Below are 144,179 nucleotides of genomic sequence, written 5' to 3' on the forward strand. Positions count from 1 at the left end.
ATTCAAAATGTGAAGATAGCAAGTTTTGAGGAAACAAAATCCAAAAACAAAAATTAGCAGGTGATTTCTATGTACTATATAAGATATGATTTCTTTACTTGGTACAGATTTATTTTCAATGAATATATATTTACAGTTTTGCTCCATCCAATTATCACCACAGTAGCAAATGATTTTAGTCACACTAAGGACAACAGTGAGATGGAAATCCAATTAAAAGAACTCATCAAGATATGAAGATAGCAAGTTTTGAAGGGAAAAAAAAAAAAGCAGGTGATTTCTTTAGCTTCTCTCCATTTCTCCTTCAGAACAAAGTATGTGTGTTCAGCTTCTGCAGTTTCATCATGTTAATGTCTAAAAGTTCGGCGGTAGCTGAACCTTCGTTAACGCTGATCCGGTGGGCGGATCTATACTTGTGACGTTCTCAAAGCCTCCGCTACCTGTCAAGTAAAATACAAAGGGCGTCAGAGGGAGACCGCGTTGGGCGGTCTTCAACTCTCCGATGCCTAAGTTAGTCAATGTATTTATGTTGACAAAGTAACAGTAGGTAAGTATTGAATGCGTAATTAATGAGGAGAGAGGAGAGGACCTTTTATAGGTGAGGAAGAGGTTGATCTTCTCTTTGTTTTCGATGTGGGACTGATATGCCTCAGTTCCCAGTTTCAGAAGCTTCTGATGCCATCTTGGCGCGGCGCGTGGCGGCGCGTTAGCTGCGATCTGGAGTTGGTCCGACGTTGGGGCTGTAGCCCGCCTGGCGGTGTGTCTGCATGTCATTCCTTTGGTTGGAATTAGTACCTTTGGCGGTAGAATGAGCGTAGCCCATTAGAGCTAATTATGCTTGCAAATTTACATGTATGTACAAGTCCCCCAAGTCCCCAGTCAAGGAGGGCAATCTTGGTTGGGGAGTTGTTCGGCAGTTTGAAGCGTTTTCTTCCGCTAGACTTGCAAGAGCATAATTAGCGACAGTGCGTTGTCAACCGTTGGTTTTACTGAGCAAACGCTTTATACCCTTTCGGGTGGGCCCCTGCTAGGCCCCCCAGGGAGTCCCCCACTCCCCGGCTAAGATAGACCTCCGGATGGTCGGCAAATTGTTTGTTGAGGGGGAGCTGCACGGAGCAGAGGGTGTTGGGTAGCGAGCCCAAGCTTTAGAACCCAAATGACGGGGGTCAACGTGCCTGATCAGGGCCGTCGTAGACTGTTGACAAGTCCCCGTGTCCCGTAGGGACGGTCTGACGGTAACGCCGCGTGGCTGTCGTTGTCAGAGTGAGGCGTGGCCTCGGGATTCGCCGTTTGGCGGATATCCCCCCGCTAAATGCAGTAGGAAGCAGCGTCCGGTAGACGTGCATGGCGGTATTTTGTTGAGCGATGGTGCTGCACCACATACGCAGCGAGCAAGCTGAAAAGGAGGTTCCGCTAGAGGTGCATAGCGGAAGATGCCCAGCTTGCAGGATGGCAAGGGAGGAGTTCCGCTGGCGGGGTTTCGCTCAGTGGAGACTTCGTCCCTTGGCAGATGACAAGGGAGAAGTTCCGCTGGCGGGGTTTCGCTCAGCGGATACTTCGTCACTTGGCAGATGACAAGGGAAAAGTTCCGCTGGCGGGGTTTCGCTCAGCGGATACTTCGTCACTTGGCAGATGACAAGGGAGAAGTTCCGCTGGCGAGGTTTCGCTCAGCGGATACTTCGTCACTTGGCAGATGACAAGGGAGAAGTTCCGCTGGCGGGGTTTCGCTCAGCGGATACTTCGTCACTTGGCAGATGATAAGGGAAAAGTTCCGCTGGCGGGGTTTCGCTCAGCGGAGAGTTCGGACGATTGGTGAACTCTTCCCAAGTGGTTGCTTCCACCAGACGCTTCGTCTGGTGGTGGTTAACACGTGTGGAACCCGTAGAGGGTTAGCGTGCGGAGGCTTGTCTCCTAAGCGTAGCTGTCTTCTCGTCATTAATGATAGTAATTATGGATTTCGTAACCGAGGCGACGCCTCGGTTAATCCGGAGAGTAAGTGAAGAGTTGTGACACGTGTACGGCTGGTGTGTGATGTCGTTTTTTTAGCGGACGGCCTAGAACGCGTTGATGTTGACATAAAAGGGGGGGGAACCTTAGCGAGATTTGACACTTTGTGAAAACTTCAAACCCGAGTCGTCGTCTTCAAGCTCTCTGCGATTTGCGAATAGAGTTCTGCGGGGCTAAAGCTGTGGAGTTATCGGATCTTGGGGACGAGGTTTCTATTGGTGAGGACAAGCGCTTGCAATCACAGCAAAGGTTTCATCATCAAGGTTGGTGCTCTGATCCTCATCCCTGTTCCATTGAATTTCTAAGTACCTGCTGTTGTCAGTTTTCTGGGTTTTGTGAATTTGGGGTGTTCTGAGTGTGTAAAGTGGGCTTTTGGGAATGGGTTTTGGTATTTCTGACAGTTGGGATTTCTGGATTTGCTAGATGGTCGAATCTGGGTTTAGTAGATGGTCGAATCTGGGTCAAGTGTTTGTTGGTTATTTGTTCTTGTTTTTGTGTTTTCTGGGTACTGTTGGTGATGTTCTTGTCGATAATTGATCTAAGAATAGGCTAGATCTGTGCTTGTGCTAACTGGTGTGGGTTTTAGGGTTTGGGATAGCTAACGTCATAGAGATATCGAGCAGTGAGGATTCCGGGTCTGACGTGTCGTTCAGCGCGGCGGATAGGATATTTATTGACTCGTTGCGTCCGTCTGCCCATGCAGGAACCTCACTGCCCGAACCGCTAGAGGTTGAACCGCTACAGACCATACCCTGGGCAGTAGCCATGGGTCGTACGTCACGTCCGGAGAGCTCTAAGGCGGGTAAGGTGGCTGCGGCCAAAGCTAGGCGCGACGAGCGCTTGGCGAGCAACAGTGCCGCCAGCGGATCCGCTGGGGATGAGGAAACAGCGGGGGAGGACGCTGAGTCCGCGTGGTTCCTCCGGGATGGCACCCCCGTCGACGAGGCGGGAGGGCGGATGACTCTCGCCGCTGTTACCAAGATGAAGCGGACGTTCCGGCTGCCGGGCTCGGTGAAGCTGCGCCCGCCGACCGCGGATGAGAAGGCGTCGATTCTTCCAGTGGGATTTGCGGCCGTTCATGAAGCGATACTCCGCCAAGGAGTGACACTACCGCTGGTGCCGAATCTACAAATCCTGGTGTGTGAATTCGGCCTTGCGTTCGGTCAGGTTTGTCCCAACATGTGGCGTCTGCTGCTGGCGATGAACTCCTTGTGGCGGTTGTCCTGGTGCGAGGGGCCAACCGTGGCGGAAGTGCTTCACTTCTACGAGCTGGTGTATGTGAAGCGCCGGGGTTGCAGAGGGCAAGTGAACCTGAGCCGCCGCCAGGGAGCGCCCAAGCTGATCGAGAATCTAAGGGATTCGATGTCCTACTGGCGGGGGACCTTCTGTGTCGCCACGGAGGGATGGGAGTACCAGGCTGGAGCGAACGAAGAAGGGCCGACGTTTAGGATTAAGTCGGAGTTCCAACCTATCCGAGGTTGGTGACCAATTTCCGCTGGCGGTAGCCGGCGGGGTTTCGATCTTGAAGACTTGGTATTCTTACTAATCCACTTGTGTTTGTGCAGCGGGACTGCGGTACAACCTAACGCGGGAGGAGGAGTGTCGCATTGCTCGTATCAGAGGCTGTTGGCGGAACCGCAACCTGCTGGACTTTAGACTCCTGACTGGCTGGGAGTTGCTAGTCGACCAGAAACTTACTCGCTCCGTCGGTAAGAAATTTCCGTCAGACCGATGTCTCCTTTGTAATAAGTAGCCGAGACTGACTGGTTTATGTATAATTTCCTAGAAACTCCGCCAGGTAATAAATCGAGTCGCGACGCTTTTGAAAAAGCAATGGACCGCGCCGAGGTGGACAACTTTCTGGAGACCATGTACGCCGAGGGGCTGGCGGCCCAACAGACGCTGGTGAACCCCGAGACGTTGGCGCTGAGTCAGTCCGAGGTTCCAGTGGTGCTGCCAATGCCGCACCACTCCCATCTTGGTGAGGATGGTCTGCCGGTAGTGCAGGCGGGGGTCCAAGTGGCCGGCGGGAAGAAGGGAGGCGCTGCGGCTGGGCAGCAGAAAGAGCGGATGCCCGCCAACAGGCGTGGCCCCCAAAAGGAAAAGGTGGTGTCGCCGGTGGAGGTTGTCACTGCGCCAAGGGAGGAACCGCCGGTGAGGGTGACGAAGACCGCCGCCGGGAACGAAAGGGTGCTGGAGAGAAAACGACGGCAGGCTGACTCTCCTAATGAGGAAGAGGGGGAGGACGTGGAGGTGATCGGGTCCCGCCGACAGAAGAAGGCCCGAGAAGCTCCGTCGAAGACTGTTGTTGTGGAGGGAGAAGAGACCGCCGCTAGCGATCTGGACTCATTTGCCGAGTACGCGGCGTTTATGACAGATGGGGAGCGGGAATTCCTCTTCCACCTCCGCGAACGGCTAGGGTTCGGCGGCCTAGCGGGTATCTCACGCCCGACAGCAATCGACCAATCGCCCTTCAACCTGGCGTTTGGGCAAATATCGGCGGGACTGCACGACATGTTTTTGGCGGCGTCGAAGCATTCCATGGTCGAGGGGGAGCTGAGGGAGGAAATTCAAGGTCTCCAGAGGGAGTTGGCGGAGGAGAAGGAGAAGCTGGCAGAGGCAGAGCGGCGCCTGGCGAAGGCAGAGTGTGACCTTGACGATGCCCGCGGTAAGCTCCGCGTGGCCATCGAGCGTGACTTGGAGAGGAATGACCGCGTCTCCAAGTTGGAGCGGGACGTTGCGCTGCTGGAGGAGCGGATTGCCGCTAAGGACAAAAAACTTATTATCGTACAGCGGGAGTCCGGCGCCAGGGTGACGGAGTTGAAGCGGTTAGAAGGTGAGGTTGCTCGTCTGAGAGCTGAAGGGAATACCGCTGCGGCAGCCGCTGTCGAAGCATTCAAGCGGTCTGCGGAGTTTAAGAAGGCGATGACCGAGTCGGCGAAGGCTGGGGCTCTAGCAAACATAGATATGCTGAAGCGGAAGGGCGCCATCAACTTCGCCAAAGCGTCGCAGCCCGATGCGCCGCCAACCAAGAGTACTCCGCCGGAGAAAAACGTCGTGGCAGCTCCAGTGGGAGGTGCTCGGTCAGGGAGCGGGGAAAGTGGTGCACATCCGGCGGAAGAGTCCCAGCAGACTCCCAACCCCACCCCATCGGAGGTGTCGCGCGCTGGTTTCCTGGCGGCGCACACCCGTGCGGATGGCACTATAGAGACCCCAAGTCCGACAGCGCGAGGGTCCGATCAGACGAGTCGAGCGGTCGTGCCGCCGCCTGCCGGAGCAGAAGATGCCGAAGACCACCCCTGAGGCCAGTTCGGACCGCTCTCGATTTTGCAACTTCCCTGTTTCCTTTGTAGCCGTTGAGGCATATCATTTTGTAATGTGTTGCTGAATAATATGAAATTTTGAGTTGGTGTTTGCCGGGATGTGTTTGTACCGTTAGTACTTTGAGTTACATTTTGCTTTTGTCAATCAATGACACATTAAAGGAATTAAAATTGGTCCAAGTGCACCTCGTAGCGGACGAGGTCCGCTGACGATCGCTGGCGTTGCCAGTTGCCCTCAGTGCTAGACTTGGTAACAATGGTTTGAATAATTCCTCGTTTCATTGATAGCTGATTGATCAGCGTACAAAAGTGGGGTAGTACCCGTCGGGTAGCTTCCCTTAGCTAAATATTAAACAAAAATTTAGCTAAGTCAAGATGCTCCTGGGTAGCGGTCTGACTATTTGTAATAATACCGAAGGTGTTCAGTATTCCAAGGGTGGGCCGATTTGACGCCATCCTTGTCCATTAAGTAGAAGGTGCCTGGGCTCACGACTTCCACAATGTTGTATGGGCCTTCCCAAGTTGGGCGGAGCTTTGTTGGTGGTGGAATGACTTCCTTCATTACCCAGTCCCCCAGTTGGAGGTTCCGGGCTTTGACTCTGGCGTTGTAGAAACGCGATACCAGCCTTTTGTTTTGCAAGTTGCGCAAATGGGCCTTGAGTCTTTTTTCTTCTAGGAGGTCCCTGTCCAGGTTGATGCCGTCGCCGTTGGTGTCTGGGCAGTAGCCCTCGACCCTAGCGGTAGGCTGAATTACTTCAATAGGTAGGACCGCCTCTGTGCCGAACATCATGCAGAAAGGAGTTTCGCCGGTGGCGGTAGTTGGAGTTGTCCGGATGGCCCATAGGACTTCTGGCAGCTTCTCCGCCCATAAACCCTTGGCGCTGTCGAGCTTCTTTTTTAGCAGCTTCTTGATTATCTTGTTTGCCGCTTCGACCTGGCCGTTGGTTTGGGGATGGGCGACAGATGCAAAACTCAACTTGGTGCCCAAGTTGGCGGTGAACGATATGAGTTCCTTGTTGTTGAATTGTGTACCGTTGTCTGTAATGATTGTGTGTGGGACACCATAGCGGCAGTAGATGTTCTTCCAGAGGAAGCGAATGACCTTGGCGGTAGTAATTGCCGTTAGTGGCTCCGCCTCTATCCATTTGCTGTTGTAGTCGATGGCTACAATGATGTACTTGAACTGGCCCTTGGCGGTTTGGAATTTTCCCATCAAATCGAGGCCCCACGTGGAGTGGACCCAAGGGCCGATGATGACTGACAGAGGTTCCGCCGGTGCGTGTGGGAGATCTGCGAACTGTTGGCATTTGTGGCAAGACCTCGAAATTTTCCGGGCGTCATCACCCAGTGTGGGCCAGAAGTAGCCCTGTCGCAATGTGCGATTGGCCAATGATCTGGCGCCTGAGTGGTTTCCACATTCTCCGCCGTGGATTTCCGCCAGGACGATCTTTCCCTCCTCTGGGGTTAGGCAGCGGAGGTTGGGGTAGGTGAACCCCTGACGATACAGCTTGCCATTCTGAATGTTGTAGCGGGTTGCTCTCCGCTTGAGCTGTCTTGCCTGGATCTTATCCTCTGGCAATGTGCCGCTGCGCTTATATGCCATGATCTCGTCCATCCAGCTGGGGTTGACTTCAATGTTGAAGATCTCCGCCAGGGTCTTTGTGATGCTTGGCTTGTCAAGGTATTCTACCCTTGTGTCCGCTGGACTCTGATGTGGCTGGGCGGTTGCCAGTCTCGCCAGTGAATCAGCCTTGGCGTTCCTTTCCCTGGGGATTTGTGTAATGGTGTGAAATTTGAACTTTTTTAGCAACGTTTTGACGTACCCCAAATATGCCGCTAACTGCTGGTCCTTGGCTTGGAAGCTGTCGTTGACCTGGTTAACGACTAACTGGGAGTCGCTGAATATGTTGACGCTGTCAGCCCCTGAGTCAATGGCGAGGAGTAGACCGGCGATGAGTGCCTCGTACTCCGCCATGTTGTTTGAAGCTTTGAAGTTGAATTTTAACGCGTACTCCGCGTTCAGTCCCCCGGGTCCTGTTAAGATGATTCCGGCGCCGCTGGCCTTGGCGCTGGCGGAGCCGTCCACATGCAGGTTCCAATCTGACTGTAGGGGAGCTACCTCCTCAACGGTTACCATTTCTGTTCCAGGCCTTGTCTCAACACCGGGTTCCGGCTGTCGCTCAGTGAGCTCAGCGATGAAGTCCGCCACTGCCTGGCCTTTCATGGCGGTTCTTGGCCTGTAATCTATGTCGAACTCGCTGAGCTCAATGGCCCACTTGCTGAGGCGCCCCGAGTGTTCAGGGTTCTGCATCACTTGCCTCAGCGGTTGATTTGTTAACACATGGATTGTGTGAGCCTGGAAGTATTGCCGGAGGCGTCTGGCAGCGACGATAAGTGCGAGGGCCAGCTGCTCCAAGGGAGGATATCTTGTTTCTGCTCCGTTCATGCCTCTGCCGGCGTAAAACACTGGAAGCTCATCTGGGCCTTCCCGCCGAACGATGGCGCAACTTACCGCCGACGTCGAGACCGCCAGGTAGATGAATAGTGTTTCTCCTTGCACAGGGACAGAAAGGAGAGGGACTGCCGCCAGGTATTCCTTTAGGCCCTGGAACGCCGCCTGGCACTCTGGGTTCCAGTCAATGACCTTCTTGTGAGTTGTTTTGAGGAGTTTGAAGAATGGGGCGCACCTATCAGTGAGTCGAGAGATGAACCGAGAAAGGGCGGTTAACTTGCCCTGGAGGCACTGGACGTGTACCTTATACTCAGGGTCCGCCAGGTCAAGGATGGCCTGGACCTTATCTGGGTTAGCCTCGATGCCTCGCTCGCTGACGATGTATCCCAGGAATTTGCTAGCGGTGACCGCAAAGAAACACTTCTCTGGGTTGAGGCGCATACCGTAGGCCAAGAGAATGGTTACTATGACCTTGAGGTTTGCCACATGTCCGCTGGCCTTTATGCTCTTGACTAGCATGTCGTCCACGTAGACCTCGATGATTTTTCCCAGATGCTCAGCGAACATGGCGTTCATCAACCGCTGGTAAGTTGCACCGGCGTTCTTTAGGCCGAAAGGCATGACATTGTAGCAGTAGAGGCCTTTGTCGGTGGTGAAGGTGGTGCATTCCTGGTCGCTGGGGTGCATCTTGATCTGATTGTATCCGGAGAAAGCGTCCATCATGCTGAGGAGCTCATGTCCGGCAGTGGCATCGACTAGCTGATCGATACGGGGTAGCGGAAAGCTATCCTTTGGGCATGCCTTGTTGAGATTTTTGAAGTCGACACACATCCGCCACTTGCCACTGGCCTTTTTGACCATTACCAGGTTTGAGATCCACTGGGGATAGATGACTTGGCGGATGAATCCAATGTCCTGGAGTTTGGCGACCTCCTCTCGGATTGCCCGATATTTTTCCTCATCAAAGGCCCTTCGCTTCTGCTTGATGGGATAAAAGGAGGGTTTGATGGTCAGTTTATGAGTGATAATTTCAGGAGAGATACCTGGCATGTCCGCGTATGACCATGCAAAGACGGCGGCGTTATCACGTAAGAACTGAGTGAGTTCTGCCTCCACCTCTGGGTTTAGTTGGCCGCCTATGCGGACTGTCCGCTCGGGGTGTTCGTCTGAGAGGCAGACAACCTTTAACGACGTGTCAGGGTCGACCGGCTCCTTCCTTACATACTTCTCCTCCTCATCCCTAGGATCCTCAAAGATGTTTGGTGGCGGTGCCTCACTACCCACTGTCAGAATTTCATGGCAGCGCGTCGACCGCGCTATAGTCGTTGAGTAACATTCTCGTGCCAGCTGCTGGCTTCCCTTGACACAGCCCGTGCCGTTGGGTGTGGGGAACTTCATGAGAAGCATGTACCCGGCAATGATGCACTTGAGCTTGTTAAGCGCTGGTCGACCAATGATGGCGTTGTACGAACTGAAGCAGTCGACAATAATGAATTCTGTATGTACCTCCGCCATGTAGGGGCTAGTGCCAATAACCAGCCGCATGTAATCTGACCCTAGCGGTTGTGTGACGTCACCGGAGAAGCTGAGCAGTGGCTCGTGATCCTGGAGTAGTTTTTTGTTCCGCTTGAGATGGTCGTAGCAGCCACTGAAGATGACGTTGACAGCGGACCCGCTATCCACCAAAATTCGCCCCACCGAGAATTTGCCAAGAATGGCATCGACCAAAAATGGGTCGTCATGGGGTAGATGCACTCCGCGCTCTTCCTCCTCCGAAAAGGTAATAGGTTCCCAACCTGATCTTGGGAGTTTGGCGGATCTTTCGTAGCGGATGTTGCAGACTTCCTTTGGGTGATTAGCGCGTGCATAGCGCTTTCTTGCCCTGTGAGACATGCTGGTGATTGGAGCACCGCCATCGATGGTGTTGATGCGGCCCAAGGTCTCAACGTTGGCAATTACTGGTGGTGGTTGACGCACCTTGAACTGCTCCAACTTGCCGTCACGGTACAAGGTCTCAACGGCAGTTTTGAGAGAATTGCCGTCACGGTACAATTACTGGAGTGATTCCGCCTCTTGTTCTAACATTGGTTGGGGTATGGGCGGTGGTCCCATTCCCAATAACTCGGGTGGGTTCAGCGGTACCTGCATCTGTATGACCGGCCCTGGTCCCAACGTTCCGGTGCCGGGTCGGCTACGCCTGGTGCTATGTGACTGCTCGCTCTGTGCTGGGCGGGCGGTGGTCTCCAGCGTCTTCTTTAATTCCTCGAAACGTGTCATGAGCGTAGCCACCTGCCGCTGGGCTTCAGCCTTTTCCTTGCGCTCCGCCTCACGTTCCCTGTTTGCCTTGTGAAGATCCGCCAGTGCTAGCTCGTACATAGTGACGAGATCTTGGCCCGGCGGGCGGCTGCTGCTCGGATTTGCCTCATCGCCGGGGTTGGCCGGGGTTGTGAATAGTGCGCGGTTAACGCCTACTGCTGGGTCGGGAGGTTGGGGGACGGCGGGATGGTCTGCCTGCTCCTCCGCGTTTCCCCCGCTACCGTTAGTCATGGTAATTGTGGTGGGATGGCCTTTTGTTCAAGGGTTCCCACAGACGGCGCCAATGTTAATGTCTAAAAGTTCGGCGGTAGCTGAACCTTCGTTAACGCTGATCCGGTGGGCGGATCTATACTTGTGACGTTCTCAAAGCCTCCGCTACCTGTCAAGTAAAATACAAAGGGCGTCAGAGGGAGACCGCGTTGGGCGGTCTTCAACTCTCCGATGCCTAAGTTAGTCAATGTATTTATGTTGACAAAGTAACAGTAGGTAAGTATTGAATGCGTAATTAATGAGGAGAGAGGAGAGGACCTTTTATAGGTGAGGAAGAGGTTGATCTTCTCTTTGTTTTCGATGTGGGACTGATATGCCTCAGTTCCCAGTTTCAGAAGCTTCTGATGCCATCTTGGCGCGGCGCGTGGCGGCGCGTTAGCGGCGATCTGGAGGTGGTCCGACGTTGGGGCTGTAGCCCGCCTGGCGGTGTGTCTGCATGTCATTCCTTTGGTTGGAATTAGTACCTTTGGCGGTAGAATGAGCGTAGCCCATTAGAGCTAATTATGCTTGCAAATGTACATGTATGTACACATCAGATGACATCTCAATTGCTTAATGTCTGACTGTTTGATCGGTTTTTGCATGAACATCTTAGCTCCTTCCTCCAAGCACCTATATATTTCATAATATTAATGACATTAACCTCTATGTAACAAAACAAAGACCAAAGGAAAACTAGCATAATTCAACAACTATTAACAATATTTACTTGTTAATCCGATTCGGTATGCTTTCAGAAGACATAATCACCAGTGGAACCTCCTTCATGACTGATGTATTTTTACCAAACTCAAGTTTACAGTTACATTTTTCCTCTTGTTTGCTTATACTATAGGATCAAACCCCTGGCCTACCTTTAAACCACGTACCATACTCCCTTTAAAGGGTAACAAAACTGTTCAGAATCACCAACTATGGTCCAATACAAATCATCAAGAGCATTCTATAGCTTCTCATAAAGTAAGAGAACTAGAGACTATACACAAAGAAAACAGAGTAAAAATAGAAGCATTCATTGTTTATTGCATGAGATTAACAAAAACCAGACAGAACAAAAATAGTCTTCAGCTTATGCAGAAAGAGAGCAAATATGTTACCTTTGCAAGAGAAATTCTTGAGCAGCTTTTTGATAAGTTTCCTATCAATACCAGCCTCAGTCCTCGCAATCTCAGATCCTTTTTATTTTACCATGCATTCCCTTCTTACCTTGTTTGTTACACTTGAGGGTTTTAATCCTGATGAGTATAGGTGCTGCAGTTATATGAAGTACACCTAGAATTGGGGATAACTTGGAAGGAGTTCAGAACCGAAAAGAAGATAGGCACACAAAAAATGTGTCTCATGAGTTAACACTGTTAACTATGACAAGAGAGCATAACAAATTAACAATGGATTTTTCTCAGAAGGTGGGAAAACAAACTGATGGACTTGCTCAGTCAATTCTCATTAATGCACAATACTACAATATCAATTCCTTGTAAAATTTGAATCACAGTAGTACCAGAACATTCAACTCCTATGAACATACATATGGACGTGACAAATTTTGCCTCCATCAATTTTGCTTTCCCTAGATCAAACCCCATGCCCTAATCCGTGATCATCTCCATTCTATTTCTCAACAGATTCCATATAATCATATGAAAACACCCATCCACTTTGCATAACAACTCAACTTCTACTTGGCCAGAAACAGCCAACTTCTGCTGCTGCTTTTTCATTACCCACAAATTTCTCAGAAATCATTTAAACAGATAGTTGAAATCAAAGGTAAACTATGAAATTAACGAATACTATTCCACATTAAACAAATATTTTGTCACAGATTTGAAACAGTAAAAATGTGTATATCTCCCAGCTATTTCCAACTTTTTTTTTTTTTTTTCAAACACAGGATCATGTAAACTGTGAGAGATTCTCATAAATTCTATTAAACAACCAATTCTAGAATACAACAACAGAGCCTCAGCTCCAGTTTTACCCGTAAGCAATGGAATTAGCCAAACCAATCAAAGAAGCAGCCTTTTCTGGGTCGAATCCGATGAGCTGTTCTGGTGCATCCCTGTTTTTCTGCAAATTCCCTTGATTTCTCAATCCACATTAGGTTAGGATAAGTCACCTTATCAGACAACAAGTCCTTCCCAGTAGTCTTCCCCAAATTCTATGAAGAGTTCGTCACATCCAGAATGTCATCCACAACTTGAAACAACAGCCTAATGTACCTCGCAGAAATCCGAGCGTTTTGATTTCCGAATCCAACCTACCTCCGGATATTGTTGGACTACAAGTCCCATCAGGTCAAGGTCGGTTCGTTTTCAGTTCATATTCTACTATTTGAGGTCGTTTCATCAGGATGAGAGAAAAAAAAAATAAGACGTCAAAATCTCACCTCTAAAGAGTGGATTTCTGATAGGGCTTGGTATTTATACCAAACACTTTAGAATCCTCCACAATCCACCATTTAATAAAATTATTGAAAATCAATGAGTTTTTGAATACCACTAGATTTAGAAGGACTTTTAAAAATTTTAATTGAATACCACAAGATTTTAAAAGACTTTTTAAAATCTTGATTGAATACCTATAGATTTTTAAAATCCAAAACAATCTCACAGAATCCTAATTGACTACACCCCCCTTAGTACATGACGTCAATGACACCGTTAATCTTATGCAATTATTCATTTTTCAAAAGGTAATTTAATATTTTCATCTCTGTCTCTCTAAGTTGGACTCTAAGTCTCTCCCCTAATCCCTCCACCGCACCCAGCCTACATTAACCTGCTTCCTCTACTCTCTACACCCAAACAACACACTCACCCACACCCAACATCATCATCATGTCTTCTCATTCCACCCACCACCTGACCACCTCTTTCTTGCTCTCCCACCTTCTCTTTCTCCCTCTTCTTCTTTCTCCAACCACAATCAAGTGTACATACATGTACATTTACAAGCATAATTAGCTATATTGGGCTACGCTCATGGTACAGCCAGAGGTACTGGTTCCCGCCAAAGGAGTAGCCTACGGATACACAGCCAGGCGAGCTACCGCCTGAGCCTCGGATCACCCCCAGATCACCGTCGACGCGCCGCCACGCGCCGTGCCAAGATAGCATCAGAAGCTCCTGATGGTGGGAACTGAAGCACATCAGTCCCACATCGAAAACACGGAGAAGATCAGCCTTCTCCTCACCTATAAAAGGTTCTCTCCTCTCTCCTCATTAATTACGCATTTACTACTCATTTATTGTTATGCTGTCTATATGCATTGACTGACTTAGGCATCGGAGAAGTGAAGACCGCCCAACGCGGTCTCCCTCTGACGCCCTGTCTTTCTTTTGACAGCTAGCGAAGATCACCAAGTCCACAGAGTAGCGGTCCGCCCACCGGGCCCGTGTTAAACGAAGGTTCGGCTATCGCCGGACTTTGAGCATTAACATCAAGTAATCAACCAAAACATTTACCTGGTAAGTCTTTTCCCATTTTATTAATTGAATCTTTCATAGTCATGTACCTCTCTTTTCTCTATCTCTTCTCTTCCCTCAGCTTTGTATTTAATTGTCCTTCACCTTCACTCTTTTCTTGGTTTTGGATCTTGATTTTTTATCCCCATTTGTTTTCTTTGGTTGCATGCATGATTCAAGATCTATCTTCAGAATTGATCATCATCTTATGAACTATCCACCGGCTTGGTTTTTCTCCTGTTTAATTGCCATCACTATCTTTCTCATCCATCACCACCACCACATCCACACGACCCCATCCCCAAACTCTGTGATTCAAACAACACTTATAGCAAATTTCAACCCAGACAAAGCCAGGTCCTTGAGCAATTCACAGCCCAACCCACCTGCCCCTACCACCAACACTCTCACGTACTCTTTCAGATCTTTTCTCAGCTACACCAAAATCTTCAAAAACAATCACAAAAACAATAATCAATCCAAAATTCAAAAATGTGAGGACGATAGAGCAAAGGGAGAAGGGGTTTACTCCTTGGCTGGGTTTGAATGGGGATGAGAAAGAGAGAGAGAACATGAGTTTGCTGGGTATGAACGGCAACGAAAGAGAGAGAGAACAATACTCTCTTCTTCTTCTTTTTTAATTTCTCTCTCTTCATTAATTATTAATATTAATAATCTATTAATATTAATAATTAATATTGTTTCACAGAAAGCACACTAAATAGCTGAGAATGTAACGGCATGTACATATTTTCAGTCGAGATTACAAGTTCATGTACTGTTTTGATTTTTTAAAAAGATAATATACCGAACTTCAGAATCACCTATTTGTGGGACTGTTGTTAAAAATTTTCCTATTTTAATTTTTGTTTGCATCTCCAATGATTTTCACATCTAGCCCTAAAAAGTTGGCTACTCTACATTGAATGAGAAAAGTCTAGATTCTTTTCAAATCCTTAACGGACTGTGGGAACGAAAAGATTATGAAATCATTCAGTTTACTCGCCATTACTACTTTATTAATATAAATTAATAATCAACATAGGTGATTGATTGAGCAAAACCCTAAGGCCCCGTTTGTTAGCTAGGAAATCAAATCTGGAATGTGAAATAGTTTCCCATTCCACTAAATTGTCGTGTTTGGTTAAGTCATAAGTCTGGAAAGGAAAGTAAAATAAATGAGTTGACCGGAGTTCAATTCCATAAAAGAGGCAGAATAGAAATACCATCTAGGGTGTGGAATTTCAATTCCTTCACTCAATGGAATTGAAAATTTACTTGTTTAGCCCCTCATAAAATCTGGTCAATTAATAATTCTTATCTCCATTCATTCAATTTTAATCTTCCATATTTAATTCGATTTGGCATTATTGGAAACTCATTAACAAATTAATTCTCTCAAACCATTTTCTAATCTCAAGTCTTGAATCCTTCCAAACACCACAAATGGAAATGCTAAATCAATTCCATTCCATCCTTGAAAGGAAAACTAGTACAATTCCTTTTCCCACTGTAAATTCCGGTCAACCAAACGGGGCCTAATAATTTAGTTGGGAAATCCAATCACCATAAGTTTGGGTCTTTATAATGATGAAGTAGTGGACTAGAAGACACGAGTTGAGAAACTTGAAATTTTATATAATTAAGCCAATTCTTGAGGGAATGGTTAAATTTTTGAACTACCATATATGCCCTCACATAATATAGGTATTAATAAATAAATTATTTCTAGATGAGGATAGGATAGTTAATTGACTATATCATATTTCAAAAAATTCCAATACCTCCCACGAAAAAAAGAGAAACTTCCCTAAAATCAGGAAAGATAACTTTTTTAATTTAAAAAAATTAAAATAAAAGCCAATTGACATGTGCCAAGCACATGTTAAGGCTAGCCCCTTATATAATTAAGTCAATTCTTGAGGGAATGGTTAAATTTTTGAACTACCATATATTGTAAGACCTCGGAAATTTTTTATTAATTCCTAAATATTTCCTGGGATTAATAAGGTGTTCGTTTGTACGATTTCGTGGCTCGAGGGTGGAGTGGAATTATTTTCGGACGAATAATTATTCGAAGTGCACGTTTTAGGGGGTTACGAAGTTTGACTTTTTATACGTTTAGATTCTGTGAGAACTTCCTTTACCGAAATCGTAGAGCGCATCAATACGAGTTCGTGAACATGTGGAACGCGAAAATCGGAGTTCGTATGAAGAAGTTATGGCCTTCAGAAAACGTTTCCATTTTGGGATATATAGGAAAAATCCGAAAAAATATCAGAAAATCAGAATTTCCGAAAAGGGAAACTTTTTCTCTCTCCTTTCTCCCGAGCCATTCCCGAGCAGCCGACTTCGACCGGTGATTTCTCTCTCTTCCGGCCACTAATCGACGAGCCGTTTGTTCCTATCTCTTCGTCTCACTCCCATCTTGCTCCCTATGAAGTTTCACTGTGTGGGTAGACCTGTGCACGACGCAGCAACTCCGGGAAGTTTGGCACCTGAACTGCAAATCGCCTAGATCGGAGATCACGTTTCCGGCCACCATAGCCGGTGATCCTTGGGGGCTTTTGAAGCCCAGAGGACGTAGATTCTTCCCTTCAAGCGGCTTGCAACGATTCGACCTGTGGAGCCCGAATTTTGAAGATTGGGAATCTAGGGTTCTTCAAATTTCTGAACTTGCGAGGTAAATTACGGCCAAATGGCTTTGATTCTGACTTTTTGCTAGTTATGAATGTTTCAATTAGAGTTGAGATGAAGAACTTTGATGTTGGAAGTTTTGTCAAATTTTGATTTTGGTTTGGTGGCAGTGCCGCCACTGTGGTGGTGGTTTCCAGCGGCTTCCGGCCATCTCTGGGGCAATTGGTGCTCCTCAGTACGATCTACTCGTCGATACGAGCATTTCGATATATAGTTTGTAACTTTTGGAAATCGTATGAGCATGTTATGAATTTTCCAAGTTTTAGGGTTTTCGGTTCGATCGGTTTTCGATCCGTGAGGATTCGGCCGTCCAATTGACTTGTAGTTTTGTTATATTGATCGTATAAGTATTCCGGAGGCCTCGGGTGGTCCCGGATGAAGTTTCGCCTCGATTGGCATTACTTTTGGGGATTTTAGTTCAACGGGGGTTTGAACTTTAATCGTTTTCGATCCGTATACTAAGTTGTGATGCATTTTACATAGGTGATTGCTGGAGTGTGTTCTGTACTTTATCTCGACTGTAAGAGAAGACGCAATGGGATTTACAGGTGAGTAAATCTCACGTGGTTCATTTACGAACGGATTTATTTATTACTCGGAATTACTTGTTTAATTGTTAAATCATTTTCGAAACAAATTATTTGTTTTAAAATATATGAACTTGATCGACAATGGTTCATGGGTAAGTTAAAACAATGTTTTGATATAAAATGATTTTCGAGAGGAATAATTTATAAAACTGTAGTTGGTATTAGTGGTCATTCCTGCTTGAATGACTACGTATATATATATATATATTTACGTGGAATATATATATTGGATGGTGTGACATTGGTGAAGTTGTGTTTGAGAGTGTGATTAAATATGTTGTAGTACCAAAGTGTTGACCAAAGTGGCGATAATTGATGTGTTGATTGTTATGAAGAGGATAGGAATTAATGTTGAGTGATTGAGGTTTGAGATTGTTGATGGGTGATCATTATCGAAGCTGAGGTGGACTTTCCGTCACGTCGGTGTAGAAGGGCGCTTATACTTGTAGTCTTCCGCTGTGTAGTGAGTTGGTGAGAGTGGTTACACGTTGAATTAATATTCAGTTTAATTTGTAAACTATTGTAAAGTAATATGTGACTCTAAAGAACGAGTCGGTATTGACATTGTGAGTTCAGTTTGTTTGTTACTTAGTTTAAATGAAAAATTTTCTATATGTGTTTTCTTGTGTTTGTTCTCGCGTTTCGGATTTGAATTTAATTATTCAAAATTCGGGGCGTGACATATATGCCCTCACATAATATAGGTATTAATAAATAAATTATTTCTAGATGAGGATAGGATAGTTAATTGACTATATCATATTTCAAAAAATTGCAATACCTCCCACAAAAAAAGGAGAAACTTCCCTAAATTAAATCAGGAAAGATAACTTTTTTAATTTAAAAAAATTAAAATAAAAGCCAATTCGCACATGTTAATTAAGGGGCTAGTAATAATAATAAGAAGAAACAAACAAGAGATGGTGTGGTCTTCGCACATGTTAATTAAGGGGCTAGTAATAATAATAAGAAGAAACAAACAAGAGATGGTGTGGTCTATGAGGTAGTTGCATCAAAACTTTTTTGATGACTAGTTGCATCAAAACTTGAAATACTTGATTTTTGAACTAGTCTTGTATTCTTCTCCAATGCATTCCAAAATTTTCTTTTTTCATTTTTCAAGAAATAAAAAAATTAAAATAAAAGTCAATTGACATGTGCGAAGCACATGTTAATTAAGGGACTAGTAATAATAATAAGAAGAAACAAACAAGAGATGGTGTGGTCTATGAGGTAGTTGCATCAAAACTTGAAATACTTGGTTTTTGAACTAGTCTTGGTTTTCTTCTCCAATGTGTTTCAATTTTTTTTTTCATTTTTCAAGAAATGCAAATGAGATTAAATTTGTTCAAAAATTATAAGAGGTATAAATAGAATCACTCTTATAAAGAAGAGAAGAGTCACTAGTGTGGATTTTAAAATAATGACTTTTAAATTAACAGTTTGAAGAGTGGCCCAATATTATTTATAACAAATTACATATAAGTTATTGACAAAAAATAACTTAACAAATACATCCTCTAAAGATTGAATTAAACATATAAGGACTAAATCTTACAAATAATGACAATGTGCTCTCACTTGCCACATGTCATGAGTTAATTTACTTTTTTGCCTTTAACTACTTCTTTTGACTTCTAATCCCTTTATAAAGATTAAATCTTACAAATAAGGATAATCTGCTCTCCACTTGCCACATGTCATGAGTTAATTCTCTTTTTTACCCTTAACTACTTCTTTTAACTTTTAATCCCCTTATTTTACTTTTTTTTTTTTCTGAGAATAATCCATTTATGTTACTTTTTTTTTTTCTGAGAATAATCTCTTTATGTTACTTTTTTCTTCTTCTGAGAATAATCTATTTATGTTACTTTTTTTTTTCCTTGAGAATAATTCCTTTAGGTTACTTCACAAAACCTCACTCTCCTACTACTCTCATCTCATCGTCTAATCTTGCTACTGCATTCGTCCAATCCTGCTATTGCACTAACTATACTCATACTCGTCCAGTTCTGCTACTCGTGTTCTGCTCCTGCATTTGTCATCGCCTAATCCTGCTACTGCACTCGCTGTATTCATACTCGTACAGTTCTGCTACTCGTGTTCTGCTCCTGCATTCGTCATCGCCTAATCCTGCTATTGTACTCGTCAAATCCTGCTACTGCACTCGCTGCACTCATACTCGTCCAGTTCTGCTACTCGATCGTGTTCTGCTCCTGCATTTGTCATCGCCCAATCCTGCTACTGCACTCGTCCAATCCTGCTACTGCACTCATACTCGTCCAGTTCTGCTACTGCACTTGTACACTCATACTCGTCCAGTTCTGCTACTCGTGCTATGCTACTGCACTTGTCATCGCCTAATCCTGCTACTGCACTCGCTGCACTCATACTCGTCCAGTTCTGCTACTGCACTGGTACTCGTGTTCTGCTACTGCACTCGTCATCACCTAATCCTGCTATTGTACTAGTTTAATTCTGCTACTACACTCGCTGCAATGAACCATAAACAATGAATATCATATCATTAACATAAACCATAAACTATAAAGTAGCAGATCAATTCAATTTAAACAGTAGCATATCATATCATTGATAGTAGCAGATCCAGCAGCTGGAAAACATACCATTGACATAAATTATAAACTATATAGTAGCATTCGATATGAAACCAACCAATGCAGTAACAGAGAAGTGGAAGCCAGTCAAAGTTGTAGCTGAAAAAGAACATGGCTATGAAATAAATATCCGAGATACATAGTGTTTGGCTCCAAAACCAGTTGGCTTGCAAACTGTCTCTTTTGAGCGAGTGATTGCGCAGGTGTGCCAGCACCGCGGGGTGCAGTCGTTGGGATAGTCCCTTGACCTGACTTCTTCTTCAAGCGCTGTGGACAAGGAGAGCACCAACCTCGTCACAGGGTTCTTCTCTAGCCTTTCGGAAAAGGACTTTTGCCTTACGGATAAGGACTTTGGTTGTGGTCTCTTGCGTTCACCGAATCGATACATAGTATTGTAGACTAAGCAGAGCAATCACTGGGAAGTTTGGAGAAAGCACGGGTTGCGCTAAAGCGTGACTTTAGCTTCGCTGGGTTGCGAGGGCGTTACCCTTGCTTCGCTGGTAGTAACGGTGGCGGTTGCACTCGCAGTCGGCTCACTGGGAGACTGGGACTGGAAGTGCGGTCGCCGGGTTGGTCTGGTGATGCTGACAGTCGGCTCTTGGAGAGACTAGGACTAGCGCACGGTCACCGGGTTTCAACAAGGTTGAAGGTTTGCTCCGGGGAGGCTTTGTAATCGCTAGGATTGATTGATATGAGAGAGATCCTTAATCTGTCCTTGAAACCTGGTATATATACCTAGGGTTTCGACCGCTCCTTGTCGTAGAAGGATTCTTGACTGGAGTTTCCTGGTCAATCTCTATTACTTGATTCCAATAGGACTTCGCTCTCCTCATGGATTCCGGAATAGGCGGAGTTGTAACCCAAAACCAAGTATGTTTATTTTTGGGCCGCAGGTATCGGCCCGCTGTGCTAGATCCACTGAAGGATATTGCCAAAATTACTTTTAGGCTCAAACACATAGTTGTACGGTTAGTTTCTGTTAACCATTTTAATGAGAATATTTAAGTTTACAAAGACTAATAATGTTGCAAGTTCCAGCCGTTGGGTGGTAAATCATTCCTAGCAGTTGAGTAGCTTTTTAGTTGGTTGAGGGGCTGTAATTAGTTAGCATATTAGAAGTCTGTGAAATGGCGTGAGGGCTCTGTTGAAATGAATGAGGTGTATGAATAACAATGATTCAAGGAGAAGAATTCAAACATAATACTTTCTAATTTATTCACTGTTAAGGAACAAAAAATAATAGAAACCATCTAATCCTTTGAAATATGAACTATATTCAAGCTAATATTCGGTAGGCGAGATCTGTTCTTATAGCAACATAGGATGTGAAGCTAGAATACTTGAATTGTAACGGGAAGAAGCAATCACCATGTAGGCAGCATATAAAGAAAAAATATAGCAATAGCAACAGTAAGGAATAATTTAACAGAGCCAACAACAAGAACTTAACAAAAACCAAGCTTTACATGCACAATTAACTCCACTTCCGTCGACCAAAATTTGTTTCTGAGAGTATTTTAATGTTTGGAACAGAATACATCCCAATTATAAACATGAACTTACATCCTTCAATGTACAAAGTATCTCATGACCATGCTCATCCTAACATCCCACCCAAATAAAACTCCTACAAGAAAATCTGTTGCATTATTATGCCAGAAAATTTCCACCGATCCAGTGTATATATCTATTGCATGTAAAAAGGCCTCGCTAGCATACAATTCTAACAACTCCAGAAAAAACTAAACTAGCGTTTCAATTATGAATGCCCAGTAGTGATAACATTATCAAACCAAAAATTTTTGGTCCGAATACTGTTAATTTTAGCGAATTGCTTACTTTTTTTACAGAAATCTCCAACCCTCAAACCACTTAAAACAATCAAACCCTCTAACCATAACATCAACACAGCAATAAACTCAATTAATAGACATAATATGAGAACCCAGAAAAAACATTGCCATAAAAAAAAATGTGCAAAGAAAACAAACTCAGAAGTTGCATAGACATATAGCAAATCCTAAAAGGTGTTTTGGGTCTGTTTGAGACACAGTAGCAAGCAAACAAGAAGCTCAATCAAATAAAACTAGCAAGCAGATCACATATAGAGCCGTACACGCAATGCATCTCTATGATATGTAATCAAATCAACACAAGCAGAATTGCACAACCAACTCACATCAGGAGACCATTATTGACCTTCCGCCATTATGAAAATGTTGCTATACTTCCCATCCAACGCAACTACCCGAAATCAACCCAATAAGTAACTCTACTCTCCTACTCCTACTACTCCAACCTCCTCTCACTCTTTCACTCTTGCTTCGCTTCCTCCATTTTCTCCGAAATCAACCCAATAATTAACTCTACCGCTACTCCTACCTCATCTTTTCATATCCTAATTCGAAGAAACATAAACGAAGGCAGCAAAATTGGAGTAAGGGCTTACCTTACCGACCTCCATTAATGGAGCCAGATTCAAGCTGAGTGCTACTGCTTCGGAGATTTTGCAGTGCGTTTTGGATCCGTCGCTGGAGTTTTTAGGGTTTCTGATTTGGGTTTGCGTTTTGTGTTTTGGGATTTCAGTTTTTGGTCGTTGCGGATTATGCCAGTGGCATGAGCGTAAATTGTAATAAAAACTAAGCATTTTAGTCATTTTCTATCAAAATTATTTGTATAAAACTATTTGAAGTTGGGTTTTCTGTGTTTATATCTTTGGTCTAGTGCTACTATATAATTTTCTAATTTATTTATTCAACACATTATTAATTAAAAAATTCTCATAAAGTTCTCATTTTAAATGTCGTCATTAGAGCCCCACCCATCATCAGTCTATGAAAATCCAACTAAAGTCTTGAATGGTAAACAAAATTGCACATACTCATATTTTCAATCATTAATTTCTTATTTGTATGAAACGACTCCAATTTTAATCTTATCCCAATTAAGCACCTAAACACCAACTTCAAATGTCCTAGAAATTAAAGACTCATTATTTTCAAGTGCATTTGATGCAATGTAGCTAAGAAGTCAAGACAATGAAGTAATGGATTTGTTTTCAATATCAATCAAATTGTCAATAGCCATGCCAAAACAGTTACGTGCAGAAGAAAATCAATCGGTGGTTGCTCAAATTTGGAGTTTACCAAGACTTTTTGATACTCAAATCAGAATCTAGACTTAGACCAAAAAAAAAAAAAAGCTTCTTAATGTTGATTACCACAACATTTTAGTTGAAGGAAATTGCACTATATATTCTTAACCTTTGTATCAACGTAAAGTACTCGATCTCTTGACGAATATGAAGTGCTTATCTACCTCACTTGAAGTCATTATGCCTAAAACTATACTTGGATTTTGAAACTATATTACCCTTGGCGATTACTTTGGAATGGTTAATTATGATGCCATGACAGAGGCTAAAAGGAGCCAAAACATAATCTGTACATATTCCAATTCATATCGAAATATTCAAAAATAAAAATTACATGTTGAGAACAGCCCCCTCCAAAACTATCCATCTTATTCTTTTCATTTTCCTTTTTTTTTCTGGGTAATAACTAATAACAACCCGAAGTGAATTGCTCTGCTCCTAAACAAGAACACTATCCCATACCTAAATCATGTACACAGGCACTCCCTCACTTTGAGCAGAGAACAAACAACGAACTAGGTTCTGCCGATTACAGCAGGGAATCCATAAACTTGAGCCAAGAAAACCCAGTTTTGGAAGCTTTCTCCGCCTGTTTCGAACATGAACCAGACGACGTCGTTATTCCGCCACCGCTACTCCCACCAGACCCACCGTCCGCGGCCGACTTCTTAGGGCACAGGAAAAAGTTGCGCGACCCCAACTCCATCAGCTTCTCCTCCCTATCCAAACCTGGCCCACACAAAACACTACAATCAATCACTCCCGCACACGTGTCAAATCAAATATCATTAAGACCCAAAAACAAAAACAAACACGGGTCAGCGCCTTACTTTCTAAGCTGAACTGGGAATAATGGAGGTCGAAGCGCGAGGGATCGACGGAGGGGAAAATCGGCCGGCGACCTTCTTTCTCGTACTGCCGTACGGCCGCCGCCACAAGATCTCCGACAGTCGATTCCGGCGACATAACCACCTGTACGGCACCGACGCTCCCTTGTATCGTCACGTTCAGTAGCAGCTTCGTCAGCTTAGGCCGCACCTCCGGCGACGCCGTCGGCGGCGTCGTGACTCCGACAGCGTTTCTGTACAGGACCATGTCCGGGACCGTCTTCGGCCGCCGGAGCTGCGGTGTCGCCGTCGACGTCGCGGCCAACATCTGGCCGTGAAACGACGAGGATCTCTCCGAGAGTAATCTGCCCCTCCGGTTCTTGTGCTCCTCTTGCATCCTTCGCTGACTCTTCGGACTCGGCATTTTGGTCAATATGATATATATTCAAGGACAAAAACGGAAATTAAGTTTCTGTTTGAGCGCGAGCAGTCACCGTTTGCCGATCACCTCAATCGCCTGTAACGGAAGAAACGGAGGCGAGGGAAGCCGAGAGCTAGCGGAGAGCAACGGCTCTCAGGTTGCCGGTAAGCAACGGCTATCATACCCAGAATGGTGTAATTGGAATAACGAGAAAAGCGAGGGTAAAAGAGAGATTATCATGGAAGGAAAGGGCTTTCTAACTCTGGAGATGAGCGAAGAAACACCCCAAGCCCTCCTATGAGTTTTATACCAGCGAGAAGATAAGGGGTGGCCTTAGAGAGCGGGACAACATGTGACCGGCTATTGGCTATTGCCGGTTTGGAGAGAAGAGCGGGGCGTATTGGGTTTAGGGTGCCAAATTTCATGGTGTGGCCGGTTACCGGTGTCAACGGTAGGCTACTGGACACGTGGAGGGGTGGTTGTGGTTAGGCCCGGTTTCGATGAATCGGGTGAAGAGAATTATTGTTCTCTTGCGGCGGCTATAGAGTTGAGTGCCGTCAGGTGCTTTGCACGTGTAAACATAAGTGAAGCTGCGTTGAAGGTAGTCACGGGAAGTCTACCACGTGGCAAAACTAGTGGTTTCGCGAAGGTGGTTTTCTGAAAGTTGCTAGGGTTAAAGTTTTCCCGTTTCTTTGGACTTGGCTACTTTCTCTCGTTTTACTTGGTGAGGGTTAAGATGCTTGATGTAGTTTGCTTATACAGACCTTCACCGCTACTTGGTAGCCAAGTAATTTAGGGTTTTCAACGAACTCCTTAGTATAGAAAATAAAAAAGATGGTTATAAACGTGGCATGGCCGGAGAATATACTTTAATTAACTGATCAGGTGGTGTGGGCGGTGGCCAATGCTGATGGAGTTTAATTTTTTGGCGGCCAATAGTTATGGAGTTTAATTGGATCATTAGATCTTTATGCAAAAAGACGGTGAAAATTTAAGCAAGAATATGTACATGACAAACATTGCCACCATCGTTGTCTTTTTCAGTGGCCACTCATGTTCTTATAAGATTATTTTCCTTTCGTTTTAGTCCTTTGGATTTTAACAAATTGGTTTTTTTTAGCTAGAAACTAGTGGTCATCTGGCAACTTGGTACATGCATGTCCTGGGATTTAGTGTTGGTCCGATGGTTGGTACAGTAATCCGACTTATCACAGTGTGGTTGGAATTGTTTATAAGAGTGAATCAACTTGATGAACTTTTATTTTCCGTAAATGATTTTTGGAATGACGATTTGGTGATAGAACCATATTGTAAGGAAATTGCATAGATTAATTTTGACCAGAGTACGTGCAAAGAACACTAATAAATTCAGAATTATCGATCTTATCTCCTCAAATAACTTCATTTAGTATGTAATTTGCGAATTATTCATAATCTAATAACCACGTATTGTATTAATATAACTATTTATGTTAATGTCTAAATGCAACTTGTGAACGTTCAAGATGATGCTAAATAAGATTTGACTATTAATAAATCAGTCATATAGAAAGTATTCAATCGACCCACGCTGAAGTCCAAATCCATCTCTAGCTAAAAACAACTATTCTTATCTAATCCCGAGTGTTTCTGCATGTCAATTTGTCAATGAAGGGGTTTCTGTCATTCTGATAGGTAAAATCACTCATCATAAATATGTCTTCACTTTCCTAAGACCAATCTGATAGGTTATTATGCTTAATGATAAATTTAAAACAGCATGTCTACTTCGTAGCGTTTTCGCATTACTTTAGCATGCATGGTTCCATTAGGCATTAGATATTTAAGGTAGGAGTTGGTCCACTATTTTATGCTTCATATATTTAGCAACTTCCCATTTCGAGGGATGCTTATACAAATTTTTGTAGGGGTGCGTCTATTGTCACCCTACAATTTTCTTAGTTCACCCTATAAACATTTGAATTATTGAAAGACTATATTACCCAAGTGTAAAATGACTACTAAGTACATTAATTTTCTAAAATCCAAATTTGTAAGGAAAAATAAAAAAATAACCAATGAATTAAATAGAAAGATTACATAATTTCTCATTGGATAACATTAATCTTCATCTTCTCCACCCAAATTTTCATTTATTACTATTTTTTTTGTCTTTTTGTTACCTCTTCATCATGAATTCGTTATTTAATTTACAAAATCATTAGTGTTAACTACACAAAATCTTTGCAATACCTTTTGTGAACACCGAAAGTAAAAATTAAAAACACGAAAGAAAAATCTCAATATCTTCTTCATCGCTCATAGAGTCATAGTTGTTAACTAACTAATCTTTTGACATAGATTGAAATAGATGAACATTGAAGCAGAAAGAAAAAATAAAAAAAAAAGAAAGTAAATTAGATTATGATTTTGTTAGGAAACTTTAATATATTATAATTTTTTTAGGATTAAATACTTGTTACTCCTCAAACTTTTCCCTGAAAAACAGTTTAGTCCCTCGCCTTTGAAATTAAACTGGATAGTCCTTATTAGGGCTGGGCACGGGCCGGGTCCAACTAAAATTTTACTGGGCCCGGGACCGGCCCGTTTTTTACGGTTCGGGCCCAAAGCCCGTTTTGCCACCATCAGGGACCGGCCCGTTTCATTTCGGGCCGGGCTTCCGGGTTTTCGGGCCCAAATACCAATTTTCATTATTTTTCCAGATTTCAACATATTCAAAGTCCAAATACAAATAGCTTTTAATGTATTTCCAGATTTCAACATAATCCAATGATTTGCTTTTAATGTATTTCCAGATCTCAACATATTCAAAGTCCAATACAAATCAATTAAGCATTTAATGCCTCCATAGGAAGAGTAGGAAGGAGAAAAGGAGGAGGAGAAGTCATCGGTATTCCGATGATTCTGAGTCTGATGCATCTGAAGATAGACACCGCAGTCGGAGGAGCAGGAGGGCAGCAACACCATCTGATTCCGATTCAAGTGGCTCTGATGATGCGCGGGTAGGAAGGGGCAGGAGACGATCTGAGAAGAAGAGCAGGAAACACCATCGTGATGAAGAATAAGTCTATCTAGGAATGGTATCAATCTGATCTACAATGGTATCAATCTGTGTACACCAGCAAGTCACTGTTAATCTTTGTAGTTTGCAACTATATGCTATTGCAACCTTTAAGCTTTGGCTGAATAGATCGAGATACTTTTTAGTTCCTTTTCTCTGGGCATTAAGGCTTATAATGCTACCATTAACAGAAAAAAAAAAAAAAAAAAAAAAAAAAAAAAAACCAAAACAAGAAGAAGATCAGTAGCGTTCTAAATCCAAAACAACTGAACAACATAACAAATATATGAGTACCATGTTCATATAGTTATCAACGAACAACATAACTAACAAATCTGATTTTTACAAAAAAAAGAAAAAAAAAATTGAATCAATTAACTGATCCTTCCATGGCGGGCAGGAGAGGAAGAGCATACCATGGGATCCATGGAAGGGGAGGATCCAATTGGAGAGAGAAAGAGGTTCTAGAAATCTGTGAGACGATGAGATCGGGGCGATGAGATCGGTGAGTGAAGACGAGGCGATGAGATCGGTGAGACGATGGCCATGAGGAAGGTTCTGGATTTCAAAGATGAGAAGCTTCAAAGAATCAAAGGAAGAAAAGAGAGAATGGAGTTCTTGTAACCAAAAAAGAAGAAGAGAAAAATGGGTTATGCGGCAGAGTGAAAAGAGAAGAGAGGAGAGAGAGTAGGGTTAGGAATTAATATTAGAGAGAATGATTTGGTGTGGGGAGGTCTATACTAGTAATGAAGACTAACAACATAAAAATAATATCTATTTTATAGCCAATAGTATAGAGACACATGTCTTTTTTTATGTCAAACGGGCCTAACGGGCTTTTTCATTTCTGAAAGTCCAGGCCCGGGCCCGAACCGTATTTCGAAAGTTAAAGCCCGGCCCGAATCGTTTTGACGAAAAAAAAAATAGGGCCCAACCCGTACGGGTCGGGCTTTCACGGGCCGGTCAGGGTTTGCTGGTTTTTGGGCTTAAATGCCCAGCCCTAGTCCTTATTATCTCTAATTCTCGCACAACAAGTCCATGACAGGCCTAAAATGACTATAATACCCTCACTTTCTCTTTTTATTATTTTTCTCTATTTTTTTTTAATTTTTCTCTCCTTTTTTTTTTTTTTTTTAAATTTTATTCCCTCTCTCTCTCTCTCTCTCTCTCTCTCTCTCTCTCTCTCACACAGATCGATTCTTGTTCTCCTTTTGAATTCACCAGTCGCACCACCGAACTGAGATGGCTTGAAACCATGGACCCGGTGGTCTAGTCTCTGCTACCTCCTACGTCGGACCTGTCATCGTCGATCCTGTCCTTCCTCAACAAACAGGAGCCACATCTTTGTTTTGCACAAACACATAGTAAGAGTACAGATTCATCATCAACGGAGACCCAGTTTTCGACAAGAACTGTAGCAAAGCACCATAAAGCAAACCCAAACTACAACACAAGAGCCGCCCAAGGAGTATCTCAGCAAGGAGGACAACACTGTGACATCGACTGCATCGCTGCCATGGAGAGAACACCAAGCTACACGACCAAGAAGATCGAGATATCTCAGAACGCACCAACAAAGAAAGACAACAGGGCCTAAACCAGGCAGACCCATCATAGTTCCGATCGAACACCCAACCAACAGCAAAACAGATACAAAGAGAAGAAACCCAAATCTCAAACCATCTCCGAAACGGAGAACATCTTCTGCCAACAGATCAACCAGAAAAACCAGTTGAAGTAGAGATCTGGAAATTTGGGGGTTTGATTCCTGAGGAACAGATCGAGGAGAAGACGAAAAAGGGGGGCCATCAACATAAAGGGAAAGGAGAGGCACAGGACCTCAGATCGGAGATGAGGTCCGGGCAAAAGCGCCCATGGTGGGCGAGATGAGACCAGAATAAGGACTATTTAGTTTAATTTCAAAGGCGAGGGACTAAACTGTTTTTCAGGGAAAAGTTTGAAGAGTAACAAGTATTTAATCCATTTTTTTATTGGTATAAATTAACTGCGAGATTTTCATTAAAAAAAATCTCTTTTAATTGGATATGTCATATAAGGATATTCTTGGAAATAAAAATGGGTTACATAAGTAAATTTAATAATTGAAATTAAAATGTAGGGTCTAATGAACAAGTAGGGTGAATAAAGGAAATGGTTGGGTGACAATAGCCGCACCCTTTTCGTAGATATATGATCATTTATTAGTTTTTTTTTTCTTTCATGCAGTGAAAGAGATGGGCGGGAAAAGAAATGAGATGGTTCTGATCGTTCTAATTAATGTTAGAAGTGACGTGTAATTATATTTCACAAGCGTGTAATAGAGTCTCAATTCTTTTAGGGGTTGATGTCCTCACAAGCTTGTAATTACTCTTTTCCCTTTCAAATCCTATATATAGTACGTAATACACAGGAGGAAATCACTAGTCCCCAAATTCTGGTCCTGCGAATAATAATTTGACACGTAACCATCCCACTAAAATTGTTAACTCTCACTAAAAATCTAAGTAAATAAAATCTAAAAATAATAATTTTGTTTAAGGACACCTAAATTATGTGTCTAATCCAAACTCTAGTTACTTGTTCAAGTTGTAATAGGGTTAGTTTTACAGATATCTTATTAGATATCCTAATCATTGTAAGATTATGTTTCCTTGTAAGACTGAGATTCTCTGCTTGTAATCTTCTATGTAAATATGCCCCTATTATCAATGCAATACACAATACATTCTCCCCATTCTCTCTACTATTCTCTTTGCATATTCAGATTCCCTAAAACACGTTGTCAGCACGAAGCCCTAACCGTGAAACAAATAGCCAAACTCTAAATCCAAATACGTAACCTTGAAACCCTAATTGCCGCCGCTGCACACCGTGATAAAACCACCAGAACCGGCCGAAAAAGTACCGAACCGGCCCCCGAAAGCAGAAATCAATCCCTATCCGGTTCTCCGCCTTCCAGACCTCTTCCTGCAGTCAAATTTGACCACTAGCAGAGCATCGACCCCAAGATCCAGGAACCAGAAGCAGAAAAGCCCCGAACCGGCCGCCCAAGCGCCTGAACCACCTGCTGAAATCTGTTTCGGCCAACTACTGTCCAGACGAGTTTTTTCCCGGCCAAAAGTTCCGGCGACCCCCATTTACCCTTTTCATGGTAATTTTGTAACACCCCGAAAATTCGTTATTATTTTCGAGGATTTTTCAAAATTAATTCAGTGGTTGTTGGTATGAGTACGTGGTTCGGAAATGGAGTGGAATTATTTTTGGACGAATAATTATTCAAGAAGCGTCATTTTAGGGGGGCGCGAATGTTGACTTTTTATATGTTGGGTTTCTCTAAAAACTTCCTTCACGAAAGTCGTAGAGCGTGTCGATATGAGTTCGTGGTTATATGGAAAGCTGAAATCGGAGTTCGTATGAGAAAGTTATGGTCAACGGAAGTTTTTTCCATTTTTGGAAATTACTATAAATAGAAGTTTCCAAAAATAAATTCATTAGTTGTTATTTTCAGAAAGTTTCCATTTTTAGAATTTCCTTTTCTCTCTCTTTGAAACCCTAAGATCTGGAAATTTCCGTTCGACCTGACCCGACTGCATCTTTCTACTCCGGCCACTTCCAGAGACGAGACCGGCCTCATTTGACTCAGACAGAAGTTGCCGTCGTCCCCGTGCCCTTCTTTCCTCCGGAAACTACCTCAGACGGCGGATCGAAGTAGAGAAAGCTTGGAGCTTCGGGATCCGACCTGAATTTTCTACTCTGGCGACGGCACGGCTTCAAACTGAGCTTATTCTTCTTGTAGGATCTTCATCCTTCAACCCATGGTGGTGGTTTTGGACGATTTACACCGGAGCATAGTCAACTCACAGTGAACAGTGACATTTGGCTTGTGACGGAGATCGGCGACGATCTAAGCCGAGTTGGTTTGAACCCCAGGTATTGAAGTTGCTGTACTTGGTATTCTTGACATTTTGGACGGTTGGATTAAGGTGGTTTTGAGTTTGGTCCGACGGTGCATGCAATGCATGTGCAACAGCTTGTGGTGATGCTTGGCGACTTTTTCGGCCATGTTCGGGGCAGCTTCTTTCACCTATTATCATCTACTCATCGATACGAGCGTTTTGATATATGGTTTGTAGCAGTAGGAAATCGTATGAGCATGTTAGGGTTTTTAGCGGTTTCGAATTGTTCAATTTTCGATTTGTGAGGATCCGATTGTTGGATCGACTTGTCGTTGTGATATATCGATCGTAGGAGTGTTATGGAGACTTTGGGTGGTCTCGGATGAAGTTTTGTCTCGATTGGCGTCACTTTTGTGGTTTTAGTTCAAAACGGGGATTTCAGATTGTAATCGCTTGTGATTCGTGTACTAAGTTGAGACTGTATGTGATTAGGTACTTGACAGAGTTGTGTTGAGCGGATTGGGATGATTGTGATTATCTTGGTTAGCGTGTGCAGACGCAGCGGGATTAAGAGGTGTGTAAATCTCACAATATTCGTTATGAATAAGTTACCATATTATCATGGAGTTATTTGTTTAACCATGACTATAGTTGGTATTAGTGGCATTCCTAAGTGGATGATTACGTATGTATATATTTACGTGAAATATATATGTATTGGTGCATTTGTTATGATATGAGCAATATATAATGTATTGAGTTCATCATCGTTTGGAAATAGTGAAATTGTGTATTGAGTGGTGATTGTCGAATTTCATTTGTTGAGATACCATGGGTCTAGTATAACTATCTTAATTTGGATTTAAGATATGGTAGCTTGTGTAGGAATATATGTGTAATGATCGGTGGAATCAGTGCAATGAATCTTTGTGATGATTGCCATGTAAAGCTTATGTAGGAATATCTGTGTAATGATCGGTGAAGTATGTGTGATGATCTGTGTGATGAATCTTTGTGATGATTTCTATGGGAAGAATGTGGGAAAATCTGTGTGATGATCAATGGGATGATTGTTATCTGTATGATGACCGGTGACATCTGTGTGATGATCAGTGTGATGATTGCTCTGTAAAGGAGTTGAATTGTTATTAAGTTAACAACGATCGAGAGGATTGCTGTGATGGTCGGAGTTACCTACAGATGTCAGAGCATGGGGTTATGATGATTTCTATGACTTGAATTGTTTGTTTTAATGTAACCTCTTGAACTAAACTATACACATGGGCTACTATGGATTGTCTTACCTTTGTTTGATTTGTGATTGCCTTGCTTTCTTCTTGGTTTTACTATTAAGGCTTTGAATGTTTTGAAGGGCCATAATGGTGAGGATTGTTCCATGCGGGGAGGATAGGAAGGTGATTTCATTGATTTTCACCTTTGATCACGTTGATGACAAAGGCTTCCGGTGGGAATGAAAGGAGTGTGATTTTTGTGTTTCGCCGTTGTGCGTTTAAAAGATTTCAAACATTACTTGAGGAGGTTTTGTTTGACTGAAATTTGTGTAATTGGATGCTAGGTTGAGAATCTGAGCATGTGGTTTTAGTCACGAGTTGACTTATGTAAGCATGATATGGAAGGATATGAAATTGATGGTTGTAGTTGTGAGTTATGTGCTTATTGTTGTTTAGGTTGAGATGACTTAAGAATGTGTTTCTGCTTTGTGGTTTTGAGTTTACTCATACAAGCTTTTATAAGCTTACCGGGTTTGTTGTGTGACAACTCGGTGCACTATTCGATGGTGTATGGGTTAATCCTGCAGGTCAGGAAAATCGTGGCTGAAACGGAGACCTTGTAGCAGCAGACCGGGTAGGAAGCTAATTTTGTGGCTTTACTATTGTTAAGACTTCCTTCGTGTCGTAAGCTCTGAGGAGTGGTTACTTATTATTTTGTTAACGCATGATGAATACCAACAAAGAGAAAATTGGCCCACATGGAAAGATGAGATCCAGGTTAAATTGAATTCTCTAATGAATATGAAGGTTTTTCAAGCCAGTGATGCCAACACCTTCTAACCTAAAACTTGTTGACTAATGGGTCTTCGTTAGAAAGCGTGATGAGAAAAAGAGAGATTGTAGACTCGCCTCATGGCGCAAGGCTTCTCACAACACCCTAGAATCGACTACGAGGGGACATATTCTCTAGTAATGGATGGCATTGCCCTCCACTACAGTGTCAATTTGGTAGGTTCCGAATAACTGAATATGCAGCTTACGAATGTGGTCACTACGTATCTTTATGGGGATCTAGATACGAAATATACATGAAGGTTCCTAATGGACTTCATTTACAAGTCAAGTAGATCTAAACCACGGAGCGTGTTTGCAATAAGGTTGAAACACTCAATACGTGCCTACTTGATTGAGAAGGGATATGTCAATGATGAACTATGGCCGCGCGTATCTATGACAAGTTTCGAATTTTGTCGCGGTTCATGTTGATGAAATGAACATCATTGGAAGCTCTTATTTAGTTAAGGGAAACCACTGAACACTTGAAATCTAAGTTTGAGATGAATGATCTTGGGAGAATACGGTTTTGTCATGGTTTGGAACTTGAGCACTGTGTCAATGGAAGCTTAGGCGTTTTGATAATGTCAAGTCTTCAAGCACACCCATGATCGTCTATTGTCTTGACCGTAAAAAGGATCCGCTTCATCTCAGGGATGATGACGAAGACATGTTAGGGGAAAAATCGCCTTACCTAAGTGCAATAGGCGCATTATTGTACTTGGCGCAATGCACAAGACCGGTCATCTCATTTGTAGTGAACTTGTTAGCTAGATATAGCTTTGCGCCAACGCAACGCTATTGGATTGGCATAGACGATATCTTTCGATACTTAAGTGGTACGATTGATATGGGCTTGTTCTATCCCTATGGAAAGATGATGAATTCGGACCCATCACACACTAAAAACGCCGCCAACCTTGGCTTGCGTTCTCTTTCCCCTCCCTAAAACATGATTGATGTTTTGGAAGGTTTCGATGATGATGGGTATCTCTCTGACCCACACAAAGGGTATACGCCCGCTCTCAAACTGGTTATGTGTTCACCATAGAAAGAACCGCGATATCTTGGAGGTCTACAAAACAGACCATTGTCGCTACATCTTTCAATCATGCAGAGATTATTGCTCTTGACGAAGTTGTTCGTAAATGTATATAGTTGAGATCCATAATTACACATGTCCGAAGCACTTATTCCATTAATAAGATAATCCTTCACCTATTTCGTTTTGATTTCTAACTCATAATTCAACTCAAACTCCCACAAATCACAATCAAACACAAATTACAAAATAATTTTTCATTTACATATGTAATTTCCAATGCCATTTACAAGAAATAAACAAATTTAATCCCGGAAAAGGCGTCAAAAATTGACTGCACCAAGTTAGTACACAATTTAAAACCCCATCAATGTAATAAGAGCAAGTAGGGTATCGTTCTAACCGGGGATTATGGGATTTATTTATTCCTGCAAAATAAAACATTAGATAAAAGAAAAGCAAAAATATATACATGATATATACGATATACACAAGAAAGGGGATTTAAGTTTTTATTTTCTAAATTAACAACTAAATTGTATACAAGTGACACACCAAAACACATAATCAAGTAGATAAAGATGAATCGAATGAAAATAGCTATAGTCAACCACTATTAACACATTGGCAAGGTTTCAAAGTCCAAATCACGAATCAAAACATGCTATAGCAAGGAATTGATCAAGAACAGAGATGAACGCATATAAAGTCCTTTTTACTTCCCTTAATTAAATTAACTAGATGAAAGCCCCATAGTTAACCCTATTAAGCATGCAATTACTAGTGGTAACTAATCACTAACAAGAACACAATCAACGCATTAAGCTCATATCAAAGTTTGATCAATTCAAGCAAAGATAACAAGTTAGAACGCTAATCTTATTATGCAAAACTCATTGTTGATTTACCTAAAGAATTATAGGTTTTTCACTTTAATTATTAAGACCTAGAACGCTAGCAAATCTTAATATGGATTCAATTACATGCTCATCAACCAAAGTATCCATCCTAAGATCAATTAACACATAAACGATGGGTTATTCGCACAAAACCAACAATCATGCATAACATATTGAAATCGCAATTCACACTTTACAAAACCTAAAACCTAAAACATGCTTCATAGTATTGTAAAACTGCATATCTAAAATCAACACTTCAATCTCACATGGAATAGCAACAACCAATTCATTAAAACAAAAACAAAAACCGAAATTGTTTTACACCAGAAACAAAATCGAAAACAAAAGAGGTGTTCATAGTTACACTTTTGAAATCTTCAAGGACGCAAGAAGCTTCAAAGGTGGTGGAATGAATGATGGCTACGGCAAGGATGCTTGAATGGAGAGGATGATGCTTCATGGTCTTGAACTTGGAAGAATGGAAGATTGCCTAAATATTGAGGGAAGAAGGGGATGTGTTTGTGACATTGATTCTGAATTTTATGGTGATGAAAAACGTCTCACAATGCTCCCTATATATAGTGCAGGGCTAGCCAAGATATCAAGGTTGATTTCTACTTCAATGACATCATTCAACCAATCAAAATATTGCATGAGAAGTACAGAACAATCTTGATTCTTCAATGATATATCTTTGCCGAAATTTATGATGTATCTTCCCTCAATTTGGTCTTCATTCAACTCGTATGCAATCAGGAAACCTAAATTGATATTTATTCTCTTTTATTTTCTTTTCTATAATTCACATGAAGTAGATATTCTTCCAAACTCTCCCTTTTTTATATTGCCGAAATCTTCTAGATATTCTCCTTTATTATGCATGGCAAAAAGCAAATATTATGGGATTAGGATTCCTCCAAGATATCAAAACCATTTTGGAAACTCACATGTAAGTCATATGCTTCAATTTTTGGGCCAGGCTTCTTCACTTGGATGTTTCAAAGCCCATATTCAATTGTGACGCCAACTTGTCCTTCTAGAACATTCTTGAACAATTTTGAGTCATCTTGAAGCCACATCATCTCCTAGCCTTCCCAAGTATCCTAGTATCATCAGGACTCCTAATATAAACAGGTTTCCTAGTCCAATTAGGACTCTTCATTTCTGAGATGTTCTGGAACCTTCCTGAGCTCTCCTTGTGCAACAAGGACTCATAGTCATATTAGGTTTCCTGTTCCTGGCAGGAATGGGTTTCCTTGTCTAACTGAAATTCTGTCATTTCTCATTTCTGATCATCATTTCCATGAGCTCACTCCTAGTTGACTCAGGATTCCTACTTCCACTGGGATTATTTCTCCTAGTTGGATTGGGAAAACTTCATTTCTCCATTTCTTGTCATTTCTGCTCCATTTACTCATTGCATTCCATTTATGGACTCAAAAGTACCTAAAAACAAAAACTAAGTTAGAAATGATAATGTTAAGGAAATAATTAAATAAAATGTAGAGAGTTTAGCATTTTTATCATAGCAAATATTGCTCTCATCACGAACTCCCATGATCGTAGTCATTAGGGGGAGATGCAAATATTAAGGGAAGATGTCTACATGTTCGATCTCGAAATGTGAAGAGTGTATTGTAGTATTTTTCTCCTTTTGCTGAAGTTATTTTTGTCCCACTGGGTTTTTATTACTCGGCAAAATTTTTGACAAGGCAACGAGAGGAGCACCTACATTTGGGCGACACAAGCGGGAGTATTTAAGGACACCTAATTATGGGTCTGGCCCAAACTCTAGTTACTTGTTCAAGTTGTAATAGAGTTAGTCTTACATATATCTTCTTAGATATCCTAATCATTATACGATTATGTTTCCTCGTAAAACTCAGATTTTCTACTTGTAATCCTCTATATAAAGAGTCCAATGTTATTAATGGAATAAACAATTCATTCTCCCAATTCTCTCTACTGTTCTCTCTACATATTCAGATTCCCTAAAACGAATTTCTCTTTGTTTCTGATAGATGGAGCCTGGAAGCAATTTCTGTTTTTCCTTCTTCATCATCTTCTTTGTGGTTATCGTCCTCTTGCTTTCTTGTTCTGATCTAATCTGAAGCTCTCTTCAGACTAAAAGTTATTTCACTTTCTCTCCTAATCCACCAGCATGCAAGACTGTTATGCTTTCTTATCAGATAAACTCTCTGCTTTCTCTCCTTCTTTGATTTGTCTGGTTTTTGTGTAAATTTGATTTGGGTTTTGGGCCTTTTGGGCTTTGATCAGTGAGGATTTTGGGTTTTTTTGGTTCTTAAAGGATGAGAAATTTGAGTTGGAAATGGGGTTTGTGTTGGGGAAATTGTTTTTGGTGACCTTGGATTGTGAAAGAAATGTTCTTTTGGTGATTGAATTGATTATTCATAAATTGAGTTTCTAAATTGACATAATCTTATTTTTGTTTAGTGGCGATTTGGCCTCTGATACATGGTTTTGGGTTTTTTGGGATAAGACGAAATAGAAACAGAAGTAATGGAAGAGGAGGAGTGTGATTTCTATGAGATGTGATTTTGGGTTTAATTGATGGGAAAAACTCACAAACAGTACCTGAACTACAGGTCACTAATAACTTTCGTACCTCAACTTAAAAAAATATCATTTTGGTACCTGAACTTTTCACCCCGACCCAAGATTCATACCTGGAGTCACTAACGATGTTAGGGCCGTCATCTTTTGAAGGGTAGAATCGTCCATTCGGTGTTCATCTTCTCCAAAATTGAAAATTCTGTCCATGTCTTTGCAATCTAAAATTCTTTGGCTGGTTCCAACTTTGCTCTCCATCGATCATTCACGCTTTCTCCAAATCAACTGGGCTTTTGCACTCCTTCATAATATTGCATCTGGAAGAGAGTTGAAGAAAGTTAACCCACATGCATGTTGTTGGGTTTATCTGATCTGGATGGGATCACAACGATATCTTCTTCTCTTTTCTCTAAACTTGTAGAGGAGATAGTGGTGGGCTTTATTGCCCTTTTGGTCGTCAGGAAGAAGAAGAAGAAGCTCTTACATTGGGGGGTCAAGGTCACACGAGAAGAAGAAAGGGTCTGTTTCTTGAAGTGGGTCTGATTCGTTTCTGGGAATGATTACAACAAATTCGTCAATTTCTCAATCAATTCTGAACTGGGTCTGTTTCTTTTGTTGAATTTACTACTCAGAATTAACAATTGCTTTCTGGGTTCAGATTATACTATCATTTTGGGGTTGTGTTTGAGTTCCAATATTGATTTGGTTATTAGTTTCATGTCATGAAAGACTTTTATTTTGTGTCTTGAGACTTCAGCTCTTGAATGTTAATGATTCCGTTTTGTTGTTATTGATCGATTTGGGCCACGTTTGGATCTTGTTCATAGAGTCTCTTGTTCGTCTTGTTTTGTGTTTCTTATTTTCTCAGTTTGGGAGTTTTGTGACTTGATCTGGTTTTTCCAATTGATCCCAAGGCAATATTGCCATCAGGGGAGTACTTTCTGGGCCTCCCTCGCTTCTTCTTCCTCGCGGAGGCCGTTGAACAATCGATGCTGAACCCTCCGCTGCTGCCGCAAGGCCTTAACGATCCGTCGAACGGGCTTGGGCTCATGGAATCCAGTGACTGTTCATCTTCTTCGATGCAGGCTGCTGCTACTGGGCCACCGTGTTGAACTGGAACCGACACGAATTCGGCCCGCTGCCCAACATCGCAGTCGAGTTGTTGTTGTTGGCGGTGGTGGTGTTGGTGTTGTTGTTGTTGTTGTTGGGGTTTATGGTGGGGTTGGGCATGAGGGAGGGGTAGGAATTGAGACCCACTATCATGTTTGGCTACGGCGGAGGTTGCGGTGGGGCTTCCCGTGAATCCAATCAAGGAGTGTAATGGGGGAGCTGAGAGAGAGAGAGAGAGAGAGAGAGAGAGACAGAGAGAGAGAGAGAGAGAAGAGGTGATGGAGAGAGCTTTGAAGAAGATGAACAGGGAAAGGACAGATTTACCCTTGCAAAGTTAACGCAGTTAACGGCGAAGTGGATCCCAGGTATGAATCTTGGGTCGGGGTGAAAAGTTCAGGTATCAAAATGATATTTTTTGAAGTTATTAGTGGCTCGTAGTTCAGGTACTGTTTGTGAGTTTTTCCCTTAATTGATTTCTATGAGACTTCTTTTCAAGTAGTCCAACATAGAAATCACTATTCAAAAAGAAAACAGAGAAATGGCTGGGCTCAATCGATCAGAAAGAAATAGAAAAATTATTTTTCTAAGATTTTATTTATTTCGTTTTTAGTGAGAGTTAAAAGTGTTAGTGAGGTGTTAGAGGAGTAGTTAAGTGTTAATTACTATTTGTGGGACAGATTTGGGATAGGGAGTTTGATTTGTCTACTTTTTGTGTAAATTTGAGTTGGGTTTTGTAAAGAATCGAAATTAGAACTTGGGTTTTGGGCGTTTTGGCTTTGATTAGTGAGGATTTTGAGTTTTCTTGGTTCTGAAAGGAAGAGAAATTTGAGTTGAAAATGGGGTTTGTGTAGGGGAAATTGTTGCTGGTGACCTTGGATTGTGAAAGAAATGTTTTTTTGGTGATTGAATTGATTATTCATAAATTGAGTTTCTGAATTGACATAATCTTGTTTTTGTCTAGTGACGATTTGGCCTCTGATACATGGTTTTGGGTTGTTTGGGATAAGACGAAATAGAAACAGAAGTAGATTGAGAATATGGTAGTGATTTGGCCTTTGAGACATGGTTTTGGATTGTTTGAGATAAGAAGCAGACTAATGGAAGAGGAGGAGTGTGATTTCTATGAGACGTGATTTTGGGTTTAATTGATTTCTATGAGACTTCTTTTCAAGTAGTCCAACATAGAAATCACTATTAAAAAAGAAAACAGAGAAATGGCTTGGCTCAATCGGTCGGAAAGAAATAGAAAAATTATTTTTCTAAGATTTTATTTATTTCGTTTTTAGTGAGAGTTAACAGTGTTAGTGAGGTGTTAGATGAGTAGTTACGAGTTAAATGACTATTTGTGGGACAGATTTGGAATAGAGAGTTTGAGAACAGGTGATTTCCTCCCGTAATACACGTCTTTATTTTTCTTCAAATTTCCATATGTAACATCTTCAATTTCTTGTGATAACAAAAAAAACAAAAAAACAAAAAACATCTTCAATTTCTTCTCACAGATTCCTTTTCTTTCATAATTGAGTTAATTAATGGATAGATAATTTCGGGATCCATCAATTTTATGGAACTTCAAATATGAATTTGCATGTCTTCGAATATTGAATAAGGTCATGTCATCTTATCTACCGACAGACTTCAAGCTACTTCAAGCTAGCTCACAAATATAATAATTTTGTGCACTGTGATTCTCATCCATTATTGGCAATGCATCGATCAGCATCATACACATGTCGTATATACACGAATCGTGCATCAATGGTAATCAAATGATAAATGAAGAGGTTTGTATTATTTATGTTAGGAATTTGATTGTATCCTTAAAATACGTAATCAGTATCTTAATTGAATCATTTGATGAATTTTCTCAAGCATCCAATAATTGGCTCGATGAATAATATAAGAGCTTGACTCCAAAGTCGTGTATGATATTATGATCCATATCAAGCAAAAGTAATTATCATGGTCTCTTGGCCAGTTATATATAGTGGTATTACGTTATCAATCACTAAGAAATTAAACAATTATGTGTGGAGACATACCCCAAAATACGTGATGCTGATTAGTCACTGATATTTTGTATTTTATATTTTATTGCTTATGTTTTTAATGTGAAATTTTTTGTTTTCCACATGTTTAATTTTTATCCAAACATATGGCACAGTTCCAACACTGTTTTATTTTTGATCAAGGAGATAAATTCATTTATTAAGAGATGTAAGAAGTTTAAAGTAGTCTCATTAAACCCTACCACAAATAGGCAATGGAAAGAGTCCATAATAATTCATATAAAAACTCAACCACTTGAATCCTTTCTTAATGACACAGTTGCAAGACTACGAAAAATAAATTTTCTCATTTTAATCATTGTGAAATTGATGATAGTACTCTCCAATTTGATTTCTTCATTTATTAATTGTGAGACCATGTTGGCATCTAGGGTAGGTTGTATACTCCCACCATGATTGAATATTATCCAGAAGGAAGGAAGGCAGCAGGCAGGCAGATTAGAGGGTCATAGCCGGAAAAATTAGGGGGAGGCATCACTAGGGCAGGTGGGTCTAGGGCATAAGGACGAACAGCTAGTGCATGATAGATATAGATGCCAAAACATGAAACGTGCATTGCACTGTGGATTAATCTATTTGTTTACTTTACTTGACAAAACTATCGACGGAGGCAACTTGGAATCATTTCCTGGGCGAACACGTTTGGAGTTTTGTCAATTATAGCTTACAATTCATGAGGAAGGAGACAAGCATTTAGCAATACGTATAGTAGAGTAGTGTCGTCTGTGGATGAGGTTTGGCCATGCATGACCACCTCGATCCCACTATATTTCTTAATTATTCGGTCGACGATAATGACATTGGCCACCCGCCTCCCTCTATTATTGATCTCTCCATCGTGTATGCTAATATGAATCACATATTTAGAAACGCCGCTCTTTCTGTTGAGAGGATGATCTGATGAAGGCAAGATGTTTGGTAATATAAGTTAATTGATGCAACTCGGGGTAGAAAGTAGTAATCAGTTAAAATAAATTAAAATTACGGTAAATAAGGATAGAACATCAGTTCGCCAATATATTTTAGGTTAAAAAGGAAAACAATATAGTTACTAATTTAACTCTTTGTATATACCAGAGATGAATGGCCAAGTCATGATGGAAGCGGTGGTCACTATACCTCGACTAGCTCCTACACAAGCTCGATCTCAACTATTCTGCAGGCTGGGCACGAGAAATTGGAAAGCCCAAGGAAAAGCATTTTAAAAACCGTTAGAGTGAGTTGACGAAAAATAAATAGTTTCAACAGGAATAAAAATAAGATTTAATGCTTTCCCAATTTTTATTCTCTTAAAACTCAGGCATGCAGTAAAGTCTTATAGATATACTCTTATCTAATCTCTTATACTGAAATCTCGAAATCTCAAATCATTATGTAATCTCAACTCGTAATATATACGAATATCTCATAAACTTCTAGAAAACTCAGAAATCTCAAAGATTATGTAAATCAACTCAAAATACTGAAACTTGTCTCATGAAAATAAGCAATGACTAGAGGGAACTACCGACTAATCATCTCATGCCCCCTGGATGGGACTGCCGACCAGGGACGCATTGGTGGGTACTGCTGACTAGACTATGAGGAGGTAATGGTTAGAGGGTACTGCCAACTAACCATAGATAGTTAGAGAGTACTGCCGACTAACTACCTCATGTCATTTGGAGGAGACTGGCGACCAGATGACGCATTGGAGGGTACTATCGATCGGAACATTCTAGAGGGTACTGCTGTCCAGAATATCGTCTGGAGGGTACTGCTGACCAGACTATTACCTGGAGCGTACTGCCGACCAGGTAATGCATGCATGCATTAACATCTTTACCTCCTCAAATAAACTGAAATCAATCTCTTTAAAATATTAAACTCATGAAATTTATAACTCGTTGTCACGCCCCTGATTTTTAACACAAATAAAAATCGATATATATTCCATAATTATACATGCGTGATGATTCAGCCATCAATACAAATACCTGGAAAACTTTTTCCTTTTAAACCAAGTACAAACTGATCCCCTGAACCCACAAAGTCAATATATACTCGCTCCACAGAGTTATATATTACACGAGTTTACAAATTAAATTGCCACAACAAGATAATAAGTAAATTCTCCTCAGAGCTTACTACAAGCGGAAGTCTTAATAACGGTAAAGTCATAAAAATGGCTTCCTACCGTAAAGCTGCAAATGACGCTACCTCAGCATCAACCACAATTATCCTGACCTGCAGGATTAACCCATACACTGTTTGAATGGTGCACCAGGTTGCCACACAACAAACCCGGTAAGCTTTTGCAAGCCCGTATGCGTAACTCAAACCACACATGCACAACTCGCGCAACGAGGAAACCCATCAACTTGTAAAAAGGAACACACACCCTGTTTTCCCAAAACAACACATTCTTTTCCCAAAAGAAACAACTCAAATCACCCCGTGACGGAAACCATATTAATTGAAACTCTGACAATTCAATATGATACACAAGTCCTCCCCGGACATTTAAAAGAAAGAATCCCCGAAACTCCATTTTAAAACACGTACATTCTCAAATTAACACAAGTCACCCCGTGACAAAATCATAATAATTGAAACTCTGACAATTAAATATGATACACAAGTCCTCCCCGGACATTTAAAAGAAAGAATCCCCGAAACTCCATTTTAAAAACACATTCTCAAATCAACACAAGTCACCCCGTGACAAAATCATAATAATTGAAACTCTGACAATTCAATATGATACACAAGTCCTCCCCGGACATTTAAAAGAAAGAATCTCCGAAACTCCCTTTTAAAACACATTCTCAAATTAACACAAGTCACCCTGTGACAAAATCATAATAATTGAAACTCTGACAATTAAATATGATACACAAGTCCTCCCCGGACATTTAAAAGAAAGAATCCCCGAAACTCCCTTTTAAAAACACGTACTCATGAGCATCAGATAGCTCCCCGCTACCCCCCATGATGTACAATGGCAACAGACTAGAGTTCTAATTGATCGTATCCACAAGTTCGGCCAAAGACTTGAAGTCCTGATATATTTTCCTGAGGTCACTCCCAGTAACCCCGAATCCTCAGACCTCCCCGGTCATCAGATCAAAACATTTCAAAGCGGTCACTCTGGACCAAAAGTTACTCAACTCTCAAAATGAGATGTCACCCCGTGACCTCCGATCATTAGACCTCCCCGATCGTTAGATCAAAACATTAAATCAAATCAAAAGGAGAATTCACCACTTGTGACTCTCAGATCTTCAGACCCTGGTCGTTAAATCAAAACATTTAGCAACTCACACCAAATCTTGACACTTTTCAAACAATAGAAATTCCCAATTCCTAAAACAATATTTCCCGAAAAGTCAAGCCTCAAACAATAGAATGAAACCCATCAATCCCTATTGCTTAACTCACCCATCAACCCATAAGAATATACATATTTCATGTAAATATATATATATATATATATACGTGGTCATTCACTCAGGAATGCCACTAATACCAACTATAGTTTGTAGTTAACTAACTAACTCTCAAACAATAAAGGTCACTTCGTTCGTAAATGAACATTGTGAGATTACTCACCTCGAAATTCCCGCTACGTCTTCAATACAGAACAAAGCAGCACAACCACAAATAATTTTCCAAGGATACTTTGTCAAGTACCTAATCACATACGGTCTCAACTTAGTATATGAATCACAAACGATTTAAGTTCGAAACCCCTGTTTTGAACCAAAATCCCCAAAGTGACGCAAATCGAGGCGAAACCACATCCGAAACCACCCAATGTCTCCGGAATACTTCTACGATTGATATGAAAAAACCACAAGTCGATCAAACGCTCAAATCCTCACGGATCGAATCATCAAACGGTCCAAAACCGTAAAAATCATAACATATTCATACAATCTCCAAAAATTGCGTATTTATATATCAAAACGCTCGTATCGACGAGTAGATGATATATAAAATCAGAACCATCCATTACATGGCCGGAAGGACGCCAAAACGCCGCCACAGTTGGTGGCACAACCACCACAACCACCATCGGCCAAAACTCAAAACTAGATTAATCCAACCGTCCAAAATGTCAAGAACACCAAATAGATCAACTTTAATACCTGGGGTTCAAGCCAACACAGCCTAGATCGCCGCCACAAGCCGCCGTGAACTGTTCACCTTGAGTTGATCCGATTCCAACGTGAATCGATCAAAACAAACACCACAGATCGATCAGGGAGGCTTATACGAACTCAACCCAGAAAACTTGAAGCCGTGACGTCGCAGGAACTAGGATTTTTGATCGGGTCCGACTGCACTCGAGTTCACCGCGTTGCTACACCACCGTGATCGAGAATCGATGCTAGTGGCCACCACCAGGAGGACCAGAACAAGGAGGCGAGTCGGTCTGCCCAGTGATTACACGCATTTATATACGTGTAATTATATCTAAAACACTAGAACTAAGCTAATCCTCACGTCAGTTATTATGTAATTAATCCACTGTTATTTATTTTTGTAGGAAATAAGCGGAATTACGGAAACCGAGACAAATTGACTCGAAATTGAAGCAAAATGGAGTTTCTGACAAAAGAACAAAAAGTCAGCATTGGTCAACCATGGTCAACATGAGCGAGAAAGTGGAGTCCAACTCATGAGATCATATGTGAAAGTGTCGCGGGAAGGAAGGAAAAATAGAAAAGAAGACCAAAAAAAAGAAAAAAAACAAGGAAAAGAAATGATGCTTAATTAATTAAGTTAATTAATCAAATGATTAATTACTTAATTAATCATGCAATGTAGCAAACACCAGCACACCCACGTGCATGCCATCGTCCTTTGCTTTCCTTTCTCTCAAGCCAACCAAACACTGACACGTGGCATTCAATATCATCCATCAAGTGCAGCACGTGCACTTCTCCTCATCCCTCTTCATATATTGCAGCCAACCCTACTGCAGCCACACAGATATATTCCACCAGATCCATTTCCCAATTCTCTCTCTTCTCCAACAGTGCCGCAGCACACACCACCACCACCACCCCATTTATTCATCCCTTCTCATTTCTCTCACCCGTCACCACTCACTCTCTTATTTTCTCTAATTTTCATCTTTTTGGGACTCACTCAAGGCCTCAAGGGAATCATCATCAAGAGTACCACACCTTAATTTGGGTAGTTGGGTGAAGAAATTGCTTGATTCATACTAGCTCATAGCTAGAACTGACCAAGCTAACTCTCCAATCTCTTCATTATTATCTATTTTATAATTTTTATATACTTTTATTGATGGATTCTTGTATGGATTGTGAGTAGTTCAATTTTGGGAGTTAGGGTTGTGAAGCTCTAACTTATCTTGTGTAAATATTGATGCTTTAGATGAAATAAATGCAATTTCCATTGTGTATGCTTTAAATCCGAATTTATTGGTCTTTAGAAGCATGTTTCTAGGCTTTGTCACCCTTTGAAATTATGTTGTGGGCAATTGTGATGAATAGATTGATAAATTGACGACTTATTAATCTTGTGGCATCTAGGATTTAAGTGTGGTAACCATTAGCTAGCTTAATTGTAGCTAAGCTTGCTTGGGTCTTTATTATCTTGCTCTCTAGGCCTCTAATTTTGGATATTGCGGCCTTAACAAGCGTAATGCCCAAATTAGAGAGTTGATTGTGGCCTTAACCGGCATAGTCAAAACACCGAAAGGATTATTGGTTTAGTAGCCTTAACCGGTACTAGATACGGGACTCGACACATATAGGAAATGCATGCATTTGTGAAATTGACATCGATATTTTTGCAAGATAGTTAGTGTGAATCACCCGACACTCCCATGTTTCCATTAATTTGAAATCCGAATTTAATTTCTTGCTTGATAATTAGTTGTTTGCTTTTATTTTAGTTTGCATTTAATTTAGTTAATTCTCAATTCAAATTAAAACTCCCAAACAAAATTCTACCTTCCATTGTGCATAACTCATTTGGGCTACAAGTTAGTGGCTTTGATTAGGCTTAGTGTGAGCTAAGCCGAGCATTACCGAGGCTTGGTGCATTGTGAATATTATTTTACTTTATTTTATTTTTATTTTTCATTGTATGCATTTGAGTGATTCCAGCACCAATTACCTCGGTTAGATCCAACGCTTAATCCCCGAGGTACGATAATCATGGTTCAAATACTTCCCTTACTTGACAACGATTCGTACGCTTGCGAGAGTTTGTGTATCAAGTCACCAGAAAAGCCGGGTCGGATCGCCCGGATCCGGGTCGAGTCGAGTGCGCTGAAGAAAGAGAACGGAGGATTTGAAACTTTCCGGTTTTGGAAATTTCCGAAAATAAAAATGGAAATTTCCTAAAACAGCAACCCCTATATAGAACTTTCCAAATTTTCAAACGCTCATAACTTTCTCATAATAACTCCGATTTCCGCGTTCCGCATATCCACGAACTCGTATCAACGCGCTCTACAACTTTCATGAAGGAAGTTTTCGGAGAATCTCAACATACAAAAAGTCAACCTTCATGCCCCCCCCTAAAACCATACTTTTCGAATAAAAAAATTCATCCGAAACACTTTCGAAAAATCCTCGGAAAATAAATACGAATTTCTGGGACATCACACTCGTTTATACTCAAATACTTCAATATTATACTCACAATTTCTCATAAACTCATTTGCTTTCCGAAAAGATATTTCAATAATGCAACCATACTCAAATACTCGAAAATCATTAATCCTTATACTATTTTCTTAATCAACCATTTTCTGAAAACCATTTCTCAATAAATCAATAACTCAACTTAAATAGCTCGATAATTATTGAAATCTCTCGGAAAGGAAATTCAATAATAATCTCATTATAATACCCCAAAAATTAGTTATTATTTTCTGAGGATATTTCAAAATTAATTCAATGGTTGTTGGTATGTGTACATAGTTTGAGGTTGAAGTGGAAGTATTTCGGACGAATAATTACTTGAGACGTTTTATTTTCGAGGGGTCAATAGGTTGACTTTTTATTCATTGGGTTTCTCCAAAAACTTCCTTCATAAAAGTCGTAGAGCGTGTCGATGCGAGTTCGTAGATATGTGGAATGCAAAAATTAGAGTTCGTATACGAAAATTATGGCCATTGGAAGTTTCAGATATTTTTGGAAACCACTATAAATAGAAATTTCCGTTTTCGGAAATTTACTATTTTTATTTTTGGAAAGCTTCTATTTCCGGAAAGCCAGAAAACCTCCGTTCTCTCTCCTAAACCGCGACCGATCAGACCCATATCCGCAATTCCGACCCTCCGGCAACCTCTAGTAGTGAGACCAACCCAGACTGCTTTGTCTCCTTCGTGCACTCATCCCTACGGTGGTCTCTAGCGGCAATTCTCATCCACAGTGGCATAGCAAGGCAGCAGAGGCGAGGGTTGTCGGACTTGACTGGTTCTCTCGATTCTGACGACAGTGGGGGCTTCAAACCAATCATGTTGAGCTTGCAGCAGCCTCCTTTGTCGATCCTTGGTGGTGGTTTTGATCGATTCTAGTTGTGGAGTTGTAACCTGAGGTGAACAGTGGATTCCGGCATGTGGGCTTGATTCGACCGATCTAGGCGAACCGGCTAAAACCTTAGGTACTTGACGAAGTATTCTTGGACTGATATTTTGTGTGTGTGTTATCTCTGTTCTGTATAGAAGATGCAACGGGATTCAGAGGTGAGTAATCTCACAATGTTCATTTATGAATGAAGTTACCTTATTGTTTTGGGAGTTATTGATTTAGCTGCAAAATATAGTTGGTATTAGTGGCAGTCCTGAGTGAATGACTACGTATATATATATATACGTGAAATATGTACATCTTTATGGATTGAAGGGTGATTTAAGCAATATGGATTGATGGGTTTCATTCTATTGTTTTGAGGCTTGGATTTTCGGAAGACAATGTGTTAGGAATTAGGAATTTGTATTTGTTTGAAAAGTATCAAGATTTTGTGTGAGTTTTATAAATGAGATTTTAAATGTTTTGATCTAACGACCGGGGGTCTGAAGATCTGAGAGTCACAGGTTGTGATTTCTCCTTTTGGTTTGATTTAACATTTTGGGTCCAGAGTGACTTGCTTAATGTTTTTGAATCTGACGACTGAGGGTCTGAGGATTCGGAGGTCACGGGGTGACATCTCCTTTTGATTTGGTTTAACATTTTGGGTCTAGAGCGACTTGCCTAATGTTTTAATCTGACGACCGAGGGTCTGAGGATTGAGAGTCACAGGTTGTGACATCTCCTTTGAGAGTTGAGTAATATTTTGGTCCTGAGTGACCGCTTTTAAATGTTTTGATCTGAAGGTCGGGGACCTGAGGATCTGGGGTCGCTGGGAGTGACCTTAAGCATATATATCGAGACTTCACACCTTTGGCTGGGTGAGTGGATACGATCAGTTAGAGCTCTAGTCTGTTGCCATTCTACTCATGAGGAGTAACTAGGAGTTACTTGATACTCATGAGCACGTATTTTGAAAGGGAGTTTCGGGGATTCTTTCTTTTAATGTCTAGGGTGGACTTGTTTTTCATATTTAATTGTTGGGGCAACAATTTATATGATTTGGTCATTGAGTTGATTTTTATCGTCCAGGTTGGACTGAAGTATCATATTCGATTTGTTAGGTAACAATAGATATGATTTGTTATGTTGTTGATTTTCATTATCCAGGTTGGATTGATTTTTCATATTTTAATTGTCGGAGTTTCAATTAATATGATTTTGTCACGGGATGACTTTTGTTGTTTCTTTTGGAAAAAGAATACTGTTTTTGGGAAGCATGGTATGTGTTCCTTTTTCTTGAGTTGAAAGGTTTTTCTCATTTTGGTGTGAATTCTGTGGTTTTCTGTTTGTTTTTAGTTTCTCATACAAGCTTTCATAAGCTTACTGTTAATGTCTAAGATTTAGCAGTGGCTAAATCTTGGTTAACGCTGGTCCGGTGGGCGGACCGCTACTTGTGATGTAGTCAACACTTTCGCTACCTGTCAAGTAAAATACAAAGGGCGTCAAAGGGAGACCGCGCTGGGCGATCTTCTCTTCTCCGATGCCTAAGTTAGTCAATGTATTTATGTTGACAGAATAACAGTAGGTAAGTAGTAAATGCATAATTAATGAGGAGAGAGGAGAAAACCTTTTATAAGTGAGGAAGAGGCTGACCTCTTCCATGTTTTCGATGTGGGACTGATATGCTTCAGTTCTTAGCTTCTGGAGCTTCTGATGCTATCTTGGCGCGGCGCGTAGCGGCATTTCGGCGGTGGTCTGAGGGTGAGCCGGGGCTCAGGCGATAGCCTATCTGGCGGTGTTTCCGTAGGTCACACCATCAAACCCTTGATGTTCGTTGGTACCGCTGGCGGTAGCATGAGCGTGGCTCATTATGGCTAATTATGCTTGGCAAATGCTCATGTAAGTACAAGTCCCTAGTCAAGGAGGGCAATCTTGGTTGGGGAGTTGTCTAGCGGTTTGAAGCGTTACTTCCGCTAGACTTGCAAAAGCATAATTAGCATCAGTGCGTTGTCAACTATGGACTTACTGAGCAAACGCTTTATACCCTTTCGGGTGGGCCCCTGCTAGGCCCTCCAGGGAGTCCCCCACTCCCCGGCTAAGATAGACCTCCATTTGGTCGGTGTATTTTTTGTTGAGGGGAGCTGCGCTGGGCAGAGGGTGTTGGGTAGCGATCCCAATCACTACTAAAAACAATTGCTTTTGCGACGGCAAATTGAGCTTTTGCGACGACAAAAACTTTTCGCGACGGTAAATTGAGGTTTTTACGACGGCAAGATAGGCGTTGCAATAAGTGGCGTCACAAAATCCAATTGCTACGGCAATTTGCCGTCGCAAATACTTTTTTGCCACGGTTTTCTCTTGCCGTTGCAAATTTATTGTTTTACGACGGCCCATTTGCTACGGTGACTTCCGTCGCAATGTCTGTTTTAGGATAATCCATGTGGAGGCATTTGCGACGGTAACCTTGCCGTCGCAAAAAAAGAAATTTTTTTTTTTAAAAAAAAATATGGTGAAAATTGCACCATATTTTCATTCTAAGAACATGCAAAAATGAAAACTATTATACATGCATCTAAAGTTAAACTACAAATATCCATTATAACTAAACCAATCAACAATTACAACCTCATATTAGCGAAATAAATAACTAAAGCCCATCGTGGCACATTGAATAGAATTTCTTCACAAAGATTGTGGCACCTATGTACTAGTTCAGGAGGATAAAGAATTGCAGCACCAAAGTAACTGTATGCCAGCTTATGCGTAGGAAACTTGAGCTTTTTTTTTCTAGCTTCTTTAAGCTGTTGTCTTGATGCTTTGGCAGACTCATTATCTGAATATAAGCACATGAAGTAGGTGAAATGCGTATGTAGTGAAGAAGTAACAAGATCAGAATCATAACACCAAGAAATATATACAAAAATGAGGATGAAGTACTAACCTGCTAATATCAAGCTCTTGGCTTTGGATTGCCAAAATCAACTCCAGATTCTTCACTACTGACTTGCTAATGAGTTGCCTTTTCAACTAATGGATGGTGTTCTCTGCTGCAGAAAATAAAATATGAGTGTTGCTTGTCATTAGAGAAGCACAAATGAATAAAAAGCTACTACCCAAACATTTTTCCCATATAATTTTGAATAAAATAAGCTTTTTATTCTAGTCATTTTTATGAGCATTTATGTTCAGTTCATATAGAAAACTAGACTCTGAATACCACATTCAAAACAACCAAGTCCTTTTAACACTGACTCAGATCTATCTTACATTCGGAGATAATATCTTACAACAATTTATGGGTAAAGCCTCACCATGCAAAGTTTCTTAACCATTCTGTGATATCTGGCCTAAGTTTTCAGATACATAATGTCTTTTGTTTTGTCAAGAGACCCATGTATAACAGGTAGTTCAAAGTGAACGTAATACATATGACTAACAAACTGCACTTTATAGGCATTAAAATGATCAAAGAATATATACTTACATCTCTTCTGTTCCAAAAAATTGGACAAAATACTTCTTAGGATCAGGGACTTTCTCCCAATCTTCAGGCCTGCTAGTCTGAAAATTCAAAACCCAGAACATCTACTTCAAAGATCAATCACATTTGGGCACAAACAAAAAATTCAACAAAGTTATAATTATAAGAAAATACATTATGGCAGATGCTAATGTGATCAAGTAAGCATGAACCAACTAGCCATATGGCAGATTATAATACATCAATCTAGAAATCAATGTATGTTTCTCTTAGAAAGAGTTCACACATCAGAGGACTTATTCCTGTATAATGCAAGATAATGTAATGTTATATGCCTACATTAAATAGAAGTAGTAACTTAAAAGAATGCAAAGTTCCAAGTACAGCAATGTAAAGACAGCGTTTTCAATGATCATGAACCGTTAAACTAATGTACCTAATCTACATCCAATAGAACCTCTCTAAAAGGAGGAATAAACTGTAAACATAAGGCTGCAGAAAAATTGATATTCCAAGTCTCTAATCAAAGTTTCCACTTAAAAGGAAAATAACACTAAAAACTTGTTGATTCCATGAATGAGAAGATGGAATTGTTGTCAGATTGAGTGCACTTTCTGCCCCTTCCCTTAACTACATTGTTTAATAATTGGAAATAGTGTGTTCTGAGTATTATTTTGCCAGAACTTTACATATCACTATATAACCTTTACTATTTTTGACCACTTCATCATTCACATATTACACTTTATTTTGAAGACTGAAAATAGTAATGTTCCAATTAGTTGGATCAAATGTGAATAGAAATTTCAGAAATTATCCTCCAATAAGGTTCACAGAAAGCATAAGTACATATAGATGTCCCCAATATAAACCCTCTATAAAACAGGTTTATTGAGAAAGGTCTATAACAACTGAGTGGAAAGATACAGTTGTTTTTAGGTTGTTCAGACGAGCAGACGAAAGAAATAAAAAAATCCAACCAAAAGTAGTGATTTATTTAAATAATTTCAAACTCAGAAAGCCATAGTTCCAACTCTCACTTACATTACTAAAAACCATTCAAATATGGATACTCACCTTGAGGCTTATACGAAGGGAACTAATAGATATCTCAATTAAGCATTTTTCAGCCTCATTTTGACATATCAAAACCTGTAATAGCAATTCCATGAACAAAAGACTGATGTCAAACTCCTGGAGAAACAACCTTAACAAGCTAGGTAACAAAATTCTTTTTCCAGAATTTCCGAGTTTTATGTGTTCACTGACAATTTTAAATTCCTGTAAGCTGTAGCTTAAACTATGAAGTCTATAGAATAACTTTTCAGCTGAAGACTACATTTCGGAACCTAGCAAAAAAAGTTGTTCCTACCATAGCATGAATACTCAAAAGTATGTTTCCACAAGAACAATATTAAAACAAAAATGGAGAGGAACTGCTCAGGATGTTTCCACTTTATTAGCTCTAACTTCCACCTTTTATATGCTTGTTTAACTCTGAAATTCTTCATCCCTACTCAGAGAATTTGTCTAAAAATGGTAAAGATATTGCTAATAAAGCTTAGGCACGAATAGGAACTATCTTTGCCAAACTTTGAAACTGATACAACAAAGTTTACATATGCTTATTTAGATTAAGTGTGGGAAAGAAAAAAGAATGTCAGTCCTTGCACAAGACAAGGCAGTAGAAACCACATATATGAAAAAAAAAAAAAAAACCATCTTTTGCAAACATAACCATTAAAGTAGGAAAGGTGGGATAAGAAAACTATTTTTTTTACTATGTCAAGATGGTTCTCATAGGATTTAGCAGAAGTTCTGGGCTGGTCCTGCAAAATATGAACAGAAGATTACAGCCTTCCTCACAAAATAATTCAGTCAACACTTGTAAATGGAACTTTAACTTTCAATCATATATCTATCTAACAATGAGCAACTAGGTTGTTCTATGAGACCTCGTTCAATCTGCACGCATACTTGCAAAAGAAGTTTATTTAGTTATTCTGAGCTCTATTATTTTAGTCTACTGCTGACCTTTAGTTAATTTAGATACCATTAGTATACAGTAGCCCTATAAAATCCAGAAGAACACTTAAATTTACGATCTGATGCATCATTAATTTAAGTTGCATGCAAGAAGAAACCCCAAATGTATAGGTCAAGTTCTGACACGATCAAATCAAGCTCAACCTCAAACTCGTCAATGTATCGATGTCTAAGAGAAAGATACCCATCTATTTACTAAACATGAAGATAATCCAGGAGGATTGGCCACTGGTGCTCAAATTTGAAACAAAGCCCAATTAGTTTCATCTCAAAATTGAACTCACAATCTAAATATTGACCTCTCATCTACAACCAATTGAATTAACAGAGCCCAATCTCAAACTAAACTAAGATTATAAATATTAATATTCAACAAGAGACAAATGGAAAGAACAAAGGGATTTAACTTATAGATTCCTAGAGATATTGATCAGGATTTGTTGTTTCTGGGGTGTGAGAGAGCTGTTGTTACAGTTTATTTGGTGAAGGAGGAGCTATTCGATGGAAAGGAGGAGCTCGTCGGTCTCGGACTCTCGGTGGTATGTTTCGGCGCGCAGACCTCGTTAACGTCGACGGAGGAGCTCGTCATTGTTGGCAGTAGGTTGCGGTGCGGACCTCATCGATCTCGGCGGTAAGTTCCAGTTCCAGGAGCTACAAAGCTTGGGGAGGGAGGGGGAGAGAGAGAGAGAGGTGTTGTTTGGGAATTAGGGTTGTATTGTTGGTGGGAACTTTGGCCAAAAGTAAAAACAGGGGGAAAATAATTGGGTTAGCGCCAAGAATAAGAGAAAAGTTTACGACGGTACGAGAAAAGTTTGTCGCAATTGATTGCAGAGTTATGTGTTCCGTCGCAAATGATAAAGCTTAATGGCGACGGAAGATTTTCCGTAGCAATAAGGTCTCAATTGCGACGACAACTATTGCCGAAGTTAAAAGGCAAAGCAATTGCAATTTTTTTTAGTAGTGAATCTTTGATACCAAGTGTCGGGGGTCAACTTGCCTGATCAGGGCCGTCGAAGACTTGATATGCCCCCCTAGTTGGTCCGGAGGGACGTAGCTTGACTGTAACGCCGCGTGGCGGTCGTTGTCAGAATGAGGTGTTGCCTCGGGAATCGCTGTTGGCTGAAGTTCCTCAGCTGACAAAAAGCGGTAGGAAGTGTCATGGGGACCTTTAAGGGGAGAAGTTCCGCTAGCGGAGCTATGCTTAGCGGAGACTCACGTGCAAGGTGAAGAGAGAAGTCCCGCTAGCGGAGACTCACTTGCAAGATGAAGGGAGAAGTCCTGCTAGCGGAGTTGCGCTTAGCGGAGACTCGCTTGCAAGACGGAGGGAGAAGTCCCGCTAGCGGAGTTTCACTTAGCGGAGACCCACTTACAAGATGAAGGGAGAAGTCCCGCTAGCGGAGTTGCGCTTAGCGCAGACTCGCTTGCAAGACGAAGGGAGAAGTCCCGCTAGCGGAGTTGCACTTAGCGCAGACTCGCTTGCAAGACAAAGGGAGAAGTCCCGCTAGCGGAGACCTACTTGCAAGATGAAGGGAGAAGTCTCGCTAGCAGAGTTTCGCTTAGCGGAGACCCACTTGCAAGATGAAGGGAGAAGTCCCGCTAGTGGAGTTGGCGCCTAGCAGAGACTGTCTCACCTGACGGTTGTTATACCTGCCTTGTAGATGGTTACTTCGGATAGACGATTCGTCTGACGGCGCCCGACACGTGGTCCACATGTATTGGGTTAGCGTGTGGAATAACGTCCCCGCAGCACGCCCGCCTCCTCGCCATTAATGCGAGTAATTATTGATTTTGTAACTGAGGCGACGCCTCGGTTAATCCGGAGAGTAAGTGCAATCGTGGGGCACGTGTACGGCTATAGTGCGATGTCGTTTTTAAGCGGACGACCTAGGTTGGTTTGATGTTGACATAAAAGAGAGGGAAAATGAGTGGTTCAGCACCTTGCACTTTGAACTAATATCGTCGTCTTCAAGCTTCGCTCTGAGATCCGAGAAGAAGGTTCTGCAATTCCGTGAAGTTACCGATCTTTGGGGGATGGAGATCTCCCTAAGCGAAGACGAGCATCATCAAGCGCACCAAAGTTTCCATCTTTTGAGGTTGGTAGTTTGCATCTCGTCCCTGTTTTATTGGGTTTTCTTCTGTCAGTTTTTATTTTTTGGTATTTGGAGTGATTTCATCCTTCCTCGGTGTGCTCTGAGGGTGTAGAATGATGTTTAGGGATGGGTTTAGGTGTTTGACAGAGGGTTGAGGTTTCTTGCTTTGTTAGATGGTCGAATCTGGGTTTTGAGTGTATATGCGCTGTGTTCTTGTTTTGGTACTTTCTGGGTTTTCTAGGTATGGTTGTTCTTGATGTTCTTAGTTAAAATCTGACATAGGGATATTTTAGATATTGTTGGAACTGATTGGTTTGGGTTTTAGGGTTTGCGATGGCTAGCGTCGTAGAGATCTCGAGCAGTGAGGATTTTTCTTGATTCGTTGCATCCGTCTGTTCCTGCAGGAACCTCACTGCCGGAACCGGTAGACATCGAACCTTTACAAACCATACCCAGGGCTGTAGTCCTGGCTCGAGGTAGGCGACCAGAGAGTTCTAGGGCAAAGGAGGATGCTGCCGCCCGCAATCAGCTGGAGGAGAGGCTAGCGAGCAATAGTGCCGCTAGCGGTTCCGCCAATGGGGGCGAGGCTGCCGGGGAGGAGATTGAGTCGGCATGGGTCCTCCTCGACGGTACTCCAGTCGACGAGGCGGGAGGACCGATGACTACTGCCGCCGTGACTCGGTTGAAGCAGGTGTTTTGGCTTCCAGGCGTAGTGAAGCTGCGCCCGCCGACGAGGGATGAGAGGGCGTCGTTTTTGCAAGCGGGGCATGCCGCCGTGCATGAGGCTATCTTCCGCCAAGGGGTCACCTTTCCGCTACTGCCAAATCTTCAAATCCTGGTGTGGCGGTTGCTGATATGTGGCGGTTGCTGATGGCGCTCAACTCGCTATGGCGCTTGTCCGGTTGCGAGGGACCCACCGTGGTGGAGGTGCTACACTTCTACGAATTCGTATACGCGCCAAGGCTGTAGTGGACAGGTAAATCTCACTCGCCGCCAGGGGGCATTCAAGTTGATAGAGAATTTGAAGGATTCGATGTCTCCCTGGCGGGCGACCTTCTACATTGCGACCTCGGGGTGGGAGTATGATGCAGGAGCAAACGATGGGGTGCCAACGTTTAGGAAAATGTTTGTATGATATGCCTGTATTTTGTATCTTTTTTCTGATCATTGGTTCTCTGTGCAGCGGGCTTGCGCTTCAACCTAACGCGTGAGGAACAGTGCCGCGTGGCGAGGATTAAGGGTTGTTGGCGGAACCGCAATCTTCTCGACCTCCGCCTGCTCACTGGTTGGGAGCTATTGGTCAACCTACAGTTGACTCGCGCCTTGGTAAATAACTCTTGCCGACTTGTGCCTTTGCCCAATTTGTCCCAGGCTAACTATCGTTGTGTTTGTTTTAGATACACCGCCAGGTAACAAAGCGAGTCGGGACACATTCGACAAAGCCATGGACCTCGCAGAAATTAATAATTTTTTGGTGAGCAAGTATGCCGCTGGGTTGGTGGCGCAACAAACTGTCGTTGATCCACAGACACTGGCGGTGAGCTAGTCAGACACTCCAGTGGTGCTGTCGATGCCTCATCACTCGCACCTTGCTCCCGCTGGCCAGACCGTGGCGGAGGCGGATATGCGCTCCAAGCGTGGAGCTCCTTGCGGGAGCCAGGCACAAACTGCGCCCGAGATGGTGAAGGAGAGAGTGCCCGCCAATCAGTGTGGGTCCCAGAGGGAGCGGGTGGTTCCGAGGAGGGAACCCGTTACCATTGCGGGGTTGGAGCCGCAAGTAACTTCGAGGCCTGTCGTCGCTGGTGCCACACGGGCGGTGCTTCAGAGGAAGAGGCGACAAAACGACAATGATGAGGAGGATGAGGCAGACGACGGGGTGACTATCGGGGCCCGCCAACAGAAGAAGGCTAAGCAGGCCTCTCAGGCGGTGCCTGTGGCTGTCGCTAGTGAGGTGCAGCAGGGCGGCTTGGACTCGTTCTCTGCCTATGCGGAGTTTCTGACCGATCCCGAGCGGGAGTTTCTATTCAATCTCTGCGAGCGGCTCGGATTCGGAGGACTGGATGGGACTGTTCGCTCGACGACCATTCAGCTCGGCGTTTGGAAATCTGTTCGTTGGGCTGCACGAGCTGTTCCTCGCCGCGTCAAACCAGCCTCAGGTTGAGCGGCAGCTGGGGGAGGAGATTAAAGGTCTCCAGAGGGAGCTGGGGGAGGCCAAAGACAAGCTGGCGGATGTTCAGCGGCGCCTGACGAAGGCAGAATGCGATGCTATGGATGCCCGCGGCAAGCTAAATGTCGCCATTGAGCGGGACCTCGAGCGGAACGACCATGTGTCCAAGCTAGAGCAAGACATAGCTCTACTGAAGGACCAATTAGCGGCGAAGGCTAAGAAAGTTGAGATCCTTCAGCGGGACTCTGCCGCCAAATCCGAGGACGTGACAAAGTTGGAGGGCGAGGTTGCCCGGCTGGAAGCTGAGAGGAGCCGCTTGGAGGCTGCCGCCGTGGAGTTGTTCAAGCAGTCTGCAGCGTATAAGCAAGCAATGATGAAGGCGGCGAAGGCTGGTGCCGCAACTAACTTGGACTTGCTAAACAAGAAAGGCGTGATTGACTGGGTCAAAGCGTCTCAGTCTGCCAGCACGTCCAATCAGCTGTCGGTGCTAGTGGGTGAGCCTGCTTCTACCCAGACTGGAGATGCGCGCTCTGGCAGTGGTGAGAGTGACCATGGTCCGACTGATGATTCTCAGCGGACCCCCATGCCCACTCAATCTGAAGTGTCCCGTGTAGAGTTTATGGCGGCCAACACCCGAGAAGATGGCACTATGGTGACGCCGAGCCCTACCGCTCGCGGCTCGGATCAGACGAGTCGTCTGGTGAATCCACCGCCGCCGGTGGTTGAAGAGAATGTTGCTGCCGCGCCCAACAATCCGTGAAGACTGCACCGTAGCCTTTTGTAATGCCGCTGAGGCTCTATTTTTTTTTGTAACGTGACAATGTTTTTGGGTGGGGAGTCCCGACCCTGAATATATAAAGTTGGTATTTTCTTTTGAAATTTTCTAAGTGTGGGATTCTTTCCGATGATTGTGTTGTTTGAATGTTGTTATACCGCCAGGGTTTTGACTTGTGCTTTTGCTAATCAACGAAACATTAAAGGGAATTAAAATTGTTCCAAGTGCACGATGTAGCGGACGTGGTCAGCCGAATGTTGTTGGCGTTGCCAGTTAACTCTTGTGCTTGGACTTGGTGACAGTGGTTTGAATAATTCCTCGTTTCATTGATAGCTGACAGATCAACGTTTACAAAAGCGAGGTTGTACCCTGTTAATGCTCAAAGTCCGGCGGTAGCCGAACCTTCGTTTAACGCGGGTCCGGTGGGCGGACCGCTACTCTATAGACTTGGTGATCTTCGCTAGCTGTCAAATGAAAGACAGGGCGTCAGAGGGAGACCGCGTTGGACAGTCTTCACTTCTCCGATGCCTAAGTCAGTCCAAACATATAGACAATATAACAATAAATGAGTAGTAAACACTATGTCAATACACCCATCAGACAACAGCCGAGAGCTGTTGTCTGATTCAAAAAATTTCTGTTGTCTAGTAGCCTGATATCTCTTAGGCCTTCAGACGACAGCTATTACCCGTGATCTATATTTCACTCAAACAACATAGGCCGGCCAATAATCTGTTGTCTGATTGTGTCGAGATATGCCGAATTATGAATTTATGTGGTTGCATATGTAACAAGACGACAATTATATGTTGTTATAAAGGTTTATGCACAACATCTTTTCATAAAACTCTATCGTATGTATTTCATTAAGACGACATAAATCTGTTGTGTGAATATATAGAGATTTGAACTATCTTGGATTTTTTCTGTTGTGTGAATTAATTGTGGACAACATATATTTGTTATGTTCAATGCATATAGACAGCATAACAATAAATGAGTAGTAAATGCGTAATTAATGAGGAGAGAGGAGAGAACCTTTTATAGGTGAGGAAGAGGTTGATCTTCTCTTTGTTTTCGTTGTGGGACTGATGTGCTTCAGTCCCCAGCTCTGGGAGCTTCTGATGCTATCTTGGCACTGCGCGTGGCGGCGCGTCGGCGGTGATCTGGGGGTGATCCGAGGCTCAGGCTGTTGCCCGCCTGGCTGTGTATCTGGATGTTATTCCTTTGGAGGGAATTAGTACCTCTGGCGGTACAATGAGCGTAGCCCATTATAGCTAATTATGCTTGTAAATGTACATGTATGTACATACCCATTAGGTAGCTTCCCTTAGCTAAATATTGAACAAAATTTAGCTGAGTCAAGATGCTCTTGGGTAGCGGTATGAGTATTTGTAATAATACCGAAGGTGTTCGGTATTCCAAGGGTGGGTCGTTGTGACGCCATCTTTGTCCATTAAGTAAAAGGTGTCGGGGCTAACGACTTCCACAATTTTGTATGGTTCTTCCCAAGTTGGGCGGAATGCCGTTGGCGGTGGAATGACTTCCTTCATTACCTAGTCCCCCAGTTGGAAGTTCCGGGTTTTGACTCTGGCAAGTTGTGCAAATGGGCCTTGTGGCGTTTCTCCTCGAGGAGGTCATTGTCGAGGTTGAAGCCTTCGCCGTTGGTCTCGGAGCAGTAGCCCTCGGCCCTAGCGGTAAGTTGGGTGACCTCAATGGGTAGGATGGTCTCAGTGCCGAACATCATACAGAATGATGTTTCACCGGTGGCGTATGTTGGGGTAGTCCTGATAGCCCACAGAACTTTCGGGAGTTTTTCCGCCTATAAACCCTTGGCGTCATCGATTTTTTAGCAGCTTCTTGATTATCTTGTTTGTCGTTGGTTTGGGGGTGAGCGACAGATGCAAAACTCATCTTGGTGCCCAGGTTAGTGGTGAAAGATATGAGTTCCTTTTTGTTGAACTGTGTGCCGTTGTCTGTGATGATTGTGTGGGGGACGCCGTAGCGGCAATAGATGTTCTTCCAGAGGAAGTGAGTTACCTTGGTGGTAGTTATTGCCGTCAGCGGTTCTGCTTCTATCCATTTGCTGTTGTAGTCGATAGCGACAATGATGTACTTGAATTGACCCTTGGCGGTTGGGAATTTCCGGAGTGTTAATGTCTAAAAGTTCGGCGGTAGCTGAACCTTTGTTAACGCTGATTCGGAGGACGGATCGATACTTGTGACGTTCTCAAAGCCTCCGCTACCTGTCAAGTAAAATACAAAGGGCGTCAGAGGGAGACCGCGTTGGGCGGTCTTCAACTCTCCGATGCCTAAGTTAGTCAATGTATTTATGTTGACAAAGTAACAGTAGGTAAGTATTGAATGCGTAATTAATGAGGAGAGAGGAGAGAACCTTTTATAGGTGAGGAAGAGGTTGATCTTCTCTTTGTTTTCGATGTGGGACTGATGTGCTTCAGTCCCCAGCTCTGGGAGCTTCTGATGCTATCTTGGCGCGGCGCGTGGCGGCGCGTTAGCGGTGATCTGGGGGTGATCCGCCGCCGAGGTTGTAGCCCGCCTGGCGGTGTGTTTGCATGTCATTCCTTTGGTTGGAATTAGTACCTTTGGCGGTCGAATGAGCGTGGCCCATTATAGCTAATTATGCTTGCAAATGTACATGTATGTACAAGTCCCCCAATTCCCCAGTCAAGGAGGGCAATCTTGGTTGGGGAGTTGTTCGGCGGTTCGAAGCGTTTTCTTCCGCTAGGCTTGCAAGAGCATAATTAGCGTCAGTGCGTTGTCAACCATGGATTTTACTGAGCAAACGCTTTATACCCTTTCGGGTGGGCCTCTGCTAGGCCCCCCAGGGAGTCCCCCACTCCCCGGCTAAGATAGACCTCCGGATGGTCTGTAAATTGTTTGTTGAGGGGGAGCTGCGCGGAGCAGAGGGTGTTGGGTAGCGAGCCCAATCTTTAGCACCCAAGTGACGGGGGTCAACGTGCCTGATCAGGGCCGTCGTAGACTGTTGACACAAGTCCCCGTGTCCCGTAGGGACCGTCTGACGGTAACGCCGCGTGGCGGTCGTTGTCAGAGTGAGGCGTGACCTCGGGATCCGCCGCTGGCGGAAGTCCCCCCGCTGATTGGAGCAGGAAGCAGCGTCCAATAGACGTGCCTGGCGGTATTTTATTGAGCGATACTGCGCTGAACAAAGTACGCGGCCTGCAAGATGATAAGGGGCTCCGCTAGAGGTGTGTAGCGGAAGATGCCCCGCTTGCAAGATGCCAAGGGAGAAGTTCCGCTGGCGGGGTTTCGCTCAGCGGAGACTTCGTCACTTGGAAAATGACAAGGGAGAAGTTCCGCTGGCGGGGTTTCGCTCAGCGGAGACTTCGTCACTTGGAAAATGCAAGGGAGAAGTTCCGCTGGCGGGGTTTCGCTCAGCGGAGAATTCGTCACCTGAAAAATGACAAGGGAGAAGTTCCGCTGGCGGGGTTTCGCTCAGCGGAGACTTCGCCACTTGGAAGATGACAAGGGAGAAGTTCCGCTGGCGGGGTTTCGCTCAGCGGAGACTTCGTCACTTGGAAAATGCAAGGGAGAAGTTCCGCTGGCGGGGTTTCGCTCAGCGGAGAATTCGTCACCTGAAAAATGACAAGGGAGAAGTTCCGCTGGCGGGGTTTCGCTCAGCGGAGACTTCGCCACTTGGAAGATGACAAGGGAGAAGTTCCGCTGGCGGGGTTTCGCTCAGCGGAGACTTCGTCACGTGGAAAATGCAAGGGAGAAGTTCCGCTGGCGGGGTTTCGCTCAGCGGAGACTTCGTCACCTGAAAAATGACAAGGGAGAAGTTCCGCTGGCGGGGTTTCGCTCAGCGGAGACTTCGCCACTTGGAAGATGACAAGGGAGAAGTTCCGCTGGCGGGGTTCCGCTCAGCGGAGACTTCGCCCCTTGGAAGATGACAAGGGAGAAGTTCCGCTGGCGGGGTTCCGCTCAGCGGAGACTTCGGAATCGCAAGTGGTTACTTCCACCAGACGCTTCGTCTGGTGGTGGTTAACACGTGTCCAACCTGTAGAGGGTTAGCGTGCGGAGGTCTGTCTCCTAAGCCTAGCCGTCTTCTAGCCATTAATGATGGTAATCATGGATTCCGTAACCGAGGCGACGCCTCGGTTAATCCGGAGAGTAAGTGGAAGATCGCGACACGTGTACGGCCGGTGCGTGATGTCGTTTTTAGCGGACGGCTGAGAACGCGCTGATGTTGACATAAAAGGGGGGGAAACTCAGCGAGATTTGACACTTTAGCAAAAGCTTCAAACGTAGTCGTCGTCTTCCTGCCTTGCTCGTGTGATACCGAAGGGAGAGGCTGCCAGAGTTTGGAGGTATCGTTTCCGGAAAAACGAAGATTTTCCCCCCTGAAGGCTCTCGCTCACCACTACTCCGGAGCCTTCGTCACTAAGGTTGGTTTCTTGATTTCTGTCCCTGTTTTATTGAATCTGCTATTTTCTGGGTTTTGGTGTTGTGGATTTTGGGAGTTTTTCTGTGCTTTTCCGTGTTCTGAGGTGTGAGGTGAGATTTGGGGGGGGGGGGGGGTGGTTTATTGTGGTTGGCAGAGAGTTGGTGTCTAGGGATGTGCTAGATGGTCGAATCTGGGTGGAGTGTGCTTGTTCTTGTTTTGGCATTTTCTGGGTAAATTGCCCTTGATGTTCTTGGCTGTGACTGATGTAAGAATAGGCTAGATCTGTGTTTGTGCTAACTGGTGTGGGTTTTAGGGTTTGGGATGGCTAACGTCATAGAGATTTCGAGCAGTGAGGATTCCGGGTCTGACGTGTCATTCAGCGCGGCGGATAGGGCTTTTATTGACTCGTTGCGTCCGTCTGCCCATGCAGGAACCTCACTGCCAGAACCGCTAGAGGTTGAGCCGCTACAGACCATATTCTGGGAAGCAGCCATGGGTCGTGGTCCACGTCCAGAGAGCTCTAGGGCGGGCGAGGCCGCTGCTACAAAAGCTAGGTGCGACGAGCGTTTGGCGAGCAATAGCGCCACCAGCGGCTCCGCTGAGGTAGAAGAAACGGCGGGGGAGCACGTTGAGTCAGCGTGGTTCTTCCCGGATGGCACTGCTGTTGATGAGGCAGGAGGGCGGATGAATGCCGCCGCCGTTACCCGAATGAAGAAGGCCTTTCGGCTGCCGGGATCGGTGAAGCTGCGCCCGCCGACGGTAGATGAGAAGGCGTCGATTCTCCCAGAGGGCGCGGCGGCTGTACACGAGGCGATATTCCGCCAAGGAGTGACACTCCCGCTGGTGCCGAATCTTCAAATCCTGGTGTGCGAGTTTGGCCTTGCTTTTGGTCAGATTTGCCCCAACATGTGGCGGTTGATGTTGGCGATGAACTCGCTGTGGCGGTTGTCCGGGTGCGAGGGGCCTACTGTGGTGGAGGTGCTGAACTTCTACGAGCTAACCTACGTGAGGCGCCAGGGTTGCAGAGGGCAAGTGAATCTGAGCCGCCGCCAGGGAGCGCCCAAGTTGATTGAGAATCTAAGGGATTCCATGTCCTATTGGCGGGGAAGCTTCTGCGTCGCCACAGAAGGGTGGGAGTACCAGACTGTGGGGAACGAGGGAGGGCCGGCGTTTAGGATTAAGTCGGAGTTCCAACCTATTCGAGGTCGGTAACGAAGTTCCGCTGACTGCATCTGGCGGGTGCCCGTATTGTATGTATTTTGACTAATTGGTTTGTGCTTGTGCAGCGGGATTGCGATACAACTTAACGCGCGAGGAGGAGTGTCGCGTGGCGCGGATTAGAGGTTGTTGGCGGAACCGCAACTTGCTGGACTTCCGACTTCTGACTGGCTGGGAGTTGCTAGTTGCTCAGAAATTAACTCGGGCCGTTGGTAAGAAATTGCCGTTAGGTTGTCCTAGTTTTTTTTTTTTTTTTTTTGGCAAAGTAGCCAACTGACTGATTGAGTTTTTTTTTTTTTAGAAACGCCGGCAGGTAACAAATCGAGCCGGGACGCTTTCGAAAAAGCTATGGACCGCGCGGAGATTGATAATTTCCTGGAGACGATGTACGCCGAGGGGATGGTGGCCCAGCAGACCGTAGTGGACCCCGAGACACTGGCGCTAAGCCAGTCAGAGGTTCCCGTCTTGTTGCAGATGCCGCTTCACTCGCACCTTGGCGATGATGGGCTGCCCGCTGTCCAAGGGACCGCCACAGCGGCTGCGACGAGGGAGAGGGTACCCGCCAACCGGCGTGGTGCTTAGAAAGAAAAGCCGGTGCAGCCGGCAGGGAATGTGACCGCCCCAAGGGAGGACCCGCCGCCGAGGGTGACGAGGGCTGCTGGCGGAAATACCAGGGTGCTTGAGAGGAAGCGCCGGCAGATAAACTCCCCCAACGAGGAAGAGGATGAAGATGTGGAGACGATTGGGGCTCGGCATCAGAAGAAGGCCCGCCAAGCTCCGCTGAAAGCTGCGGTAGTGGAGGGAGAGGTGCCCACCGCCAGCGACCTGGACTCATTTGCCGCCTACGCGGAGTTTATGACAGGTGGCGAGCGGGAATTCCTCTTCCACCTGTGCGAAAGGCTAGGGTTTGGCGGCCTAGCGGGGATCTCACGCCCGACAGCGATTGACCAATCGCCCTACAGCTCGGCGTTTGGTCAGGTATCAGCCGGGCTGTACGACATGTTTGAGGCGGCGAAGAAGCAGACTCTGGTCGAAGGGGAGCTGAGGGAGGAGATTCAAAGTCTCCAGAAGGAGCTGGGGGAGTCGAGGGAGAAGCTGGCAGAGACAGAGAGGCGGCTTGTCAAGGCTGAAAGTGACTTCGCCGACGTCCGCGGTAAGCTCAACGTGGCGATCGAGCGGGACTTGGAGAGAAATGACCGCGTGATTAAGCTGGAGGAGAAGAACTCCCTGCTGGAGGAGCGGATAGCTGCCAAGGATAAGAAACTTATTATCGTGCAGCGGGAGTCGGTCGCCAGGGCGACGGAGCTGAAGCGGCTGGAAGGCCAGGTTGCCCGTCTGACGGCTGAAGGGGATGCTGCCGCGGCCGCCGCTGTGGAATCGTTCAAGCGGTTGGCGGAATATGCGAAGGCAATGACCGAGTCTGCGAAGGCCGGGGCTTTAGCAAACATAGAAATGCTGAAGCGGAAGGGCGCCATCGACTTCGCCAAAGCGTCAAAGCCTGATGCGCCGCCGGCCAAGAGTCCCTCGCCGGACAAAGAGGTCGTGCCTGGCCCAGCGGGAGGTGCCCGCTCAGGCAGTGGGGAAAGCAGTGCACATCCGATGGAAGGGTCCCAGCAGACCCCCACTCCCACACCGTCGGATGTGTCGCGTGCCGGATTTCTGGCGGCGCACACCCGGGCGGATGGCACAATAGAGACCCCTAGCCCGAGAGCTCGAGGGTCCGATCAAACGAGTCGAGCGATCGTGCCGCCGCCTGCTGCAACAGAAGGTGCCGAGGGCCACCCCTGAAGCCAGCCGGGACCGCCAGAGATTCCCCCCTGAACTTTGTTTTTTTGTTTTTTTTTTTTATATATATATAGCCGTTGAGGTACAATAGCTTGTAACAGAAATTTTGAAATGGAATGAAGTTTCGACGTTTGTTATGATGTGTTTGTACCGCTAGTACCTTGACTTGTATATTTTTTGTGTCAATGAAACATTAAAGGAATTAAGATTGGTCCAAGTGCACCACGTAGCGGACGAGGTCCGCTGACGATTGCTGGCGTTGCCAGTTGCCCTCAGTGCTAGACTTGGTAACAATGGTTTGAATAATTCCTCGTTTCATTGATAGCTAACTGATCAGCGTGTACAAAAGTGGGGTAGTACCCGTTGGGTAGCTTCCCTTAGCTAAATATTGAGCAAGAATTTAGCTAAGTCAAGATGCTCTTGGGTAGCGGTATGACTATTTGTAGTAATACCGAAGGTGTTCGGTATTCCAAGGGTGGGTCGTCGTGACGCCATCCTTGTCCATTAAGTAGAAGGTGCCTGGGCTAACGACTTCCACAATTTTGTATGGACCTTCCCAAGTTGGGCGGAGTTTTGTTGGCGGTGGAATTACTTCCTTCATTACCCAGTCCCCTAGTTGGAGGTTCCGGGCCTTGACTCTGGCGTTGTAGAAACGCGATACCCGTTGTTTGTTTTGCAAGTTGTGCAAATGGGCTTTGTATCTTTTTTCTTCTAGGAGGTCTCTGTCCAGGTTGATGCCGTCGCTGTTGGTCTCCGGGCAGTAGCCTTCGACCCTAGCGGTGGGCTGAGTTACTTCAACAGGCAGGACAGCCTCTGTTCCGAACATCATACAAAAGGGTGTCTCGCCGGTGGCGGAAGTTGAAGTAGTCCGGATGGCCCATAGAACCTCTGGTAACTTCTCCGCCCACAAACCCTTGGCGTCGTCGAGTTTCTTTTTGAGCAGCTTCTTGATTATCTTGTTGGCCGCTTCGACCTGGCCGTTGGTTTGGGGATGAGCGACTGACGCAAAATTCATCTTGGTGCCAAGGTTGGCGGTGAAAGATATGAGTTCCTTATTGTTGAACTGTGTGCCGTTGTCTGTAATGATTGTATGCGGGACACCATAGCGGCAATAGATGTTCTTCCAGAGGAAGCGAATTACCTTGGCGGTAGTTATTGCCGTGAGTGGTTCCGCCTCTATCCACTTGCTGTTGTAGTCGATGGCGACGATGATGTACTTGAACTGACCCTTGGCGGTTTGGAACTTTCCCATCAAATCGAGGCCCCACGTGGAGTGAATCCATGGGCCGACGATAATTGACAGCGGCTCTGCCGGTGCATGTGGGAGATCTGCAAATTGTTGGCATTTGTGGCAAGATCGCGAAATCCGCCTGGCGTCATCGCCAAGTGTGGGCCAAAAGTAGCCCTGCCGCATTGTGCGGTTGGCCAAGGATCTGGCGCCTGAGTGGTTTCCGCATTCTCTGCCATGGATTTCCGCTAGGACGGCCTTTCCCTCCTCTGGGGTTAGGCAGCGGAGGTTGGGATGAGTGAATCCTTGGCGGTAAAGTTTACCATTCTGGATATTGTAGCGGGTTGCTCTCCGCTTGAGCTGCCGCGCCTGAACCTTGTCCTCCGGCACCGTGCCGTTGCGCTTGTATGCAATGATCTCATCCATCCAGCTGGGGTTGATCTCAATGCTGAAGATCTCCGCCAGGGTCTTTGTGATACTTGGTTTGTCAAGGCATTCCACCCTTGTGTCCGCTGGACTTTGATGTGGTTGGGCGGTTGCCAGTCTCGCCAGTGAATCAGCCTTGGCGTTCTTTTCCCTGGGGATTTGTGTGATGGTGTGAAATTTGAACTTTTTGAGCAACGTTTTGACGTACCCCAAATATGCCGATAACTGCTGGTCCTTGGCCTGGAAGCTGTCGTTGACTTGGTTAACGACTAACTGAGAGTCGCTGAATATGTTGACGCTGTCAGCCCCTGAGTCAATGGCGAGGAGCAAGCCGGCAATGAGGGCCTCGTACTCCGCCATATTGTTTGAAGCTTTGAAGTTGAATTTCAACGCATACTCCGCGTTCAGTCCCCCAGGTCCTGTTAAGATGACTCCGGCGCCGCTGGCCTTGGCGCTTGCGGAGCCGTCCACATGCAGGTTCCAGTCTGAGTGTAGCGGAGCTGCCTCCTCCGCGGTAACCATTTCTGTTCCAGGCTCCGCCCCGGTGCCGGGTTCTGGCTGACGCTCGGTGAGCTCGGCGATAAAGTCCGCCACCGCCTGACCTTTCATGGCGGTCCTTGGCTTGTATTCTATGTCAAACTCGCTGAGCTCAATGGCCCACTTGCTGAGGCGCCCTGAGTGTTCAGGGTTCTGCATAACCTGCCTCAGCGGTTGATTGGTTAACACGTGGATCGTGTGAGCCTGAAAGTATTGGCGGAGGCGTCTGGCGGCAACTATGAGTGCGAGGGCGAGCTGCTCCAAGGGAGGATACCGTGTCTCTGCCCCGTTCATGCCCCTACCGGCGTAGAACACTGGGAGCTCGTCCTGAGCCTCCCGCCTGACAATGGCGCAGCTGATTGCCGATGTTGAGACCGGTAGGTATATGAATAGCGTCTCCCCTTGCACAGGGACAGAAAGGAGAGGGACTGCCGCCAAGTATTCCTTCAGGCCTTGGAACGCCGCCTGACATTCTGGGTTCCAGTTGATGACCTTCTTGTGAGTTGTTTTGAGGAGCTTGAAGAATAGGGCACACTTGTCGGTGAGTCTGGAGATGAATCGAGAAAGGGCGGTTAACTTGCCCTGGAGGCACTGGACGTGTACCTTATATTCAGGGTCTGCCAGGTCAAGGATGGCCTGGACCTTGTCTGGGTTAGCCTCGATGCCTCGCTCGCTGACGATGTAGCCCAGGAATTTGCTTGCGGTGACCGCAAAGAAACACTTCTCTGGGTTGAGGCGCATGCCGTAGGCCAAGAGAATGGTTACTATGACCTTGAGGTTTGCCACATGTCCGCTGGCCCTTACGCTCTTGACTAGCATGTCGTCCACGTAGACCTCGATGATTTTTCCCAGATGCTCAGCGAACATGGCGTTCATCAACCGCTGGTAAGTTGCACCGGCGTTCTTCAGACCGAAAGGCATGACATTGTAGCAGTAGAGGCCTTTGTCGGTGGTGAAGGTGGTGCATTCCTGGTCGCTGGGGTGCATCTTGATCTGATTGTATCCGGAGAAAGCGTCCATCATGCTGAGGAGCTCATGTCCGGCAGTTGCATCGACTAGCTGATCGATACGAGGTAGCGGGAAACTATCCTTTGGGCATGCCTTGTTGAGATTTTTGAAGTCGACACACATCCGCCACTTGCCGCTGGCCTTTTTGACCATTACCAGGTTTGAGATCCACTGGGGATAGATGACTTGGCGGATGAACCCAATGTCCCGGAGTTTGGCAACCTCCTCTCTGATTGCCCGGTATTTTTCCTCATCAAAGGCCCTTCGCTTCTGCTTGATGGGATAAAAGGAGGGTTTGATGGTCAGTTTATGAGTGATAATTTCAGGAGAGATACCTGGCATGTCCGCGTATGACCATGCAAAGACGGCGGCATTATCGCGTAGGAACTGAGTGAGTTCTGCCTCCACCTCTGGGTTTAGATGGGCGCCTATGCGGACTGTCCGCTCAGGGTGCTCGTCCGAGAGGCAGACAACCTTTAGCGACGTGTCAGGGTCGACCGGCTCCTTCCGTACATACTTCTCCTCCTCATCCCTAGGATCCTCAAAGATGTTTGGTGGCGGTGCCTCACTACCCACTGTCAGAATTTCATGGCGGCGCGTCGACCGCGCTATAGTCGTTGAGTAACATTCTCGTGCCAGCTGTTGGCTTCCCCTGACACAGCCCGTGCCGTTAGGTGTGGGGAACTTCATGAGAAGCATGTACCCGGCAATGATGCACTTGAGCTTGTTAAGCGCTGGTCGACCAATGATGGCGTTGTACGAACTGAAGCAGTCGACAATAATGAATTCCGTATGCACCTCCGCCATACATGGACTAGTGCCAATAACCAGTCTCATGTAATCAGACCCCAGCGGTTGTGTGACGTCGCCGGACAAGCTGAGCAGTGGTTCGTGATCCTGGAGTAATTTCCTGTTCCGTTTGAGGTTGTTGTAGCAGTCGTTGAAAATGACATTGACAGCGGAGCCGCTGTCCACCAAGATTCTCCCCAATGAGAATTTGCCAAGAATGGCGTCGACCAAGAATGGGTCGTCATGGGGTAAATTGACTCCGCGCTCCTCCTCCTCCGAAAAGGTAATAGGTTCCCAACCTGATTTTGGGAGCTTGGCGGACCTTTCGTAGCGGATGTTGCAGACTTCCTTTGGGTGATTAGCGCGTGCATAGCGCTTCCTTGCCCTGTGAGACATGCTGGTGATTGGAGCACCGCCATCGATGGTGTTGATGCGGCCCAAGGTCTCAACGTTGGCAATTACCGGTGGTGGTTGACGCACCTTGAACTGCTCCAACTTGCCGTCACGGTACAAGGTCTCGATGGCCGTTTTGAGAGCATTGCAGCTATTGGTATTGTGGCCGTTGTCCTCGTGGTATTTGCACCACTTGCCGGTGTTCCTGGGTTTGCCTGTTTTTGGGTATTTTGGAGGGGGTGGCGGTGGGATCTGATCCTTGCACTGATTGTAGATGTCTTCATATGAGGCAGTCAGGACCGTGAAAACTGCATACTGCTGCGAGGACTCCGCCTGCTTGTTGCGGTTATCCCCATGGGTTGGGCGGTTGCCCTTATGGTAATGCTGGTCCTTCTGCCGCTTGCTCTGGTGGTGGCCCTGTTGCCACTCCCTTTTCTTGTCAGTTGATGGTGCTGAGGGGGTCTTGCTAGCGGTTTCCTGATGACTGGAAGATGGCTGTGTTGATTTTGGTGTTAGTGGTGGCGGTGGGGTTTCTCCGTATGTGATGAATTCCGCCTGGGCGTGAATGACCGCCTCACTCATGACGTGGTCATACGTCGCATTGGGATGATTGTAGTTGAGGTGATAGAGGAACGGTCCCTTGAGCAGTCCCTTCCTGAAGGCCGCTGACGCCATCGTTTTGTCTAGGTCACGGCACTGAGATGCTGCCGCCCGCCACCTTGTGACAAAGGCCTTCAGTGATTCGTCCTCCCCCTGCTTGACGCTGAACAGTTGACTTGTGTTGTGGTGTCCGGCGGACAATAGGATGAACCGGGAGAGGAAGGCATGTGATAGTGCATGGAATGAGTTGACAGACCCCGGCGGACACTCAAAGAACCAGTTCATTGCCTCACCGTCTAACGTCTCACTGAACAAGTGACACAAGGTGGCGTCATCGAATCCTTTGTTGTTGGTGACTTTCTTGAAGGTGTCCATGTGGACAAAGGGATCGGACAATCCGCCGTAATGCGCCATCTTTGGGGTTTTTGCTGACGCTGGTCTGATAGCTTGCAGAATCTCAGCGGTGAATGGCCCAGGTCTGGAAGCGAAGAGTGGATTCTGGGTTGGCGCTGGTGCGCCCGACTCCGCCCGGATCAGCCTTTGCTCCAGTTGGTACTCCGCTGGACCTGCCTGCGCCTTGGCGCAGGCGGATGGCCCTCAGTTCTTGCCCTAGCCTCCGAACGGTTGGTACGCGGCACCGATTCCGCTTCCTGCTCAATCATTAGTTGGGGGATGGGCGGTGGTCCCATTCCCGACAACTCAGGTGGGTTCAGCGGTACCTGCATCTGTATGACTGGTCCTGGTGCCAATGTGCCAGTGCCGGGTCGACTACGTCTGGTGCTGCGTGACTGCTCGCTCAGTGCTGGGCGGGCGGTAGGCTCCAGGGTCCTCTTTAGCTCTTCAAAACGTGCCAAGAGCGTAGCCACCTGTCCCTGGGCCTCGGCCTTCTCCTTACGCTCTTCCTCCCGCTCTCTGTTTGCCCTATGAAGATCCGCCAGTGCTATCTCGTACATAGCGACGAGATCCTGGCCCGGCGGGCGGCTGCTGCTTGGGTTTGCCTCGCCGCCGGGGTTGACCAGTGTTGTAAATAGTGCGCGGTTAACGCCTATCGTTAGATCGGAGGGTTGGGGAATGGTGGACTGGTCCGCCCGCTCCTCAGCGTTCCCTCCGCTACCGTTAGTCATGGTGGATGTAGTGGGATGACCTTTTGTTCAAGGATTCCCACAGACGGCGCCAATGTTAATGTCTAAAAGTTCGGCGGTAGCTGAACCTTTGTTAACGCTGATCCGGAGGGCGGATCGATACTTGTGACGTTCTCAAAGCCTCCGCTACCTGTCAAGTAAAATACAAAGGGCGTCAGAGGGAGACCGCGTTGGGCGGTCTTCAACTCTCCGATGCCTAAGTTAGTCAATGTATTTATGTTGACAAAGTAACAGTAGGTAAGTATTGAATGCGTAATTAATGAGGAGAGAGGAGAGAACCTTTTATAGGTGAGGAAGAGGTTGATCTTCTCTTTGTTTTCGATGTGGGACTGATGTGCTTCAGTCCCCAGCTCTGGGAGCTTCTGATGCTATCTTGGCGCGGCGCGTGGCGGCGCGTTAGCGGTGATCTGGGGGTGATCCGCCGCCGAGGTTGTAGCCCGCCTGGCGGTGTGTTTGCATGTCATTCCTTTGGTTGGAATTAGTACCTTTGGCGGTCGAATGAGCGTGGCCCATTATAGCTAATTATGCTTGCAAATGTACATGTATGTACACCGAGCAAGTCTAGGCCCCACATGGAGTGAATCCATGGGCCAATGATGATTGACAGGGGTTCCGCCGAGGCATGGGGTAGTTCAGTATATTGTTGACACTTGTGGCAAGACCTGGAAACCTTCCTGGCGTCGTCGCCGAGGGTGGGCCAGAAGTAGCCCTGTCGCATTGTGCGGTTGGCCAGAGATCTGGCGTCGGAGTGGTTTCCACATTCTCCTGCGTGTATCAGTGCCAGAACAACCCTTCCCTCCTCCGGGGTGAGACACCGAAGGTTAGGATGGGTGAAACCTTGGCGGTACAGCTTGCCATTTTGGATGTTATAGTGGGTTGCTCTCCGCTTAAGTTGTCTTGCCTTGACCCTATCCGTCGGCAGTGTCCCATTGAGCTTGTATTCTATGATTTCATCCATCCAGCTGGGATTGACCTCAATGTTGAAGATCTCCGCTAGGGCTTTTGTGATGCTTGGCTTGTCAAGGCATTCCACCTTTGTGTCCGCTGGACTTTGGTGTGGTTGAGCGGTTGCTAGTCTTGCCAGAGAATCAGCCTTGGTGTTCTTTTCCCTGGGGATCTGTGTGATAGTGTGAAATTTGAATTTTTTGAGAAGCGTCTTGACGTACCCCAAGTATGCCGCTAACTGTTCGTCCTTGGCCTGGAAACTGTCGTTAACCTGGTTAACGACTAGCTAGGAGTCGTTGAATATGTTGACGCTGTCAGCCCTTGAGTCAATGGCGAGGAGTAAGCCTGCGATGAGCGCTTCATACTCCATCATGTTTTTCGAGGCTGTGAAATTGAATTTTAATGCGTATTCCACGTTTATTCCCCCCTGGTCCGGTCAAGATGACTCCGGCGCCGCAGGCCTTGGCGCAAGCGGAGCCGTCCACATGGAGGTTCCAGTTTGACTGCTGCTGGGGGGCTGGTTCCTCAGCGGTTATCATTTCTATGTTGGCTTCTTCTGGCCCTTGGTTGGGTTCATCCTGACGCTCAGTGAGCTCAGCGATGAAATCTACCACCGCCTAGCCTTTCATGGCGGTCCGTGGCTTGTAGTCAATGTCGAACTCGCTGAGCTCGATGGCCCACTTGCTGAGGCCCCCGGAGTGCTCAGGGTTCTGCATTACTTGCCTCAGCGGCTGGTTTGTTAAGACATGAATTGTGTGGGCCTGGAAGTACTGGTGGAGGCGTCTAGCTGAGATAATGAGTGCGAGGGCGAGCTGTTCCAGGGGTGTATATCTTGTTTGCGCCCCGTTCATGCCTCTGTCGGCGTAGAACACTGGGAGATCCTCCTGGGCCTCCCGTCGTACAATATATGGTGCAGCTTACCGCTGATGTGGATACCGCTAGGTATATGTACAGTACCTCACCCTGTACATGAATGGAAAGAAGTAGGATTGCCGCTAAGTACTCCTTTAAGCTCTGGAACACCGCCTCATAGTCGGGGGTCCAGTCAATTTCTTTCTTATGGGTCATTTTCAGAACTTTGAAGAATAGGAGGCATCTGTTAGTGAGTCTGGAGATGAACCGAGAGAGAGCGGTTAGTTTGCCCTGGAGGCTCTGCACGTGCACCTTCCATTCCGGGGCCTTCATGTTGAGGATGGCTTGCACCTTGTCAGGGTTAGCCTTTATGCCCCATTCGCTGACGATGTATCCGAAGAACTTGCTGGCGGTAACGCCAAATTTTTTTTTTTCCCGGTTGAGGCGCATACCATAGGCCAAGAGATTGGCGAATATGATGCGGAGATTTTCCACGTGTCCGCTGGCCTTGATGCTTTTGACCAACATGTCGTCCACGTAGACCTCTATTATTTTCCCAAGGTGCTCCGCGAACATGGCGTTCATCAACCGCTGGTATGTTGCTCCAGCGTTCTTCAAACCGAAAGGCATGACATTGTAACAGTATAGTCCCTTGTCGGTTGTGAAGGTGGTGCACCCTTGGTCGCCGGGGTGCATCTTGATTTGATTGTATCCCGAGAAGGCGTCCATCATGCTGAGCAGCTCATGTCCCGCTGTAGCGTCAACCAGTTGGTCGATGCGGGGTAGCGGGAAACTATCCTTGGGGCACGCCTTGTTGAGACCCTTAAAGTCCACGCACATCCGCCACTTTCCGCTAGGTTTCTTGACCATGACCAAGTTGGAAATCCACTGAGGGTAGTTGACTTGGCGGATTAATCCGATGCCCTGAAGCTTGGCAACCTCTTCCCTTATTGCACGATATCTCTCTTCATCAAAGGCCCTCCACCGCTGCTTGACTGGATAGAAGGATGGTTTTATGCTCAACTTGTGCGTGATAATTTCAGGGGAGATGCCTGGCATATCAGCGTAGGACCACGCAAAAACGGCGGCGTTGTCACGTAGGAGCTGAGTGAGCTCTGCCGCTATCTCTGGGGCTAGCTGAGCGCCTATGCGGACTGTCCGCTCAGGGTGCTCGTCGGAGATGATGATAACCCTCAAGGATGTTTCTGGGTTGACAGGCTCCTTTTTTACATATTTCTCCTCGTGCCTAGGGTCCTCAAAAATATTTGGTGCTGGTGCATGGTTTCCTACCGTTAGAATCTCATGGCGGCGCGTCGACCGTGCCACAGCCGTTGAATAACACTCTCGTGCCAATTGCTGACTTCCTTTAACACAGCCCGTCTCGTTGGGTATGGGGAACTTCATGAGAAGCATGTACCCGGCTATGATGCATTTTAGTTTGTTGAGCGCTGGTCGACCAATGATGGCATTGTACGAACTGAAACAGTCAACGATGATGAACTCCGTATGTATATCTCCGCTGTGCATGGACTAGCGCCGATAACTAGTCGCATGTAGTCAGAACCGAGTGGTTGCGTGACGTCACAGGAGAAGCTGAGCAGTGGCTCATGATCTTGGAGTAATTTTCTATTCCGCTGGAGTTGGTTGTAGTAGTCGTTGAAGATGACATTGACAGCGGATCCGTTGTCAACAAGGACCCTTCCCACGAACCATTTATCGAGCATGGCGTCGATCAAGAATGGATTTTCGTGGGGCAGATGTACACCGCGTTCCTCCACCTCCGAGAAGGTGATGGGTTCCCAATCAGACTTTGGGAGTTTAGCGGATCTCTCATAGCGGATGTTGCAAATTTCTTTGGGGTAGTTGGCGTGTGCATAGCTTTTTTTTGCCCTATGAGACATGTTGGTGATTGGAGCACCGCCGTCGATGGTGTTGATGCGGCGCATGGGCTCGATGTTGGCGGCCACAGGTGGCTGTTGATGCACCTTGAACTGTTCCAACTTGGGGGTGGGGGTGGAATCTGGTCTTTGCACTGGTTGTATATCTCTTCATACGAGGTTGTGAGGACTGTAAACACTGTGTACCACTGGGAGGACTCCGTCTGTTTGCTACGGTTATCCCCATGGGATGAGCGGTTGCCCTTGTTGTAATGCTGGTCCTTCTGCCGCTTGCTCTGGTAGTTGTCTTGTTGCCACTCTCTCTTCTTATTAGTTGCTGGCGAAGCAGAGGTTTTGTTAGCGGTCTCCTGATGGCTGGAGGAGGGCTGAGTGGACTTTGAAGGTGTTGGAGGGGATGGTGGGGTTTCTCCATATGTGATGAATTCTGCCTGTGCATGGATGACGGCTTCGCTCATGACATGGTCATATGCAGCATTTGGATGATTGTAATTGAGATGATAGAGAAATGGTCCCTTTAGGAGTCCTTGCTTTAAGGCCGCCAGTGCCATTGTTTTATCCAGATCACGGCACTGAGATGCCGCCACTCGCCACCTGGTGACTAACGCCTTCAATGTTTCCTCTGCACGCTGCTTGACGTTGAACAGTTGAGTTTTGTTGTGATGTCCGGCGGCCAACAAGATGAAACGAGAAAGGAAAGCGTTTGATAGTGCGTGGAATGAGTCGATGGATCCTGGCGGACATTCAAAGAACTAGCTCATGGCTTCACTATCCAACGTTTCGCTGAACAAGTGGCAGAGGGTGGCGTCATCAAATCCCTTGTTGTTAGTGACTTTCTTGAAAGTGTCCATATGGACGAAGGGATCAGTCATGCCTCTATAATGTGACATCTTTGGTGTCTTTGCATGTGCTGGTCTGACGGCTTGCAGGATCCTTGCGGTGAATGGCCCTGGCCTGGATGCAAAGAGCGGATTTGGAATTGGCGCTGGGACGCCTGCCTCCTCCCGGATTAGCCTTTGCTCTAATTGTTGCATCCTTTCCAGGATTAGGGCGGTTGTGTCTCTAGCGGGCCCCGCCTGGAGGTTCAGCTGTGCCAGCTCCCGCCTGGGTTCAGGTGGATTGCCTTCAGTTCTAGCCCTAGCTGTCCAGCGGTTGGTGTGCGGTTGTGACTCCGCTTCCTTCTCCAACATTAGTCGGGGCAGGGGAGGTAGGCCCATTCCCAATAGTTCTGGTGGGTTCAGCGGTACCTGCATCTGTATGATTGGTGCGGATATCAATCCGCCGGTGTTGGGTCGACTGCGTCTGGTGCTACGTGATTGCTCGCTCTGCGCTGGGTTAGCGTTTGCCTCCAGCGCCTTCTTCAGTTCGTCAAATCTTGACATCAGCGTGGCCACCTGCTTTTGGGCCTCATCCTTCTCCCTACGCTCCTGCTCGCACTCCCTGTTTGCCTTGTGGAGGTCCGCCAATGCCAGCTCATACATAGCGGCGAGGTCCTGTACTGGTGGGCGGCTGCTACCTTGTACGATCTCCGCCGTAGTTTGAGTTAGTAGGACCTGGAGAGTGACCTGAGGTTCCATGCTAGGGTTGACCGTTGTGTTGAATAGTGCGCGGTTAACGTTAACCGCTGGGTTAATGGGATGGGGGTTGGCGGGTTGGTCCGCCTGCTCTTCAGCGTTTCCCCTGCTACCGTTAGTCATGGTGATTGTTGTGGTGGGGTGGCCTTTTGTTCAAGGGTTCCCACAGACGGCACCAATGTTAATGTCTAAGATTTAGCAGTGGCTAAATCTTTGTTAACGCTGGTCCGGTGGGCGGACCGCTACTTGTGATGTAGTCAACACTTCCGCTACCTGTCAAGTAAAATACAAAAGGCGTCAAAGGGAGACCGCGCTGGGCAATCTTCTCTTATTTGATGCCTAAGTTAGTCAATGTATTTATGTTAACAGAATAACAATAGGTAAGTAGTAAATGCGTAATTAATGAGGAGAGAGGAGAGAACCTTTTATAGGTGAGGAAGAGGCTGACCTCTTCCATGTTTTCGATGTGGGACTGATATGCTTCAGTTCCCAGCTTCTGGAGCTTCTGATGCTATCTTGGCGCGGCGCGTGGCTGCTCGTCGGCGGTGGTCTGAGGGTGAGTCGGGGCTCAGGCGATAGCCTATCTGGCGGTGTTTCCGTAGGTCACACCTTGATGGTCGTTGGTACCGCTGGCGGTAGCATGAGCGTGGCTCATTATGGCTAATTATGCTTGGCAAATGCTCATGTAAGTATACTTACCATGTTTGTTGTGTGGAAACCCCGTGCACTATTCAATGGTGTAGGGGTTAATCCTGTAGGTTAGAGTAATCGTGGCTTAAGTTGAGATCCGATAGTTGCAGCTTTACTGTATGAACCCATTTTTGTGACTTTACCGTTGTCAAGACTTTCGCTTTGGAGTAAGCTCTAAGGAGCATTTACTTATTATTTTGTTGTGGCAATTTAATTCGTAAACTTGTGTAATATATGACTCTGCGGAGCGAGTATATATTGACATTGTGGGTTCAGAGCATCAGTATGTACTTGGTTTAAAAGGAAAAAAATTTCCAGGTATTTTGTATTGATGGCTGAACCATCACGCATGTATAATTATGAGATTATATATTGATTTTTAATTGTGTTTAAAAATCGTGGCGTGATAGTTTGGTATCAGAGCGTAAGGTACATATTTGATGATGATCAGTACTACTCTAGCGATGACCCGTTTGCAGTGGATCCCCATATGATGCTTTTCAATATTGATAGGGTATGTATGAGTGTTAGTTGTGGGTTAGAGTGTTGAATTGTCAGAGCAATTGGTGTGCTCTGTTAGTGAAATCGTGTACTTTTGTGTAGCTTCTTTGAGTTACAGTCTTTTGAGGAATGGGAACCTCTGGATTGAACTCTGGCGGAGTTATTAAGGATTGTTTCAATGGAAAATTGTATCCTTCCGTACGGGGTTAGTTGTTTGATTGTTGAGGTCATGTTGATTGACTTGTACTTGTGTTTGAGGATTATACAAGTATTAACCAAGTATGCTATGCTCCTTAGGTGATGGATTCACAAGGAGGCAGATCTAGGGGTCATGGTAGACCCAGAGGCAGGGGTAGGGCCAGAGGAAGAGGCAGGATTCCTCCTATGGAAGAGGTTTACCATGAGGAGGAGGTGGAGGCATCGCATATTGAGCAGCCTTCTCCACCTGTTGTTGAGGTGGTGGATGCCACTCGTTTGTCGAGGTTGGCTAGAGAGATTATGAAGCTAGGAGTTGTTCCATTTCAAGGGGGTACAGACCACATGTTGGTAGATCAATGGATCGATAACATGGAGAATTACCTTAGGATGGTCGTCTGTACCAACAGTGAGAAGAGGGAGATAGCTGCCTTTCTGCTTCACAGTGAAGCATGTGTGTGGTGGGAGTGCACATGAAGGACAAGTGATGTATCCACTTTGTCTTGGGAGGATTTTGCGAGACTCTTTAGGAACAAGTATTTCCCTGCTTCGGTGAGGGAATAGTTGGAGATGGAGTTCGATCATTACTCTAGTCTAGGGGGACATGAGTGTCAGGAACTATGAAGCTCGATTTTCCCAATTGTACCGGTTTGTAAGGCTGATGGATGTCTTGAGCTTGGCCAAGAAGTTTCAGCGGGGACTGAAACCTTCCTTCAGGCGTGATGTGGCTATGTTGGAGCTGCCTACTGTGGCACTCATCTCAGTTAAGGCCATGGCAATGGAGCAGGAAAACAAGACTTGCCAGGATGAGTTGTCGGCTTTAAGGGATTCCCGAGGGAAGGGAAAGACAACTGCTGAGAGCAGTGAAGGGACAGACAATCAGGGTGGGTCTTGGAAGAGGTGGAGGACTCATCACCAGGACGCTAGGAAAGGCCGGACGCACCCCCACAGGCGGCTACACATGGGCACCATGCGCTGCCGGTTCCAGTCCCGAATTAGGTCACCAAATTTCATCAACATGATCATCTCATCATTCCCAACAACTTTCTCAACTATGACAATGCTCAATTTCAAGTCTATTTATCAGAAATTACCTCGAAAATCCGACATTTCTTCTCGCCGTTGATTCACCTTTCTCTGGCAAAATTGGAGCTACCCACTGGTTGTTCGAACCACGAAGAAGAGAGCTTCAAGCTGTGGGTGGTGGCGCAGCCTGAGGTGGCTGGAAAAAGGAGATTTGGCAGGAAACCGAAATTGATGTTGGCGGAGTTTTTGCTCGCTAGGCCTCTTATTGCCCGAATTAGCGTTCGCCACCGCCACAGATAGGAAGAGGAAGTCGAGGCGGTCCAGATGGGACCGGTTTCACGGCCAGAGGAGGCCAGAATCGGCGCCGGAGAGGCTGAGATGGTTCGAAGACGATTTCTCTCTCTCTCTTCTATTTCCCCAAAATGGAAATCATTCAAAATAGAAATTTCTATTTCCGGAAGTAGCTAAAAACACTTCAAAAAGTTTCCCAAAATTACAAGTTTGCCACTGACTTTTACCCTTTATAACTTCTTCGTTACAACTCCGATTTTGGCATGTCGCGCGTCTACAAAACCGGTTTAACGTATTAAACAACTTTCTAGAAGGAAGTTTTTTCGAAAAGTGTACGAAACAAAAACTCAACCTTTTGACCCACTAAAAATTCGAAATGAAGATAAAAAGTAAAGATAATTATCGTTTACCGTCCAAACGACTAGTAAACGGGTAAATTTAGATACGGGGCATAATAGATATGGTGGTGATTGCTTTACACAGAGCGTCGGGCTCCATGACGGATTTTGCTGACTTGCGCCAAATTGCAAGGTCGGGTATGGTGATGTTTTCGACAATAAAATTAAGGGCTGGTCTTACCATGGTGCTGCTACCTAAGGTAGTGGGTTGATGGCGAGTTATGGTGGCGTACTGACCTACGTGTGCAGCGGCGGTGGACGGAATGAGCAACGGTGAACCTCATGATCGAGTGCTTTTTTCAAGTTGGGTACGGTGTTCCAACAGGTCTGGGTGCCCAAACAAACTTAGGTACCCAAAGTATAATATGATTGGGGGCTCAATTGAAGTCTGGGACCTAATTGGATGAAGGCTAGAAAGTGGTTTCAACTATAAGCTCTAAGCTGGACTTGGGCTCTTTCTTGGACCAAACTGATGGGCTCTAGTTCTCTAAAGTTTCGTATTTGGGATCCCAGAGGTTTTGATCCAGTAAAATATGTTTATTTTAACATATGTGGTACTGGTGGATCTTCTGGAGTAGTACTGAAGGAGGATTCAAGTTATTATGTAATGGCGGAGCATTGGATATTCAAAGAGTGGATCTATCTTTATATACCCTCTATATACCACCATGACAACTACCATATCTTCTTGTTCTTTTTATAGATGGTAGTGGAAGAATATGTAATAGCCACTATGGCTTGAGGTGAGCACAGGTTCCTTGTCGTTGGATAACACTCCAAGAATATTTTATGCATATATTACAATATGTTTTATGCATAATCGCTCTCGAAACTTTTTTTCTAAAACCCTAGCCTTCCTACTTCATACGAGCCGCACGCGCTTCTGAAATTCAATCCAGGCTCCGTTCGGAGTGGCGTCCTTGGACGTCGTTGCCGGACGAGCATCTAGTCGGCGTAATTCATTGAGATCGGTAGGCTTGGTCAAGGACGAGGTCACAGCAAAAGCAGTCGAACCTGTTGATCTATTTCGGACTTCATTTGGCTAGTGGAGATCGAGGAGGTCGGTTGCTTTTAAGTTAGATGATGGTTGGGTGGGCGGTTACGTGCTGTGCTCCTGTTGGTGGTTGTAGGGGTGGTCAATTGGTCTTTCGTAACTTGCTCCTGGATCCGCTTTTGGTGGTGGTTCTGTGCAGAACGCCATGGTTGGGTGATGACAGGTACGCTGATGGGGGGCTTCCTTTCATCGGTGGTGGCAGCTTTGTAGTCATTTGGGGACGAAGGCGATGGTGTCGGTGCTGCATCTCTGGTTTGCTCCTTCGTTAGTGTTCCGGTCTAGCTCGAGTGGGTTGGGTTTTGGCTGGTTGGGCTTGTCTTTGGTTAGGTTTGTTGGTCTTCTTGAATTAGGCCCTTAAGTGCAAAGAATTTTTTCTTTGTTATCTAGCTTGCCTTTCAACTAGATTTTGGTCTTTATCAGCTTAACTCTTAGTATCAGTTAGGGGTCATCATTTGGCCCTTCGGCCTTAAGCCCGCCTGGCTTATAGGGCTGAAGCTCGACCTTTTTTTAAATAGGATAGGGTATGGACCATGCAAATGAAGCCTGGCCCGGCCTTTTAAGCCTACCCAATTAAGCCCTAATAATTTTTTTATTTTTTCTATTTTTTAAATATGTTTCTTTTTTTTCTACAACATACAACTTATCTCTTTTTTTTTTGTAATTGATTTCCTAAGTTTTATTTTCTTTAATTTTTGTTTCCTTTGTTAAACAACAATTAATTTTGAGAGATAATTAATTGAATATAACCACCTTAACTAATATTTATAAATGCTATAACTTATAAGTTAATTCCAATATTTACATATATGTATATATATTAAATATGATCAACAAAAAACAATGAGTCTTATATTACCTATATAACCATTGAGTCACATTTTAAGATAAAAAAAATAAAAATAATGTTTTTTTTTTTGTTAAATAGATTAAGGCCCTTTTAGGCCCATTTCGACCCCATTCAGAAGACCGGCCCTTACGGCCCTAGTGGCTCGAGCCTTTGTGGTGGGTAAATGTTAGCATATTTAAACCCTAATCCGACCCTATCCGGTCCTAAATTTTGTTGACTTTGACTTGGCCCGGCCCGGCCCGACCCTAAGCCCTAAAATTTAAGGTAGGATTGGCCCATAATGACCCCTATCACTAGTTGTATACCAATTGAGGTCTCTAGGCGACTAGTTTACTATTTGTGGGAGTTATGTTGTAAGGGTTGAGTGCTTTTGTTTTTTAGGCTTGAATAAGTGCGCTCATTTTGTTTGCAATGAGGGATACCTGTCTTTTGCTTGCTGGCGGCTCGTGCCATTTATGATTTTGGTATAAGACAATATCTAATGTACGTGCTTTCTGGTCATGAATAAGTAATGAAATCATCTATTCTTCAAAAAAAAAAAAAAAAAAAACTCTATTCGGTTTCTGATTTATGATAAATTTCTTTATTTAAAAAAAAATTAATAGAGTATATTTCTCAACTTGGGGCCTTCAACTCCTCCCCCTCCCTCTCTCCTCTTTAATTATTGTCAATTCTTCATTCTTTTGTTGGTTTCAGCGATTCAATTTATCAATCTTTATATTTGTACATACCTCCAACAATATGGAGTATTTGCTATCTCACCAAGCATAATTAACACCCACTTTGGGACATCCACAAGACATGGCAAGGCCCAACCGAGACATGCATCGTGTAGCCCTATGTTCAGGCTACGCGGCGGTATCCGGAAGTCGCAAATCCGCCACCGGGAAGCCACCTTCCCGCCCTTGCCAAGATGCCTCCACAACATGGCTTTCTACATGCTTCTTGAACTAGCTAGAATTGTATGGTTGCTTGTCCCACATCGAAGAACAAGTAGAGGAGATGGCTTCCTTGACTTATAAAAGGAATGCCTCCTCCCACAACTCAACACATTCCATTACATCTCTTGTAAACTTGTTAGGCCGCAAGGCTCAACACACACTAGTATAAGCTTTCAAGTGGACGTAGTCTCCCGCTCATGCGGAGGCGAACCACTATACATCTTGTGTCAATCTCTCTCTCTCTCTCTCACTTAATTAAGCTAACTAGAGACCCCTCGGTCACTAACGTTAACATTGGCGCCGTCTGTGGGAAGCCAACACAAAGGCTTCGTCACTTACCACGAACTTCGACCCGAAAGTGTCGAGTCAACTATCATTCAACATCAAATAGGGGTCGGTCAACGCCCGGCGGAGTCAGTCAACGCCTGGCGGAGTCAGTCAACGCCCGGCGGGGCTGGTCAACGCCCGGCGGAGGCGGTCAACGCCCATAGGGTCCGGTCAACGCTGAACCTCAAAAAAAAAACAAATTAAATTTGCCGCCAAACTTCTCTGGACACCCAGAAATATGCTCTGGGCACCCAGCCTTGTCCTTGGCTCATTGCTCCGCCAGGCAGAGCACTGCCAAAAGGTTAAAATTTCCTAGACGAGGGCCTCCGCCAATCTCTGTCAGCGACACCCAGTGACCAGCGTTCACTCTGGCAACGACCACGTAAAACTTTGCTCGCACAACTCCTAACTGCCATCGGCCCAGCAGTATTGGGGCTAGCGGTCAGCAACCGCCAAGCTCAACCGAGCGCGCGGGCAATATTTTCAAGACCTCCGTGTTTCCGCTGAAAGCTCCGATGACCAGAAACTTCGCGGACAAACCCCGCTGACAGCAGGTTCCGCTGAGTTTCACCGCCGGAAAAGCTCTACCACCACACTTCTTCAGCGGCACTTCTCCCTGGCAGCTACTTCCCGGCCAAGCCAACACTGCCAGATCCAAGCTCCGCCGAGCTCGGATCCTCCGCCAGCTCCGAGTTCCGCCGAACTCCGTCAGCGACAGAGCCCATTCCCCGCTGAACTCAGGCCTGCTGCGAAAACCCGCTGAGCTCCGAATTCTGCCGGACTTCTTCCTCCGCTGGACGAGCTTCCCCCGCCGACCACACACAGCCGGCACTGGGCATCTCCGCTGAGACCATCCCATCCTCTTCGGTCCAGCTGCCAAGCTTATTCAATAATCTCCCATGGTCAGCGGTTCCGCTCCGCCCAACTCCGTCAAGGTCAGCGGCTCCGCTCCGCCCAACTCCGTCAAGGTCAGCGGTTCCGCTCCGCCCAACTCCGTCAAGGTCAGCGGTTCCGCTCCGCCCAACTCCTCCGCTCCGCCGGCCTATACACCCGCTGAAGCACCACTGACCTCCTTTCGGTCATCTCTCCGCCGATCACCTCAGCGCCGTGCACCAGCTCCCCTGAGCTCCTCCGCCAGCGACTGGGCAACCTCCGCCGAGCTTCTCTGCTACGATTTACCGCTCGGGCAGAGCCAGCTATCAGGTCCAGCTATCACTTTGATTCGAAGATCTGGTTGCTGCACTGAGTTCATTTGCAACTATCACGATAAGTACTTCTTATCTCTTTATTCTGTACACACAGAACTGTGCCAGGTATGCACATGCTTTTTGTTTAAGTCATTCACGTGCCTGCATGTGAGTTGGTTGTCAGCGTCAACTGGCGGCTAAGTTTCAGTACTCATGCATACTTTGACAGAGTGTACCTTTCATCCACACATGTTTACAAGGTCTACCCATGTATATGCAAACTCATCTCATGGCCACTTTGAAATTCACATTAGAAGGCACACATGTCAAGCATAACAGGTACACGTACTTGGTTACTTATCGCATGATTTCATCAATTGTCCTTATCACATTGTCTAGCCAGTGATACCAATTACGTGGTATACATAGATACCAATTATCATACCAAGTATACATGGTCAAGCATCATCCCGTGCAAATATCCACTAGCGGATGTTACACAGTAATATAGTACATTTGTTTCATTTCTATATCTTACCCATGATTAATATACACATGTTTAATCAATTAAACTACATGGATTGATTACTAATCATTTCTCTTATGTTAAGGAGAAATCATTAGCTTTCTACTATGATGTTTCGTCGGAACAATGGACCGTCACGCTCGGCCAAACTCCGCTAGCCTCCAACTCGGCATAAGATAAGTCACTATATCTTATCTCTTACGCTCTTGCAATTAGAGCCTTTGCCATGACTATACATGTCTCTATAACACTTAGGCATGCCTACAACATGTTATTAGCAACTTTACTACAAGTACATGCTATGCACATATACCATGCTTCTATTTTAATTGCAACTCAATTAAATAAATATGTGACACTCATCTAGAAGCTTGTGACACTTACGACTTACTAAAACATGCTAGGATAAACGACTTGCTCGGGTTACGACTCGCTTGGGTATCGAGTATGGCCACGACTTGCGCTTGGGCCACGCCTCGCATGCTCGCACAGCGCCTACACACTCAACTACACCCAACTTGCTCGAACAACCCAACTTGCTCGATCAAGTCCAACATGTTTTACTTAAGCCCCAAGTTCACAAACGCTTCATTCTATGTCACCGGGACTACTCCCACAAAATTACTTTGGACACCCATTACACTTGCCACTATCTATTGTGCGTGTTATATGGCCATAAGATCCACATATACAACTACCACTATTTTACATGTTCATACACATTAATGGAATATTGAATTCTTCTACCATTTGTTGCTCACTACAAATCGAATTCTTTTCGCATTCCATTAATACGAACAGTAACCAATGCAACAAGCATTCTACATATGCCTATTTTTTGTCTTTGTTGTGCAGGTTAACGAGTCCCTTCTTGCTTACGGAGTTCGGGGACTTGTAGGGGCTCCGTACCGCCCGGTTACTTATCCTTGGTGACATCATGTGTATAACTCCCCAACCAAGAAGCTCCTCTTACTTGGGGACTTCGGGGACTTGTACATACCTCCAACAATATGGAGTATTTGCTATTTCACCAAGCATAATTAACACCCACTATGGGACATCCACAAGACATGGCAAGGCCCAACCGAGACATGCATCGTGTAGCCCTATGTTCAGGCTACGCGGCGGTATCCGGAAGTCGCAAATCCGCCACCGGGAAGCCACCTTCCCGCCCTTGCCAAGATGCCTCCACAACATGGCTTTCTACATGCTTCTTGAACTAGCTAGAATTGTATGGTTGCTTGTCCCACATCGAAGAACAAGTAGAGGAGATGGCTTCCTTGACTTATAAAAGGAATGCCTCCTCCCACAACTCAACACATTCCATTACATCTCTTGTAAACTTGTTAGGCCGCAAGGCTCAACACACACTAGTATAAGCTTTCAAGTGGACGTAGTCTCCCGCTCATGCGGAGGCGAACCACTATACATCTTGTGTCAATCTCTCTCTCTCTCTCTCACTTAATTAAGCTAACTAGAGACCCCTCGGTCACTAACGTTAACAATATTAAACTGAAAATTTATTCTTTAGTCATAAGTAGACCTGTAAATGGATCGGATTTGGAGCAGATTGACCTAAATCCAAATTCGTTTATTAATTAAAAAAATTCAACTCGAACCCGCTCCGTTAACCCGACAGATCATTGATAGCTCGATCCAAATTCATATCGGCCGGATTAACGAATACCCGATCCGCTAATCCGATCCGTTTATAATTTTAAATACTTTTAAAATTTAAATAATATTATTAAATTTATATCATGATACCTCATAAAATATTAATAAAACATTAAAAGAACATGAAGAGTATCACCGAAAGTAGAATTACATTATTAAAATATTCCCTACACCCAATAAATTAAGAGATAGACGTCTAGAGATGTGTATGAGATTAATTGTGCTTCTACAACCTTCTTAGATTTTTGGTAAACTAAACAAAGCCTTTATCAATAATGCTTCTTGGTGATGGACTGATGGACTTTGTTTATGAAAACCATCCTTAGGTTTTTGCAAAAAATTGTATTAGATTATATTTTATATTTAAAAAATAAAAATAATGTATTAATAAAAAATAATATTTTATTATTATGAAAACAGATCGGATCATTAACGGATCAGATCGACCTAAATCCGTATTTGATCCGTTAAATAAACGAATTAACGGATTCGGATCATTAACAGATCAATGGATCAAAATTTTCAATCCAAACCGGTCCAATAGCCACGGATCCGGAGCGGGTGTGGATCAAAATTCGATCCATTTACAGGTCTAGTCATAAGTAGCCGGCACCTGTATGATCGAAAATGACTTATTAGATAATAATTTTTTTTATTCTGACTTATTTGTAAATTTTACATAACAAATGAGAAGATTAGATGAAATTGATTGAGAAATGTAGTGAAAGTCCACATCATTTAGCCCTATTACTTAAGCACGCGGATTTTCTTTTTCTTTAATGATTGATTAGTCTTTTTTTTTTCTTTTCTCTTTTCTCTTTTCGATTACAATGAGTGATTAGCCTTTATGCATGCATCTCATTAAGTTTGGTATTATCTGGCAACATTATGTAGATGGTGATGTTGTGCCAAGTTTAGACTTTCTAAGCATATATGATGAGACGTGTGCGTTCTAACTAATATATTATACATGCAATTGCCAAAAAAAAATAATTATACATGCGCGCATGCATATTGATTCTCTATCGATCAATCTGGCATTTGAAGGAAGAGTACGCTAGTGATACAAAATTAAGGCTCTAGAAGCCTCACTAGGGACCCTATCACTCCAATACATAGGAGAAGTAGCAGCATAGGAGAATTAGCCCTTTATTGATATCTGACCACTATATATTCAGGGTCCCTGCTTTCACAAAAGACACACGAAACAATCTACCCCATTTAGAGAGTGTATACGGATTTTGGAGAGAGTAAAAGTTCCATGGATTCGACATCAAGTTTCCTAGACTCGACATCAACTACAAGAAGAATCGTTGTCTCAGGTACACGATTATTTTGTACAATAAGCAAAGCATATATATATATATATATGTTATGTATCTCTTGTAAGTGTATGATTTTTTTTTTTTTAGAGTAATAGTCAACCACTTTATTGATAATAACAATAAGAAATATTACAACTTATAGATGTAGAAACTACATCGAAATATGAAATAACAATAACAATATTAGATACAACAAAGCATCGGAAATAAAACCTAATAAGAAGATTAAGTGATGCACTTAAGCATTTGATGAAGCACCGGACAGAATCCGGGCTATGTAAAACGGTACCAATAGTATGGTCGACCATACTTCCACACAAAGATATACGTCCAATAGAGGGTAACATTCTATCAAGGTAACCGGCGGTAGTGTGACCGACCTTGCCTACTCCATGCAAAATAATACGTCGAATAGAGAGCAATCTTCTACCTGAGTAGCCGAAAAACCCATTCCAAAATGCCAAAAAATATTGAACCCATAAACAATCTCCTGGATCCCAGATGCGAACCCTAACAACATTGGGCTCATACACCAATTGCAAATCCCCAGGAAGGAAGGCCCAACCAAAAACCCTACTTGACCAATCCAACAAAGAAGAGGCCCAGGCCCACATAATTCTCCTTTGGGCACCCGAGATCTCTCTGGGCACCCCGACCATCCCTAACGTCGATCCCGTCTGCTGCTCCGCCTCCCTTGGCTAGAGAAAGATCATCTCGGTCCCACCAAGACGAAGCCACCTGCTGCCCCCAATGTCACCGACCGAAACGCAGAGCCCGCCCAGACCCCTGACCCTGCTTCGCTCATCTTCTGTTGCCTGATCACCACCTCGATCTAGGATGCAGCGAAGACAGGCAACAGCCGCCGCTCCAGCGCACCGGGGAACTGGGTTGAAATAGAGCTCACTCGTCCACCCCGCCACCAAACCAAAACCGCACGACGTCGATTTCAGACGTGCTCAGATTGGCCGAAGACGCCAGACTCTAGGTGCCAACCTGATCCGGTAAAGCAGCGTAGCCTCTGCGTGTCCCCACTGAACAGAAGCAGGGTCAGAGTGGATTGGAGAAGATGAAGTGACCACATACCAAGATGCAAACCCAGACCTGATACAGGGCACGACAGATGTCATATGCGAAATAGCCGACACCGAAGACGATACCTGAATAGTTCTCCATTGAGAGTGGAGAAAGATACAGAGAGGCCAAGGACGGCACTCCCCCAACCCTAGCAGAGCAAGCCGTGTAGGTATTTTCATAGCCTACGCTGTAAGTGTATGACTTAAGATCATTTATTCTATTAATGTTAGAAACCAAAGTCTCTAATTAATGTTAAAGAGAGAGAGAGAGTGAGAGAGAGAAGACACAAGAAGTATAGTGGTTCGTCTCCCGCCTTAGCGGGAGACTACGTCCACTTGAAATGTTGTACTAGTGTTTGGGCCTTGCGGCCCAAGAGGATTACAAAGTGTGTTGTAATGGCATGGCTTCTAAGTGTGAGGAGGGGTCCCTTTTATAGGTAAGGGAACCCCTCTCATTTACATTTTCTTAGATGTGATGCAAAACCACTATTCTAGTCTTAGAAAGCATGTTTGTGAAGGTAACTTGGCAAGGCCGGGAAGGTTGCTTCCCGGCGATGTATTGGCCGCCTCCGACTATCGTGGCGTAACTTGAGTGTCGAGGTATGAGATGTATATCGTGGTCGGGTCCCACCATGTCTTGTGGGCCCACTAAGAGAGTGTTACTTATGCTTGGTGAGATAGCAAACTAGCTTGCTAGTAGAGGTATCTACATATTCAGTTTTACATGTGATATCAGAGCAGGCCATATGCTTCTAGAGATCTTAAAAGAATGTCTTGTTTATGTGATGGTTCTTACATGAGTAATTAAGTTTTGTCATGTACAATGTCTATTATTTTTGCTGAAAATCATATGATTGATTAAGTTGCTGCGTTCATGACAAGCACGAGAATTTTATGCTTATAAATTTTTATCGACACATTAACCTTGCAGGTTAAATTGTTATACAAAAAACTCGATCATTCCGCATTTTGAACCATATGTATGAATTCTTACACAGATTGAATCCTTGGTTCTGTGAGTTTTTTGTTTAGACCAAGTTCTAAGGAAAGATTATGATCACATATTGTATCCTGGATTCACTTTTGGCCAGCACTTAGAACATTAAAGTTTTTGGTCGAATTATAACTCATAACGCTATAATTGGTTGAGATGCACTGGACAATTATCTATTTGATCATACCTGTTCTGAATTTAGTGTGCCAGGGTGCCTTAAAATACTATAAAGAAAATACATCCTCACTCCTGGGTAGTGGGTTAGGTGTTATCAATGATCTCTGAAAATTAAGCTAGATGCAGCTGAATGATCATTTAAAACTAGGGCTATTGATTCTAACATCATCCAATAATATGACTCGAAATCCACACAATTAAAATGCGGGTCATTTGCATGTCAGTTTGCTCACACGAAATTAATGTGTAACCCATTTATTAAAAGAAGGGAGTTCGGTAGGCATGAAAATTCATTTTGATATATTTTTCAAAAGGTAGAATTCATCTAATAAGTTTTTGAGATTTTTTCTTCCTGGTAATTAATGGAAGGTTTATTTTCTTGCTTATAATTATGGAATATTGAAGCATAAGTAAAATAATTTTTGCTAGAGAATCCTTAATATTTTTAAAAAATAAGTTATTCCTTACAAACCAAGTTATAATTCAGAAGTAAAATTGGTTCCAAAACAGTTCTTTTATCTTGAGATCTTGAATTATGGTTTGTGTTCAGCCAAGTAATATAGGAGTCATGCTGGTTAATAGGTTGTAAATTGGGTGAAAATAAGTTCCAAACTTGTCTACTAAAGGGACAATGAATGAAGAGATAATCCATGATTTCTAAATCAGTTTGACAGAAGGGGCATTTGCTATCAATAATATTGCTAGAATAAATTTGATCTTTAGTTTTTAGTATTTTTCCAATCATTTGCCAACCAAATTTATTTTACCTAATTTGGGGCAGATTCAGTTTCCACATAAAATTTTGTAATTTAGTTTGAGTGTATAGGAATATGTTGGTTTTGTAAATCAAAAACTGATTTATTTTAACACCCACTTTTCAGATTGTTTGCGGTATCCCAAATGATTCATAGGCCCAGAGATTAATCCGCTGGTTTAATAGTAAATTTTCTATTACCAATTGGACCCCAAATGAATTCATCATAGTAATCATAGATACGTAACGTGATGAAAGAAATATTTTGAATAATATGAGAAGACAAAACATTAGAAAGTTTAGAAATATTCCAAGTTTTATTAATCAAGTAATCACTAACTAGTTCTTGAGTGTTTATAGAGAAGATCTCAAAGAAGGATCAATAAGATTAATAAGTAGATGTAGAAAAGGATAAACCAAGTTAAAAAATAAGTAACATCGTTGATTCGTTTCCGTCGGTGCAAATTAAAGATATCTCTATCACCTAGTGATAGCAAAGAATCATATAAGTTAGAACACATATCCCTACATCTACAACTTGAGTTTCATATGTCACCCCTCTTGCATCTATAAGTTAGAACACATATCCCTACATCTTTGCCACCCCTCTTGCATCTGAATAAAACAAAGAGTATTCCATCCATGCATCAGGAACCACATAATTAAGTTGACCAATAATTGAACAAATGGACAATGCATCTAGGTACCTTATTCATTCTTTTTTTTTTTTCAGCAAAGAAGAGTTTCCGACTAATCACAATCACTATAGTACTATAATGAGAGTGAGACTTTAGTTGAAAGCCTCTATAATTGTGTTATCCCAAACTGGGCCACATAAACGTGAATCAAAGTAGTCGTTGTTCGGGGCTTAATAAGACCTATCAGTACATACAAATTTAGTTTTAAGAAGTCTGCTAAATGAGACTTGGAAGTGTACATTTCCAGTTTTCCACCTCAAACAATTTGCAGAAGTCTACATCTTGGACTACTAGTAGTGTCCAATTCCAATTGAATTTAGCTGAACAAAAAGTGCAGCCAACCAGAATAGCGCCACCATATTGGTTAAGAAGAACCACTTGCAGGGCTTTTTGCTTGTGACATTTTGGCATCCTCAAAGAAGTTAGGTGAGCAAGAGAGACGCCGTCTCTATCAAATTTATGTACATGCACATCAACTTGGGTGTTTCATCATCCAGTCCCCAAAAAGATAAATGACACTGCTCTTTTTGGATTAAATTTTTTTTTTTTTCTTTTTTTTTTTTGGATTCTTAAAAAAAAAAAGAAAAAAAAAAGGTGTTTGTAGCTGAATAGGCAAGAGCTACCTTCAACTATTACATGATATGTATGAGAAAAGTTAACATACCATATCCTTACGTGTAATAGTCCTCATCAAAGTAAATAGGCCTTTAAAAGGGTTCTTGACTAAAAGCACCAAAATGAACCAAAATTATCTCACTTACCTCATCAACAAATTTTTATTCTCACTAACACAATTTAAATTGAAATGACTATTCTGCCCACTTCCTAATTAAATAACTACAACTACTACCACTCTCTATTTCTCTCCTCCCTTCGATCTCTCTCTCCTCACTGTCTCTCTCTCCAGACTCTCTCCCCTTCTCTATGAAACCAAAACGCCTCTCTCTCTCTCTCTGCAAACACCATGAAGCAATTGATCCATGGGAAACCGGTGACTCTGATTCGCATCCGGAACAAGAAGACCCAAGGCTTCAGTGACTGAACGGTGACGATCTCTTGCTCCAGAAGCTTTCGCCTCTCCGATACTGCCACGGCGATGCCGTCCTCGGCTCCGTCACCATCATCCGCTCGAATTCGAACGAGTAAGTCCATTCACCGATGCACAGCTGCAACCCCAACCACGCCAAACCAATCGTCCTCGTCGTCGTCGTCGTCTTCTTCTTCGGAACTGCCACTCGATCCCTAACTCACTCTCAGGTCGGACCCCACTCTCGATCTCTGCCATACCTGCACCACATCAGAGTTACCAGACCTCTCTCTCTGTCTCTCTTACAGACCAATAAAGGCTGTAAAAAGCTCCATTTTCTCTCTCTAGTTCCTTCTGGCGACCCATGTCTCCACCGTTGATTCTGTCCTCCTGATATGTGATTTTTTGGTGGTGTGTTTGTGACATTTCAGGAGAAATCGAGTGGGTGATAATTGGTGAATATGGGATTGTACAGTGTATGTGAGCAACCTGTGTTTGGCATTATCGACGGTTGGGTGCCCAAAGCATTATCTCGGTGCCCATATCACTCTTTTTTTGGGTAAAATGGGACAGAAGGCCAGAAGGAAAGAAAAATGAAAAAAAAAAAGTTGTATTGGGAGGCAATAGAGGTCTATTAGGGAGAAATAGACGTCTATTAGGGGGTAATAGACGTTTTAACTTGATGTAATCTCTCGTTTTTTTTCTTTAGTCAAAGTTTTGTTTGTGTAATTTTAAGAAAATTAGTTCCCATTTCGGTAATTGAAACGTCTATTGGGGGGCAGTAGACGTCTATTAGGTGGCAGTAGACTATTGGGGCCAATAGACGTCTATTGGGGGGCAATAGAGCTCTATTGCCCCTCCCTCTATTGGGAGGCAATAGACGTCTATTTGGGGAAATAGGTGTTTTCAGAAAATTCCGATGGGTAGCGGTCGGTGACCGGATTCCTGTGAAAGTTGGCCGGATTCCGGCGGTCGGTGACGGACTCCGGCAGCCGATGACCGGCTTCGGTGAAGTCTCATATGGTTTCTCTCTCTCTCTCTCTCTCTCTCTCTCTCTCTCTCTCTCTCTAAATAATAAAGGGGTGAGGGTAAAATGGTATTAAAAAAAAAAAAAACAAAAAAAAAAACCTTAATGGGGTATTAGGGAATACCTCCTTAGAGTGTTTTGGGTAAGAGAGAATTGAAAAAACTTAATGGGGTAAGTAGGAAAAAAAATCCCTAGAAATGGGGTAAATGGACAAAAACCCTTATTAAAAATAGGTTATCGTTTAAGTAATTGAATTTAAAAAATGTTAATCGTATGTATATCATATATTAAAGTATTGTAGAATTTCCTCAATCATTACATCTTATTGCTGAATCCCTAAAACCCATCATTGACAGAGCTCCAAAAAACCCGGAGCACCCAAAAACCTAGGTTTTGAGAATTTTGCTCGTCCGGCGGCGCTCGGGATCGGTGAGGGTTTGCCTCGCCGCTAATGGGCTACTTCCGGATGGGAGTTGCTATTTGCTCGGGGAGGTCTGAGAGGAGGCGTTGAATCTCCAGGCTTTGGACGGGTGGCAGAGGTAAGTTCCCAATGAAATCTCTGGGTATGGTTTGTGTTGTGCACGGGGGCTGGCTTCGGCGTGGGCTCTGCATATCTAGATGGCGGTGGGGTTCCGATGGGGAGCGGCGGCGTGGTTCTGAGGAGCTATGTTGCGGTGAAGATCTGGAGGTGGAGCAGCGACTTCGGACTCTGGAGGGGTGCGCGACGAAGTAGGCCAAGTGCGGTGGTGCGTCGCGCGTCGGGATGGTGAGGCTTGGTTCGGGCGTGGTCGGCGCGGCGCGATTATGGCAGATTGGTAGCGGCGCACGGCGCTGCACGGGCAGACGCATACAGATGATGATGTTTGGGCCTTGCTCTAGATCCTATTTGGGCCTTGGGAGTTTGGGATTTCTCCTTTGAGCTACCCCAGTGGGCCTTTAATTTGGGCTAGGGGTTTTGGGCCTTTAGCTGTTTAGTTTAGTCTTTTGATTAAAATAATTCCCTACTATGTTAGGGAGCTATGCTTCTAGGTTTTAGTGAGCGTCATCGAGTCTAGTGTACTCTACCTATTTACTATGTAGTAGTCAATAGTCAATAGTCTATAGGCTCCCTTTCTGAGCATGAAACCGTCAAATGATTGGACCTAATCTATGTATCACTGTGCTACTACCACAAACTCTTTGTCTACCCCATGATGATAGAGGAAGGATATGTAATGGCCCTTTCTGGCTTTAGATGAATGATAGTCGCCCTATTTGGGTTTGTTAAAAAAAAAAAAAATCATTACATCTTATTTATACACAGTCACTATGTGAACATAAAACCTTGCCCATAAGAAGCAATAGAAACATATACAGTAAAGATTTGTGAAATATCATTTTTGTTTGCACCAGCAGATGGAAGAACACAAATGAAAGCAATGCAACCAAGATTAAGCGATTTGATAACAAGGCAAAATTGCAAATGCAACTAAATGACGCCTTGTATAAGTTGCCAGCAAAAGAAGGCAACTTAGTGAAGTAGTACCCGATTACCTAAATGATCAACATCAAGGTTGGCAAAAGTGTTAGCTAAGCTATGCCCGACCTTTTGAAATATGTTTGGGATCTTTTTTTTTTTTTTTGAAAGGAAGCTGGTGTGGCTACCCTCAAACCTTGATTAATGAAACTACAGAATACAAGGGAGGGACATAGTGCCTGAACCCCAGATTACAATAAGCATAAAGAGAACATCCTGGAATAATACCAGGATTCTCCATTAAATCTATGTATTCTAACAAGCACAACTAGCAAAGAGTGCATGTCTGGCTTCTCTATTTGCTTTGACAAAGCGGTAACATACCGGAAAGATAACTTTATTCTGAAGAAGCATAATTACGAATAGCTCAGGAGGAAACAAATGTTGCCGCACGGAAACAAATCCAGCGACACTGTGTTTCATCCTACCCCTAGGAGGTTGCATCCATTTGATCCTGCAAATAGCTCACTGCCTCGCTAGGCCAGACAAGACACACTGAGTGTGCATACCGGGACAAAGCCCACGTCGGCTTACCACAATAAGGTAGGGACTTATTGCCGGCATAAAGCCACTTCCTACAAATAGAAAATAACATAAAACATGAAAATTAAAAGCAGATCCAACATGGCCCATTGACCAAACTGTGTCCAAAAGCAAAGCCCAGGCTCAGAAGGTTAAGGCATCAAAGACCCAACCCGCAAACCTAGCCCGAGGTCACCGCTGCACCATCACGCCACCATATCCGCCACACATCGGAGACAGGCCTCCACCACCACAGTCGTCGCTGGTCCACTAGCGAAAGCCACAATCTACCACCTCCATCCAAGACTCGCCCTGCCTCAATCTAGATCTCAAACCCAACCCGGATATAAGGCTTGCCAAGCCACTGCTCAACACCCCCCTTCCACATACCCATGGTAGATGATACGCCCAAAATAGACGCTCAACTTAACCCTGCAAGATGTAGTCGTTAGCAATATAGAGTAAGCAATGATCGTTCAAGCCGGGGATTGAGGGTAACAAATTAAGCCGGGGATTGAGGGTAACAAATTAATCACACAAAAAAAAAAAAAACTAATTTAAACTAACTAAAACACAAATCAAACAAATAAAATCTGAAACTAAACAAAACAAAAACGTCAAATAGTAGAAAAGAGAGAAAAATATGGCAGGAAACAGAAGGGGATAGAAAGGGGCTCTGCAATCCTAAGCAAGAACAATATTTTGGGGTTTTTGGTTTTTAACGAAAATAAAAGGAAAACGAATTTGATTTTTGATTTTGAGAAAATAAGATGGAGAACATGTAGAGACTTCGAAATCCACCACCAATTACTTTCAAATAATGTTAAGTTAACCTAGTTTCAATTACTAAGGTGTGAACAGAAACCAACCAAGAAATAAGTCGGAGCAGATCATGTCCCTTATTTATGTTTCCCTAATTACTTAGTCTATGTGAACGCACAATAGCTAAGCCTATCAAATATGCAATCAAGGTATAGAACGCTATCCTATCAACAACACATATAGTGTCAACACATTTGAAGCATTAAGATCTCATGGAAACGATTGGTTATAGAGTTGCAGTCTAGTGTGGAACGCCTACCTAGGATGCTCTTCTAGTTGTTTAAAACATTAGCTTTTGTCCAAAGCCTTGCATACTTGTGGATTAGAAAACAAGACGATTAGGTGAATTATTTTCTAAACCTAGCTCCAATTACATGCATATATCCTAAGTGTTGACCCAAAGAACATAAACACATAAAAGTTTTCAATCAAGCAGAAATAAACAACCAATTCACACCAAAGATCAAGAAACTAGATTTAAACAAACATATGTTCTACATAATTGAGGCTTCAAACCTCGCCCCTAACAAAAAGAATGTTAGTTACACATTGTTTTGAAAACCAAAATAAAACAAATAGAGAAAAAGAAGAAAAAGATGATGGCGGATGAATAAGAAAGAGAGATAGAAGAGAAGGTGAAAAAGCGTCGTCTTTTATCACGTTTGCAGAAGCTTTATATTTATGAGGAGCACAGCCCAAGTTTCCTTCTCCAACTCTGCTTTGAAAGCCTCCCCTAGTTGCTTGAGGATTCCTTTAATTGGTGCACAATTAAATGATTTTCAAGCCTTGGTAATCTTTCCATAATCTTGTGGAATTATTCTAGGACTCTCCTTGTAATTTTCAGCATCAACAAACTTCCAAAAACGCACAAGAAATTGAGTCTCGGCCAAAATGCCCTGTTTTAACTAGGATTCAATTTTTGTCTCTGAAGCTTCCGTCTTGGACAAGGAACGACTTCGTTTTGCCAAGTTTCTGGATGGTTCTTGACTCCCACGTGCTATATGACATCACATATTCTAGATTGATCAACAACCTTCTGGAAAAACTTCAATTAAGTCGCCGGAAAAGATCTCCCAAAAAGCTTCGTGAAAAGCTGACAGTTTCTGCCTTATCGGGAAGCCTACTTTGAATTTGATTTCCTGCTTCCTCGTTGACGATTTTTACCCGTTATTTAGCTCTTGTTGAAGTAAAACATCATGTATTCAAGGATCACTAACCCTTTCTGCAAAGCTACAGCTGGAAGAATGCAAGAATTCCTCCTCAAAACCGTTCCCAGAAAGCTGATTCTGAAACTGCAGTTTTCTGCTTTGCAGCAACTGTTTTGCACAATGATTTCCGTGGAATTCCCTTGTAATTTCCGGCTAAAAGGTTAATCAAACTTAGTCCTATGCATCAGTACTTCATGATCCATGGCTTCGTTGCTCCCTTTAAGCTTCTATTTCTCTTGAATCACTTCACGAACTACCTAAAAAGAAAACAAAGTTAAAACTGACTTTTTAAAGGAAATAACTAAGAAAATTGTAAAGAATTCCACGCTTGTTGTAAATAATTATGGCTAATATCATGTAAATAGATGGAGAGTCATATATGCCTTTCACTGTAGATTAGTGATTGATAGGATTGTGAATAGGAGTAATTGATGTTGCTATTAAACGTTGCCTATTTGTATACATCATGTACTCCTATATAAACCACCTCATGGTGAGATGAATACACACATTCTATTCTCTACGTCTATACTCTCTCTCTCTCAAATTCGTTTACTATAGTTTTACAACACGTTATCAGCACGAAAACTCTAACCCAAGCCCTAGCCAGGAAAAACCCCCCCTGCTGCAGCCTGTTTGCACGCCCCGAAACCTCTTGATCGGGACCTCAGATCAAAATCTTTCCTTCATCAAAGTTGTTCATCTCTGCCTCTTCTATCTGCCCTCCAAATTTCAGCCCCATTGGAGTCATTTTGAGACCTGTACACCATTCGAAGTGGGAGCTGTCCAGAAGAGGCAAATAGCTCTTGGATTGGCTGAGAAGACAACCTTCTCAGTTCTGCACATATAAACTGAAGATTCATCCGCTCTTCATCAAGTAATGTTTTCCAAAACCTAATTTTATATTCATGCTTATTGAGCCTATTGATTGAACATGAAAAATCCTCCATGATGCATGAACCCTAAATTCTGATTATTTGGAATATATATATATATATATATATATATATATATATATATATATATATATATATATATATATATATATATGTTCATGTTTTGGATTGTTTGATTGGAAAAGAAAAGAGAAAAATTTATGGACTGCAACTATATATCTGTAGTACTTGGTCCAGTAGTAGAAAATCAATATCAGTAACATCAATTCAACAAGAAAGAAAAAAGAAAGAAAAAAAAACAGATTGTGCAGTTGCTGGGATTCGAACCCAGCTAAAATAGGTACCAACTCAACATGTTGTCCGCTGTACCACTATGGCAAGTTAGTATGTGTTAACACTATTTAGTATTAATTCTGCCAGAAGCAGATTTGAGGCCAATTAATTGGTGATTGATCAATCCGTGTTTTGTTTTTGATTGATTTTATCCAAAGCAATTACCATAGTAATTTATGCTCATTACCACAATCACTTCATTATCACATTGAGACAATTCTGAATTATTGCGTGAATTATGATAGAAGAATTATGGGCTTAATTTTTGGTTTAACAAATTTGAATTATGCCATTATAATTCCTTATGCTAGAAGCATTATGGGCTAAATTATTACCCGATTATTACATAAACATTATGCCAGAAGCATTTGCCCAATTTATTTATATGAAATGCCAGAAGCATTAATGGGATTTGAACCCAATTTCTCAGGTACTTAATGAACCAGAAGTTCATACATAAATATTGAACCAGAAGTTCACACGTATCGAACCCGTAGTTTCGATAACATTGAAAGGTTATGAATCTTTCCAAGTAGGCGCACCTAATTCGATGCGATGTCTAGGCAAGATACAATGAGGCTGTGTACTTAAGAGAGCCTCGCTCCACCCAAACCTCATACTCTTACCTGGTCGTATTTAATTGGAGTTACCAAAAGGGTTGAATAATAACTTTTCATTCCTTGGCAGACCAGCTTGAGCCCAGTAGGCCCACTCTCCCTCTGCGGGACCTAGTAGCCGAGCAGGCCTCACACACCATTTGAATTACGCATGAAAGGCCGGGTCACAAGCCCGCAGACTAAGCCCGATAGGCTTCACTATCAAGCCCACTCCTTTGGTCCAGCAGAATCAAATAAAAGGAAAAATGATTTGATATTGTAAATAGATTCACCATATTTAATATGTGTAACTAATTGCCAGAAGCATTTATTCACATAATTGTGTGATAATTAATATGTTATATTACTAGCATGCAATTAATATCTCAATTGATTTGTGATTTTTATTTATCCAATTTGTGAGATTATTTCAATTTGCTCAATTCAATGTTATTGTGTTACTTGTCTAAATTTTTGCACTAGAATATATGTGTAGAAAATGCAGGTACCTAATGAACTAGAAGTTCTAAATGAACCAGTAGTTCATACATATATCGAACTTGTAGTTTCGATAATGCCGTTTAAGAAACTTGAAGTTTCCTTCATAAATTCACCACACGATAAAACCAGTAGATTTTACATGTCTAATCCGATTTTTCATACTGTACATACCTCCAATAATATGGAGTATTTACTACGTCACCAAGCATAAGTAACACCCACTTTGGGACATCCACAAGACATGGCAAGGCCCAACCGAGACATGCATCGTGTAGCCCTATGTTCAGGCTACGCGGCGGTATCCGGAAGTCGCAAATCCGCCACCGGGAAGCCACCTTCCCGCCCTTGCCAAGATGCCACCACAACATAGCTTTCTACATGTTAAATAGACTAGAAGTATGTGGAAACTTGTCCCACATCGAAGAATAAGTAGAGGAAGGGCATTCCTTCATCTATAAAAGGAATGCCTCCTCCCACTTAAACACCATTCATTCCATTACATACTTTGTAATCATGTTAGGCCGCAAGGCTCAACACACACTAGTACAACATTCAAGTGGACGTAGTCTCCCGCTCATGCGGAGGCGAACCACTATACTTCGCTTGTGTCATTCTCTCTCTCTCTCTCTCTCTCTCTCACTTAAGCTAACTAGAGATCCCCACGGATCACTAACGTTAACATTGGCGCCGTCTGTGGGAAGCCAACAATTGGCTTCGTCACCTACCGTGAGCTAAGTCTGCTTAGCGGAGCTTGAAGAAATTCCTTCCTTTTTTGAGTTTATGTTTGAATTAATGTTTCTTGGCGGCAACTAGAGTAGAGTGTGCAGAAATTTGCACCTTGCGGGCTGGTCAACACGTGGTCAACGCCCGGCGGAGCCAGTCAACGCCCATCAAGGCTTGATCAACTTTTGGTCAACGCTGACTATTCACTTAGTCAACGCTGGACTGAAAAAAAAAAAAAAAAAAGAAGAAGAAGAGTGGCGGCAAATTTGCTCTGGACACCCAGAAAGCTTCTCTGGGCACCCATCCAGTTCTTAAATTTCCCGCCAGACAATTGCTCCGCCAGCTCTCCTTCTTCGCTGCATCCTCCGCTCCGCCAGTCAAGCACCCAGCCTCTGCAGCTCCGCTAGCTTACCCCTGCTAGTCTCCCTCTGCAGCTCTGCATATCACCGCCGGCAAGGCTCCACCGCCACACTTCTTCAGCGGCCCTTCTCCCTGGCAGCTACTTCCTGGCCAAACCACCTCCGCCAGCTCCAGGCTCCGCCGAGCTCGGATCCTCCGCCGAGATCGGATCCTTCGCCAGCTCCGAGTTCCGCCGAACTCCGTCAGCGACAGAGCCCATTCCCCGCTGCACTCAGGCCTGCTGCGAATACCCGCTGAGCTCCGGGTTCCGCCCACCTCGACGTTCCGCCCACCTGCGCTACCTCCGCTGGCATCACCTCAAGTCCGGCGACGCTCCGCGGCGACTCCGGTCATGGTATCATCACCTTCGCCCTTCTACATCCAGCAGCGCCGTCGAACCTTGGGCCTGCAGCTCCACCTCCACCAATCTTCATGAGCGGAACACCCCCGCTAGCTATGCCCAGCGGCGGAAACCCTGAAGGTTTGCCGCCGGACTTCATCCTCCGCTGGATATCACCGGCGTCACACCACCGCCCACTGGACCAGATTCCCCCGCTGCGCTTCACCTTCGCTATGCCAGCAGCCATGGCCAGCGGATCCGTTCCGCCCGACTTCGCCACTCTTGACCACCAGCGGCAAACCTCCGCCACCACTAGCTCCGCCGGATAGCTTCCTCCGCTGGCCCAAACCTCCGCCACCACTTGCTCCGCTGATAAACAAAAAAAAAAAAAAAACAACAAACAAAAACCCAGCTTCACAACCAGCGGTGACGCGAGTCCTTCTGCCAGCGAACCTTCCGCCGGCGAGTCTTCAGTCGGCGAGCCTTCCCCCAAGCCTTGCTGCACCTCCGGTAACTCACCCAAGTCCCCATGACGCAGCTCTTGCTCCAGCGGCAATACAGCGCTAGCTCCAGCAGCGATCACCGCTATCACCAACACCAAGTCTCCGCTCATCTCCAAGTCTCTGTTTCCACCGAGCACTGGAAAGTTCATCCACCGGTACTCACCAGATTTTCTCTTCTCGGTCTTCTTCGCAATCGCCGCTGAAATCAATTGTGAGATCAAGTTCATCGACTGCCCAGGGACTGCAGCAACTCGTCTGCCCCTTCATAATTGCAAAAGTTAAGTTTTTCTTTCACTATTTCAAGCTTTGCTTATACTCCTATTGCACCACGTGCTTCGTACAACTAATTAAGCTTTTGTTAGCACATGCATGGCTCTTAATCTAAGGCCACCCCTCAATTGCACGACACATACACCTACCACTTTGCCAAAGCACAATGTGTTGTGTCCTTGCTTTATAGTCTGCATGCTCTACATACATGACACATCAATACTATCATCACTGCCACATTACTTGACCGATGCATATGTTGGCACAACGATTCAATAGAGTTGCTAGCTTACCCGCCACATGTCATGTTTCCCTTCTTTCATGGTCTGCTGTGCTCAAGGTATGGTACCACGTAGCAAATGCATAATACACTTGTCTCTTACATATGCAGCTATCAATGCAAATCTAATATTTGGTTGATCACTTCCTATGTCAATATATCGCTGCATCATTGTAAACATAAACTTATGCCTCATACATAAATCATTCTAAATGTACACCTTTATGGTAATTAAAAATTATACCATGCCAGGCAACTATGCTAAATCAAATCATTATATTTTGTACACACGTACTGTGCTACCTTATATGTGTACAATTGCATTGTACCCAACCTCCTCCTAGGCATATGATCATTCTATGCCTTATCAATCATCATTTCACTTTTATACGACCATCTCCCATTTTATATGATAAATGTAATCATACTCCTATTACTTTAAATGCAACATTTCTCATGCTTTTACCTGCCCGAGTGCATGCAAATAATCAATTTTACTTACCGGTCGGTTCATTAATATGAAAAAATCGCTAATCATTTACCATATGTTAAAGAGATTCAATCGCCGAGCACCGCCTCAATTATCGAGCCTCTTACTACGGTGCTTCGCCAAAGCAATGGAGCGTCGTGCTTGGACAACTCCAACATGATTTGGGTACCTACACCAATTTCTCCTCCAACTCGCTCCAAATCGGCATAAGATAAGTCACTATATCTTATCTCTTGCGCTTATACAACTAGAGCTATTGCCATGCCTATGCCATGCTTCATGTCTCCATGACCCTTACGCATGCCTACGACATGTTCTTGGCCACTTTACTACTTGTACATGCTTGCTCTATGTGTTTGTCATTTTTTCATGCAAATACATACTTTACACATCCACGGTCTACGACTAAAACCGCCAAGCGGTCAGGCAACGCCTCATAATAGCCATTGATCCGGCAGCAAGGGACTAGTTAACACAGCCTACGGCAGCCATTGATCCGGCAGTTAACCCCGACGCTTGGGTACCAAAGATTGGGATCGCTTCCCAACACCCTCTGCTCCGTGCAGCTCCCCCTCAACAAACATGGCTGGGGAGTCGGGGACTCTCTAGCGGGCCTAGCAGGGGCCCAACCCTTGAGCTTCCCGCTCATGCCTTCCCGGCACCCCATTGAGCTTCCGCTCACGAGCTTCCCGCTCATGCCTTCTCGGCACCCCATTGAGCTTCCGCTCACGAGCTTCCCGCTCATGCCTTCCCGGCAACCCTTGAGCTTCCGCTCATGCCTTCCCGGCACCCCATTGAGCTTCCGCTCACGAGCTTCCCGCTCATGCCTTCCCGGCACCCCATTGAGCTTCCGCTCACGAGCTTCCCGCTCATGCCTTCCCGGCAACCCTTGAGCTTCCGCTCATGCCTTCCCGGCAACCCTTGAGCTTCCGCTCATGCCTTCCCGGCACCCCATTGAGCTTCCGCTCACGAGCTTCCGCTCATGCCTTCCCGGCACCCCATTGAGCTTCCCGCTCATGCCTTCCCGGCATCCCATTGAGCTTCCGCTCATCCCACCACACGTTAATGGAACATGGAATTTTTCTACCATTTGTCGCCCGCGACAAATCAAATTCTTTTCGCGTTCCATTAATACAAACGACAACCAAACAAACGCTTACCTTCGCAGCGCTCATACAACTTCCATTTATCATATGCAATCCATATGCTCACACGGCCATACGCGTTCTCAAGTTTGTACGTCATAATCGATCGTACTCGACGCCATTCGCGTGTATACATCAACATGTATCACGCACCTCATACGTTTATATATGCCAACGCATATCAATGCAACTCACATTTGTTGCCCAATGCAACAAGCATTCTACATATGCCTGTCTTATTGTCTTTTATTGTGCAGGATTAAACGAGTCCCTTCTTACTTACGGAGTTCGGGGACTTGTAGGGGCTCCGTACCGCCCGGTTACTTATGCTTGATGACTTCATGATTTGAACTCCCCAACCAAGAAGATACTCTTACTCGGGGACTTCGGGGACTTGTACATACCTCCAATAATATGGAGTATTTACTACGTCACCAAGCATAAGTAACACCCACTTTGGGACATCCACAAGACATGGCAAGGCCCAACCGAGACATGCATCGTGTAGCCCTATGTTCAGGCTACGCGGCGGTATCCGGAAGTCGCAAATCCGCCACCGGGAAGCCACCTTCCCGCCCTTGCCAATATGCCACCACAACATAGCTTTCTACATGTTAAATAGACTAGAAGTATGTGGAAACTTGTCCCACATCGAAGAATAAGTAAAGGAAGGGCATTCCTTCATCTATAAAAGGAATGACTCCTCCCACTTAAACACCATTCATTCCATTACATACTTTGTAATCATGTTAGGCCGCAAGGCTCAACACACACTAGTACAACATTCAAGTGGACGTAGTCTCCCGCTCATGCGGAGGCGAACCACTATACTTCGCTTGTGTCATTCTCTCTCTCTCTCTCTCTCTCTCTCACTTAAGCTAACTAGAGATCCCCACGGATCACTAACGTTAACACATACCATGTTATAGAACCTGAAGTTCTCATTACTTGCTTATGGATGATATTACCCAAAGCACTAATATTATTTGTTCCTTTCTTGTAAGAAATTTTAAATCTCTTGTTGCTTTGGAGGTCTCCAGAAGAAACTATCTAAAGTGAACTCAAGATGTGAAAATTCATCTGATTGCAAAGAAGATGAGATCAACAATCAATGCTAACAATGTCGTCATTGAGGCTTTTAATATGAGTGCCATAATTTTCAAAGGAATCATATGGAGAAAACACTCCAAGTTGAGTATCCGATGAAGAGGATACACAGAATCTTTGGGTAGCTCTAGAAGAGCACTTTCACCATCAGATGACCATTTTCTTGCTTGAAGCAAGACATGATTGGCAGAACGAAAGTAGCCCATATGGCCGTCTGCCACTTGGCCAAAGCCCAAGAGGCCATGTAATCAGGCTCCACGTGGCCAAGGCCCACGTGGTAGGAACCATGATGCCATAACTCAGCAAGCCCGAGTTGAAAGGAACACTGGTCCGGCCCGCTGCCACCAGAATCAGCATGATCTTTGTTATCAATGTGGAGGAATTGACTGCTGGTCCCGCACCTGTTATGCGATAGCCTAAGCAATAGATGAGTATTACGCCGGTCGCGGAACTCGAAATACCAACTTTATTAAAGGGTAATTTTCTATCGATTCCACACTAGAGATCACGGATTTTCAGGCAGTTACTGAACATACCGAGGATTAGAACTCGAAGACATAGGTATAATTGGCCCCTTGTGCCATATCTATTTCATCTTAATGAATGAAACATCTTCAGATTTTGGTGATTTATGTTTTCAATTATTTTGGATTATAGAAATGTGGTTATGTTCGAATATATTTAATTCAATAAACTTATTCATACATGTGATCCATTGAATTAAATAAATGAATAGGCATATTTTGTGGGGAAGTTTGTTGTCTGGTTAAAAGTGCTATTACGCACACCATACTCCCAGATCGGAGATATTTTTCAAACTTATTGTCTATTCATACCTCTGTGACAACCGTATCAGGCCAATCCAACCTGATAGAGGGTTATGGAAAAACCCACTATATGTTGTCCAATGGTACTGAACCTACCATTAATGAGACATTATATTCTCCATGTTCCAGAAGAGCGTTATTGAGTATTAAGGATATTCGAACCAACGGTTATCACGCTGAAACCACTGAGAAAAATGAGTGTAATATCTTTGCATAACCTCCAAGTGTGTGGCCAGAAGCGTACATTGGAGAAATTGGAATCTGTTAGCTAGAAACTAACTAATTCAAGCAACTACTTGCTATGGCATGACCGTTTGGGACACCCAGGTCAAAGTCTGATGCACCGTATCCTCAATTCATCGCAGGTGCATGCATCCCCTTCTGAATAAGGGTCTTGTATATAATGACACGCTATGCCATACTAGACCATCATATGCAAAGACTAGTACATACACCACCATTTTTCTGCACAGAATAAGGGAAATTTGTGGACATATATATCGAACCACCATGTGGACCAGTTAAATATTAATGGTTTTGGTTGATGTATCGACAAAGTGATCACATGTTACACTATTGTCCACAAGAAAACGCTGCTTTTGCTAAACTCTCACCCAGATCATGAAATTGAGGGTTCACCACTCGGATTATCCCATAAAGTCTATAAGACTTGATAATACCGGAGAGTTTACATCGAAGTCTTTCGATGATTATTGCATATCCCTTGGGATTGATGCTGAACATATAGTTCCCTATGTTCACACCCAAGATGGTCTCGCAAATAGAATCTTGGTAATGCGCACCAAGCTTCTAGTTTTTGCGTGGGGCTATGCAATCTTGCATGCAGCTATGTTGGTCCCGTTGAGGCCCACTGCTACCCAACCTTACTCCGCGATACAGTTGGTGACTGGGTACGAACCTAATGTTTCGCACTTACGCGCATTTGGGTATGCAGTCCGCGTGCCAATTGTGCCGTCACAACGTACAAAATTGGGTCCTCAACAAAGGATGGGCGTGTATGTCGATTATGAATCCCATCCATTATGTGCTCTTTAGAGCCCTTGACAGGCGATCTCTTTACCGCTAGATTTGCGGATTGTCACTTTGATGAGACAGTCTTCCCGCCGTTAGGGGGAGATAAGAACGTCACCGTTCCTGATGAACGGCGTGAATTAACATGGAATGTCCCCACAATGTCTCATCTTGATCCCCAAACCGCATGAAAATACTGACGTGCGGACAATTTTAGATCTATAGAGACACTTTCTCTTATCTAGCTAAAGTGACGAGATCACATATACCTGCTGCAAATGTGCCTGCAAGGATAGATGTCCATGTAGGACGCGTCGCCCCAGATGGACGAGGTACGACCATGGCGGCTAACCAGTCACTTGTCCCTGCCCAGAAGCGAGGTAGACCACTAGGTTCGAAGGATTTTTATCCCCGGAAGAGGGTAAAACTGGCACCAACGAATCCACTAGACATTGCAATCTCAACTGATCCATCTCACGAGATAATTCAGGATTATGGGTCCGTCCTAGAAGAGACGACGTTGGGGGACGCTCCAACGTCTAAACCCACTCCTGAGAATAGAGAAATCTCGGTAAATTATGCATGCTTAAGTGAGATCTGGAATCGGAATGAGATTATCATCGATGATATATTTGTATTCGCAGTAGCTACCGAAATTATAAAGAGCGATGACATCGAACCTCGCTCCGTTGATGAATGTCAACGTAGAGACGACTGGCCAAAATGGAAAGAAGCAATCCAGGTCGAATTAGATTCCTTGACAAAGAGAAAGGTGTTTGGGCCTGTCGTTCCCACACCTCCCCATGTTAAACCTGTAGGATTTAAATGGGTATTTGTAAGGAAGCGTAATGAGAAAAACGAGATTGTGATACACAAGGCTCGTCTAGTGGCACAAGAATTTTCTCAACGCCCTGTGATTGATTACGAGGAGGCGTATTCTCTCGTAATGGACGTCATAACGTTCCGCTACCTTATCAGTTTGGTAGTTTCTGAAAAACTGAATATGCAGCTTATGAATATGGTCACAGCTTATCTCTGTGGGGATCACGATACAGATATATACATAAAAGTTCCTGAAGGACTTAATATACCCGATGCAAATAGTTCTAGACCACGGAACACGTTCTCCATTCGTTTGAGGCGTTCACTTTATGGATTAAAACAATCCGGAAGGATGTGGTATAACCGTCTAAGTGAATATTTGATCGGGATGGGATATGTAAACAATGAAATATGCCCATGCATGTTTATTAAGAAAACAAGTTCTGGATTTGCAATTGTGGCGGTCTATGTCAATGACATAAATTTGACTGATACTCCTGAAGAAATCAAGGAAACCGCAAAACACCTGAAGTCGGAATTTGAGATGAAAGGCCTTGGGAAACAAATTATTGTCTCAACCTGAAGTCTGAGGACAGTGCAGATGAAATTTTGGTCCATCAACCAAATTACATCCAGAAGATGTTAAGATTCTTTAATGAGGATAAAAGCAAGCACACCCATGGTCATCTGAAGTCTAGAGAGAACCGTATCGTCTTGCAGATGATAATGAAGAGATATTAGTGCCAGAAGTCCCATATCTAAGTGCAATAGGCGCATTATTGTACTTGGCTCAATGCCCTAGATAGGACATCTCATTCGATGTGAACTTGTTAGCTAGATATAGCTTTGCGCCAACACGCCGCCACTGGAATGGCATAAAAGACATTTTTCGCTACCGTAGAGGTACAACGGATATGGGCTTATTCTATCCCTACGCATCAAGGAATGGATCAAACCCCCTTGATCCTCAGAATGATGCTCGCCTTGTTGGATATGCTGATATAGACTATCTATCAGACCCGCACAAGGCATGTTCCCAAACTGGTTATGTCTTTACCATTGGGAATACTGCAATTTCTTGGAGGTCTACAAAATAGACACTTGTTGCTACCTCTTCGAATCATGCTGAGATACTAGCTCTTCACGAAGCAGTATGTGAATGTACATGGCTAAAAGCCGTTACAAAGCATGTTCGAAGCACATGTGGAATGTATTCCACTACTGATGAACCAACCACTATCCATGAAGATAATGTTGCATGTATTGAGCAAATGAAGACGGGTTTCATCAAAGGAGACAACACCAAACATATTGCACCGAAGTTCTTCTTCAATCAGCAACAACAGGAGTATCAGAAGATTGAAGTCAAGCAGATTCGATCTGAAGATAATCGTGCAGACCTCTTTACCAAGTCACTACCAAAGTCTACATTCCAGAAGCATGTTCAAGGTATTGGTCTACGTAAACTATCTGAATTACCTAACATGTAATTTTCAGGGGGAGTCGAAATCAGGGGGAGTATCCCGAAGCATACACATTTGACCATCGTGTACTCTTTTTGTCCTTCGTCTAGGGTTATTTTGTCCCACTGGGTTTTGTTACCTGGCAAGGTTTTAACGAGACACATCTTTAGCATGGTCACCCCACTTATACTACATCCTGAAGATGTTTTGATTTGACATATATGCATTTGCTCATGTTTTCCCTTCGACCACGGGTTTCTCCCACTGGGTTTACCGAGCAAGGTTTTGATGTAGCAACTCTAATGCATACCTCTCGTAGACATACTATCTACTTATGATGCTGATAAGAAGACTTCACCTATCTCTGTTGTGCACTACTACAAAAATCGAAACACACAACACTCATCACACAACAGAACTAAAATTTGCTGTTGTGTGTTAACACGAACTCTATCATACAACGGTACAAATATGTTTCTGTTGTGTGAATGTAAGCAAATTGAAAAAAAAAATTTAGGAAGATATTGCACAACTGAGTTAAGAAGTTTCCGTTGTGTGAATGCGAGGCCTAAATGGAGGGAAATGAGCACATAATTCCCTCCCCGAAGGAGCTCAATTTGAACTATCCACACAATAGTTTTATTGATATCTGTTGTATAAGAAATGTTGTATGAATTTTTAGAAATCCTCTAGGTACATCTAGTGCAAGATGCACAAATTTGAACAACAGATTGTCATAGTTCTGTTGTCTGAGCGTGGAAGCAAGTTGCACAGCGCGGGAAAGTTTCACTCAAATGAAACCTATGTAGGCATAGGCGGCAAATTTTCCCTCTCATCCTGTTTTGTGACTTTTGTCATCATACACTCACACAACGGTCTTTTACTTATCTGTTGTTGGAGAAACTTGAAACAAATTATTAAACTCTAGCTTTATTGAAGTCTCCCACCAAAACAACTTAACCTTGTCTTTATTGAAGGCCAAACCCGACAACCACTTAATTCTTCTCCTTCCAAAACAATCGAAAACACTCATACATGCCCGAAAAACACTCTTACCCTAGAAATCAAAGGACCATTCTTCTCTCCCTCCGAACAGAAACCCTAGAAATCAAAACCGTGAGATTTGGGGAACAACACCAAAATCGTGAGATTTGATAACGTCTGCCATCGTTTCTTCAGATCTTGGAACAAAGCTCGAAGAGTATTTGCTTAGGATTTGCTCCAGCAAAATGGTCAAAACGCTAAGCCTAAGCCTCTCTCAGTCCAGTTTCTCACTTCTATTCTTTCTTCCTCGATATATCGACCCATATCCTCTTCATCACTGTTCTTCGCTTCACCAACTCCACCCCCAATTCTCTCTACCTCTACTCCGATCTCCAAATCTCATCATAACTTCAACAGCATCTCCCTCGCAATAGCGATACTTCGAGGCATCTACCTCAGTCTCCCTCTGTTCCACCGCGCCTTTCCACTCCACTGCTCCTCCAGTCCAGTTCAGCCTCCAGCCCACGGGTTCTCTCTCTCCGGCACGGACCCTTTCCATCTCAGCCTCTCTCCTTGACCGTCGAGGCGTCGACGACCTTTTCTATACCCAACGGTGACGGACTAACAGTGGTATCTCATGAACAGCTCCACTAGTTTCTGGGTTTTCAGTTGAATAGCCTTGAAGTTTCGAACTTGGTTGCTCTCTTCCTCAAGCAGCAAAGCAGAAAGCCAGAAACTGTTGGTTACACTCTGGGTTCGATTTTTGGGTTTTCACTTACATTCTGGGTTTCACTCTTCAAGCTTAGTTAGTTGCTGAAATCAAGCTTGGTAAGTTGCTGGGTATTGTATATTTGTATGATTGTATAATCAAATTGTATGATTCAAATCATTAAATTGATTGAGCTTCAAGTTGCTGCATTTCTGAATATCTCCATTAGTTGATCGAGCTGTTGCCTGTTGCCCTGTTGATAAGTTGGTTTATTGGCTGTTTGATTGAGCTATTTTGCCTTTGTTTGTTTATCTGTACTGGTCATGTATCTGTTTTGAAATTTGGTATATGTTTTGCCAGTTTTGGATGGTAACTGAATTGCAAACAGTTTGGTAATTTGGACAGGAATTCAAATTGGATGGGAATTGCAATCAGAGTGTTCGAATGATTGTGGAAACTATTTGTAGAATTGTTTGAACTTCCATTACTGAGAATTATATGTACTTCAAGTTTTCTGATCCTATTTTCAAATGGTTTTAGATAGATTACAAGTTGCATTTCTTTTCATTTGTACATGAACTGTGTTCAGGTTTCATGCACTCTGAACCAGGTTATCAATTTTCTACAATGCTTAATAGAATAAAGCAACCACTATTGGATTGACATTTTGATATCAACAATGTGAAGAGGGTATGGTTTGTCTGTCTTTTCTCATTTTACTCACATGTTCAATTTTCTTCTGAATTCACATGATCTTTTCTCGTGCCATGATTGTTTATCAGATTGTGTTGGAAATGATGGTTATCAGCCTTATCTCATATCTCCTGAAAACGAGTTTTCGTTTTATATACATAAACTTTAGTTCTCATTCTGTTTGCCTGCCAATGAAAACCAACCTGAAGAATTTTTATTTCTTATTTTGCTAGTAATTTTGAAAGGAAAGAAAGAAAAAAAGTCAAAAGAGCGAAATGGAATGTATGGATAAATAATTGACTTGTTTAATATTACCAACTCCAAGTTTCTTGATTCTTCAAATTTTTATCATGTATCTTGCTGTACTGTCGAGTGTGAATGTTGGTTGGGTTTTGGTAATTTTGATATTGAACTGGTTGGTTGTGTGTGCAATGTGCAGTGATCCTGCGCAGTCAAAGACTGCATTTGTTACGTTCAAGGATGCCAAAGCTCTTGAAATCGCACTCTTGTTATCGGTATATACTCAAATTGCTCTCTTCTCTCTTGGAATTGAAGTCAGTGTGCCTAGTAATTCTATTCTATTCATAAAAATGTTTATGTCTTTACTCTTTACTTATTTAACTTTTTAAAAGTTTTTTCTGGGGTTTTGATTTTGTGTTTGGGAGTCATCATGCATCTTCTTCTGTTTGGCTGTAGATATTGAAAAAAAAAAAAAAACTTGTGTTTTGGATTGCAGGGAGCAACAATGGTTGATTAGATTGTGATTATATCTCCTGTTGAAAATTATGTACCAATTAATGAGATGCCGGTAAGTTTCCTTGAAAGTTGTCCTCAATTTGTTGTTTCCTTCCTTTGGCCAAAACTTGCAGTTTATTAGTGCAATATTTGCAGGCATAGCAATTGGTGGAAAGTGTTTGTGCTGCCCCTGCTGAAAGTGTTTCACCAAATGCTGAGGTAGCTAATAACACCACCACACATATAACACTTTCAAGAATTGTAACTTGTTGAAAACAAATCATATACAAGGAATTAAGTACTTTTTTACTGTGTGAGATTTTGCCGGGAAATGGAAACAAGTTTTGTACAATAAATTACCTAGAAATATATCAGTTAGTGATCCCAGAGATGATGTACGTACCTAAATAAACTATGACAAAAAAAATTTCTTTTAAGTGCTCAGTAATTGTCTCGCTATTTCCCTTTAAAATTCCAAAACGGGCTTAGGGTAATGTGTTTTTGTTTACAGGATAAAGATTGCTCTCCTAACAATGGAAGTGTGTATGTAAATAGAGCTCAAGATGTAGTGTCTAGTATGTTTGCAAAAGGTTCAGCAATTGGACAAGATGCCGTGAACAAGGCTAAAGCATTTGATGAAAAGCATCGGTTGAGAGAAAGTGCATCTGAGAAAGTAACTTCCTTTGACAAGAGAGTGGGGCTCACAGAGAAATTGACAGTAGGCCTTTTAGTGGTTAACGAGAAAGTGAAGTCTGTTGATCAAAGACTTCAGGTCTCAGATAAAACAATGGCAGCAATATTTGCAGCAGAGAGAAAATTAAATGATACTGGATCAGCTGTCAAAACAAGCAGGTATGTGATATGAGCCCAAGAAAATATGATCCTCCAATTTTGGTTTGGGTTTTCTGCTCATTAGCATGTAAATTATTGCATAACTTGCATAACAACAATGCTGATAGTGCATAATTGTTTGTAAATCAGGATAAGAATCTATTTGTAGACTATTTTCATGGGCATCCGTTGGAGATATTTTATACTGATGTTTCTAGGCCACTTGGTAGTTTATTTAGTAGGAAGCCATACCACATTCTTTAGACATCAATGTACTCCCAGAAAAAAAAGTTCAAAAATAAAGGTCGCTTTTAGCGTATACATCTTGGACATGCATATAGTAGGATCTTTACCCCAAGCATCGTTACACACTCACAAGGCTGTACCCTTTTAGTTCTTTGATGTTTCTTTTCGTAGATTCTTCAACTTGATTTTCTTTTCTACTAAAGTTACATGTATAGTTGTATAAGACGTTTATAATATTCTATCTACCCTAAAATCATAATGCCTGTACCTGTTTGGTGTTTCTAGGTAGTGGCCTGCTCATATGGGTTATCTACTCTAGAAAGAGTAATGTAGATATAAAAAGATATGATAAAGAGATTTGTGGTTAAACAAAGGCAGAGTTGATGACCTCTCAAGAGTTGTTTTACTCCAGCTTAATTTAGATGAATGTAGGAAACAAATTTCAGCTGACAATTCTCATTTGGTGCTGATAGGTATGTGACTGTGGGAGCAGCTTGGTTCAATGGTGCTTTTAGCAAGGTGGCAAAGGCAGGGCAGGCTGCAGGTACAAAAACCAGAGAAAAGTTCCATATGGCTGTGTCAAACTTGACTGCAAAGGTAGGCTTGCTTCACTCTGTATTATTTATGCAAAACAAAGTTGCATGTGTGTATCCACCCTCTAATAATCAACTGTGCTACAAATTTCAGAGAGTTATTTTTTGTTTGTTAGTTTGGAAGAATGTGCTAGTTGTCATTATTTTCTTTGAAATTGAGAACTCCCCTTGTTTTCTTACTAGAGTTTTATACAAGTTGAATTTGTTAAGTGACTTTGTTAAGTTGAGTTTTACTATTGTGAGTGACTTTGTTATACTTCTCAGTTTTTATTTTTTCTTGTTGGTTTTACTTTGGCTTATTTAGAATCTGTTAAAGCTTTTGAAGTGTTAACTAATTGGTTGAGTTTGGTGTTTGATGGCTTGAGTTTTGGAGTTATTTGACACTGCCACAAAGAAAGTGTCTTCCTAATATGCTCTGTGACATTGCCAAGCTTGTTAAGACTGGCTAGGAAGCTACAGCTTGGATTCGGGCAATCTCTCTTTTTTCATTGGGGTTAATTTACTCGCACAGTATCGAGAACAAGTTCTTAGTTTTTGGTTAGTAATTATTTGGTATATGTATTTCAGGTAGAGCATATTATTAGAGAAGAGAATATGATGGCAGCTCAGGAGATCATCGAGCTATATATTTGCTGAGCTTAATTCTATTCACAGATTGAGGTCTGCTGATTACTTCTTCTAAATATATTGCAAAGAAACTGGGGCCTTGTGTGCAGTGAAGGAAGTTGATCTCCTTCCTGATGATCCTAAATCTGCAAAAAGTATAAAGCAATTGGAGCAGGTCCTTCCAGGTTTTATTGAAGCCAAAGGCAGCTGAAGGATAAGAACCATTGAGAATACGAATGTTTTTTATTCATGTATAGCTAGGAATGCTCTTGTTTGGTACATTATCTAGTTACTTGAATGTATAGAAGTTTGAATAATGGGACTTGAATTATATGGATTATAGTACTGTTTATATGGTAATATATCGAGCATTATTTCTGTGAATATTCTTCTTGTTGTCCAAGGTTCAGTCATACAACACAATGTAGAATAATGTGTTGTATGACTGTAAAAGAGTTCAAAATTAAGCCTTCTCCTACAACAGTTACTAGATGTTAGCCAATTCAATTACAATATTCACACCACAGTTAAGACAATATAGCTGTTGTGTGAACCAACAACCAACAACAGAAAATAACAAAATTCTGTTGTGTGAGATTCATAACACACAACAGAAATAAAATTATCCCTGTTGTCTGAATCAATCAACAGACAACAGATATCATTTCATTGGGTTGTCTGTTACTTATCTCAGACAACAAAGAAAAAATTCTATTTGTTGTGTGTTATGAATCTCAGACAACAGATAAACAATATAATTGTTGTGTGTTATGAATCTCAGACAACAGCTAAATTTCATTTTCTGTTGTCTGAATGGCCATGTCAATGTCAAGGCATCCCCGCGCATGCCATGCCAGGCACATGCCTGCGCAGAATTCGCACAACAGAACTAAATATCAGTTGAGGAAATGAATATTGCACAACGGTGAATTCACCGTTGTGTGATTTTTCAATCACACAACACTCGTTTAGACCACAGTGAGGCTGGTCATCACACAACTCCAAATCTCCGTCGTCTGATTCACTTATTGTAGTAGTGTTATATCTGGCCTTGTGCAAACTTGTACATACATAAGGCTTCCAACCAACCTAGCATAGGGCACATTTTCCATGCATTTTCTTTCCAATACATTTTGAGGACATTGTCCTTTATGCAACTTATCACCTTTAGAAATAGGTGCATTTCCTGATCTGCATTTTTCTAGGCCAAATCTTTGTAAAATCTTGTCAATATAATTCTTTTGTGACAGTCCTAGCATACATTGACTTCTATTTCTGCTAATTTCTATCCCAAGTACATAATGAGCTTCCCCCATGTCTTTCATATCAAAATTCTTCATCAGAAAATCTTTTGTGGCTTTTAGCAAACCAACATTGCTGCTAGCTAATAGGATATCATCTACATATAATACTAAAAATATGAAATGACTCCCACTAACCTTGCAGTACACACATTCATCCAATTTGTTTTCTTCAAATCCAAAGTTAGAGATCACAGCATCAAACTTTAAATACCACTGCCTGGATGCTTGCTTCAGTCCATAAATTGACTTGTTAAGCTTGCAAACCTTCTTTTCATCTTCTATGAACCCTTTTGGTTGAAGCATGTAGATATCCTCCTGTAAGTCTCCATTTAAGAATGCAGTTTTAACATCCATTTGATGCAATTCTAAATTGTAATGTGCAACTAGGGCCATTATGACTCTGAAGGCATCCTTAGTTGAGAGAGGTGAAAAAGTCTCATTGTGTAAGTACTTGGACTACTCCCCTCAACACATGACTTTCCCAAGATCTCAAAGAAAACAGACATGCAAAGAATAAGGAGATTATCTCTCCTAATTGCTCGGTGACCTAAAGCAAGGAAAAGAAGATCGCATGAATCATATCATGAAGAGAGATTCAAAGAGGTTGATTCACTGATCTTGAGATAGAGGTGTATTTAATTCATATCATATTTGCATGATTCTAAATTGATATGCATTAATTGTACTTATGCTCAAAATCTCCTTGTGTATGCATATCCGATTACTTGTTCAAAACAGTTTTAAATGCCTTTCTATATTTATCTTATTTTGTAATTAAGATAAGATTTGATTGAGGGGGAGTCTTGCTTCCCTATAAAAGGTTTTGAAAACTATTTTCAAGTCAGAGATTTTCGATTGCATAAACTGTGGTTATTGAATCATTAGGATTCGTGTTTCAATCGTTTTCTGAAAACTCTCATTTATGTGTTTCATATGTTCATATGCATAATCAATCATGCTTATACATCATTCTCAAGATCAGTGATTCGATCAAGAGCAAGGAAGGATCGAAGATAGATTGTCTAGAAAGGTCAAATGTGTTAGTTAGGAGTTAGAACAATTATAAATCAAGTTGGCATTTGTTGCTAAGTGAAAGTGTTTGTTATGAACAACACTACTTGTATATTGTAAACTCCTTTGATTCATATTGGATTTTTTATTCGTGTTGGCTACGTTAAAAGCCACGCAGTGAAGTTTCTCAGTGGAGAGGTTTACAGTGCGTTAGCAAATCTCGTGTTGTGAATTGTACTTTCTCTAAATAAATTCATAGAAGTAAAGTAATTCATCAACATTTGTTCCATCGAGTATTTTCACATTGTAGTCTATACCTTCCTTTTGATTGTACCCTTTTGCTACGAGTCTGGCTTTGTATCTCTCAACCTTGCCATTTGCATCCCTTTTTGTTTTATAAACCCACTTGCATCCAATAGGTTTTAAATCTGCAGTTCTGTCTACCAATGTCCAAACACCATTCTGTGACATGTTTTGAAGTTCATCCTCCATTGCAAGCTTCCATTTGTGACTGTTGTCTGATTGCATAGCCTCCTTTAGTGATATAGGATCATTTTCTTCCCCCAAATCAAACTCAACTGCAGTCAAATATAAATGATAATCATTGGATATTGCAGGCTTCCTGGATCTTTCTGATCTTCTTAGAACTTGTTCTGCTTCCATGATAGGAACTTCTGCATTTCCATGGTTTTGATCTGCACTAACACCATCAACTTGATCTTCAACATTGGCTTCTTGAGTTTGATTTTCTATTTGTGTTTCTGGAATTATATCTTCATAAATAGCATGAGTACCTGTCTGCATAATTTCTGGAAAAATAAACCAGTCATCCATGTTGCTGTACTCTTTGTCTAAGCTTGCCTCTTCTGTCACACTTTCATTCTGATCAAACACTTCATCAAAAAATGTTGCTCTATGTGTTTCAAAAATTCTATTGTGCCTGGTAGAGCAATAAAATTTGAATCCCTTTGATTTTTCTGGATATCCAATAAAATAGGCACTTATTGACTTGGATTCAAGTTTATCATTTTCTCCATTATACACTCTTGCTTCTGCCTTACAACCCCAGACATGTAGATGATTCAGACTTGGTTTGTAGCCACACCAAATCTCAAATGGAGTTTTGAGGACTGCTTTGCTTGGTGTCCTATTGCAGATGTAGTTTGCTGTTCTCAATGCTTCTCCCCATAAGAACTTTGGTAAACCTGATCTGGTGAACATACTTCGAACTATGTTCATCAATGTTCTGTTTCTTCTTTCAGAAACACCATTTTGTTGTGGTGTATATGGTGTGGTATATTGAGCAACAATGCCACATTGTTCTAAATATGCAGCAAAAGGTCCTTTATGCTGCCCTTTCTCACTATACTTACCATAGTATTCACCACCTCGATCTGACCTTATCACCTTAATGAGTTTCTCAGTCTGTCTTTCTACTTCAGTTTTGAAAATCTTGAAAACGTCTAGCACTTGTGACTTATGAGAAATTAGATAAACAAAACAGTACCTTGAAAAATCATCAATGAAAGTCACAAAATAGGAGTTTCCACAAATGGTGTTGTTAATATCTAAAAGTTCGGCGGTAGCTGAACCTTTGTTAACGCTGATCCGGAGGGCGGATTGATACTTGTGACGTTCTCAAAGCCTCCGCTACCTGTCAAGTAAAATACAAAGGGCGTCAGAGGGAGACCGCGTTGGGCGGTCTTCAACTCTCCGATGCCTAAGTTAGTCAATGTATTTATGTTGACAAAGTAACAGTAGGTAAGTATTGAATGCGTAATTAATGAGGAGAGAGGAGAGAACCTTTTATAGGTGAGGAAGAGGTTGATCTTCTCTTTGTTTTCGATGTGGGACTGATGTGCTTCAGTCCCTAGCTCTGGGAGCTTCTGATGCTACCTTGGCGCGGCGCGTGGCGGCGCGTTGGGGGTGATCTGGGGGTGATCCGCCGCCGAGGTTGTAGCCCGCCTGGCGGTGTGTTTGCATGTCATTCCTTTGGTTGGAATTAGTACCTTTGGCGGTCGAATGAGCGTGGCCCATTATAGCTAATTATGCTTGCAAATGTACATGTATGTACAAGTCCCCCAATTCCCCAGTCAAGGAGGGCAATCTTGGTTGGGGAGTTGTTCGGCGGTTCGAAGCGTTTTCTTCCGCTAGGCTTGCAAGAGCATAATTAGCGTCAGTGCGTTGTCAACCATGGATTTTACTGAGCAAACGCTTTATACCCTTTCGGGTGGGCCTCTGGTAGGCCCCCCAGGGAGTCCCCCACTCCCCGGCTGAGATAGACCTCCGGATGGTCTGTAAATTGTTTGTTGAGGGGGAGCTGCGCGGAGCAGAGGGTGTTGGGTAGCGAGCCCAATCTTTAGCACCCAAGTGACGGGGGTCAACGTGCCTGATCAGGGCCGTCGTAGACTGTTGACACAAGTCCCCGTGTCCCGTAGGGACCGTCTGACGGTAACGCCGCGTGGCGGTCGTTGTCAGAGTGAGGCGTGGCCTCGGGATCCGCCGCTGGCGGAAGTCCCCCCGCTGATTGGAGCATGAAGCAGCGTCCAGTAGACGTGCCTGGCGGTATTTTATTGAACGATACTGCGCTGAACAAAGTACGCGGCCTGCAAGATGATAAGGGGCTCCGCTAGAGGTGTGTAGCGGAAGATGCCCCGCTTGCAAGATGTCAAGGGAGAAGTTCCGCTGGCGGGGTTTCGCTCAGCGGAGACTTCGTCACTTGGAAAATGACAAGGGAGAAGTTCCGCTGGCGGGGTGTCGCTCAGCGGAGACTTCGTCACTTGGAAGATGACAAGGGAGAAGTTCCGCTGGCGGGGTTTCGCTCAGCAGAGACTTCGTCACTTGGAACATGACAAGGGAGAAGTTCCGCTGGCGGGGTTTCGCTCAGCGGAGACTTCGTCACTTGAAAAATGACAAGGGAGAAGTTCCGCTGGCGGGGTTTTGCTCAGCGGAGACTTCGCCACTTGGAAGATGACAAGGGAGAAGTTCCGCTGGCGGGGTTTCGCTCAGCGGAGACCTCGTCACTTGGAAGATGATAAGGGAGAAGTTCCGCTGGCGGGGTTTCGCTCAGCGGAGACTTCGTCACTTGGAAGATGACAAGGGAGAAGTTCCGCTGGCGGGGTTTCGCTCAGCGGAGACTTCGTCACTTGGAAAATGACAAGGGAGAAGTTCCGCTGGCGGGGTTTCGCTCAGCGGAGACTTCGTCACTTGAAAAATGACAAGGGAGAAGTTCCGCTGGCGGGGTTTCGCTCAGCGGAGACTTCGCCACTTGGAAGATGACAAGGGAGAAGTTCCGCTGGCGGGGTTTCGCTCAGCGGAGACCTCGTCACTTGGAAGATGATAAGGGAGAAGTTCCGCTAGCGGGGTTTCGCTCAGCGGAGACTTCGTCACTTGGAAGATGACAAGGGAGAAGTTCCGCTGGCGGGGTTTCGCTCAGCGGAGACTTCGGACTGTTGGGGAATCCATCGCAAGTGGTTACTTCCACCAGACGCTTCGTCTGGTGGTGGTTAACACGTGTCCAACCCGTAGAGGGTTATCGTGCGGAGGTTTGTCTCCTAAGCCTAGCCGTCTTCTCGCCATTAATGATGGTAATCATGGATTCCGTAACCGAGGCGACGCCTCGGTTAATCCGGAGAGTAAGTGGAAGATCGCGACACGTGTACGGCCGGTGCATGATGTCGTTTTTAGCGGACGGCTGAGAACGCGCTGATGTTGACATAAAAGGGGGGGAAACTCAGCGAGATTTGACACTTTGGCAAAAGCTTCAAACGCAGTCGTCGTCTTCCTGCCTTGCTCGTGTGATACCGAAGGGAGAGGCTGCCAGAGTTTGGAGGTATCGTTTCCAGAAAAACGAAGATTTTCCCCCCTGAAGGCTCTCGCTCACCACTACTCCGGAGCTTTCGTCACTAAGGTTGGTTTCTTGATTTCTGTCCCTGTTTTATTGAATCTGCTATTTTCTGGGTTTTGGTGTTTGTGGATTTTGGGAGTTTTTCTGTGCTTTTCCGTGTTCTGAGGTGTGGGGTGAGATTTGGGGGGGGGGGGGGGGTAGTTTATTGTGGTTGGCAGAGAGTTGGTGTCTAGGGATGTGCTAGATGGTCGAATCTGGGTGGAGTGTGCTTGTTCTTGTTTTGGCATTTTCTGGGTAAATTGCCCTTGATGTTCTTGGCTGTGACTGATGTAAGAATAGGCTAGATCTGTGTTTGTGCTAACTGGTGTGGGTTTTAGGGTTTAGGATGGCTAACGTCATAGAGATTTCGAGCAGTGAGGATTCCGGGTCTGACGTGTCATTCAGCGCGGCGGATAGGGCTTTTATTGACTAGTTGCGTCCGTCTGCCCATGCAGGAACCTCACTGCCAGAACCGCTAGAGGTTGAGCCGCTACAGACCATATTCTGGGAAGTAGCCATGGGTCGTGGTCCACGTCTAGAGAGCTCTAGGGCGGGCGAGGCCGCTGCTGCAAAAGCTAGGTGCGACGAGCGTTTGGCGAGCAATAGCGCCGCCAGCGGCTCCGCTGAGGTAGAAGAAACGGCGGGGGAGCACGTTGAGTCAGCGTGGTTCTTCCCGGATGGCACTGCTGTTGATGAGGCAGGAGGGCGGATGAATGCCGCCGCCGTTACCCGAATGAAGAAGGCCTTTCGGCTGCCGGGATCGGTGAAGCTGCGCCCGCCGATGGTAGATGAGAAGGCGTACGTCGATTCTCCCAGAGGGCGCGGCGGCTGTACATGAGGCGATATTCCGCCAAGGAGTGACACTCCCGCTGGTGCCGAATCTCCAAATCCTGGTGTGCGAGTTTGGCCTTGCTTTTGGTCAGATTTGCCCCAACATGTGGCGGTTGATGTTGGCGATGAACTCGCTGTGGCGGTTGTCCGGGTGCGAGGGGCCTACTGTGGCGGAGGTGCTGCACTTCTTCGAGCTAACCTACGTGAGGCACCAGGGTTGTAGAGGGCAAGTGAATCTGAGCCGCCGCCAGGGAGCGCCCAAGTTGATTGAGAATCTAAGGGATTCCATGTCCTATTGGCGGGGAAGCTTCTGCGTCGCCACAGAAGGGTGGGAGTACCAGGCTGTGGGGAACGAGGGAGGGCCGGCGTTTAGGATTAAGTCGGAGTTCCAACCTATTCGAGGTCGGTAACGAAGTTCCGCTGACTGCATCTGGCGGGTGCCCGTATTGTATATATTTTGACTAATTGGTTTGTGCTTGTGCAGCGGGATTGCGGTACAACTTAACGCGCGAGGAGGAGTGTCGCGTGGCGCGGATTAGAGGTTGTTGGCGGAACCGCAACTTGCTGGACTTCCGACTTCTGACTGGCTGGGAGTTGCTAGTTGTTCAGAAATTAACTCGGGCCGTTGGTAAGAAATTGCCGTCAGGTTGCCCTAGTTTTTTTTTTTTTTTTTTTTTTTGTGCAAAGTAGCCAACTGACTGATTGAGTTTTTTTTTTAGAAACGCCGCCAGGTAACAAATCGAGCCGGGACGCTTTCGAAAAAACCATGGACCGCGCGGAGATTGATAATTTCCTGGAGACGATGTACGCCGAGGGGATGGTGGCCCAGCAGACCGTAGTGGACCCCGAGACACTGGCGCTAAGCCAGTCAGAGGTTCTCGTCTTGTTGCAGATGCCGCTTCACTCGCACCTTGGCGATGATGGGCTGCCCGCCGTTCAAGGGGCCGCCACAGCGGCTGCGACGAAGGAGAGGGTACCCGCCAACCGGCGTGGTGCTCAGAAAGAAAAGCCGGTGCAGCCGGCAGGGAATGTGACCGCCCCAAGGGAGGACCCGCCGCCGAGGGTGACGAGGGCTGCTGGAGGAAATACCAGGGTGCTTGAGAGGAAGCGCCGGCAGATAAACTCCCCCAACGAGGAAGAGGATGAAGATGTGGAGACGATTGGGGCTCGACATCAGAAGAAGGCCCGCCAAGCTCCGCTGAAAGCTGCGGTAGTGGAGGGAGAGGTGCCCACCGCCAGTAACCTGGACTCATTTGCCGCCTACGCGGAGTTTATGACAGGTGGCGAGCGGGAATTCCTCTTCCACCTGTGCGAAAGGCTAGGGTTTGGCGGCCTAGCGGGGATCTCACGCCCGACAGCGATTGACCAATCGCCCTACAGCTCGGCGTTTGGTCAGGTATCAGCCGGGCTGTACGACATGTTTGAGGCGGCGAAGAAGCAGCCTCTGGTCGAAGGGGAGCTGAGGGAGGAGATTCAAAGTCTCCAGAAGGAGCTGGGGGAGTCGAGAGAGAAGCTGGCGGAGACAGAGAGGCGGCTTGTCAAGGCTGAAAGTGACTTCGCCGACGTCCGCGGTAAGCTCAACGTGGCGATCGAGCGGGACTTGGAGAGAAATGACCGCGTGATTAAGCTGGAGGAGAATAAGTCCCTGCTGGAGGAGCGGATAGCTGCCAAGGATAAGAAACTTATTATCGTGCAGCGGGAGTCGGTCGCCAGGGCGACGGAGCTGAAGCGGCTGGAAGGCCAGGTTGCCCGTCTGACGGCTGAAGGGGATGCTGCCGCGGCCGCCGCTGTGGAATCGTTCAAGCGGTCGGCGGAATATGCGAAGGCAATGACCGAGTCTGCGAAGGCCGGGGCTTTAGCAAACATAGAAATGCTGAAGCGGAAGGGCGCCATCGACTTGGCCAAAGCGTCAAAGCCTGATGCGCCGCCGGCCAAGAGTGCCCCGCCGGACAAAGAGGTCGTGCCTGGCCCAGCGGGAGGTGCCCGCTCAGGTAGTGGGGAAAGCAGTGCACATCCGATGGAAGGGTCCCAGCAGACCCCCACTCCCACACCGTTGGAGGTGTCGCGTGCCGGATTTCTGGCGGCGCACACCCGGGCGGATGGCACAATAGAGACCCCTAGCCCGACAGCTCGAGGGTCCGATCAAACGAGTCGAGCGATCGTGCCGCCGCCTGCTGCAACAGAAGGTGCCGAGGGCCACCCCTGAAGCCAGCCGGGACCGCCAGAGATTCCCCCCTGAACTTTGTTTTTTTTTTGTATATATATAGCCGTTGAGGTACAATAGCTTGTAACAGAAATTTTGAAATGGAATGAAGTTTCGACGTTTGTTATGATGTGTTTGTACCGCTAGTACCTTGACTTGTATATTTTTTTGTGTCAATGAAACATTAAAGGAATTAAGATTGGTCCAAGTGCACCACGTAGCGGACGAGGTCCGCTGACGATTGCTGGCGTTGCCAGTTGCCCTCAGTGCTAGACTTGGTAACAATGGTTTGAATAATTCCTCGTTTCATTGATAGCTGACTGATCAGCGTGTACAAAAGTGGGGTAGTACCCGTTGGGTAGCTTCCCTTAGCTAAATATTGAGCAAGAATTTAGCTAAGTCAAGATGCTCTTGGGTAGCGGTATGACTATTTGTAGTAATACCGAAGGTGTTCGGTATTCCTAGGGTGGGTCGTCGTGACGCCATCCTTGTCCATTAAGTAGAAGGTGCCTGGGCTAACGACTTCCACAATTTTGTATGGACCTTCCCAAGTTGGGCGGAGTTTTGTTGGCGGTGGAATCACTTCCTTCATTACCCAGTCCCCCAGTTGGAGGTTCCGGGCCTTGACTCTGGCGTTGTAGAAACGCGATACCCGTTGTTTGTTTTGCAAGTTGTGCAAATGGGCTTTGTATCTTTTTTCTTCTAGGAGGTCTCTGTCCAGGTTGATGCCGTCGCTGTTGGTCTCCGGGCAGTAGCCTTCGACCCTAGCGGTGGGCTGAGTTACTTCAACAGGTAGGACAGCCTCTGTTCCGAACATCATACAAAAGGGTGTCTCGCCGGTGGCTGAAGTTGAAATAGTCCGGATGGCCCATAGAACCTCTGGTAACTTCTCCGCCCACAAACCCTTGGCGTCGTCGAGTTTCATTTTGAGCAGCTTCTTGATTATCTTGTTGGCCGCTTCGACCTGGCCGTTGGTTTGGGGATGAGCGACTGACGCAAAATTCGTCTTGGTGCCAAGGTTGGCGGTGAAAGATATGAGTTCCTTATTGTTGAACTGTGTGCCGTTGTCTGTAATGATTGTATGTGGGACACCATAGCGGCAATAGATGTTCTTCCAGAGGAAGCGAATTACCTTGGCGGTAGTTATTGCCGTGAGTGGTTCCGCCTCTATCCACTTGCTGTTGTAGTCGATGGCGACGATGATGTAGTTGAACTGACCCTTGGCGGTTTGGAACTTTCCCATCAAATCGAGGCCCCACGTGGAGTGAATCCATGGGCCGACGATAATTGACAGCGGCTCTGCCGGTGCATGTGGGAGATCTGCAAATTGTTGGCATTTGTGGCAAGATCGCGAAATCCGCCTGGCGTCATCGCCAAGTGTGGGCCAAAAGTAGCCCTGCCGCATTGTGCGGTTGGCCAAGGATCTGGCGCCTGAGTGGTTTCCGCATTCTCCGCCATGGATTTCCGCTAGGACGGCCTTTCCCTCCTCTGGGGTTAGGCAGCGGAGGTTGGGATGAGTGAATCCTTGGCGGTAAAGTTTACCATTCTGGATATTGTAGCGGGTTGCTCTCCGCTTGAGCTGCCGCGCCTGAACCTTGTCCTCCGGCACTGTGCCGTTGCGCTTGTATGCAATGATCTCATCCATCCAGCTGGGGTTGATCTCAATGCTGAAGATCTCCGCCAGGGTCTTTGTGATACTTGGTTTGTCAAGGCATTCCACCCTTGTGTCCGCTGGACTTTGACGTGGATCGTGTGAGCTTGAAAGTATTGGCGGAGGCGTCTGGCGGCAACTATGAGTGCGAGGGCGAGCTGCTCTAAGGGAGGATACCGTGTCTCTGCCCCGTTCATGCCCCTACCGGCGTAGAACACTGGAAGCTCGTCCTGAGCCTCCCGCCTGACAATGGCGCAGCTTATTGCCGATGTTGAGACCGCTAGGTATATGAATAGCGTCTCCCCTTGCACAGGGACAGAAAGGAGAGGGACTGCCGCCAAGTATTCCTTCAGGCCTTGGAACGCCGCCTGACATTCTGGGTTCCAGTTGATGACCTTCTTGTGAGTTGTTTTGAGGAGCTTGAAGAATGGGGCACACTTGTCGGTGAGTCTGGAGATGAATCGAGAAAGGGCAGTTAACTTGCCCTGGAGGCACTGGACGTCTACCTTATATTTGGGGTCCGCCAGACTGAGGATGGCCTGCACCTTGTCTGGGTTAGCCTCGATGCCTCGTTCGCTGACGATGTAACCCAGAAATTTGCTGGCGGTGACCGCAAAGAAACATTTTTCTGGGTTGAGGCGAATACCGTAGGCTAGGAGAATAGTTATTATGATTCTGAGGTTTGCCACATGTCCGCTGGCCTTTATGCTCTTAACTAGCATGTCATCCACGTAGACCTCGATAATTTTTCCCAGATGTTCGGCGAACATGGCGTTCATCAACCGCTGATAAGTTGCGCCGGCATTCTTCAGACCGAAAGGCATGACATTGTAGCAGTAGAGGCCTTTGTCGGTGGTGAAGGTGGTGCATTCTTGATCGCCGGGATGCATCTTGATCTGGTTATATCCGGAGAAAGCGTCCATCATGCTGAGGAGCTCATGTCCGGCGGTTGCATCGACCAGCTGATCGATACGGGGTAGCGGGAAACTATCTTTTGGGCATGCTTTGTTGAGATTTTTGAAGTCGACACACATTCGCCACTTGCCGCTGGGCTTCTTGACCATAACCAGATTGGAGATCCACTGGGGATAGATGACCTGGCGGATGAATCCAATGCCCTGGAGCTTGGCGACCTCCTCTCCTATTGCCCGGTACTTTTCCTCATCAAAGGCTCTCCGCTTCTGCTTGATAGGGTAAAAGGATGGTTTGATGGTCAGCTTATGAGTGATAATTTTAGGGGAGATACCTGGCATGTCTGCATAGGACCATGCAAATACTGCGGCATTATCACGCAGGAACTGGGTGAGCTCTGCCGCCACCTCTGGGTCTAGGTGGGCGCCTATGCGGACTGTCCGCTCAGGGTGCTCGTCCGAGATGCAGACAACTCTCAACGACGTGTCCGGGTTGACCGGCTCTTTCCTTACATATTTTTCCTCCTCGTCTCGAGGATCCTCGAAAATATCCGAGGGCGGTGCGTGGTTGCCCACGGTCAGGATCTCATGGCGGCGCGCCGAGCGCGCAATGGTCGTTGAGTAGCACTCCCGGGCCAACTGTTGACTTCCTCTCACACAGCCCGTGCCGTTGGGTGTGGGGAACTTCATGAGAAGCATGTATCCGGCGATGATGCACTTGAGCTTGTTGAGTGCCGGCCGCCCAATGATGGCGTTATACGAACTGAAGCAATCGACAATGATGAATTCCGTATGCACCTCCGCCATACATGGACTAGTGCCAATAACCAGTCTCATGTAATCAGACCCCAGCGGTTGTGTGACGTCGCCGGAGAAGCTGAGCAGTGGTTCGTGATCCTGGAGTAATTTCCTGTTCCGTTTGAGGTTGTTGTAGCAGCCGTTGAAAATGACATTGACAGCGGAGCCGCTGTCCACCAAGATTCTCCCCACTGAGAATTTGCCAAGAATGGCGTCGACCAAGAATGGGTCGTCATGGGGTAAATTGACTCTGCGCTCCTCCTCCTCCGAAAAGGTAATAGGTTCCCAACCTGATTTTGGGAGCTTGGCGGATCTTTCGTAGCGGATGTTGCAGACTTCCTTTGGGTGATTAGCGCGTGCATAGCGCTTCCTTGCCCTGTGAGACATGCTGGTGATTGGAGCACCGCCATCGATGGTGTTGATGCGGCCCAAGGTCTCAACGTTGGCAATTACCGGTGGTGGTTGACGCACCTTGAACTGCTCCAACTAGCCGTCACGGTACAAGGTCTCGATGGCCGTTTTGAGAGCATTGCAGCTATTGGTATTGTGGCCGCTGTCCTCGTGGTATTTGCACCACTTGCCGGTGTTCCTGGGTTTGCCTGTTTTTGGGTACTTTGGAGGGGGTGGCGGTGGGATCTGATCCTTGCACTGATTGTAGATGTCTTCATATGAGGCAGTCAGGACCGTGAAAACTGCATACCGCTGCGAGGACTCCGCCTGCTTGTTGCGGTTATCCCCATGGGTTGGGCGGTTGCCCTTATGGTAATGCTGGTCCTTCTGCCGCTTGCTCTGGTGGTGGCCCTGTTGCCACTCCCTTTTCTTGTCAGTTGATGGTGCTGAGGGGGTCTTGCTAGCGGTTTCCTGATGACTAGAAGATGGCTGTGTTGATTTTGGTGTTAGTGGTGGCGGTGGGGTTTCTCCGTATGTGATGAATTCTGCCTGGGCGTGAATGACCGCCTCACTCATGACGTGGTCATACGTCGCATTGGGATGATTGTAGTTGAGGTGATAGAGGAACGGTCCCTTGAGCAGTCCCTTCCTGAAGGCCGCTGACGCCATCGTTTTGTCTAGGTCACGGCACTGAGATGCTGCCGCCCGCCACCTTGTGACAAAGGCCTTCAGTGATTCGTCCTCCCCCTGCTTGACGCTGAACAGTTGACTTGTGTTGTGGTGTCCGGCGGACAATAGGATGAACCGGGAGAGGAAGGCATGTGATAGTGCATGGAATGAGTTGACAGACCCCGGCGGACACTCAAAGAACCAGTTCATTGCCTCACCGTCTAACGTCTCACTGAACAAGTGACACAAGGTGGCGTCATCGAATCCTTTGTTGTTGGTGACTTTCTTGAAGGTGTCCATGTGGACAAAGGGATCGGACAATCCGCCGTAATGCGCCATCTTTGGGGTTTTTGCAGACGCTGGTCTGATAGCTTGCAGAATCTCAGCGGTGAACGGCCCAGGTCTGGAAGCGAAGAGTGGATTCTGGGTTGGCGCTGGGGCGCCCGACTCCGCCCGGATCAGCCTTTGCTCCAGTTGGTGCATCCTTTCCAATATCTGGGCGGTTGCATCGCTGGCGGTGTCAGCCCGGGTACTCCGCTGGACCTGCATGCGCCTTGGCGCAGGCGGATGGCCCTCAGTCCTTGCCCTAGCCTCCGAACGGTTGGTATGCGGCACTGATTCCGCTTCCTGCTCAATCATTAGTTGGGGGATGGGCGGTGGTCCCATTCCCGACAACTCAGGTGGGTTCAGCGATACCTGCATCTGTATGACTGGCCCTGGTGCCAATGTGCCAGTGCCGGGTCGACTACGTCTGGTGCTGCGTGACTGCTCGCTCAGTGCTGGGCGGGCGGTAGGCTCCAGGGTCCTCTTTAGCTCTTCAAAACGTGCCAAGAGCGTAGCCATCTGTCCCTGGGCCTCGGCCTTCTCCTTACGCTCCTCCTCACGCTCTCTGTTTGCCCTATGAAGATCCGCCAGTGCTATCTCGTACATAGCGACGAGATCCTGGCCTGGCGGGCGGCTGCTGCTTGGGTTTGCCTCGCCGCCGGGGTTGACCGGTGTTGTAAATAGTGCGCGGTTAACGCCTATCGTTGGATCGGAGGGTTGGGGGATGGTGGACTGGTCCGCCCGCTCCTCAGCGTTCCCTCCGCTACCGCTAGTCATGGTGGATGTAGTGGGATGACCTTTTGTTCAAGGATTCCCACAGACGGCGCCAATGTTAATGTCTAAAAGTTCGGCGGTAGCTGAACCTTTGTTAACGCTGATCCGGAGGGCGGATCGATACTTGTGACGTTCTGAAAGCCTCCGCTACCTGTCAAGTAAAATACAAAGGGCGTCAGAGGGAGACCGCGTTGGGCGGTCTTCAACTCTCCGATGCCTAAGTTAGTCAATGTATTTATGTTGACAAAGTAACAGTAGGTAAGTATTGAATGCGTAATTAATGAGGAGAGAGGAGAGAACCTTTTATAGGTGAGGAAGAGGTTGATCTTCTCTTTGTTTTCGATGTGGGACTGATGTGCTTCAGTCCCCAGCTCTGGGAGCTTCTGATGCTACCTTGGCGCGGCGCGTGGCGGCGCGTTGGCGGTGATCTGGGGGTGATCCGCCGCCGAGGTTGTAGCCCGCCTGGCGGTGTGTTTGCATGTCATTCCTTTGGTTGGAATTAGTACCTTTGGCGGTCGAATGAGCGTGGCCCATTATAGCTAATTATGCTTGCAAATGTACATGTATGTACAGGTGTTTACAGGAAATGGACCACACAAACATCTGTGTGGATTAGTTGAAGCAAACAATCAGATATTTTGGAATGTAGATTTCTCAAATTTGTCATTTTTCCCTTTAAACAATCCACACATGTTTCAAAATCACTAAAATCTAATGCAGGTAAAATTCCTTGTTTCAATATAGTTCATGCATTCTTTGTTTTGAAATGTGTCCTAATATTTTGTGCCAAAGAAAAGATGATGTATGTTGCTTATTCTTTCTCTTAATACCAACAACTGTTTTTGACATATTGAAAACATGATGATTTTGAATAGATGCATTAGTGCAATTGACATGCCAGTAACCATCAATTAAAAAAGCATCACCAAAACAAGATGAATTTTCATAGAAATACATAGCCCTATTATTACTTGAAAAGCTGAAAGCATCATCCATTACAAATTGAGAACCAGATATGAGGTTTCTCTTTATTGAGGGAATACAATACACATTATCTAATACCAGAACATACTTATTCCTAAATACTAATTTGACACTTCCTACATCTTGAACTGCCACCCTTTGGCCACTTGCAGTGCATACCCTTGTTTCATTCTTGTTTAGGATTGTTTTGCTTGATAATCCCTGCAAGGAATTAACAATATGAATGGGTGAACCAGTATCAAACCACCAAGATGCATTACTAACAGATGCATGCATGTGACTCTAATGTGAAAATTGATTTTAACAAAAAAGTACCTTTCTTGTTCAGCCAATTTTTAAAACCCTCACAGTCCTTCTTGAAATGACCGGATTTCTTGCAGAAGAAACATTTCATTGGACCATTTGTTTTGACAGACTTGTTTTTGTACAGATCAGTCTTCACAACAGATTTTGATGAACTGGCCTTAAAGTTCTTGTTGCCAAAGGTTTTTTTATTCTTTGGTTTTACAATGTAGTTAATGCTCACTACCTTTCCCCTTTTGAGCATTTCATCTTCTTCCTGCACACAAATGGAAATCAACTCATTAAGACTCCATTTTTCTTTCTGTGTGTTATAGAGGCTCTTTAGGTGACTATATTGATCTGGGAAAGAATTCAGTAGCATGTGCACCAGAAAAGGATCATCAATATTCATGTTCAGGCTCTTCAGTTTTGCAGCAATATCAATCCCTTTCATAATATACTCCCTTATGCTTCCTTGTCCAGTAAATTTCATCCCAGTCAGTGCGTTCATCAGTGTGCTAACCTCAGCCTTGTCAGAAACCTTGTACTTCTCAGCAATTGAATTGAAGTACACTTTGGCAAATTCAGAATCTGGTATACCTCCTTTGACAGCATCAGTCATGCTCTTTTTCATACAAATCAGTGCCATCCTGTTGTGTTTGTGCCACAGCAGGTACCTATCTTTGGCTTCCTTTGATGACGTTGCTGTTAGTTCAACAGGTGGATCTTCTCTAAGCACATGATCAAAGTCCAATATTCCCAGGTTGAGTTCTATGTCTCCTTTCCACTTTTTTAAATTCAGTCCATTGAGCAATTCAACTTGATTGATGCTTATTGGGAAATGCATTGCTGAAATTGTTCAGTTTCAAATCAGTCACTCATTATGTCTAAATTCACACATATATATATGTTCCAGTTTGACTATATACCAGAGATATATATACGCTAATCCCAAATGTTACATTCATATGGAATAAACATTTAAATGAATTTATATGTATAGATAAGTAAACATATATCATTTTCAAGATGTTGGTATCATTTGTAATACACTTATCTCCAAGGATACATGAATGTTTATTACCACACATATATATGTATTAAACCAGAAAGTCTCATTTAGATTTCTAACTGATACAGTATTGAACTTTCAGATTTATCTTAATGGTTTCCTTTATGAATGTATATATGTATACATGTTTCAACTATTTTGATAGTATTGAACGTATATGCAGACCACATTTCAAAAGAAAATTACTTGATCTATTGCATAAATCAGTATATTCATGGCTACTGTGGCAGCATTATGGATGTACATGAAATACGCAGTAGTCTTTCTATTTGGTAACATTATCATATATATAAATGTGCATATATGATCATCGATGTTATAAAATAGTAGCAGTTATATGAATCAAAAATAGTCCTAAACAAGTTAACTGTCAAAATATTAATCTTTATCTGTATTATGTTTCATGAAAATTTCAATGAATCAATATCTTCATTTTCTAGTCCCAGAATACATATCTCAGTATGAAAAGGTATACATCAATCTAAATCTAAGCATAGTTGCTCTGATACCAATTGAAAGATTACAACTATATTTAAACATGAAAACATAATAAACTAGCACAGATTTAGATCAAATGTAAATAAACAGATATGAATGATAACTGACTTGGTTGATTGCTGTTGCAATCCATTCGATCTTCTCCTAGATGCACACTGTATTTCTCCTTTTGCTTGATGGGACAAAACCAGATGAGAAAGTGTTTGTGTTCTAGCAGAGATCAAAAGAAATCTTCACATATATAAGCTGTTGTGACAGCAGCAGTTACATGACAGTTCCTTCCATCAAGGAACTGTCAAAGTAACTGTTTGTCTTAATCAGATTTGTCCAAATGATCATACCTTTTGAATTTTGAATTCAAAACAGATATACTTACACATTATCTTAATTCGATTACTAAATTAAGTCTACATATATATACATGTAAGTAACTGCAGTTGTACTTTATAATCAAAATAATTTGTTTACATTAAGCTAATGTATATACAATATATAATATCTAGTTCATTCTGCTCATATGCAGTGTGATCAATCTTACAAGCTTGTCATAACGTGCTGCAAGTCAAAGTTTTCAATATATATAATTGAACAAAAGTGCTGCAAGTTGGTTTTGAATACAAGTCAGACCAAGAAATATAATGCCTAGCTACGTGCTCATCTCTCAATCAAAGGAAAGCATGCAAAAATCAATATTCAATCAAAAGAAAGAAGATGACAAAGAATGGTGGCAATTACTTTTAATTGAAGCGGTGGTGTGATAGCAAACAGGACAACAAGCTACATAATTGAATTAGCTGATACACAAAGGGACTCGAACCGTACTCGAGCCAACTTTGCACACCAGTCGCTCGTCTAACTGTCGAACTGGATGCTCAATCTGCAGCAGCAAAGAAATTGAGAAGCCTCTATCAGTTTCTGATTGATCATAGCTTGGTCGCAATTGATAAAAGCTCGCGTCAAGAAGAAATGAAGAGTTTAGAAGGTACCTGACTCTGCGCTGGAGATCAAGAACAGGTGATAATCAATGTTTTTGATGAGCTAGCCCGAAGGAAAAAGCCTGGGTGTCCAGATCACCTTTTGTTATAGAAATTTTGGCCCATTTGAACTTCCTGGCAGTGCGAAGCCCATCTCAAGTCACAGAGCCCAACCACAGAAGCTCAACACAATGGGTGTCTAAATCAATTCACCTCAGAAGCTCGGGCCCGATTAATTTGCATCCCAAAGCCCATTCCAAATTTCAAGGCCCACTGTAAACCTCAGTACATTGGGTCCCCGGATCAGATCAGCTGACACACTACCAAATTGGATGTCCAAAAGAAATGCATTTGACGGGTTCAAAAAAAATGTATACACATCCGTCAAACAAAAAGTCGGTACAAAACCGGAAATTCAAATTGAATGAACTATAGTTGTTATCCCTTCACAGGGTATGTAGGCAGTCTAGCGACCCACTAGATGCAACCACAACTCCAAACAGAATCCCTGACTCCGCCAGTCAAATTCGACCAGTCTCAAATGAATCACTGACTGCAGTCAAATTCTCCCAGCACCAGAAAATCAAATCATTCCCAAATCACACAAAATTCAAAGGCTCTAAGCCTTTCAAATCTCCCAAACACAAATCCAAAATAAATGGGTCATCTACCCATTTAAATCTCAAATGCCGGAACTACATGTGGTTTGATCCTGCAAAGGGTATGTTGGCAATCTAGAACCAAATTTATCTAGATGCAACCGCGTCCTAAACACAAAATCGAATCTCTGGTCCACTTAAACCAAATTTGTCCCAAACACTATTCTCATTCCAAAATCAAAGCCCTCCAATGAGTCATTCACTCATTGGAACTCTTGAACTACGAGTGGCTTGATCCCTCTCCAAGGGTACGTAGGCAACCCATTAAAATATCCGTGTGCAGCCGCAAAAACAAACAAACACACATCCCATCAATTGGTTTCTTCATAAATGGAATCAAAGGGTGTTTCCCTGTAACAAGGGATTGTAATTAAGAGACACATTCTGTCTTGAATGGGTCGAACCCAAAATAATAAAAACTCTATTCACTAAATGAATACGAGTGAAATTATGTTGGGTGACATTTACGCTCACTGTGTGCATATTTTTCCTCAACATTAAGAAGCCCAAGCCCAACAACGCCAAACCCGAAACGGAGTCGGCGACGGAGTGCTCTAAGGTGGAGTATCTGTCCGGAGCTCAGATTCGAACCCTAAATCGAGGCCGAGAAAGAAGATGATCCAATCCAGGGAGAAGTTGATCCGATCTAGAGAGAAGATGACGAACGAGCTCTGATGGGCTTGAAGATGTTCTTCGGTCGTGGCTGAGCGAAGACGACGTCGGCGGTGGTGGTGTTGTCAATGGCGGATTCGAAAAGGGCGTGGAAGGCTAAGTTGGAGAAATGGTTTTTGGAGAGAAAGGTGGTGGGCTTGTTCTGATTTAGGTGGTTACTAATGAGGTAGGAGCTGAAGAAGTGAAGGGTGAGGGAAAGCCAGAGGACCCATTCGCAATATGTAGAAGGAGCTCTTTTCTTGAGGCCGGCCATTTTTGCTGTTAGTGCTAGTGCTGGAAGAAGAAGAGATAAAGAGGTGGAAGAAGAAGAAGAAGAGGAAGAAGAGAAAAAAGAGAGAAAAAAAAAAGGAGAAAAAACAAAAAACAGTAAGCGAGGGTAGAATAGACATTTTACAGCCAAAATACTGCTACATCAGTAATTTAACCGAATTTTTGGACGGAGAGTAATGGAATAGACCTATTGGTCCAAAATTGAGAGTACATGGAGTAAATGTGTGAAATTAGAAAGACAGGCACTGAAGTGTATTTTGGGTAAAAGTTTAGAGAGTAAACAGTATTTAACCCTATATTAAAATTTTAGAATTTTGGGTTTAAAAAAATTGGGGTTTTTAAGAATTAGGATTTTGGGTATTTTGGGGTAAAAACTCAAGTGCTTAAGGTGAAATTGATAAAATCAAGTAGTATAGAAAACTATTTAACGCTCCAATTATGTGTAATTTGCTAAATAGTTTATAAGTACTAATTTATGAACAATTAGGGTGTCAACTTTAAGGGACTTAAATTTTTCGAGTAAGATAGTTATTTAGAGTGAGAATTGCGGCCTAGGGTTCGAACTATCAGGGGTGCAGTATGATTCAAAGGTAAAAGCTGATGGATCTCAAATCGGCGAATTGTATTTGGAGAGAGATAGAGTTTCGGTGAAGGGTTAGTTGAGAGAGAGAGACTATTGATGTCATAATTTGGTTTGACAAAGACTTTTGACTTTTCAACACATTCCACGTAGGACGCTTTGAAATGTCAAAGAGTCCATGTAAGACCCTGACCTTTCAACGCACTTAAACCCTTCATCGAGAAAGAAAAGATAATCATAAGATGAAAATAACCATGACTAGTAAGATGCCTAACCATGGTATGCCAAGTCTTTAACCTTGGACCTCCACCTCTTAGGTCTTGGACAGTCACCATGTTATTGACTTGTCACCTTGGACGGTAAGGTCAAAGCATATCGTGACCTGGCTATTAGAATAGTATAGTCCGAAGGAATCAGGAGCCTCAACCCCCAAGGCCAAGAATTCAACTCCCAAGGCTTAGAAGCCTCAACCCTCAACCTCTAAGGATCATGACCAAGACTTCCAAGCCTAAAGCCTCGACCTTCAGGCTCACACTTGGACGCAGTCAAGGAGACATGGTAGTACACATCAAGGACCAACTCTCACCAACTTTTCCACGTGTCAAGCTCCGACACCCAGTATGGCTCCCTTGTCATGTCAACAGTGATTCAAGAACAAAGGGTGGTTTACGTGGAGACACCTGTCACAACCTCTGTCAAATCCACCCTGGAGCGTCAGTAAGCAGAGAGTGGGGGCTGACACCCCGATTTTATGGGATTGAGCCTATGCCTTTCCCTTTCCACCTCAACCCTCTTCTCCTATAAATACCCAGCCTTCACAAGGCTGAAGGGGACTTTAGCTCTCTCTTTTCTCCCAACACTATGATAAAATATCTATGCTATGAGGCTCTTCCAAGTAGGGGTTGTGGACGCCGAACAAAGGTGCGTCGATGCCCAACGCCAGGTAGAGGAAGTCTGAGGCGAGGCTACCAGTTTCACCCAACCAAGGAGCGTGGAGGCCCAGCATCAGGTGAAGGAAGTCCGAGACGAGACTATCAGTTTCACCCAACATGGCTGCTTGGAGGCCCAGCATCAGGTGAAGGAAGTCCGAGACGAGACTATCAGTTTCACCCAACAAGGCTGCGTGGAGGCCCAGGATCAGGTGAAGGAAGTCCGAGACGAGACTATCAATTTCACCCAACAAGGCTGCTTGGAGGCCCAGCATCAGGTGAAGGAAGTCCGAGAAGAGACTATCAGTTTCACCCAACAAGGCTGCTTGGAGGCTGTACATACCTCCAATAATATGGAGTATTTACTACATCACCAAGCATAAGTAACACCCACTTTGGGACATCAACGAGACATGGCAAGGCCCAACCGAGACATGCATCGTGTAGCCCTATGTTCGGGCTACGCGGCGGTATCCGGATGTCGCAAATCCGCCACCGGGAAGCCACCTTCCCGCCCTTGCCAAGATGCCTCCACAACATGGCTTTCTGCATGTTAAATAGACTAGAATAGTAACTTAACTTGTCCCACATCGAAGAATAAGTAAAGGAGAAGCATTCCTTCATCTATAAAAGGAATGCCTCCTCCCACAAACTCAACACATTTTCATTACATCTCTTGTAATCTTGTTAGGCCGCAAGGCTCGACACACTAGTATAGCTTTCAAGTGGACGTAGTCTCCCGCTCATGCGGAGGCGAACCACTATACATCTTGTGTCAATCTCTCTCTCTCTCTCTCTCTTTTACTTATCGTTAATTAGATCCCCACGGATACAAGCATTAACATTGGCGCCGTCTGTGGGAAGCCAACACAGTGGCTTCGTCACCTACCATGAGCTAAGTCTGCTCAGCGGAGCTTGAAGAAATTCCTTCCTTCTTTGAGTTTATGTTTGAATTAATGTTTCTTGGCGGCAACTAGAGCAGAGTGTGCAGAAATTTGCACCTTGCAGGCTGGTCAACACGTGGTCAACGCCCAGCAGAGTTAGTCAACGCCCATGGAGTGGTCAAAACTTGCGAGAACACCCGGTCAAAGCTCGGTCAACGCCCATCAGGCTTGATCAAACTTTTGGTCAACGCCCAACTCGCAAAAGTCAAAGCTGGCACCACCAAAAAAAAAAAAAAAAAAAAACAAAAATTTTGGGCGGCCAAATGTTCTCTGGACACCCAGAAATCTTATCTGGGCACCCCTCCTATTTTCAAATTTCCCGCCAGTCACTACCAATTGCAGCACCTTCGAACTGGAACTCGTGGCCTCCGCCCAACTTCCAGCTCCGCCGGACTTGTTCCGCTGTACTTTTTCAACGGACAGACTCCGCCCATTGCTGCATCGCTCAGCATCCCCAGCGAGCCCAGCGGTCGTCTTCCGCTCCTGTGACTCGCAGGCTCATGCCCCGGTTGTCATCTCTCCGCCCGGCACCTCCGCTGGTCAAGAGAACCGCCCGAGTTTTCCGCTAGCCATGGCCCGGACAGCCTCCGATAAGCTAGCCACTGCTCCGCTGACCACCACCAGCGGCAACACCCTCCGCCGAGCTCCAGCTCCGCTGAGCTCCAAGAACCGCTGAACAAACGCCCCGCTCCTGCTGCTCGCAGGGCTCCGCTCTGCCCACTGTCGGGCCACCGCCGGCAAAACATCCGCCAGCAACTCACCTCCGCTGGACAATGCTACCGCTGACCAAAATTTCTGCCGCTAGCACACCAAAAAGCGCCAGCAGAACCAGCGGCCTCCATTCGGCCACCCTCCGCTGGAAAATCATTCCGCCACCGCTAGGCCTTATAATCCTCCGCCGCAATCCTTGACGACACCCTCTTCACTTGCAGTCACAAGCAACTCAAGGCCCAAGCCGACGCTATCACCCTAACGCCAGCAACAATCACGGCAGCGCCAGGCGATATCCGCCAGGAAACTTTGAGTCTTTATGGCAAAGCTAAGTTTCCCTCGATATATACTTCTCTCCTTACTGATGCAAGCACCACGTGCTTCTGCTCTTTGCATAATGCCACCTGCCTGCACTGCTGCACATACAGTTCACATATATAAATATTTATGTATGGGCCGCTTATGCCATCACCTATGGACACGTACAAGTCCTGTTAGGATAGTTGTCACATGCACAATTATATGTTTAAATTCCTTTGTCAGTTACCTCTCACACAGGTGTGGACCATTCATATATGCGGACACTTTTCTTTCTTGGTGTATATGTGTGTATATCTGCATGACCTACAACATGGTCAAACGCAAAACACATATAATTATTTATGCTCCTGGTCAATTCATTAATTGCTCCATAATCCATATATGCCCTCTGCTCATACTTCTTGCAAAGCCATATATTATCTCATAATTACTATAATGATAAGTGCACGAGCTGAGTATGATTCATAGCATGATATACTTGTCCGCTAGGCTTCTCTTGCCTCTCAAATCATATATTTCCTGAGATATATATCAACGCCACATAGTTGAGTTAGTTATTGTGTGAGAACAATGCACCCTTTGCCTATTTGCACATGGTCAGCCGGGGCACTTGTCACGGCTATTTTACTTACACATGCTATTTATGCATAATTTATCTGTGAGTTCCATTTTTTGGGCTATTCAATTCAAACGTGCATCTGGTGCTCATCAAAATTCAAGTCTTTACATCTACGCATGTTTACAACGTGCATGTGTGTATATGCTAATTAACGCCATGCATATATGTGAAGCAATTATATCACTGTGATCACCACTATGACATTCTCGCATGTCACATTAAATATCTTTGGCATATATATATTTAATCAATTTAATTATATGGAAAGAGTACTAATTGCTTACTGTATCTTATGCTAAGGAAACATAATCACCGATCACCTTTCCGATTAGCGAAATCATCTTCCTTCTACTAACAAGGAACTTCGCCAGAGCAATGGAGCGTCATGCTTGCACAACTCCGACATGATTTGGGCACTTACATTGATTCCAACTCCAACTCGCTCCAAATCGGCATAAGATAAGTAGCTTCATCTTATCTATTACGCTCTTGCAATTTGAGCTACCGCACATGCCATGTCTATACATGCTTGCTCTGTGTGTTTTGTCATTTTTCATGCAAATACATACTGTACACATCCACGGTCTACGACCAAAACCGCCAAGCGGTCAGGCAACGCCTCATAATAGCCATTGATCCGGCAGCAAGGGACTAGTTAACACAGCCTACGGCAGCCATTGATCCGGCAGTTAACCCCGACGCTTGGGTACCAAAGATTGGGATCGCTTCCCAACACCCTCTGCTCCGTGCAGCTCCCCCTCAACAAACATGGCTGGGGAGTCGGGGACTCTCTAGCGGGGCCTAGCAGGGGCCCACCCCATTGAGCTTCCGCTCACGAGCTTCCCGCTCATGCCTTCCCGGCACCCCATTGAGCTTCCGCTCACGAGCTTCCCGCTCATGCCTTCCCGGCAACCCTTGAGCTTCCGCTCACGAGCTTCCCTCTCATGCCTTCCCGGCAACCCTTGAGCTTCCGCTCACGAGCTTCCCACTCATGCCTTCCCGGCAACCCTTGAGCTTCCGCTCACGAGCTTCCCGCTCATGCCTTCCCGGCAACCCTTGAGCTTCCGCTCACGAGCTTCCCGCTCATGCCTTCCCGGCAACCCTTGAGCTTCCGCTCACGAGCTTCCCGCTCATGCCTTCCCGGCATCCCATTGAGCTTCCGCTCATCCCCCTTGAGCTTCCCGCTCATGCCTTCCCGGCATTCTACTTGACACACCACACGTTAATGGAACATGGAATTCTTCTACCATTTGTCGCTCCCGACAAATTGAATTCTTTTTGCGTTCCATTAATACGAGCGACAACCAAACCAACACAAAGCGTTCACGTACTCATCATTTACACGCTACAAACGCTTACCTTCGCAGCACTCATACAACTTACATTTATCATATGCAATCCATATGCTCACACGGCCATACGCGCTTTCGAGTTTGTACGTCATAATCGATCGTACTCGGCACCATTCGCGTGTATACATCAACATGTATCACGCATCTCATACGTTTATGTATGCCAACGCATATCGGTGCAACTCACATTTGTTGCCCAATGCAACGAGCATTCTACGTATGCCTGCTTTTTTGTTTTTTGTTGTGCAGGTTAACGAGTCCCTTCTTGCTTACGGAGTTCGGGGACTTGTAGGGGCTCCGTACCGCCTGGTTACTTATGCTTGATGACTTCATGATTTGAACTCCCCAACCAAGAAGCTCCTCTTACTTGGGGACTTCGGGGACTTGTACATACCTCTAATAATATGGAGTATTTACTACATCACCAAGCATAAGTAACACCCACTTTGGGACATCAACGAGACATGGCAAGGCCCAACCGATACATGCATCGTGTAGCCCTATGTTCGGGCTACGCGGCGGTATCCGGAAGTCGCAAATCCGCCACCGGGAAGCCACCTTCCCGCCCTTGCCAAGATGCCTCCACAACATGGCTTTCTGCATGTTAAATAGACTAGAATAGTAACTTAACTTGTCCCACATCGAAGAATAAGTAAAGGAGAAGCATTCCTTCATCTATAAAAGGAATGCCTCCTCCCACAAACTCAACACATTTTCATTACATCTCTTGTAATCTTGTTAGGCCGCAAGGCTCGACACACTAGTATAGCTTTCAAGTGGACGTAGTCTCCCGCTCATGCGGAGGCGAACCACTATACATCTTGTGTCAATCTCTCTCTCTCTCTCTCTCTTTTACTTATCGTTAATTAGATCCCCACGGATACAAGCATTAACAGAGGCCCAGCATCAGGTGAAGGAAGTCCGAGACAATACTATCAGTTTCACCCAACAAGGAGCCAGGACGCCCAACATCAGGTGAAGGAAGTCCGAGGCAAGACTATCTGTTTCACCCAACAGAGGAGCGTGGAGACCCAACATCAGCCGAATGAAGTCCAAGGTGAGACTATCAGTTTCACCCAACAAAGGAGCTTGGAAGCCCAATATCAGGTGAAGGAAACCCCAGGCGAAACTATCAGTTTCACCCAACAAAGGAGCTTGGACGCCCAATACCAGGTGAAGGAAGCCCGAGGCCATACCTTCAGTCACAAGAGGTGGACGACCAAGGCCACACATATAATCAAACTAATTGAAGGAAGAGATAGGCCCACTTTAAGAAAGCAAGCCCACCACTTTACACTTGGATTTCAACGGAACTTCCGTTGACTCGTTGTTGCCGAAATCGGCACAAACAAATGGCGCCGTCTGTGGGAACCTTGAACGCTTGGCGTATGTAGATACCTCTACTAGCAAGGCTATTTGCTACATCACCAAGCATATGTAACACCCTCTTTGGGACACCCACAAGCCATGGTGAGGCCCAACCGCTACTTGCATCTTGTAGCCCTATGTTCAAGCTACGCCACGGTATCCGGAAGTGGCAAATCCATCACCGGGAAGCCACTTTCCTCGCCTTGCCAACATGCCCTCACAAACTAGGCTTTCTACACTAGAATAGTTATCTTTGCTTGTCCCACATCGAAAACCATGTAAAGGAGATGGCTTTCTTCACCTATAAAAGGAATGCCTCCTCCCACAACTAAATCCACTCCATTACATCTTTTGTAATCCCTTTGGGCCGCAAGGCCCGAACACACTAGTTAAACATTCAAGTGGACGTAGTTTCCCACTAAGGCGGGAAATGAACCATTATACTTCTTGTGTCGTTCTCTCTCTCTCTCTCTCTAAATCTAACTAGAGATCCCACGGATCACTAACATTAACATTGGCGCCGTCTGTGGGAAGCCAACACAAAGGCTTCGTCACGTACCATGAACTTCGGTAAACATCAAATTAGGGCTGGTCAACGCCCAACTCCAGTCAACACCATTCAAGGTTGGTCAACGCCCAACTCAAGAGGTCAACGCTGACCTACACAAAAAAATAATAATAATAAAAAAAATGGTGGGTGCCAAATTCTCTCTGGACACCCAGAGATTTACTTTGGCCACTCTCCCTTCCTTTTTCAGCGACACCCAGCTTCCTCCTTGGCTAACTCCATCAGCAGCTCCGCTAAACTTCATCAGCGGACCACCATCCAGCTCCCCCGCTAGTAAGCTTAGCGGTCTTCGGCCAAACGCACACGCCATACTGCACTGCCAGGTTGCAACACCACTAAACTTTGGAGCTCCGCCGCTGGCTAAAAGCACCGCTAGCGATCTCCGCCGAGCACCAAGCTCCGCTCCGCCAACTCACAGCAGCCTCCTCTGGCATCTGTCGGTGGACACCGCCAGACCCGCCCACTAGCGCATAGCCTCCTCCTGTACAACCTAGCGGCAACCCACCGCCAGCTCAAACTTCGCCTGGCGCGGCGACCTCCATCCGAGCTCCACTACCGCTGGCCGCAACTTCCGCCAACCAAGACCGCAGCTGACAAAACCTAGCTCCGCCGAGCTCCAGGCCTGCTGCGAAGCTCCGCCGAACTCAAAACCTCCGCTAAGCTCCGAGCTCCACCGAACTCAAACTATCCGCTGAACGAGAGCTCCACTCCGCTCCGCTGGCCAAGCACCGCCAATCTCCTCCGACGGCCACAACTTCCTCCGTTGGCCACCACCGCTAGCAAAAACCACACTCTGTCGGCACTCCTCCGCTGACCAAGAGCACCGCTGAGCATATCTCCGCCGAGCTTCACCTTTAGCCCGAGCTTCACCATGCTCCACTCCGCCGGCACCGGTGGTTAACCAACCAGCTAGCCTTCCCAAT

At 44.5% G+C, this 144,179-nt stretch overlaps 2 protein-coding genes, 1 long non-coding RNA gene and 1 pseudogene across 5 annotated transcripts; 1 reads left to right on the forward strand and 3 right to left on the reverse strand.

The window, feature by feature from the left end:
* Window positions 1-23,166: 23,166 nt before the first annotated feature.
* LOC133732545 (uncharacterized) lies at window positions 23,167-24,433 on the reverse strand. The gene is made up of 2 exons (XM_062160121.1): window positions 23,725-24,433; window positions 23,167-23,623 (listed from the first exon to the last, which is right to left on the reverse strand). Exons 1-2 carry the CDS (start codon window positions 24,143-24,145, stop codon window positions 23,424-23,426), a joined length of 621 nt encoding a protein of 206 aa, XP_062016105.1. The 5' UTR covers window positions 24,146-24,433; the 3' UTR covers window positions 23,167-23,423.
* A 26,539-nt stretch (window positions 24,434-50,972) lies between these two features.
* Window positions 50,973-53,042, reverse strand: LOC133730092 (uncharacterized). Of its 2 annotated transcripts, XR_009856591.1 has the most exons (4): window positions 52,959-53,042; window positions 51,885-51,961; window positions 51,342-51,447; window positions 50,973-51,233 (listed from the first exon to the last, which is right to left on the reverse strand). It is a non-coding gene; the product is annotated as an uncharacterized LOC133730092 (long non-coding RNA). The 2 variants fall into 2 exon arrangements; XR_009856592.1 differs by lacking the exon at window positions 52,959-53,042 and having other exon boundaries at window positions 51,885-52,006.
* Window positions 53,043-81,958: 28,916 nt separating this feature from the next.
* LOC133730568 (binding partner of ACD11 1-like) lies at window positions 81,959-115,731 on the forward strand (annotated as a pseudogene).
* A 15,737-nt stretch (window positions 115,732-131,468) lies between these two features.
* On the reverse strand, window positions 131,469-134,280 carry LOC133728723 (uncharacterized). 2 transcript variants are annotated; one of them, XM_062156153.1, is made up of 4 exons: window positions 134,025-134,280; window positions 133,398-133,461; window positions 131,753-132,568; window positions 131,469-131,638 (listed from the first exon to the last, which is right to left on the reverse strand). In XM_062156153.1, the coding sequence occupies exons 2-4, from the start codon at window positions 133,420-133,422 to the stop codon at window positions 131,604-131,606; spliced, it is 876 nt and encodes a 291-aa protein (XP_062012137.1). In that variant the 5' UTR covers window positions 133,423-133,461; window positions 134,025-134,280; the 3' UTR covers window positions 131,469-131,603. The 2 variants fall into 2 exon arrangements, with proteins under 2 accessions (XP_062012137.1, XP_062012136.1); XM_062156152.1 differs by having other exon boundaries at window positions 133,398-133,499.
* Window positions 134,281-144,179: the final 9,899 nt, after the last annotated feature.

The sequence above is a fragment of the Rosa rugosa genome, chromosome 2, assembly GCF_958449725.1.
Source record: "Rosa rugosa chromosome 2, drRosRugo1.1, whole genome shotgun sequence".
In the NCBI taxonomy this organism is placed as follows: domain Eukaryota; kingdom Viridiplantae; phylum Streptophyta; class Magnoliopsida; order Rosales; family Rosaceae; genus Rosa; species Rosa rugosa.

Excerpts from the sequence above, each read along its gene's own strand:
- LOC133732545 (XM_062160121.1), bottom strand. The coding sequence starts at position 24,145 with ATGCCGAGTCCGAAGAGTCAGCGAAGGATGCAAGAGGAGCACAAGAAC. Across the intron at positions 23,624-23,724 it reads TTCCCAGTTCAGCTTAGAAA|GTTTGGATAGGGAGGAGAAG; the intron begins GTAAGGCGCTGA and ends TGTGTGGGCCAG.
- LOC133728723 (XM_062156153.1), bottom strand. The coding sequence starts at position 133,422 with ATGGATTGCAACAGCAATCAACCAA. Across the intron at positions 132,569-133,397 it reads TTGCAACAGCAATCAACCAA|CAATGCATTTCCCAATAAGC; the intron begins GTCAGTTATCAT and ends GAACAATTTCAG. Across the intron at positions 131,639-131,752 it reads AAATTGGCTGAACAAGAAAG|GGATTATCAAGCAAAACAAT; the intron begins GTACTTTTTTGT and ends AATTCCTTGCAG.